Source organism: Dermacentor albipictus, unplaced genomic scaffold, assembly GCF_038994185.2.
Source record: "Dermacentor albipictus isolate Rhodes 1998 colony unplaced genomic scaffold, USDA_Dalb.pri_finalv2 scaffold_31, whole genome shotgun sequence".
Taxonomy (NCBI): Eukaryota; Metazoa; Arthropoda; class Arachnida; order Ixodida; family Ixodidae; genus Dermacentor; species Dermacentor albipictus.
Window position 1 is genome coordinate 1,980,678 of NW_027225585.1, and position 144,179 is coordinate 2,124,856.

General features: G+C 46.5%; 2 protein-coding genes and 1 long non-coding RNA gene across 3 annotated transcripts; 2 read left to right on the top strand and 1 right to left on the bottom strand.

Annotated features, from left to right (window-relative positions):
• Positions 1 to 9,925: 9,925 nt before the first annotated feature.
• LOC135909890 (uncharacterized) lies at positions 9,926 to 10,783 on the bottom strand. Its single transcript, XM_065441916.2, has one exon. It carries the CDS (start codon positions 10,781 to 10,783, stop codon positions 9,926 to 9,928), a length of 858 nt encoding a protein of 285 aa, XP_065297988.2.
• A 37-nt stretch (positions 10,784 to 10,820) lies between these two features.
• LOC139052746 (uncharacterized) lies at positions 10,821 to 90,846 on the top strand. Its single transcript, XR_011510040.1, has 3 exons — positions 10,821 to 11,108; positions 56,239 to 56,306; positions 90,552 to 90,846. It is a non-coding gene; the product is annotated as an uncharacterized lncRNA (long non-coding RNA).
• Positions 90,847 to 122,539: 31,693 nt separating this feature from the next.
• Positions 122,540 to 132,227, top strand: LOC135909919 (uncharacterized). Its single transcript, XM_065441933.1, has 6 exons — positions 122,540 to 122,699; positions 128,052 to 128,102; positions 128,793 to 128,864; positions 130,028 to 130,087; positions 130,174 to 130,456; positions 131,917 to 132,227. Exons 1-5 carry the CDS (start codon positions 122,613 to 122,615, stop codon positions 130,423 to 130,425), a joined length of 522 nt encoding a protein of 173 aa, XP_065298005.1. The 5' UTR covers positions 122,540 to 122,612; the 3' UTR covers positions 130,426 to 130,456; positions 131,917 to 132,227.
• Positions 132,228 to 144,179: the final 11,952 nt, after the last annotated feature.

Sequence of the window (144,179 nt, forward strand, 5' to 3'; positions counted from 1 at the left end):
ATCACCTCATCGAGAAGGGAGTGGTGCACCTCTGGAGCAGCGTTTAGACGCTGCACCTGCATAGGTAATCATGGCGGGCGCTCTTCCCTTCCATTTTGACACTTTAAATGTCCGTGGCTTACGAAGTAAGCGACGGCAAGTACAGCTTCTTCATTTGTTACGCAATAGAAAATTAGATATTGCTGCTATCCAAGAAACAAAGATTGAATCCGACGAAAACACAGAAGTAGCTCTATCTCCATTCATATCTGACTATAGTGTTTGTGTCAGCCATGCAGTAGGCGTTTCCGCAGGCTGTATGTTATTTGTTAGCAAAAATTTACAGCGTGATTTCCTACATTTGTTTACAGATAGGGAAGTGTGCCTAATCTGCTGCGATATTGATATCAGTGGCACGAGCTTTAGATTTGTGTGTGTTTATGCCCCGAACAAGTTACGTGAACGCGAGTGTTTCTTCTTATCTCTAGAAAATCATTTCTGTACTGATCGTGCATTGGTCCTCTTTGGAGACTTTAATTGTGTATGTAACGTGCAAGATCGTACGTCACTGAAGCTGAGGCATCATCCAAGTAGTGATGCGTTGCAACGCCTGATATGTGATTATCAGCTTGTGGACATTGGGGAAAATGAAAAGGCGGGTTGTCGATATACGCACTTCCAGGGTACCTCGCATGCAAGGCTTGACCGAATATACGTTTCACTTAGCGCACTACCTCTTATTCATGGTGACACTGTGCATCCTATATTCTCTAGTGACCATTGCCTAGTCTCAGCATGTTTTGGCAGCCGTCGGTACCAAAGTCGGCGTATTTGCTGGGAGCTGTGGAAGTTTAATAACCAGTTACTTTCGCGTGAGTGTTTTTTAAATCGTATTACTGAGCTTATAGCTTATGTGTCTTGCCGCAAAGACTTGCCACTCCTTGCTTTGTGGGAATTATTCAAACAGGAAGCTAAAATGATAGCTATCGAAGAATCATCAATATTAGCCTTTGAAAAAAAGAATAATTACAAAGCATTGCATAGACTTTTGAGTGAATTGCCTGAGCTTGAATGCATACATCCGGGTCAATATATTGATGATATTCATAAGGTCAAGGCACAGTTACAAACTTTGAACGCAGAAAAATACAGAGGTGCACTAGTGCGGGCGCGAGAGCAGCGTTTCCTGGAAGAACAGCCTTGCAGTAGGGCTCTTGGTGATGAGCGCCGACACGCGCTGTCTAAACAAATATTAGAGATAGAGTATGGTGGAATCATTGTTAACGAGCCTACTCTAATAACTAAAGCATTTTTTGAACATTACCAAGAACTATTCCGAGACCAGACCGCATGCCATTGGATACAGATGCTGCCAAAAAAATTGTGTCGTTGCTGCCCCAGTGAAATCAGGATGAGTACGATTATACAAACGAAAACATTGATATCAATGAGGTAACTTCATGCATCGATTCGTTAGCGAAGGGCAAAACGCCCGGCCCGGATGGCCTTACTGCCGAATTTTATCAGTGTTTTCGTTCCCTCTTATCGCCATTATTACTTCAGGTGTACCGAGAGGCCTTGGAAGTAGGGTACCTAACCGCCACAATGTACGAAGGACACACCGTCCTTATAGCCAAAACCGATGATGAACAGAAATTGCAAAAAGTTGACGGATATCGTCCTATCTCCTTATGCAATGTGGATTATAAAATTTTTGCTAAGGTATTAGCTAACCATTTGCAAGTTGTAGTAAGATCTGTGGTCGGTGATCATCAAACATGTGGCATCTGGGGACGGTCCATTCAGACGAACATTCATGTTGCGAGATCGGTGCTAGAGTGTGTAGCTGAGGGGATTGGACAGGTGGCCATGGTACAGCTAGATCTGGCTAAGGCGTTCGATAGGGTGAATCACTCATTCCTGTTTACTTTACTGGAGCATATAAATATCGGATCTCTGCTCCTTAGAGGTGTGAGGATATGTTATGCTAATGGCTCAACGCGGCTTATAGTGAATGGCTCTCTCTCCGATCCGATTAGGCTTTTATCATCAGTACGACAAGGATGCCCCTTGTCACCGCTTCTGTTCTGCTTGTATTTAGAGCCACTTTGCATGGGCATTCTTAAAGAACAAAATTTCCAAGGGTTTAAATTACTGATTAATGAGGTTCGCGTTCTTGCCTATGCAGACGACGTGGCCTTTTTCTGTACCGATAAAAAGAGTGTAAACACTGCTCTTGCAATTACAGAAGAATTTTGTGCTGCTTCTGGTGCAAGCGTTAACTTTGAAAAAAGTTCAGGTTTTTGGTTTGGATTATGGGCCACAATGCCATCACATTATGCAGGAATTCAATGGAAAGAAGATCTGCGTTATTTAGGTGTGCCTCTCTCACAGTATAGAAATAGCAACGCTCATTGGTCGGGAGAAGTTGGCAAAATTCAGCCTAAAGTGAATTCATGGCGAAGGCGGAATTTGTCAGTGTTCTTTCGAGCTGAAGTGTGTAACGTTTTCTTAGCTTCCCGTCTTATGTATGTGCTCCAAGTACAAACTGCTCAAGACTTCGCCTTCAGGCACTGCATCGCGTATTTGCAACATTCATTTGGAGTTCGAGATGTGAATCGATGCGGCGCGACAATCTGTTTCTCCCCCTTGAACGTGGTGGTCTAGGCTTAGTACACCTCTTCGTCAGGCAAATTATTTCTCGCCTGTTTTTCTTTCGAGACAGTGACCATCCGTTCTTGCGTGAAGTGTTGCAACTTCGTTTAGTTCATTATGTTCCTAACATAGTAGTGTCATCAAATGTCAGAGATGCCCCACAGGCTCCTTGGGGCTTTCTCAAGGAGGTTGTTGATACATTTCTTTTCTTGAAAGTTAGATTCAGCCTGGAGTATGTGTTCACAGCGAGTCGAAAAGCAATTTCTGCGGCACTGGTTGACTCTATTTTCCCAGATCCTTTGTATCGTGCACCTTATTTAAATCGACCTTATCAGGATGTACTTAAACGCGTCCGAAAAATGTGTGTGCCTCCTGGAGTAAAAACATTTTTCTTTAAATTACATTCGGAAACACTCCCTGTTAAAACTTGGTTGAATTCGAGGGGTTGCTATGTGCCGTGGTCAACAAACTGTCGGCACTGTCCACGTGCCGAAACCATAGATCACTGTTTCATAAACTGTAGGGACGCTGTATATTTTTGGGACATTCTCCAACGGACACTTAAAAACGACATTGACATGACTCCATACTCAATTAGGTTTCTACCGTTTAAGGTTACAGGTGGTCCTCCCTATGACATGTTCATTGTACTTGGTTTATATAGCCTGTGGAGAAGTAGGCTCTGTGATCGCCATGCCGAAAGCCCGCGAACTACAAAATCCTTTTTTCGCGAAAGTGCTGCGTATGTACGAAGTGTGTACGCTGTGCAGGAACCTCCGCCAGACTGGATGCACTTGTTGGATGCATGTGTGTGTTTGCCTGAGTTTTAAGTGTGTAGTTCTGTCCACTTTGTAATACACCTTCAGTTTTCTTTTCCATGTAATAAAGAAAAAAAAGGTAGCCGTGGCCAAGTGGTAGAATAGCGAGCACCTTTAGTCCCGCGTCAGGGCAGCCGCGGTTCGATTCCCGCTTCGCACTTTTTTTTAAGCAGCATAGGACCTAGTTTGGTAGTGTTTCACTCGATGGCAGGATCACAAAGCCCAAGCTTTGCTTTCGGTTTTGGTTTTACAGCAGCGCATTTTTTTAAAGCTGCATAGGACTTATAGTCTCCAATGAAATGGTACAAACACAATACTCAAGAATTGCTTTCGATTCTGGTTTTCCAGTGCTGCTCTTGAAATATTATGCTTTCTATTTTTCCTTCATAAAACGTAGCAGTATCGTGTTCATTTCTTAATCATCGCTTTTGTGAAGATATTATTCATTGGACATCATAACTAGAAGCTTGTGCATGGCTTTGTGTTATGAAAAAAAAAACTTTCGAGCTTTGTAGCGTGGAGCCTGCGAGAACAAAATGGCTATTCTTATTGCGTTCTTCTGGAAGGTCCGTTTTCTTCGACTTTCAGCTGTCCTTAATGGCACACACTCCGAGCGAATCACGTCCACCCGTGCAACAATGCCACCCGGTGGCCAGTGCCATTCCTATGCAACTTTCGTGTGGAACAAAGGGTCTGCTAGGCTGAGTCGCTGCCCGACCGTTAATTATTTCTAAAGATTCATCCAAATAAGAAATGCACCAACTAGGCGAAGATGTGCAGCGTCTGGATTAATAGCTACTGTTAATGTGTTCCCTACAGCCAAGTGGTATCAATCCTTAGGTGTGGCCGTAAAGAACCATTTGAATAAATGTCCTACGTTTGGTGCATTTGCTTTTAACGCGCAGCATTCTTTGACGAGTACCCCAGCAATTTGGCGCAAAATCGTGCAAAATCGTGCCTGTAACGCCGAAATTGACGCATTTCCCATATAAATATATAGGTCTTCATAAAAAGGGTTGGAGTGGCCAACTTGAAATTGGAAGTGGCATCGGCATAAATTTGGGCGTGAAACAGAGATGGGCCAAGCTGAATTTGGTAGTGATATGGGAGTGGCCCTACATAAATTTGGGGTGAAATGGTAGTGAGCCAAGCTGAATTTTAGGCTGATATGGGGGTGGCCCAACCTAAATTTGAGGTGATATAGGGGTGGGTAAGCCTAGGTATGGGGGAATATGGGGGGTGGGCCAGCCTGGATTTGGGGATGATAGGGGGGTGGGAGAACCTAAATTTGGAGGTGATATGGGGGGTGGGCCACCCTAACCATGGGCGTGATATGGGGCTGGGCCAAGCTGAATCGGGGGTGGGGGTAGAGGGGGCTAACCTAAATTTGTGAGTGATTTGCGGTGGGCCATCCTAATTTGAGGTGAAAGACGGGTGGGCCAGGCTAAGTTTGGGGCTGATAGGGGGGTGGGCCAACCTGGATTTGGGGATGATATGGGCGTGGGCCAACCTAAATTTGGAGGTAGCATGGGGACGAGTGAACCTAACCATGGGGGTGGTGTTTGGCTGGGCCAAGCTGAATGTGATGGGTGGACTAACCTATATTGGCGGATGATTTCCGGTGGGCCATCCTAAATTCGAGGTGATCGAGGGGTGGGCCAGCGTTAGTTTGGGGCTGATATGGGGGTGGGTCAACCTCGATTTGCACGTGGTTATTGGAGTAGGCCAATATAAATTTGGTGGTGTTGTGGAGGTAGGCCAATCTGTATTTGGGGGTGATATGGGGTTGGTGCTACCTAAATGTGGGGGCAATCTCGGGGTCGGCCAATCTGAACTTGGGGGCGATATTGGGGTGGGCCAACCTAAATTTTGGGGTGCGTCGACTGGAAATTTGGGGGACGATTCATGGAAATTCGTGGGTGGACCAATTGAAAGTGGGGATTGGGACAACTCCAAGTTTAAGGCTGGGTGAAAAAAAGTCGGGCGTGGCCGATTTGATATTTGGGGGTGGGCCAATTTTAATTTGAGGATGTACCGACTTGAAATTTGGGGGTGGGCCTATTTAATGTTTCAGGGTGGGCCAATTGAAATTTGGGGGCCTGTTTACGAATAGTTAGACAACACCAGTGGTGTTTCTGCATCTTTTTCATCATCGCAAAGTACGTATATTATTAGTTGTTACTTCATACTCCTCAAGGTGAGCTACCCCTCGAGCCTTCCCAGCCCACTGTGCTAATAATGTCACAGATGTACTCTCATCGTGTCAACTGCGACGTTCAATGTGGAGATCACAAGAACAAATCGCAGACCGAGCAGACCATTTTCACACCAATGTCATCACTAACACTACTCGCTCGTGCTAGAGGCAACACAAGCTGACAACCATCATAATTCAACTTTCACTCGCACGCTAGTCGACACGCTCTCAGTGCACTATTTCGCCAATCATCGGATAGAACCTTGCTGGATGTATTACTGTCATGTTGCGTCGTTTTTTAAGAAGGCTGTCTCCCGAAAAGAGAATACATTTTTGAGATTGACGAGGCAAGCTAATATATAACTCATACGAAGCAAATGTATGAGGGGTTATAGTGATTTTTCAAAAATGAATATAAGTAAATAAGATTTCAGATGGTATTGTTTCGACCGGGCATGACAACGAGTTTTTCCCGCCTGTCACAGTGCTTTGACCGAAAACTTAATCACTTTGCTCAAACATGTTGCCCCAATACTACATGTGCTAAACGTACCAAAGTGCGGTGCGTGGTCACAGCTTCAAAGCCAGTCTATATTGTGTACGGTTGTTGATACTGTAGTAATGTGGAGTTTTATTCTTGATAAGAGCACAAAGAGAAAACAATAACAGATTGTAGCTAAGTGCAAAGTACATTGGAAGATCTGAAACCAGAAATTATTTTTAATTTGTGGGTTGGTCTTCTCCGAGGGTAGATCGCTGTCCGATCACTTCAAAGAACTTTGTTTGTGTGCAACTGCAGCAAAAACGAATACTACCTTTTAATTACCATGACCTTTATGCCCTCCGCACACACAAGAAGGACACCAGATAATTGGCAATATCAGTTTATAAACTGACATTGTTTTGCAAATTTCAGTGTAGCGTGGTGCCTGCGGAAGGAGAATTTTCTTAGTATCAGTCCAGTGTTAGCAGTGAGAAGCAGTTCGGTCTACCATTCCCATGAGGGCATACTAGGCATTGTAGCGCTTTACTGTAGGACAAGTGCTAAAAACTTGGTGTGCCTTGTCCTTTCCGCAGGTCGTCCATCCATTCTGTTATGGTGACGATCAATGTTATGTCCCTCAGGCCTCCTCCTCATTTTTAGCTTCACCATCGCGAGATTGGACAGAGAAAGGATGCGTTCTTCACAATCATCCCCAGCGGGATTCCACCACTTGTAACTGCTGCAATTTGCATTGAGTGGCTGGGCATGCTGACCACATCCTTAGTTTCACAATGACTAGAGTACGCAGAAAAAGTAGAGCTTTGGTCGCTATCACTACCAGTTCAGTTCAGTTCAGTTTTATTCCTTAAAGGCCCCCATTTCAGGGGGTGTTACATAAGGGGTGGGATTACATTTGTAGTGAAAAAAACAAACAGCGATGGTGATTTAACATTGAAGGTGATCTGTTACGCGTTCTTGAAAAGCAGGTGTTGAAGCGATGGCGACGATGTCATGGGGTAGGCCGTTCCAGTCCGTGGCTGCTCGAAGAAATAATGAAGCTGAAAACGTAGTAGTACGTGATGGTGGGCGGGCAACTTGAAGGGGATGACTGGTGCGGTGAGATATGCGTGATGCGGCGGCGATATACGGTTCTTGATTGAGAGGAGAATAAAAGAATTTGTGATAAAGGGTGAGGCTAGCAATGCGACGACGAAAAGAGAGGGGTGGCAGTCCGGATGTAGCTTTCAAGGATGAAACACTGACGTCATATGAGTATGAGGAATGAATGAATCGGGCAGCACGATTCTGCACAGCTTCCAATGCGGTGATTAGATATGCTTGATGTGGGCTCCAGATGGGGGATGCATATTCTAATTTGGGTCTTATAAGTGATTTATACGCGAGCAATTTAACATGTGGTGGGGCAAGACGAAGGTGGCGTTTTAGAAAACCGAATGTTTTGTTTGATGCTGAAATGATGTTACCGACGTGAACCTGCCATGATAGATTAGAAGAGAGGGTGACTCCTAGATATTTATATGATTGTACTTGCTCAATCTGTGTGTTAGAAATTAAATATTGAAAGAGATATGGATTGGGACGACGAGTGAAGGACATGAGTTTACATTTACTAGGATTGAGGGACATTAGCCAGTTATTACACCAATTTAGTACGCTGTTAAGCTCTGTCTGAAGAGTGTATTGATCGTGACAGTTATTAATGGTGCGGTAAATAACACAATCATCTGCGAAAATTCGAATACTACAGGAAACATGCAGGGGCAAGTCGTTAATATATATTAGGAATAGGAGGGGACCGAGGACAGAACCTTGTGGGACGCCTGAAGTAACCGGGAGAGATGTAGAGAGATGGCCGTTAAGATAGACAGACTGAGAACGGTTAGTTAGGAATTCTTCAATCCATTTGAGAATATTAGGGGGTAGGTTCAGCTTTGAGAGTTTTAGTAATAGCCGGCGGTGGGGAACCTTGTCAAAAGCTTTAGCGAGATCAAGAAAGATGGTGTCGGTCTGCATATTACGGTCTAGATTAGTGTGCAAGTCGTGAAGGAAAAGCGCTAGTTGGGTTTCGCAAGAGAGGCCCTTAGGAAACCCATGTTGTGAAGGGTGAAAAAAATGGTTTCGGTCCAAGAAGTTTATGATTTGTGAGTAAATGACATGTTCCATGATTTTACAGGGCACACTAGTCAATGAAATGGGGCGGTAATTCAACGGCGAGTCTCTGTTACCTGATTTGTAGACTGGAACGACCTTCCCCGTTTTCCAATCAAGAGGCAAAATTCCTGAGGAGAGTGACTGTGAGAAAATGAGACATAAATATGATGCGCAAATTGATTCCACATTTTTCAATAGTTTTGAATTAATCAGGTCCATACCAGCTGATGATGAAAGTTTCATATTATGAATTATGGATGAAATGCCTTCTTCGACGAACGTGACTGCCGGCATGGGGGTATCCAAGTTAAAGGGTGGTAATTGTGAAGGTGCGTCGAGTTCGGTAGTGAACACAGATGCGAATGCATGGTTAAATATTTCTGCGCAGTCGTGGTCAGTCACCGCTTCATGTGAATAATTCGTTAGTTTAATATCGGGAGGATGTGTTGGGTTTAAAACTTGCCAGAATTGCTTGGGGTTTCTTATAAGTAAGTTAGGTAAGTCATTATGATAAAATGAGTACTTGGCGTTACGAACAGAAAGTAGGTATGATTTTTCGGCCTCGAAGTATTTTCCCCATGCGGCAGGCGTGTCGTTTCGTTTGGCGGTACGAAACAATCGTTTCTTTTTGTTTTCGAGTCGTTTTAAGTGCTGGGTAAACCATGGTTTATTGCGATTAGTATGAAAGGTAATCCTTGGTACGAACATATTAGAGAGATGATTTAATTTGTTCTTGAATATCAGCCAGTTTTCATGAATTGAGCGAGTGTGAAATGCGGATACGTATTCAGGAAAAAAGGTGTTAAGTTCTTCAGTTATTGCATTATAGTTACCCTTATCGTAGAGTTGTATCGTTTTATCGGATGTCTGTTTTTGAGTCGAGGTAAATGAGAATAAAGCATGCATGACTTTGTGATCGCTGATTTCAGGAAGGTAACTGATGGATGATACATTCTCGGGGCTGCTTGTTAGTATCAGGTCAAGCGTGTTTGCTGATTCTCGTGAGACACGGGTTGGTTGGGAAATTAATTGAGTGAGGTTAAAATTTAAACAGACATCGATGAAGTTCTCCTCTGCATGACACGTTATTGTGGAACTAGCTATGTTCTGCCAATCAATATCCGGGTAATTAAAATCACCAAAAAGAAGAATACGGGCATTTGGATATGTGCGGACAAGTTTATGAAGGATGTTGTTCAGATGACGTGGGAAGTCTGGATTAGTCTGGGGGGGCCTGTAGCAAACGCCAAGCAGAACTGTTACGGGGGGAGCGCAGCAGATGAGCCATATGGCTTCAATGTCGGATGCGACGTCAACAACAGAGCATGATATGCCTCGATGAATGGCAATGAGAACACCGCCCCCCCGTTTGCCTTTTCGATCGTTTCGATACACGTCGAAATTGGGTAAATCGGCCAAAATTTCTGTATCCGTTACGTCACTATTTAGCCAAGTTTCTGTTAGTATTAGTATGTTGCTCCCGGATGACGACATGATGTTTGATATGAGTTCGCGCTTTGGAAGAAGACTACGGATGTTAGTGAATATTATCGAAAACGAGAGAACATTGTGCGGTGGAGCGGGTCGACGATTTGTTAAAGTTTTGTGACGGGGCAATTGCTATGCTATTTCCTGAACGGTTTGGGATGATGCGTCAAATACATAGCGTTTCGGGCCGATGTGCAGGGTTTTGAAGCGCAAGGAGTACTTGTTAGAATTGGCTTTGGCAAACACTAACAACTGTTTACGCGCATGGCGAACGGTGCGGGAGAAGTCCTCTCCAATACTGTAGCTTGTGTCTGTCAACTTGCGGCCATTTGATAGCAGTGCGTCTTTGGTTTTATGAGATAGGAATTTTACGATTATGGGACGAATTCGATCGGCTGAATGATTTCCGAGGCGATGCGCTCTTTCAATGTCGTTAGGTTCCAAGGTTATATCAAGATTTTTGCGGCAAACATCAATGACTAGTTTTTCTGACTCGGCCCACGTTTCAGCGCTAGCAGGGTCGGGGATACCATAGAAAATAAGGTTATTCCGACGCGATTGGTTTTCCGCGTCATCCAGGCGTGTTTCTAGTTCGTTAATCTTTTTAGCTTGGTCGATTGTGGTTGACTGCATTATTTCAATATCGTTTCTGAGGTGAAGAAGTGTTTGGTAATGCGTTTCGACATCGGCCATTCGTTTGTCTAGGCTTGCTATGGTTTGGTCTGTTGTGTTCAGCTGTGTTTTGAGGCCCTGTATTTCCGTAATCAACAGGGTCTGTCCCGCGCTTAGCTTCTGTAGTTCGGCGAGTACAGCAGCGTTGCCCTGAGGGCCAGGGTTAGTCTCAACATCACCTGATAGCATGAGTAAGGAATGAATTACGTGAGCACACTCAACGGCAATGGCAACACAGCAGTGCGGGCTCGGAAACTGCACCAACATATAATTACTGGATTTTTTAGCGAAGAGGGCATACGATGAACTAACCTGCATCGCAAAGGTAAGCGGATTAGGTGGCTGCGCTGTGGTGCAGTCACCGAGCCCACGAAGCGGCGTCAGCGGATGAAGCTCTTTTATGCATGCCGGCACTGTCGCTGATGTCGATGTGGCCATCCATGGTACTGTGATTTCCGGTGTGTGCAGCTCCTCTGGCGGCATATCCAGTAGGGACGAGCATCCGTCGGGAGGTGGATGGCAGGAGCCAGGGTCATCCCCAGTGTACGGCAGTGCGCACACCGATGACGCCCCCGTAGACAGGCCTGCCAGGGACGGCAGCAGTAGGCTGGCAAATGCGAGGACGGTCGTCTGCATCGCAAAGGTAAGCGGATTAGGTGGCTGCGCTGTGGTGCAGTCACCGAGCCCACCTACCCATGTCAATGCAGATATAAGTACGTGCAGGGGCTGGGTATGCTAACCTCTCCGCTACCAACTGCTTCCACCACCTTAGATTTTCCAGGCATACCTGCTTCTTGTTTTCATCGCAGACGCATGCAGGATAAACGCGGATAATTAAAAAATATCAGTGCCCTTCCACTCTCTGAAGAAACATGACCTGCAAAGCTGTGTATGTGGGCGCCTTAATGGCGAACTGCATCTCCACCGTATGTAGGTCCCGCATTGCACTGTCTTCGGGATCGGCCCACGTATGGGAAGTGCTTAACGCCTGCTTCATCTCCGCCGCGGGTCTCCCCGGCATGGTGTTACATACGGTATCAGCCCACGTATGGGGAGCGCTGAACGCATGCTTCACCACCGCTGCGGGTCGGGCGGGTATTACGCTATCTTCAGGATTTGGCTCTACACGCGGACGCGATAATGGGGAAAGTAGCCATTAAGAGGAAGCTTTAGCTCTGTTGGTCCTATCTGAATAAACGTAAAAGGAAAATTCGTTTTTCTCGACAGCCACTGCATCTAATTTGGCAAGGTTTGTTGCATTTAAAACAAAATCTTAAACTCTAGTGTCTGTTGGTTTCGAATTCTTGCTTTAGGTCATCATTTGTTTATTCAAAATTGTCAAAAATCGCGAATTTTAAGAAAAGGAAACCATCCAGTTTACAACTCTCTTTCGGCAATGAAAACTGATATCGAAATTATGTGCATTGCACTACACAGCACATCTAAAGCAGACAAAATTGATATATTACACATGAATCTCTAAAAATTTAGTAATATGGAAATACAGCTTTTCCACAATCCATGTTCACAACGTAACGACTTCAGGTAAGATGTAAATCGGCATATTGGATTTGTCCGCTTTGAATTGTCTAATGGATGTTGTTGACAGCAGCGCGATATCACTTTATTTATTTATTTATTTATTTACAGAATACTGTCAATCCCCCATGGGGATTTTTACAGGGGTGAGCAACAAGTGACATCTATTAACACTACTAAAACATTCAATAAGTGAGTACATAATCATTGGAGACTATTCAAGAATAGCGGTAGTACATTCATACATAATAATACACACAACAAAACCCATGTACATCAACTAGCAGGAAAATAAAAAAAATGCAGGGTAGAAGGCATCATTCAAATACAGAATGCACAGAACAAACAGTGTAGGCAAGTGCTTTCCTAGCACAAACTGAATCAGGATGGATTGCATGACGAAAGCAATTTGGTTACTTATATTAACAACTTTTAGGCTCATGCAGCATGCTCAATTGAGTCCATAAACTTTGCTAGTGTTGGCTGCTGTTTTGTGACTACAGCCAGCGCATTCCATTCACGAATTGAGCGTGGGAAGAAAGAATAACGAAACGTATTATTAATAAACGGATATTCTACAAGTTCCCATGCGTGCCGTCTTCTGGTCGGTCTGGTATCACGAAATTTAAAGTAAGAGTCGGGGTTTATACGGAATGATCTATGCAATAGTTGGTATACAAATTTGAGCCGAAAAAGCTTTGCGCGACTTTCAAGGGTAGCTAGACCAGCACGCTGTGATAGAGTAGTAGGTGAATCAAGGCGTCCGTATCTGTTAAAGATAAAACGCACCGCTTTCCGCTGCACCCTTTCCGAAATGGCGATATCATTCGCAGTGTGAGGGAACCAGACGATACTGGCGTATTCCAAGACTGGGCGGACAAAAGTGACGTATGCAAGAAGCTTTGTTTCGTGTGTAGAATATGACAAGGCCCGTTTAATGAAGAACAGTTTATTTAATGCTTTATTTGACACTTGACGCACGTGCTCTGTCCAGCTGAGATTAAACGATATTGTGAGACCTAGATATTTATACTGGTTTACACTTCGAAGTGGCACATCGTTAAAGTGATATGGAAAATCCAGCTTAGACGCTTTATTTGTAATGGACATGAATACAGTTTTATCAGTGTTTATTGTCATTTGCCAGTCTATGCACCATTGAGCTGTTTTGTTCAAGGCAATATTTAATTTCACCTGGTCATCGCGGTGTCGTACTTCGTTATAGAGCATGCAGTCATCAGCAAAGAGCCTAAGTTTCACGTCAGCATAGTTAGTTATGTCAGTTATAAATAGTAAAAACAAAACTGGAGCTAATACAGATCCCTGGGGAACGCCTGATAACACTGGAGCAAGGTCGGAGGAGTGAGAGCCGAACTGTACAAATTGGTAGCGGCCAGTTAAGTAATTAGTAATCCATTGGTAAATTGGGCCATCACCTAATATATAATTGATTTTAAGGAGTAGTTTAGTGTGCGAAACGCGGTCAAACGCCTTCGAGAAGTCGAGAAAAATGACGTCAGTTTGAATGCGCTCGTTAATGCCGAGGGCCAGGTCATGCAGTGTTTCGACAAGCTGTGTAACAGTGGATAATCCAGATCTAAAGCCATGCTGATTCATGTGGAGGATATTGTTCGACCCAATAAAACTTATGAGATATTTTAATACAATGTGCTCTAGAATTTTGCTGCAAGTGCAAGTGATAGAAATAGGCCGGTAATTAGAAGGAGACGCTGCATTACCCGATTTAAGTACGGGAGTAATTTTTGCGACTTTCCATTCACCCGGAAGGCAACAGTCTTTCAAAGATTTGGAATATATGAGATAAAGATATCTGCTGACTGGCTCCGCGCACCGTTTCAAAAAGCTGTTGGGAATTGCGTCTGGACCGCTACTTTTCTTTTCATTGATGCCTAATAGGAGTGAAAGAATACCTGCCTCAGATAAAGTAGGCGTGCCTAGCAATCGATTATCCCAATTGTAAAAGGAAGGATTCATTTTTTTTCACCCGCCGTGGTTGCTCAGTGGCTATGGTGTTGGGCTGCTGAGCACGAGTTCGCGGGATCGAATCCCGGCCACGGCGGCCGCATTTCGATGGGGGCGAAATGCGAAAACACCCGTGTGCTTAGATTTAGGTGCACGTTAAAGAACCCCAGGTGGTCAAAATTTCCGGAGTCCTCCACTACGGCGTGCCTCATAATCAGAAAGTGGCTTTGGCACGTAAAACCCCAAATATTATTATTATTAGGATTCATTTTCGCAGTACCATTATCAGTTGTGAACACATAACAAAAATAGTCGTTAAAATCATGAGCTCTAGCCTGATCAAGCGCATCTGGTGAAGTTGGATTAGTCCGCTTTGCATTCATATACTGCCAGAATTTGTGAGGCGCGTTCTTAATGAACTCGTGCAATGTAGCATTACGCACTTGCTCCTTAAGTAATCTAGTAAGGGAATTTACTTGAGAATGGTTGCCTGCAACATTCCGTTGCTTGCTAGTTTTTCGTAACCTCTTGATTTTACGTTTAGTATGAATTATTTCACGCGTGATCCACGGATTGCGTTTGCGAGTTGATTTGTACACAGTTGGGACGAAATTTCGCATACAGTGCATGACATGAAACTTGAATTTTAACCAAACCGCATCGATACTATAACGTTCATCGGTACAAAAATCTTGAAATTCAGGGTACTCGTGTGCAAGGTACGTCATTATAGCGTCATCATTGGCTCTGTTAAAGGCGGATATTTGCTTTAATTGGCCACGTATTGTAGGTGGGCTAGTGAGTGGCAATGAGCATAAGACCATTTTGTTGTCGGATAGTCCATCAAGTATGTCTACTTGCGACTCATTTAAAGGTAGATTGTTACTCAGAAATACAAGGTCCAAGATGGAGGATGACGTTCCCTGTACACGAGTTGGGGCGGCAACAAGCTGATCAAGGTTAAAGCCAAGCATAATATCCAGTAGTATGCTTTGAGCTTTTCTTTCAGGGACAAGGGAACACCACTCTATCTCGGGAAGGTTAAAATCACCAGCAAGTACAATCGAGCCCCCGTGCACGTGCGATTGCATATAGTCAAGTAAAGATTCAAGGCACATGCTTTCGGCATTCGGGGGCCTTTAGCGATCGTGTCTTGAAGATGCACGTTGCACCACAAAGCTTCAATATCTTTTACGTCGGGCATAGTAGAAAAGTGGATCCCTTCCTTAAAAAGAAGCGCGACACCCCCACCGCGTGATTCCCTGTCTTTGCGCACTATCGCATATCCCGGGGGTACAACTTCATTATCGGAAATACCGGAATGCAGCCATGTTTCTGTGATACTGACGATATCAGGCGCATGTGCAAGGAGTGTTGCTTCTAGCTGATCTACCTTATTAATGAGACTGCGAGCATTTATGTTGATTATTGTTGCCGACTTCGGCTTCTCGTGATACGTGGCTCGCTTGGTAGATCTTTTTTCATTGCCTTCTGCTTGGCGTTTTTTGTTACCGCCATCATTTTATTGCTGTTTTCGTCCCAAGAAAAGAGCCTTCCCTCTACGTTAACCTTATCATACACAAGGCGTACTTTTTCCTGTCGATCACGATTTTCTTTCGTGTGAGCCCACAGCTTCCTTCTAATTTCTCGGATAGGCTGGGGAAAATCCTCACCGATGGAAATTTTGGAGCCTTTCAGTTTTGGGCAGTTTTTCATAATGTTGGTTTTATCTTGGTAATCAACAAGCTTCATTATGATAGGCCTGGATCTTTGCTCATCGCCCTGCTTTGGCCTACCAAGACGGTGAATGCGTTCGACTCCCGATACTGTTACGCCAAGTACATCCTCGAAAATTTCCTTAACTACAGTTGTTTCAAGTACTTGAGTCGACTCGTTTTCACGTTCCTCGACACCATATACGATCAGATTAGAACGACGGCTTCTGTTTTCGAGGGCATATAGTTTTTTGGCCATAATTTGAACACTACATACAAGTTCAGCTACTCTGTTGACACAGTCAGTCACTTTAGTCTCGAGGCTAGCAATTTTCTCTAGCTTTTTCTCAAGTGCATTAAGTTTTTCATTTGTTTCTGCTCGGCCATTTTTTATTTCACACGCGATAAGCTTCAATTGAGCGGCCAGCTCTTCAAGTATGGGTCCCGGATTGGACTCGACATCACCACCCAGAAGCAGTAAGAACCGCATAGAAGCGCAGGAATTCCCAACCAAGTCACACACTGGGCACGGCAGCAAAATAAGGAATACATCATTACTGCGGAAGCATTTTCCAAAATTTTTTCTCACCTGGATACAAAATAGAAGCGGATTGTTAGGCGGCATTCTGACGCTGCTGCCGTGCCCACTGCCAAGCGACCCGTTGCAGGCCCGCTTTATACCAGGCAGAAGTGTTGACGCTGGTGGCGCTGTGAGGACTTCCGGAGGAAGGGCTGAGGCAGTTCCAGCGCCGCCACAGATGATTTTTAAGGCCAATAAGTTGATGGTCGATTCATGAGTTGCGCCGTCGATGTCCCGAAGCCATATCTGCTGCGCATCTGTGGTCGATGGGGCTCCCGTTGGTGCCGTTGGTTGCAGCAGCAGAATAAGGAGCTTCTGGATACAAAATAGAAGCGGATTGTTAGGCGGCGTTCTGACGCTGCTGCCGTGCCCACTGCACGGCAGTGGGCACGGCAGCAGCAACCCTTGATGCGGAGTTAATAATTTGTAAACTTCGTGCTTGTGTACTTTGTGAACTTTAAAATTTTTGAATATCTTTTACCAAAATTCAGGCCCTAAATAGAAATTCCGCTTCCAATAGTCACTAGAATTTACCTTTCTCTCCCGAATCCAACAAATTTCATTGAAATCGGTCCAGGGGTTATCTGAGAAAAGCGTTTAGGCGTTTTACACCTATTTGAAAAAGCCGAGTCGGAGTTGGGCCCGTGGTTAAGCTTCCTTTTAACGACTTCGCTGTAAAAAGAAAGAATAAAAGAAAACAAAAACGGTGCAGCCTATAATTTCGCCGCCTCAGATTTCGCCATGATGGCACCGTCACCATCGGCGCGGCTCCGTGAGCAGCTACCAAGCTGTTCGCTTTCGTTATCTTCCTTCCCTTGGCGGCCGCGCATTGTCTTGATGCCAGTGACGCGCTAATTCTGCACCACCATTCCGTCATCCATCGCTTCTGCGACCAAGCAAGCTTTCGGCGGCACACGTACACTGCCACGTTGACAACAAAACTTTAACTGCTTGCCTTCGGGAAAACAGCATGAATAAAAATGGAACGCGACTATAAGGCCGCAGGGAATATGTTCGCGGGGCCAAACTATTGATGACAGCATCCCAAAAGGCTAGATGTGGTCAGGTTGACTTTACAGGTTTGGAAGGAATGATTGACGGTCTAGTTGCTTCATTATCACATAAAGAACAGCGCTTGAAGTTAGCGCAGTTTGAGTGTTGTTCCTCCTTTGTGTCCCGTCGTGAAATGCTGTTCTTTCTGTGGCTTTACAGATGTTCCTTTTCTGCGTCAGTTGCGCCTTCCAAGAGTGCTTACTTGGAAAATTTTTGTTCGCATGGCTCTTACAGAAGCATACTTGAACGAAAAAACTAGTCAAAAACACAAAGGACAGGAGGAGAGGTTCACACCACAACGACTGGATCTCTCCTCTTGTCATTTGTGTCTTTGACTGGTTTTTTCGTTCAAGTATGTACCAACTGGCCCAGATTTCAACCCTTTTACAGAAGCATGTTTAGTCGAAAGTTTTTCGCTTGGCTGCATAATCTCGAGGACGAGCTCCAAACTGCTCATTTTCTTTAGCCATGTAAGAACCATTACTGAAAATTTAATTAACGTAGCTTTGTTCATTACGCAAACAACTTTTCAACTTACTCCGCATCTAGAGATTACCAATCTGAACACTCGAATGATAAAATGATGTTAACATTGTTTGTATCGTTTCAATAGTTTTGTTTGGTGCAGTTAAAAGCAGCCGGCACATTGATGGTGTTGTAGACTTCTCATAAAGTAAGTGTGAAAGCTTGGACAGGTTATCTTGGCACAAATCGACTTCATGAGCTTAAGCACATGTGCCCCACCTTGCACGAGTGCCTTTACAACTGATTCTCATGCATTATACAAGAATCACCTCAGCGCTACGGTACATCCCACAAGGTGTGCGAGAACATGGTGAGCGCTCCCGATTAGGTTTCTGAGCGTTGGTGGCATCAGGCTCGGTTTCCTGGCATCATAGCATCATAAGGAATAAAAACTGCTGCCTCGAGGAAAGCATTGGGTACATTTTCAGTACTTTGTAACATATGGATCAGCACGGATGTGTACGTTAGAACGAAAATACTGAAATATTAAGATGAGGATTTCGCTGGATGTATTTTAGCTGTTTAATGATAAGATCTAAAGAAAAAATACTGTGATTTTGTGACAATTAATGCTGACATAAAATATGAGCTCCGACACAGTACCCGTGGTGGAACTGGCTCCTGGACTACTGGGATGCATTGAACGCCCATACGCTGGTTTGATAAATACCAGTTATTGGAAAGTGGTTCGCGCATGAATTTCCTGTATGTAGACGCCACCGTGCAGTGTTGGAGGCCCTTTTTAAACGACAAGCACTATTTTACAGCTAATATTGAAGGCAACTGTATTTCTTTTTTAGAAGGGGGGGGTGGGGGGGTGGGGGGCTTTTTTTAGCGTCTAACCACAGTTCCAAAGTTATCAGTTAGCTCAAAATGCGCCTGCATGTGTTTCTAATATCCAGTATGTTGTCACGGATTCAATAACGAAAAAGCGTTATCTTATCAGATTGCGCGCGTGAAGCGAATACTGGCGTACATTCTTCATCACATTTGAGGACCCGAGATTGCACTGCGATGTACGAGCATTTCAGTCTGACGAACTGACGCCTTGATCTGTAGATCGGAATCGGAGGAAGCACTTTGCGCGCAGCCATCATTGTGCTTTGAGCGTTTTCTTTTCCAGCGCAAGCTCACCTTAAATGAGATATATTCGTGACTCACTCTTTGGAAGTGTTTCGTTCTTGATATCCCTACAATATGAGAGTATAGAGGTGCTCCATCTTCATTCAGTGAATACTAGGAAACGGACTAGGCTCTTGCGTCTACGTTTACACATTTACCGCACCAACTTATTTTTTACAACCTAATTAGGGAGGCTGTAAAGCACAGCAACCTTTTAATAACAGGAGGTTTTAATAACACAGAAAATTTAAATGCTTATTAGTCGGCTTTCACCTCATGGTAAGAAATTTCAATAAAGATATCATTACGCTAATTACAAGCCTATCCTCTTGATAACGTTTAATGTGAATTCCTCTTTGCAAGCTGATACAGACTTGCAGGTAATTCGTATCGGGGGCGCTCAACATATGTCTAACGGTCAAACAAAGATTTATTCCGAATGTTTCATTTCAGGAAGGCGTGTTACCCTCCTGTCTTTCATTCCCGTTCGCAAACACGCATAAGACGAAAGTGCTGCATGAAGGGCGTCGTTAGTCCAAACTAATGAGCTACCGTAACTCACCTCGCTTATATCACTATCATTTAGGCTTATATAAGAAATATATATATTTTAAATCGATGCATCACGAATCCGAAATCAGCTGTCCATGACCAGCCCAGCTAGGTTTCTTTCATTTCGTACTTCGTAGTAGCGGCTAATAGTAGTTCACGAAGCAGAGCACTGAGTGTGGATATGGCAGAGAAGGTGTTCTATATACTGTGTCCTCACCAACCGAAAATTGCCCGCCGTGCTACTGGCCATTCCTAGAAAATTGTATATGTGAGGCCCAGCCATTTGCAACATGCTTTGCGATTGGACAGTCCAATTGAGAGACAGGGTGGTTATGGAGATAAGACACGCTATTTTCTGCAGTAACTTAGGAATGCATGAATGGATACTTTCATTTATTGAGAAAAAAGGAGAGCAAGCATCAGTGGAAGCATGTCTCAGCAGATTGGGAAAGAAGCAGCGGACAAAGAGAAAAGCTGGAGCCCGGGTGGCAGGCGAAGTCGCAGTTTAGGGGCGAGAGAATATAAGGAAGAGTTGCTGAAACCAGTTGAATTCCAGTGTAGACCTGTGATGTGGCGAGTAAATGATAGGAGTCACCGCCCAGCATCCGTCCTTTGCGGCAGTATAAGCACCCGCCGTTCTTGGTAACAAACGTTTACTGAAAACCAATCTTCGCAATTAATTATTCATCAGCCATACCTCGCCACGTATTTCTTAGTGGCAGGGTCAGTGGATTTTAACTACGTTGTCGCGACAAGTTACGACCATAACGTGATGCTTGCGGTTACGGTTGCATACTCGTGACTCTTACTATTGTGCGAATACTACAAACATGGGTTTACTGCACAAATTAGTAAACAGACATTTTAGAACCACGTTTCTCACCTTACATACGCTCAACGGAAGCACTATTGCAGCGTGTTACAGTGCGCGTCCCTTCAAGACAGACACGAAAAGAAAAGAAGGCGTTAGAAGACAGGCTACCGACTTGGGCCTCGTGCCAAACATATTCAAGCCAACAATATTTATTTTATTTCAATGCAGTAAAAACCCAATGCGGGCGTTCCATAGGGGGGGGGGATTCATCAAAGAAAACTTAACAATATATAACACAGAATACAAATGGCTGAAGACAGGAATAAACAAGTTAATAAGCCGGGTACAAGTTATTAGGGGAAACAATGGCTAGGAACAGGTACTGAAGAAATGCACATGTAGCAAATCCCACAAAACAAAACACCAAAATTGCACATTCAGAAGTTATAAAACATGTCATCTAACATTCCACGGAACTTTACCGTCCACACGGTAAAGTGTAGCATGACTCACATCATGCTACAGTGGAATTTTCTAAGTGTGGGGGGGGGGGGGGTTACCAAAGCGCTGTTTGAAATGATGATGTTCCAGCGATAGCCGCAATGCTAGAAGGAAGCGAATTCCACTCTTCAATAGGCAGGACCAAAGGTGAGTATTTGTATCGTTCTGTCCGTGCGAAAATGGGTTTATTCTTCTTCATGTGATCTACACGAGCCGGTGAGTGCGGCACCGGGAGCGGATGTGAACTTGCGAATGATGTGTTGCTGTGGGAGAGAGTTTGTAAAAAAGATAAACGGCATAGTTTTCTGCACATGACCAGAGGCGGGAGATGGAGCGATATTTTCAGTGCTGTTACACTTTGATACCGAGAGTAACAGAAAAGGATGAATCGAGCAGCCTTGTTTTGTATAGATTCCAACATCTTAACAAGATAGGTATAATGAGGGTGTCAGATCACGGATGCGTGTTCTATCACAGGCCTGATTAGCATGTTGAATGCGTGTAGTTTTTTGTCCTGGTTGGCTTGGTGTAGTCGGCGTTTAAGAAGACCAAGTTTTTTAAAGTTTTTGGTAGTAATCAGTTCATAGGAGTGCTCCGGGATAAATACGAGCAAAAATTTACACCGAGGTATTTTACCGACGCTGAAGTTTCAATGATAGTATTATTAACTGTGTGGGCATTAGGAATCGTCTTAGGAGCGGAAGTATACTTGAGATGTATAGTTGTGTGTGCGTTAATCACCATCTGCCCTGCCACATCAATGCGTTAGCTCATCGAGATCAGTCTGGAAAGAAATGATGTTGACAATCATGCCGTCGTTTCTATGCAAAGAGGTTAGGTATTTAAACTTCTGGAGTGACAGTCCAATCCGCCACCTACGGGAGCGCGTGAAGCCGCCGGTGGCCATATTGTTAGAGGAAAAGGAGCACGGCTACAGTACGTGGCTGCGGTATACGCACGACGCAAGTGTGCTTGCGGTTCTGCGACGAAAAATAAAATGAGACCCCTTTAGGAAGTGTATCAGTCCGGCATTGTGTGTCGATGAACGACAATCTTGTTGGCATCATTAAGGAGTGTGCAATGGAAGTCGGTGGTAACTCCGTTAGGCAGGATACCAGCAAACTATCGCAGGAAACGAAAGATCTGATCAAGAAACGCCAATGTATGAAAGCATCTAACCCTACAGCTAGAATAGAACCAGCAGAACTTTCTAAGTTAATCAACAAGCGTAAGACAGCTGACATAAGGAAGTATAATATGGATAGAATTGAGCATGCTCTCAGGAACGGAGGAAGCCTAAAAACAGTGAAGAAGAAACTAGGAATTGGCAAGAATCAGATGTATGCATTAAGAGATAAAGCCGGCAATATCATTACTAATATGGATGAGATAGTTCAAGCGGCTGAGGAGTTCTATAGAGATTTTTACAGTACCAGTGGCACCCACGATGATAATGGAAGAGAAAATAGTCTAGACGAATTCGAAATCCCAACGGTAACACCGGAAGAAGTAAAGAAAGCCTTGGGAGATATGCAAAGGGGGAAGGCAGCTGGGGAGGATCAGGTAACAGCAGATTTGTTGAAGGATGGGGGACAGATTGTTCTAGAGAAACTGGCCACCTTGTATACGCAATGCCTCATGACCTCGAGCGTACCGGAATCTTGGAAGAACGCTAACATAATCCTAATCCATAAGTAAGGGGACGCCAAAGACTTGAAAAATTATAGACCGATCAGCTTACTGTCCGTTGCCTACAAACTATTTACTAAGGTAATCGCAAATAGAATAAGGAGCACCTTAGACTTCTGTCAAGCAAATGACCAGGCAGGATTCCGTAAAGGCTACTCAACAATAGATCATATTCACACTATCAATCAGGTGATAGAGAAATGTGCGGAATATAACCAACCCTTATATATAGCTTTCATTGATTACGAGAAAGCGTTCGATTCTGTCGAAACCTCAGCAGTCATGGAGGAATTACGGAATCAGGGTGTAGACGAGCCGTATGTAAAAATACTGAAAGATATCTATAGCGGCTCCACAGCCACCGTAGTCCTCCATAAAGTAAGCAACAAAATCCCAATAAAGAAAGGCGTCAGGCAGGGAGATACGATATCTCCAATGCTATTCACAGCGTGCTTACCGGAGGTATTCAGAGACCTGGATTGGGAAGAATTGGGGATAGAAGTTAATGGAGAATACCTTAGTAACTTGCGATTCGCGGATGATATTGCCTTGCTTAGTAACTCAGGGGACCAATTGCAATGCATGCTCACTGACCTGGAGAGGCAAAGCAGAAGAGTGGGTCTAAAAATTAATCTGCAGAAAACTAAAGTAATGCTTAACAGTCTCGGTACAGAACAGCAATTTACAATAGGCAGCGAGGCACTGGAAGTCGTAAGGGAATACATCTACTTAGAGCAGGTAGTGACGGGGGATCCGGATCATGAGAAGGAAATAATCAGAAGAATAAGAATGGGCTGGGGAGCATTTGGCAGGCACTCTCAGATCATGAACAGCAGGTTGTCATTATCCCTCAAGAGAAAAGTATATAATAGCTGTGTCTTACCAGTACTCACCTACGGGGCAGAAACCTGGAGGCTTACGAAAAGGGTTCTACTCAAATTGCGGACGACGCAACGAGCTATGGAAAGAAGAATGATAGGTGTAACGTTAAGGGATAAGAAAAGAGCAGATTGGGTGAGGGAACAAACGCGAGTTAATGACATCTTAGTTGAAATCAAGAAAAAGAAATGGGCATGGGCAGGACATGAAATGAGGAGGGCAGATAACCGATGGTCATTAAGGGTTACGGACTGGATCCCAAGGGAAGGGAAGCGTAGCAGGGGGCGGCAGAAAGTGAGGTGGGCGGATGAGATTAAGAAGTTTGCAGGCACGGCATGGCCACAATTATTACATGACCGGGGTTGTTGGAGAAGTATGGGAGAGGCCTTTGCCCTGCAGTGGGCGTAACCAGGCTGATGATGATGATGATGATGATGGTTGTAAAAAAAAATGTCATGGTGGGGGGTGCTTTGTGTTCCTTGTACAATATGTTGCGAGAACTGAAAAACAGCCGTTTCCTGTTTTCTTCATTCAGTAACCTGCCGCGTGCGTCGGCACTGTGATGCCCTTTCGTCGATACGTGGTGCCAGGCCGTATTGACAAAACATGACTTTGAATTTAGTATCCTTATGCCATTTCCTAAAAAAATCACTTTTTGTGTAAATGAGCGCTTTTGCTTTAAACCTAGAAAACAAGAAAAATATTCAACGGTAGGTCTCATTTTTGTCCGGCGTTTCAGTTCTAGCTGAAAAGAGTTGGTGAAAGCAAATGTACAATAAAGCTAAGGCGACCCCCCATCTGCACGAAGCCGCAAGCCTACATGCGCTCCAATTATGGCAACCTGCCGAAGTTAAGGTCATACGTCACTGGCGGCTCTAGCAATCCTAACTTTTTTTTTCGTTTCTGCATCCGTTATTCCTGCGTCTGCGGCAAAAACGAGCAGTGGGAAGGCAGATAAACGGAAATTGGTGGAGGCAGGTGGTAGCGTAATGGTTAGAGGGCCCATCTCCCGAATGCAAGATGCTGCATTTGCTGCGACAACGGTCGCCGTCAATGTAACAGAATAAGCGGGCGTGCAAGGTCCCACTTAAAGCCGAAAGTACATTCAGATGAAATACGCTATGCTCTTGTCGACAAAAAAAAGAGATGAGTAACGAGTGGGGTTGTTGAGTGAAGCTGTACACCGATTGTGTCACCATAGAGAGGACCACGCTCCAATCCCGGTGCTCAGCGGAAATATACGTCGACAGCATGTCAACTAGCGTGTTACTGATACTTCATTCAGGTCGTTGCGTGTTTCTGTTGTGTCTAGCAGGAGCGAGTAGTATAGGAGATGACGTTAGAGAGAAAGCGGTGAGCGAAGTCCGCGAAAAGTAATTGAGGATAGCCATATTGAACGTCGACCCCGTTTTGAAGATAGCCTGCGACTTCAGTTAGTCAGCCGACAGAAAGGCTTCAGGGTAGCATACCGCTGGGCGTATTTGGCAACCGCAGCGATAGACACGCACTTTGCGGAAGTAAACAGAGGGAAGGGACGTAGTGAGTTGGCCGCCCTTTTCGAGCTCTGGTATAGCTTGAAAAATGAATGTGGCAAAGCATGACGCACCAAATAGTATATGTCAACCCAAATGAATCAGCGTGGTCATACTTGCGCGACATGCCATGGTGGTCTGCCACCAGGACATCATGAAGTTGTCGCGATGACAGTTTTCATTGGGCACTTGAGAATGAAAACGAGCACATCAGAGGCGTCCGAAGGATGTTTCTACGGTATAAGAGCACATCGCTCTCCCCTCTCCCCCCCCCGCCCAAATAACTAAATCACGAATATGAGCTTACGAATAGGGGCTCATAAGATCGAGCACTAGGGCGCTTGTTGATCTTGTTCAGGATGAATGCATCAGTGTTTCATTGAGCGTTTATTTCTGAGAAAATGATTTGGAGTTACGTTTATTTGCATCCCAATGGCGGGCGTAATCAGCCAAACATTGACAGCATTTCATTAGACGGTGCCTGACTACTCTGTGGAGATTACGTTTAACAATGACAACAAACACAGAAAGCTTTGCTTACATCGATTCGCACATACGTGGGATCCGCATAATTTTGGGACTATAAATTTAGATGCTTCAGAATGGCGCTCATTAACGCAACATTTCCATCCATAGTGAGCAAAAGCGGCTATCGTATCCACAGTAGAATTGATTTAAATGGCTTTAATCCCATGGACATTATATCGTCGCCAACTGCCGTGGGATTGGAGTCGTCAAAATGGGATACAGGTGACAGGGAAATCAGGAGGTTGATGAACAGCAAGAAGCCGGAAGCTTGCACAAGACCTGAGGGATATAAAATATAAAATGACTTTTTGAGCAGCTTTGTCAGGGGGCCATGCAATGGTTTACACGTCTATTAAAGATCCTCCAAACATTTACAGAGGCCGACAAAAATGCGGGCATTTTGGGAAAGGTGATACCGCTCGAAATTTCAGGACAGCATTAGCCTAAATATAGATGACTTAGAAATAAGAAACCATAACGTTGACAGGGTGGCCAAATTCTGGCACAAATAAACCGGCTGTTGAAGCAGTTCAGCTGAAACACTATTGTGCGAAATAAGGTGAGAATGTCGGCAAGTGTTGAGCAAAGGTCAAGTAGGTCCTGTGGCCGGCACCAGTGTGTAGTGACTTTTAAAGAGAATGGAAGAGATAAGTGCAGTGCCGTAACTGTCTCTCAGAGGAGGACACCTCAACAGCACTGCACAGGAAAAGGGGACTGGGGAGAAAAAGGTCAGAGAGAGAAGGAAAAGAAGGCGGAAAAAAATAACAAGACAGGTGAAGAAGCAAAGCGGGGCTTACAGCCACGCTCTCAGCTGCGTGTCACAGCAAAAGTCAAGTAGGGCAGGAAGCACTTGTGAAACATAGTTCTAGCGCACAATTGAACAAGGACGAGGAGAGAAAGACAACACGAACGCCGAACTTCAACTGAGTTTTATTCATGGGAAACAGGCGGCGTACCTGCAGCAACGCGCGGATCCGGGTGCTGCGCGCGGGGGATGCGCTGTATCACCGTCTTGGCCACGTCGAAACGGGTGACGGAGCTGGCGAGGGGGAAGCGAGTCGAGAGAGCTTGCTTCTCGAGGGCGTCGGCCGCTTTGTTCCCGGGCAGGCCGATGTGCGCGGGGACCCAATGCAATGCCAAATCGAGGCCCTGATTTACGAGATGGCGCAGTTTTGATCCCACGTAAAGTAATGCTTAACAGTCTCGGACACTAACAGCAATTTACAATAGGCAGCGAGGCACTGGAAGTCGTAAGGGAATACATCTACTTAGGGCAGGTAGTGACGGTGGATCCGGATCATGAGACGGAAATAATCAGAAGAATAGGAATGGGCTGGGGTGCGTTTGGCAGGCATTCTCAGAACATGAACAGCAGGTTGCCATTATCCCTCAAGAGAAAAGTATATAATAGCTGTGTCTTACCAGTACTGACCTACGGGGCAGAAGCCTGGAGGCTTACGAAAAGGGTTCTACTCAAATTGAGGACGACGCAACGAGCTATAGAAAGAAGAATGATGGGTGTAACGTTAAGGAATAAGAAAAGAGCAGATTGGGGTGTGCGAACAAGCGCGAGTTAATGATATCTCAGTTGAAATCAAGAAAAAGAAATGGGCATGGGCAGGACATGTAATGAGGAGGGAAGATAACCGATGATCATTAAGGGTTACGGAATGGATTCCAAGGGAAGGGAAGCGTAGCAGAGGGTGGCAGAAAGTTAGGTGGGCGGATGACATTAGGAAGTTTGCAGGCACAGCATGGCCACAATTAGTACATGACCGGGGTTGCTGGAGAAGTATGGGAGAGGCCTTTTCCCTGCAGTGGGCGTAACCAGGCTGATGATGATGATGATGAATGATCCCACGCGCTGCACAAGCGGAAGACCGGCATAGTCCGGTCTTCCGCTTGTGCAGCGCGTGGGATAAAACTGCGCCATCTCGTAAATCAGGTGTCAGCGCTCGGCAGCTGTCAAGCGACTCCACATATTAGCGAGAAGCCTGGTCGTCAGTAGTTAAAGTATGATTCGGGTCTGAAATATTGGACGCGGACTCCATCACATTGAATACAGAGCATTCTACGGTGTCATTCTTGGACACATGGCACCCATTCTCGCGCAATGAGGATGCGAACAAATTGTTTCACGTGCCGGCTCTCACCTTCCTCCTACTGCCAACATTCCCTTCCCTCCGTAGTTGCTTAACATTTAATGGGTTCGGCTGCTAATCACGAGGTCTCGGGATTGAATCCTAACCACGACAGCCGTATTTCGATGGGTGTGAAATGCGAAAACCCGCGTACTTAGGGTTAGGCGCACGTTAAAAATCCCAAGTGGTCTAAATTATTCCCGAATCCTCCACTACGACGTGCATCATAATGAAATCGTGGATTTGGAAAGTAAAGCCTCATAATGCGTTATGTAACATTGGTTAAGGATGTTCTGGGCAGTCGCACAACTCTTAAATACAATTATGTGTCAGGAGTTGCACGTGAGGTCCTTGAATATGCGATCATCATCATCATCATCATCATCATCATCATCATCAGCCTGGTTACACCCACTGCAGGGCAAAGCCCTCTCCCATACTTCAACAACCCCGGTCATCTACTAATTGTGGCCATGTCGTCCCTGCAAACTTCTTAATCTCATCCGCCCACCTAACTTTCTGCTCCCCCTGCTACGCTTCCCTTGCCTTGGAATCGAGACCATGTATAATAGCTGTCTTACCAGTACTCATCTACGGGGCAGAAAGTTGGAGGCTTACGAAAAGGATTCTACTTAAATTGTGGACGAGGCAACGAGCTATTGAAAGAAGAATGATGGGTGTAACGTAAAGGGACAAAAAGAGCAGATTGTGTGAGTGAACAAACGTGAGTTAATGACATCTTAGTTGAAATCAAGAAAAAGAAATGGGGCATGGGCAGGACATGTAATGAGGAGGGAAGATAACCGATTGTCATTAAGGGCTGAATATGTGGATAGCCTCTATGGCGTTCGATAGCTGCTAGTCTATATTGCGGCTATATAATAAAGGCGGAATGGCAATATGGTAGAGAATGTGGAGAACATACAAATCCCACATATATTACTGCACAATAATTTTAAATAGCGTTCTTGCTTCAAGCACGTGGATAACCGCTAGAGGAGACGACTTTGGAAACTAACTGCAAGTACTGTATATGTCGTACCCAGGGTGTACCTGGCCTGGTGGCCAGTAAATGTGACCAAATATTGCGAGCAGCTTCGGCCATAGCATGCTAACGGATCCCGACAGAGACTGAAGTGACTAGCGCAAGAGTGGACAGGGGACACTAAAGACGCTAGAAGGACAAGCGCCCAGTTGGAAGTTTGCGCTTATCCTTGTCGCCTCTGTAGTGTCCCGTGTCCACTCTTGCACTAATCACTTTAGCATGGAATACCAACTAGCCCCCTCTCACACCCTGCGACGACACAGGGACAGTTTGCTCAACTCTTGTTTCGTGACTTTTGTGTCAAGGTTAAAAACCAACATATCCATGTATATGTTTAATGCTTAAGCACATCTAGATTTGCAGCGGCGGCGATAGCCCATGAGTGCGCGTTGCAAAGTCGCTAGTGAAATAATTGTGTGCACCTTAACGTATTCGATAGGGGAAAATCAAAATCCATCCACGACGGCGTCTCTAGTAGGCGCTGTGCGATGTTCGGACGTTAACAATGGCTGTTGACTGAAGAAAGGCTGCCCCGAAGTGCTTCAGATGGTTAGGCTAGCTTCTTTACTCCGTAGAATGAAAAAAAGAGGAAGAAAAGGAAAAGAGAAGAAAAAAAGAACCGCATCAAAAGCCCAGATTCAACAATTGCTCCTCCCGAGTAAACGCTGGATAAAGGGAGAATGAGACATCCACCCGTTTGTAGCAATTGCTACAAAGGAAACCCATACGGGTTCCTCGAAAGAAAAGCCTCATAGTTGAAGAAAAATTCGTCCTGGTCCGGGACTCGAACCCGGGACTACCGCCTTTCCGGGGCAGCCGCTCTACCATCTGAGCTAACCAGGCGGCTAGCAGATGGCAGGGCGAAGTCGAATTTGTCGGGTGGATGTCTCATTCTCCCTTTATTCAATACTTCTCTCCACCTTGCGGGTTTCCGCAGAGCTACTACGTTAAACGCTGGATGACGAGTAATTTCCAGGCGACGAGCGAATACGCATGATCAAGAACACTGATAACGTCGGAGGGACAAGCATTGTGGCGAAGTTCAATGCGCAGGATATCTTTTACTTTTTTATTTTTGTTTGATTGACGTCATCACGTGTCACCGCGGGAAGTTTGAAAATATTAAGGTGAGTACGCCACGTGGTGGCACTCACGTGAACTAAACCCTTGTGTCCAGAAAAGCTGGATACGGTCCAGAGCGACGGTGGCTGAGCCGGCGGAACATAGCTCTGGCACGTTCTGCCTTTTTTTAATATGTTTTATGTGACTGCGCCAGGTGAGCTTGCTATCGTATATAACACCAAGGTGCTTGACTTCGTCAACTTGCGGAATGATTTGCTGACGGTATTGTAAACATATATCTCCAGTAAGCGAAAAAAATGAAAACTCTTATTCGTCGTCTCCAAGGCCACCATCAGCGTCCTTTTCTTCCCACATTACAGACTGTGACAACATTTTGCCTTGTCACTCACTACGTCGTTTCATTCATTACAGTCATGTCCTCGACCTTTGGTGGGAGTTGAACGCACTACTTGTGGTGTTAAAATGGCCGAATTAGGCCATGAACTTCTTTACAAGAAAGCGTGAAGGCGAGGTGAAGAAGCGTCATCATGACCTGTGGTATCAAGGCAAAGTTGACTAAGGCACGGTGAATTATTATAGCGTTTTTAAGGCACTCAAACCCAGGACCTTCGGTGGGAGTCGAACCCGCTTTGAGATTTGGGCGAACCAGCGATATCTCCAAGTTGGATTCGAATTGATATCTGGAAAGTTCATAATAAAGTTTCTCATCTATCCATCCATCCATCGGGAAAGTTCAGAGTCGCACCAACGACCTTCGGTGGGAGTGGAGCCGACGACCTCTAGTGGGAGTCGAACGTACATCCTTGGGTGCTAGTTAAGGTGAAGTTGATCAAGGCACTCGAACCCACAAGCAAACATGCAAATATTCGCGATCCGGCAGTATCTCCAAGCTGGATTCCAAATGACATGAAGTTATTGAAGCATGTTGAATTAGGACAGCTTTATTTAGGCACTTGAACCTAGGACCATTCGTGGAAGTCAAAGTCACTGGCTTTGGTGTTAATTGGGGCGAATGTAATGAAGGCACAGCTCATTAGGGTAGAGTGAATTAGGGCACTCAAACCTACGACCTTTCGTGGGCGAAAAGAAGTAATAGGAAATAATGCATTCAAATGAAAATTTCAAATAATGTAATGAAAGTCTCGTGAGAGGCAAGGTCTTCATCCTCTTTAGCGTATGCTAATGTGACTGCTTTTTTAGATGTTTCTGTGCTGCACGACAGAAATTTCAAATAAGACAGATATTCACTGAAAAATGGAGGCTAGAAGCGACAAACAGTGGTCGAACAAGGAATATCAGCTGCAGCCAACATTTCGACAAAGCGAATTCTCTTCGCCATGGCGTCAACTACCCTCACGAAGAAAAATGCCCGTGTCCAAACGTTGGCTAACGCAGTGGCTAACTGCGGTGCCTATGCATTTCGGCTTGGGCAGCAGTACAAGGTCGTCCAGTACGAACAAGACCACAGTGTGGTCGCATACCGCATTCAGCGGAGCCCCAGCGCACAAGGGCCGACTGCACATAGAAGCTAAGCGGCGCAGGCCCGAAGGTGCCTGGAGGCGGAGCTTCGTGTCGTATGCTAAAGTGTCGAGCGGACCGTGCTTGATATGTAGCAAGTTGGTAGGTTGCTATGTTGGTAGGTGTGGTAGCACACCTACCAACATTACTTTATTAATAAGGATATAGCTGGTAACAGCTACATAATTATTAAGGATATAGCTTGATGGTAGCATACACGAATTCTATAGCATTAACGAGAGGGTGGCAGGTCTTGTTGTGAAACTTAATAAAAGGTACAAATTGAAGGTCGTACAGGCCTATGCCCAACATCAAGTCAAAATGACCAGGAATTCAAAAGCTTCTATGAAGACGTGCAATCGGATATGGGTAAAACCAAAACAAAATGCACCATACCTATAGGTGACTTCAATGCCAGGTTAGGCAAGAAGCAGGCTGGTGACAAGTCAGTAGGGAAACATGGCATAGGCTATAGGAGTAGCAGGGGATGGTTATTAATAGAGTTTGCAGAACTGAATAATATGCCGATAACAAATACCTTCTTCCACAAGCGCGATTGCCGAAAGTGGAAGGGGAGGAGCCCGAATGGCGAGACAAGAAATAAAATAGACTTCATACTCTGCGCTAACCCTGGCATCATACAAAATGTGGACGTGCTCGGCAAGGTGCGCTGCAGTGACCATAGGATGGTAAGAACTCGAATTAGCCTAAACTTGAGGAGGGAACGGATTTTTGGATTGGATTGTAAAACTTTATTTGTCCAACAGATGTAGGGAAGGCTTTAAGTCTTCCCACCTAGACGACGGCCAGGAGTCCTTGGACCCTAGCGGCGATTTCGGCCAGTTGGACGGTCTTCAGTTGAATCTCCTGATCGGAGCTGAGTAATAAGGTCTCCCATTGTTCTAAACACGTTATTCTTCCCTCAGAGGGAGCCTGTGGGCATTCCCACAGAATGTGATTAAGATTAGCCCTGGCTTTACATAGCTTACACTGGCTAGAGTACTGACCCGGGTAGTAGAGGCTGCACGACACCGGGCTTGGAAACGAGTTGGTTTGCAGGCGACGCCAAGTGGAGGCCTGGCTCTTGTTTAAGGATGCATCAGCCGGAGGATATTTAACCCGCCCTAGTCTGTAGTGTTGTGTGATCTCTCTGTAGCACACTAAGTGGTCTCGCCCCGTGAAGCCTTCGGCTAGCCCACCAGCTCGGAATGTGAGTCCTCGAGCTAATTCGTGGGCCGCCTCATTCCCAGCGAGGGAGGCGTGCGCAGGTGCCCAGATTATTTCAATTTTCCTGCTATCTCTGCAGGTCTGCAGGATTCTCTTCGCCTCGGGAGAAATTCTGCCCCTGGCAAAGTTCATCACCGCAACCTTAGAGTCGCTGACTATAATTTTGGCTGAAGTACTTGCAATTGCAAGTGCTATGGCAGATTCTTCTCCACTTTGAGAGCAATCCGTTGGAACTGTGCCACTGGCTATCAATCTAGTTTCAGCGCTCGCTACAGCTAGGGCCATGCGGCCGTTGCCATAGTCTGCAGCATCAACGTAGAGCACGTCCTTCGAGTTTCTGAAACGCTTCTCAAGAGCCTCGGCCCGTTTCTGTCTGCGTTCCTTGTGATGAATTGGGTGCATGTTTTGAGGTAGTGGTGGGATTATTAGTCGGTTCCGCACGCTTCGCGGCAGGTCTACTTTGATGCCTTCCTGCTCCTCATAGTTTATGCCTAGCCTAGCTAGAATTTTCCTGCCCGTAGGGCTTCCCGCAAGTCTCTCATACTGCAAGATCCTCACTGCTTCAATAATCTCCTCAAGCGTGTTGTGGAGCCCTAGAGCTAAAAGCTTTTCATTTGCAGTGCGGATGGGAAGCCCGAGCGCCTGTTTTATACTTTTACGTATGATGCCATCAATCTTCTTCTTCTCGAATGACCTAAAACTGAGGAAGGGAGCAACATAAGCTATTCTACCTATCACAAAGGCCTGGACTAGCTTAACTAGATTCGCTTCTCTCACCCGGACCGCCTGTTGGCGATCCTGCGGATCAGCTTCATGGTCTACAGTGCGCAGCCGTCTAGTCTCCTTATTGTTTCGTCATTGAAACCGTTGGCCTGAATAAAAAGTCCCAGAACTCTGATTTGGTCCACTTTTGGAATGGGGATCCCCCCAGCTGTGAGAGAGATTTGCGGTTCCTCCTTACTGGCCCTGCCTTTCCGCTGGTATAGAAGCAGTTCCGATTTTTGCGGTGAACATTTAAGTCCCCTAGGCCCGACATAGCCTTCAACTGCCTGGATAGCCCTTTGGAGGGCTTCCTCTATTTGGGCATCGCTGCCCCTAGCTATCCACAACGTAATGTCATCAGCGTATATGCTGTGATTTAGTCCTTCAATAGCCTCCAGTCTTTCAGGGAGTTTGATCATGGCCACATTGAAAAGAAACGGCGAGAGCACAGAGCCCTCTGGGGTCCCTTTGCTGCCTAATTTAATGTCATCCGATTGGCATTCTCCAATCTGGATTTTTGCTTCTCGGTCTGACAAGAAGCCCCTAATGTAATTGTAGGTTCGTATGCCTACTCCCAAGTCCTGAAGGTTCTCAAGAATGGCTTTATGTGTGACGTTATCAAAAGCCTTCGCTAGGTCAAGCCCTAGAATTGCCTTTGCGTCCCCCGTTTCCGCATCGATGATTTGGTGTTTTAGTTGCAGCATCACGTCCTGGGTGGAGAGCCTGGGCCTAAAGCCCACCATCGAATGCGGATAGAGGTCATTATCCTCCATGTAGTTATTGAGCCGCGTTTGAATAACGTGCTCCAAAAGCTTGCCTGCACAAGAGGTTAGAGAGATAGGTCTTAAGTTCTCTATCTGGAGTTTCTTGCCTGGTTTTGGGATCATCACCACCTTAGCGGTTTTCCACTGATTTGGTAGTTTACCCTCTTCCCAGCACTTCAGCATAAAGTTAGTTAATGCAGTTATAGAGTTATCGTCTAGATTGCGTAGCATTTTATTGCTAACCCCATCCGGGCCTGAAGCTGATTTGGTTTTGAGCTTGGCAATCTCCGCCCGGACCTCCGCCTCGCTGATGGGTTCGTCTAGGCTGGAGTTGCCTACGCCTCCATAGTAAGGTAGGGGTTCCTTGCTAGTGTACAAGTTTCTTCCGTTCCCTCTAATGAGGGAACGGAAGAAACTTGTACATAAGAAGCCGATCAATGAGTTTGCAGCAAGAGCGAAAATAGAGGAATTCCAGATCAAGCTACATAACAGGTATTCGGTTTAACTCAAGAAGAGGACCTTAGTGTTGAAGCAATGAACGACAATCTTATGGGCATCGCTAAGGAGTGCGCAAGAGAAGTCGGTGGTAACTTCGTTACCACTAAGCTATCGCAGAGATGAAAAATCTGATCAAGAAATGCCAAAATATGAAAGCCTATAACGCTACAGCTAGAATAGAACTGGCAAAACATTCCAAGTTAATCAACAAGCGTAAGACAGCTGACATAAGGAATCATAATATGGATAGAATTGAACATGCTCTCAGGAACGGAGGAATCCTAAAAACAGTGAAGAAACTAGGAATAGGCAAGAATCAGATGTATGCATTAAGAAACAAAGCCGGCAATGTTATTGCTGATATGGATGAGATAGTTCAGGTGACTCGGGAGTTTTTAGAGATTTATGCAGTACCAGTGGCACCAATCGTCACTTACAGCGCATACATAGACGGAGGACAAAAAAGGACGACGTAGACAAGACAAGTGAGCGCTTGTCTACGTCGTCCTTTTTTGTCCTCCGTCTATGTATGCGCTGTAAGTGACGATTGATACCATGGAATACCAACTAGGCCGTACTCAAACGTTGCACCAGTGGCAGCCCTGATAACAATGGAACAGAGAATAGTCTAGAGGAATTACACATTCCACAAGTAAAGAAGAAGTAAAGAAAGCCTTGGAAGCTATGCAAAGGAGGAAGGCAGCTGGGGAGGATCAGGTAACAGTATATTGTTGAAGGATGGTGGGCAGATTGTTCTATAAGAACTGGCCACCCTGTATACACAATGCCTCATGACCTCGAGCGTACCGGAATCTTGGAAGAACGCCAACATAATCTTAATCGACAAGAAAGGGGATACCAATGACATGAAAAATTATAGACCGATCAGCTTACTGTCCGTTGCCTACAAAGTATTTACTAAGGTAATCGCAAATAGAATCCGGAACACATTAGACTTCTGTCAACCAAAGGAACAGGCAGGATTTTGTAAAGGCTACTCAACAATAGATTATATTCACACTAGCACACGTGATAGAGAAATGTGCGGAATATAACCAACCCTCATATATAGCTTTCATTGATTACGAAAAAGCCTTTGATTCAGTCGAAACCTTAGCAGTCATAGAGGCATTACGGAATCAAGGTGTAGACGCGCCATATGCAAAAATACTGAAAGATATCTATAGCGACTCCACAGCCACCGTAGTCCTCCATTAGGAAAGAATCAAAACCCTAATAAACAAAGGCGTCAGGCAGGGAGATACGATCTCGCCAATTGTATTCACAGCGTGTTTACAATAGATATTCAGAGTCCTGGATTGGGAAGAATTCGAGATAAGAGTTAATAAAGAATTCCCTAGTAGCTTGCGGTTAGCTGAGGATATTGCGTTGCTTAGTAACCCAGGGGACCAATTGCAATGCATGCTCACTGATCTGGAGAGGCAAAGCAGAAGGGTGGGTTTAAAAATTAATCTGCAGAAAACGAAAGTAATGTTTAACAGTCTCGGAAGGGAACAGCACTTTACGATAGGCAGCGACACACTGGAAGTGGTAAGGGAATACATCTACTTAGGACAGGTAGTGACCACGGATCAGGATGATGATACTGCAATAATCAGAAGAATAAGAATGGACTGAGGTGCGTTTGGCAGGCATTCTCAGATCATGAACAGCAGGTTGCCAATATCCCTCAAAAGAAAAGTGTATAATAGCTGTGTCTTACCAGTACTCACCTACGAATCAGAAACCTGCAGGCTTACGAAAAGGGTTCTACTTAAATTGAGGACGACGCAACGGACTATGGAAAGAAGAATGATTGGTGTAACGTTAAGGGATAAGAAAAGAGCAGATTGGGTGAGGGGAAAAACATGAGGTAATGACATCTTTGTTGAAATGAAGAAAAAGAAATGGGCATGGGCAGGACATGTAATGAGGAGGGAAAATAACCGATTGTCATTAAGGGTTACGGACTGGATTCCAAGGGAAGGGAAGCGTAGCAGTGGGCGGAAGAAAGTAAGGTGCGCGGATGAGATTAAGAAGTTTGCAGGGACAACATTGCCACAATTAGCACATGACCGGGGTAGTTGAAGAAGTATGGGAGAGGCCTTTGCCTTGCAGTAGGCGTAGCCAGGATGATGATGATGATGATGATGACACCTAACAAGCATACCTTAGCATGCTTGTAGCGCCTGAGCGTAAGGTGACGGAGCTGCGGGAAAGCGCACTTCATTTACTGCAGCGTGTTGTGTAGTTGTAGTTGTGCAGTGCCACGATCCCCATTTAATGCACGTATGGTTGCAAACTTTTTAGGACTCGCCGTGGTTGCTTAGTGGCTATGGTGTTGGTCTGCTAAGCACGAGGTCGCGAGATCTTATCCCGGCCACGGCGGCCGCATTTTGGTGCGGGCGAAATGCGAAAACACCCGTGTACTTAGATTTAGGTGCACCTTAAACAACCTCAGGTGGTCGAAATTTCCGGAGGCTCCCGCTACGGCGTGCTTCATAACCAGAAAGTGGTTTTGGCATGTAAAACCCCATAATTTAATTATTTATATAAACTTCTTAGGATTGGTTTGGTTTGGTTTAATGCTTTTGACTCTGCAAAGATACTGTTTCTATGAGAAACGCTGTCGAGTAGGGCTCCGCATAATTTCGATCACCCGGGGTTCATTAACGTGCACTGAAATTACGCAGCGCACGGGCGTCCTTCCATTTAGCCTCCATAAAAATTCGACTACTGCGACTGCATTTTGATCCCGCGACCTTGGTCTCGATGACTACTGGGTTTCTTTATATATATGAATATCGCGCATCGTCGAGATCGTTCAAGGAGTCGCCCAGTTAGCGGGTCTGACGCACGCAGCAAGATTGTCCTATTCTCTGGCAGAGGCCTGGGCTGGTCTCACTCTAGTCTGCTGCATTATAATACTTTTATCCACGTTTGCGCTGCCTACGTGGCTAGTTGTTGGGACAAAGTGGTCCTATCCTTCATTGCCACCTGCTACGTATCCTTCTTTCTGCTCCGACCCATACTTCCCCGCAATGGGCCAACGCGAGTAATGAGCCAGCAGTTCTACGTGCCACCATTGTGGATTAGCTTTTCCGTTCTTGAAGGCCACAACTCCTGTGTTCTTCCCCTTCACATCCTCAAACACATGGCCTAGCCAAATGCCACGAACAGAAAAAAATCATTATGTATTATATATGTCCTCAATGTTGAACCGACTGCCAAGGGCTGCGATAGCGTCCTGCCGTTCGTGACCTCCACTTCCTAACACAGTACGACGCGAGACCACTGCTTTAAGCACATTGTTCTCTGCACCCAACCCACGAGCTAAACTTTGGACGGTATCGATCGATTTTGAGTATTATAATTATTATTATTTATTTGTACATACTGCAGTCTACACAGACCAAGCAGGTGGGCTTATTTCTGCAAACACTCATGTCGGACAAGAATAATATGTGCTCTTGTGCTATACATATGGAACAGGAAAAGGAAGAGAGCAAAAAGAAAAAAGAAACTAACAAGTTGGCCTTTTTGTATTGCAAAGGACGATATTGACACCATCCGAAAAATGCACTGGGATAGTTAATATCACATCAAAATAACGAGTTCTCATCAGAACAAAATGCACTTGAATGGGCGATAGTTAAAATAACATGAATAAAGAGGGGAAAAAATAACATTCCATATCATTGTGCAAAATACATGAGTAGTGCCTGCTCAAGTTCATTTTTCAAGTTCATTTATTTGCCACATACATGGAGTTTCACATAAGTGGTTGGAACGAGGGGAAAAAAAGCTGCATTAAAAACAGCTTGACTGGCCCCACGTCCCCGGTTCACTAAGGCAGTATGGCAGTAAAAGAAAAATGCATTTCAACGTCGGTGTCTAATGAGAAAACATGATATGTATAGAAGACATATTTTACAAAAAGAGAGATTTAACTGAACATAATTAACACAGCATGCTTAAAACAGAAGTATTCAATAGTGTGCGAAAGTTTTCATAAGAAATCTCAAATTTATTTAATGTCTTCGGCAAGGAATAACTTAATGTTTGAAAACCATAATTTGTGCGCGGCCGTGGCACATACCATTTTTCCGAGGGTCTGTTAGGCACGAAGAAGGATTTGGTTGCAAGTTACAGTTACAAGCTACACTGTGTATATAACCGCGATTTCTTATGGTATCAGATCTAAAGGAAACTAATAAGGTGCATTCATATAGCACATTTAATTTACCTACATTATATTGGACGAATGGTTGTGCAGTATGTGCATTAAATGGTAGGTTTGCGACAGAACGCAGGGCCTTTTTCGCCCAATACCTGGGCGAAAAAGGCACCCAGGTATTCTAACATTCTTGCCTTTCAAGTGATAAATGATATGGCGTATTTCAGAGTCTTCGCGCTGCCGTAAAAGCAGCTCAGATACAGTGATGGCCCCAAGGAATCTGTTGTCTTCGCCCATATTATTATTGCAAGGTTCGACGCAGCGCGTGACAACGTGTCCGCATCTTTCTCTTTGCGGTCAGATTTGTAGACAATAACAGCATACTCATGCAGGCGGAGACTCAGTCGTACCTCAGTCGTACTGGGCTCGTAAACTGGCGAACTAACACAAGGAATGGTGGTCTCTCACCAGTTCGAAAGGGCAACCGTAAATATAAGGTCAAAATTTAATGATGGTTCGCACACTGCGATACTCTTTCTCGGGCGTGGAGTAGTTGATTTCGGCGCGTAAAGGAGTGTGGCTGGCGTTGCCGATCATTCGCTCAACGTCTTCCTGGCGTTGAACAAGTACAACGTCAATGTCGATGTTGTTTGCGGTGGTGTGGACTTCGGTGTCAGCGTCCTCGTCAAAGTGAGCACGGACGGGTAGTTCTTGCAGGTGCTGCAGTGACTTGCTGAAAGATTGGTCTTGCTCATCCGTACAAAAGAAGCGTGTGTCCTCACGTGAGGCGATTGAGCGGCTCTACGATTCGGGAAAAATTAGCGATAAATGGGGAACTATTATTTCTCTTTATTTTATTAGTTCTGCACTTAAACTCAACATAACAAGGAACTTCACTTATGCTTTCTCTGTATTCACGGTCTCTAACTTGATATGCTTGTGACTGGCCTATGCTTTCGTAAAACTACATGTGTTGGCTCGCCAAGTTAACGGAAGGTTCAATTGAGCCCTTCGATTATGAGAATAAAGGTATAAAGGAATAAAGGTCCGGGTTCCGGTTTATTAGACGATTCCACGTGGCGAAAAAATTTGCACCAAAAAGGTAGCAACTTTAGTCTACTCATACCTTCCTTCACAATTCACTAAAGGCTCCCACTACAGGCCTCCGTTTCTGCCTTACTGAAGCTCTTGGTCACACTGGGGTGAGTATATGGGATTTCGTGTTCTTGTTCAGCCATGCTTCGTTCTTATTTTCGTTATGCAGCTTCAAAGGAGTACACTGGCAGGTGCTAGCGAAGCAGGAGCCAAAGCTACTAAATTTACGATGGTGAAGCTTGCGTTACTGTTCTGTATGGAATACGATTTTTCTTTTGTGAAATGATACCGTGACTTTAATAGAGCACTTGCTCGCATAGTCTTTAAAATACCGCATTCACAAGTGCGGCCGCCTGTTGAGGCAGTAATGAACGATCGAATGGCAGAATGACATCACTCGTGCGCCAAAGTGGTACATATAATATACAAACTGCGTAACAATAAGCGGCCAACTCACAACAGCGAAATACAAAATAGAACGTATGCTTTATTCTTGACCAGTGACCCACCGTGGTTGCTTAGCGGCTATGGTGTTGAGCTGCTAAGTACGAGGCCACGGGATGGAATCCCGACCTGGGTGGCCGCCATTCCCTGGGGCTGAAATGCGAAAACACCGGTGTGGTTAGACTTAGGTGCACGGTAAAAACCGCCAGGTGGTCTAAATTTCTGGAGCCCCCTACTACGGCATGCTTCATGTAAAAGAGTATAAATTCGCACGTAAAAGGGTGTAATTTAACGGTTGATCATAAATATCTTTTTGGCTGGTCTCAATCATGTACCAACTCGCGCCGCCTTGTTGAATGCAGGCGATATTTCGGACCCAGTGGAAGGAAATATTATACATTGGGGAAATTTAGTGTGAACTGAAATACCGGCTCTTGTACTTCTCTGTCACTCTCGTGTGCCATGGGGCTGTACGACGCCACGATGATGATGCACAACTATAGTGCGCCACCAAGTCTAATGGTTTTTGCTACAACCTGTTGATTACGGCATCCCACTCGTCTTACGAGGTTTCCTCCGCTGCTGGCGTGGGCTTGCATGCGAGACGCCCGATCACTTCGTGCTTTCGCTCGTTTCCGGCGCCATGCTGTAGAGCTGCCTGATCGCAAATGAACACACCACTTACGCAGTAGTACCTGACCTCGGCAGCCGGCGAACATCAAGTTTAGTCCTTTCTCGGCTCGTCGCGTTCCAGCGATAAGCTGTTGCCACCGTCTCGCCTAGAGAACTTTCAGCGCCGAGTCATTAAGATGCTAAGCGGCAACCTCTGGAGCGATGATCTGTGCTCCAAGGTGATCCGCCGGGACCTTCGCCGCAATAAAAACAAATGACGTGGAAGCCTCCGTCTGGCACATCAGCGCAGATCGGTGTCACTAAAATTGCGCTCAAAGCCTATTCGCATAGCTTGGACATTTTGGACCAATGAAACACACTAAGTATGGACAGCTGGGCTAGTTGGTTATGATTAGCATTGTGAAACATAGTTCCAGCGCACATTTGAACAAGGACGAGGCGAGAAAGACGACACTAACGCCGGACTTCAACTGAGTTTTATTCATTGGAAACAGGGCTTTATGTACACAGGGGGAGGGGGTGGGGGACTGCTACAGCGCAGGACCACTCAAAAATGCAAAAGAGTACGCATTTCGGCTGGTTGGTTCATGATTACGAGCAATAAAAACAGCGCTAAACGACGGGACGAGTGAAGGGACACAGACAACGGCGCTGTCAGCGCCGTTGTCTGTGTCCCTTCACTCGTCCCGTCGTTTAGCGCTGTTTTTATTGCTCGTAACCACTCAAAAATATTTCCTTGGTCTAGGCAAAGGTCATCACAGGTGTCAAAAAAAATAAAAAGAGAAACTTTTCCCTCTTTTTTTCTGTTCTATTTACGTCACTCAGTACAATCTTGTTCATGTCCCGCCCTGCCTAGCTGATTCGACACATCCGTTTGCCCTGAGATAATCAATTTCTTTTGTCCCGAGTGCAACAGAAGGAGCACTGACACAGTTCTCGTTTGCATTGGAGATACAACACGCTTCAAATATTTCCCGGTGTTTCTGATCGCTATATTTGCGCAACACGCGTGTTCGTTCGAAGAAAGCCTCGCATGCTGGCTTGTGCGAGCAACGGCGTATGTGGTCGGCTAAATGACCAGCGCCACTTAGTGATGTAGCATTCCTGCGATGCTCTAGCAAGCGTTCATTCAGACAGCGCCCGGTTTGGCCGATATAGCATTTCCAACAGGCGAGGGGAATACTGTACACAACGCCGACGTCACATTCAACGAGGGCTTTGGTGTGCTTAATTTTGCAGGCTGGTTTCTTCTGGGATTGGTTTACAAGGCGACACATTCGTCCCAGCTTTTCCGGTGCTGAAAACACAACACGCACCCCGCACCTGTCGCCAACCTTCTTGAGGCGGTGAGACACCTGGTGCCAATAGGGCACTACGACAGGGCGCTTTTGCGGGCGTGCGTCTTTTTTCAGCCTGCGCCTCCCACCAGCCTTTGCCTCGCGAATCTGGCTCTCTACCACCGAGGCCACGATTTCTCCGGGGAACCCAGCCTTCTCCAGACGCCTTAGCTGGGCGTCGACGCTGTCACGAACTTGATGTTCGCATGACTTGTCTAGAGCAGAGTGGATGCAGTTTTTTGCTATAGCTCTTTTTACGAGCTTGGAGTGGGCCGATTGATAATTCAGAATTTTTTTTTCGACCGTGGCTTGTACTGCCAGCACACGCGCGCTCCATGAAAAATCAGACACAAGTCGAGGTACTGGATGCGACCATCTTGCGGCAGTTCGTGCGTGAACTTCATTCCAAAGGCGTTACTAGCAAAAATATCGAGAATGTTGTTTATACTATTGCCTTTATCCTGAGCATCAGTCGTATTCATTACCACGAGGTAATCGTCGACATATCTAAAAACGTTCTGCACGCTTGCGTTGTAAAGGGACGCTTGAATGCGCTTGTCAATACTTGCTAAATAAATATCGCTTAAAAGTGGAGCTAGGCAAGAGCCGATGCACACTCCTTCTTTTTGGATAAAACAGCTGTCATTAAAAGTGATAATGGTGGATGAGAGGTAAAAGGAAATTAGTTCTAAAAAATTGTCGGCTGATAACCCAGTCATGTTTTGGAAGGCCACTGGTGCCATGTCTTCAACGTGGCTTCTAACCGCACTGAAAAGCTCAGGATGAGGCAATGAGTAAAACAAATCTTCTACATCGATAGAAAATGCAAACCTCTTTTGACACGAGGTTTCACAGCCAGAAAAATATTCGATAACCTCTGTAGAATTTTTTACCAGGAAAGGGTCTTATAACGGAATGGTAAAAAGGTGCTTCTGCAGATACCTTGACAAGATGCCCTGCCAAGAGCCCTTCTCAGTGACAATAGCCCTGAATGGAACAGATTCATTGTGGGTCTTTACAGTGAAGAAAACACTTAAAGACAAAATGTCAGCAGCGTTGATGCTCTTTCTTAATTTTTCTAGGTTCAGCTCTTCACATAAAGCAATAGCCTTTTTCTTCACTTTAGCTAACAACACATTCACTGGGACAAAGTTTTTTGCGATAGCCTCATTTGCCTTCTGTAGAAACAGGCCTTTTGGCACCACAACAAAGCCGCCCTCTTTGTCTCCAACTAATAGGTTAAGATCTTTGCTCTTCAAGTAGTTAACAAAATTGCCTGTCACATTCACTGTTAACTACTTGAAGAGCAAAGATCTTAACCTATTAGTTGGAGACAAAGAGGGCGGCTTTGTTGTGATGCCAAAAGGCCTGTTTCTACAGAAGGCAAATGAGGCTATCGCAAAAAACTTTGTCCTAGTGAATGTGTCGTTAGCTAAAGTGAAGAAAAAGGCTATTGCTTTATGTGAAGAGCTCAACCTAGAAAAATTAAGAAAGAGCATCAACGCTGCTGACATTTTGTCTTTAAGTGTTTTCTTCACTGTAAAGACCCACAAGGAATCTGTTCCATTCAGGGCTATTGTCACTGAGAAGGGCTCTTGGCAGGGCATCTTGTCAAGGTATCTGCAGAAGCACCTTTTTACCATTCCGTTATAAGACCCTTTCCTGGTAAAAAATTCTACAGAGGTTATCGAATATTTTTCTGGCTGTGAAACCTCGTGTCAAAAGAGGTTTGCATTTTCTATCGATGTAGAAGATTTGTTTTACTCATTGCCTCATCCTGAGCTTTTCAGCGCGGTTAGAAACCTCGCTGAAGACATGCCACCAGTGGCCTTCCAAAACATGACTGGGTTATCAACCGACAATTTTTTAGAACTAATTTCCTTTTATCTCTCATCCACCATTATCACTTTTAATGACAGCTGTTTTATCCAAAAAGAAGGAGTGTGCATCGGCTCTTGCCTAGCTACACTTTTAAGCGATATTTTTTTAGCAAGTATTGACAAGCGCATTCAAGCGTCCCTTTACAACGCAAGCGTGCAGAACGTTTTTAGATATGTCGACGATTACCTCGTGGTAATGAATACGACTGATGCTCAGGATAAAGGCAATAGTATAAACAACATTCTCGATATTTTTGCTAGTAACGCCTTTGGAATGAAGTTCACGCACGAACTGCCGCAAGATGGTCGCATCCAGTACCTCGACTTGTGTCTGATTTTTCATGGAGCGCGCGTGTGCTGGCAGTACAAGCCACGGTCGAAAAAACAAATTCTGAATTATCAATCGGCCCACTCCAAGCTCGTAAAAAGAGCTATAGCAAAAAACTGCATCCGCTCTGCTCTAGACAAGTCATGCGAACATCAAGTTCGTGACAGCGTCGACGCCCAGCTAAGGCGTCTGGAGAAGGCTGGGTTCCCCGGAGAAATCGTGGCCTCGGTGGTAGAGAGCCAGATTCGCGAGGCAAAGGCTGGTGGGAGGCGCAGGCTGAAAAAAGACGCACGCCCGCAAAAGCGCCCTGTCGTAGTGCCCTATTGGCACCAGGTGTCTCACCGCCTCAAGAAGGTTGGCGACAGGTGCGGGGTGCGTGTTGTGTTTTCAGCACCGGAAACGCTGGGACGAATGTGTCGCCTTGTAAACCAATCCCAGAAGAAACCAGCCTGCAAAATTAAGCACACCAAAGCCCTCGTTGAATGTGACGTTGGCGTTGTGTACAGTATTCCCCTCGCCTGTGGGAAATGCTATATCGGCCAAACCGGGCGCTGTCTGAATGAACGCTTGCTAGAGCATCGCAGGAATGCTACATCACTATGTGGCGCTGGTAATTTAGCCGACCACATACGCCGTCGCTCGCACAAGCCAGCATGCGAGGCTTTCTTCGAACGAACACGCGTGTTGCGCAAATATAGCGATCAGAAACACCGGGAAATATTTGAAGCGTGTTGTATCTCCAATGCAAACGAGAACTGTGTCAGTGCTCCTTCTGTTGCACTCGGGACAAAATAAATTGATTATCTCAGGGCAAACGGATGTGTCGAATCAGCTAGGCAGGGCGGGACATGAACAAGATTGTACTGAGTGACGTAAATAGAACAGAAAAAAAAGACGGAAAAGTTTCTCTTTTTATTTTTTTTGACACCTGTGATGACCTTTGCCTAGACCAAGGAAATATTTTTGAGTGGTCCTGCGCAGTAGCAGTCCCCCACCCCCTCCCCCTGTGTACATAAAGCCCTGTTTCCAATGAATAAAACTCCGTTGAAGTCCGGCGTTAGTGTTGTCTTTCTCGCCTCGTCCTTGTTCAAATGTGCGCTGGAACTATGTTTCACAACGAAACACACACATGCTCGACATTTATTTCTTTGCACAACCACTGCATCGCACGCCGCAGTTGGCCGTACTACCAGGGCCCTTTCTAATGCGTTAACATTTCTAGGCTCACTCAACGAGAAAGCTATCTCTCCATCCATCCGTGCCGTAAGACGACCCCTTTCAAGATAATGCCCGCAGCAGGGGTCTACTTTACCTTTACATTGCCTGTCGCTTCAGCGGAACAATGTAGAAAGAACACAGCACAGCGCTCACGAAGCTCTCAGCACAAGCCGCACCCTGCCGCTTTCGCAGATAGCTTTCAAGATATGGGCCCACGCGTCTCTCTTCAACGCGAAGCAGCGAAAACACTGAGCGTGGAGCTATTAGCAGTCGGCACATTATGTGCGCATTGCAGGTCGCTTTCAGGATACGGTCCGCGCGGTCGCATCATATAAACACCCGCCGCCGGTGTACGTTTGATCACGCGTTATAATGGCTCAACGCGGACGGATATGGCACTAAAGAGCGATGACAGCTTATAACGTTCGGAACGTCCTCATCGTACCTGACTCCCCCACCTGCAGTACTTTGCGTTATCAATGAACCTTGCGCCGTCCTCCGCACCAGTTCATGTAGCCGCAGCGTTGTCGTTTGTAGAGGTCGGATCAAGTTTCATAACATTCATAATGACACCGGGCTCCATGGAAATCAGCTCGTGGCACACTGCTCAGGCACACTTATAGCCTAGTTACACGGGCAGCTTAACCGCGATTAAACTTAATCGTGGTTAACTTGCTCAACCGTGGTTAACGCGAACAGTAGTCCACCAGATGCGTGGGCTATGCCGATCACGGTTAATGGTCCGATGACACGTCACGATATCTGTTGCGTACACGATTCATTTTGAATAATGTTTCTTCGACATTTGATTACAGGGCTATAAAGTTGTTATTTTTCAGTAACACAATGTCATATTTGAGAGTTTTAACATCTCTGGTGTTTGGATATCTGTGTTATCCAGGCTTTAGCGGCTGGCATCTCGTCTAGCAAGCAGACGCCGCGTCCTCTGACCAGTACATACTTCCCTGCTAGGCGTCTTCCCCAATATTCACTTACCGATAACGTTTGTGCATCTTGTCGAGCTTCAGGCACACTTGCTTCGTTGAGTATAGTCCTTCGCCGGTGGGAACACTGGCGTTGAGCGTGGCTGTCATCTCCGTGTAGAGGCGCGCGTTTCGACTACTTGAGCGCAGAGCTGCCAGATTATCTTCCCAAATGCATATCAGTGCCTCAGTTGTCGCCTCAGGACAAATGATTGATACGCTCTCTGGAAGATATCTGGGAAGCACCAGCGTTGCACTCGGGAGAAGTACCGTTCGCCATTTTTCCCGTTTCCAAAACGTCGGTTACAATAAACCGAGGTTGCCAAGCTCGGTTGGCGGTCAACCGTGATTAGCGGCCTAACCGCAGTTTTGCCTGCCGTGTAATCGTGCTAACCACGTTTAGCGATAACCGCAGTTACGTTAACCGCAGTTAAGGTCACCTGTGTAACAGGGGTATTAGACAACTCCCACAGGAATTTCAGCGGGAATTTTTTCGTCAATTCACGCCTTTTTCATACTGTGCAATGACCAATGACGGAAGCGATTTCACTTGCCAAGAAATCACGGGCATTCCACACGAGCCTAATATGCTTATAGATTACGTTCCCACGACGTACTCACCTCGAAGCAAAGCAACCCCAACGTTCCTCGTTTGCCTTCGAAACGAATAGCATTTGTGGCAAGCTGATGACAAACGCTGCAAAAAATGAGCACTCTTTGAGGCTTGTCTTGTCCTGAAACAATGACGTCATCTATTTGGCGTGACTTTTCTTTCTCCAACTCTCCATGCCCTCTTATAAGCGCGAAATAGCATTCTTGACTGGAAAGTTGCGAGCGCGAAATTTTCAAGAAAAAGGAAACGCAAGCAAGTCCGATGACGATTAGTACTGCGTGACAAAGATACGCCCCACAGGGTGCAAGCTGTTTTCAGATTCACATGCTTAAAAAGCAAAGGAAAGAATTGACAGTAATGCGTGAGCACCTTTCGTGTTGTTCCAAGCAACAGAGGCATTGTGGCGCTTTCGCATCCCGCGAACTTCCAGCACAAGAGCAGCTCTGTGTCTCTAAGCACTCGCAGCATCGAGCTCGTAACTAGACCCACTGCAATAACTAGTGATTCATCTAATACTCTAGACGTGATACTAGCATCACTGCATGACCTCGTATCATTATTACCTATCTTCCCGGTCTAAGCGGCCAAATGTTACTCATCATCATCATCATCATCATCATCATCATCAGCCTGGTTACGCCCACTGCAGGGCAAAGGCCTCTCCCATACTTCTCCAACAGCCCCACCCCGCAGGGGCGTCTGCGTCAGCAGGCGTTTGGTGTGTTGCGACACCACGGACCCGAGCACACGAGGGTTGGACCCTCCCGCGTGTAGTCGTGCGCGCTTTGCCGTGTCCGGGGAAAGGGGGATCCTGGAGGTTGAGCCGATGCTGGGTGATCGGACCTTTAAGGCCCCCCGGCGGAGGCAACACACCTCTTTGGCCTCTGCTTCACGTAGACGGCACCCCCGGACTGACCCACCCGGGGGAAATCGGTAGTCGCCTCTTCCTATCTCTCTCTCCTCAAACCTTCGTCTTTATCTCTCACTTTTTTACCTTTCCTGTCTTCTTCTCTCTTCCATTTACTTCCTTTCTCCACGGCGGCAAGGGTTAACCTTGTGTGGATATCCTACCTTGGGTACACCATATTTGGTTATAGCGACGGCGTACGGCTGGCGTCGTGCAGGCTTGGACACAAGCCCTGCCGCGTCCCCTCGTTGGGCTCCATGGTGGGCGGTCGGCGCTGTTGCCGAACATACTTATTTTCTATGGCAGCACAAACCTCTGTCGTCTATGATCGGCGTCTGAAAAGATGCCGCACCGAAGTACCATTCCATTTCTCCTTTCGGAGCAACGCCCCAACCTTCCCCAAGTACTATGTAGTTCATAGCGAAAGCAACATGCCAGTAAAAAAACTCTCACCATTCCTTGTCGCCAAATGCTTGAAAGAAAAATCGGACCGACGTACAAAGCCTCCAAAATGTCTAGCGGGGACCTCCTCCTAGAACTGAATGATAAAGACCAAGCAGAGAAGCTCACTGACCTTACCAGTATTGGCGACGCCACAGTGACAATTTCACCACATAGAACACTGAACACAAGCCGGGGAGTGATATCTGAAGAAGATTTTATTGGATTGAGCGATGAGGAACCCCTTGAGGGTTTCCAAGAACAGAATGTCACCAAAGTGCAAAGAATAGTAATCCGCAGAAACGATCAAGAAATCCCCACTAAACATGTTATACTCACCTTCGGAACAAGCGTAATGCCTACCTCTCTCGATGCCGGTTATGTCAAAGTCAATGTGAGACCATATATCCCGAACCCCAGACGATGCTTCAAATGCCAAAGATTCGGACATGCTTCACACGCATGCCGAGGACAAACAACTTGTGCTAAATGCAGCGCCAACGATCACCAATCTGAGCATTGCACCTCTTCACCATTTTGTGTTAACTGCAAAGGAGACCATCCAGCCTACTCGCGGTCGTGCCCATGCTGGAAAAAGGAAAAGGAGATCATTGCACTAACTGTAAAAGAAAAAATCTCGTTCTTCGAAGCCAGAAAACGACTGTCGTACCTTTCGCGACGCAGTTATGCCGATGTGACGCAGGCGGGGGCAGCGTCACAGAGGCCTCCGGAGTCCTCCGAGCCCGCGCGCAGTGGTGCCGCAGTGACTCCTCCCGCCCCCGTGATGGAAGCAGCCGACGCTGCTCCATCCTCTTCCCAGGCCCTGCAAACACCAGCCCCGCAGGGCCCTAAGATAAAGCGAACCCCAAGGCCCGAGGCACGTGTCTCGGCGCCAAACTCTCGGTCCTCCAGCGCCTCAGAGAGAGCAATGGAGGTCGAAACAAAAGCCCCGGTGTCCTCGACACCAAAGGACAAGCGCTCTCTCGAGCGCGGAAAGAGGGACAGAATCCCAATAACAACTCTAAATAAGAAAGCGATAACCTAAGGGTTATCGCTCTGTTGTATCTGCCTTCAGATCCATGTCACCTAACATCTTTCTTATCTCCCATTCACTCGTTAATATCATTTTTTACCTTTCAATTTTATGATGGCTTTTATGATCCATTGGAACTGTAGAGGTCTCTTACATAACTTAGGTGACATAAAAGACCTGTTGATAAACTTCTCTCCTGTGGCCCTGTGCTTACAGGAAACCAACCTAGCTGATCAACACAAAAACATTTTAAAAGGTTTCACTGTTGTACGGCGCGACCGTACTCAGGCGAACCGGCTGTCGGGTGGTGTAGCCATAGTTCTTCCAGGTGGTATAGCAGCCAGAGAAGTTCCCATTAACACTCACATAGAAGTCGTTGCTGTCACCGTTTTAGCTCACAAAACCATCACCATCTGTTCAGTATACATTCCGCCGCATTCACATTTTACCGTAAGAGACCTAGAGTTAATTTTAAACCAGCTACCCGAACCATTTTTAATAGGCGGTGATTTTAATTCTCATAACACGTTATGGGGTAGTAAAACTACTGACAACAGGGGTCAAACGCTTGAAGATTTTATCCTAACAAATGACATATGCCTTTTGAACACCGGTGCCGCAACTTACTACTCCCCAAGCACAGGAGCTATGAGTTGCATAGATCTGACACTATGCTCTCCATCACTTCTTTGCGATTTCCAGTGGAATGTTATTGAGAACCCCTATGGTAGTGACCATATGCCTGGTATCATTAAAAGAACATCTCCTTTTCCTACTATCCCACTGAGGCCACCCCGTTGGAAACTCCATCTAGCAGACTGGCCTCTCTTTACTGACAAGGCCACTCTGGATAACATATCACATGAGCTAACCATAGATGAAATGAACGATCAGATCACCGCCTGTATACTTGCGGCAGCAGCAGAAGCAATCCCACAATAGTCAGGCTTCCTGAGAAAAAACCTAAAACCCTGGTGGACGAAAGAATGTACGCAAACAAAAAAACTACAAAACAAAGCGTGGGGTATCTTTCGGCGATACCCAACACAAGATAATCTACTCTCTTTCAAAAAAGCAAAAGCGAAAGCCAGGTACACACGCAGACAAGCAGAAAGACAGTCATGGAAAAATTATGTATCGTCTATAAATAGTTCAATAACATCCAAACGAATGTGGGATCAGCTTCGCAAGTTTAGAGGCGATTACGCTTCTTACACTATCCCCATACTGTCACCTCCAGGCACACAAACAAGTATAGAACAACAAGCAGACATATTAGGGCAACATTTCCATGATATATCAAGCTCGAAAAACTACTCTGCTGCATTCCTGAAACATAAGCAATTAGCAGAAAAGCTAAAGCTTCCGACCACAGGAAGTTCAGAAAGACTCTATAATGGTGCTTTAACACTTCCAGAAATCAACAGAGTAATTACTAGTGGCAAGAAAACAGCACCCGGTCCGGACAGGGTACACTATTCAATGCTAGCTCACCTATCCCCTAAAGCAGTTGAGACCTTGCTTCATTTCTTCAACATAATCTGGGAAACGGGAAAAATGCCCAAAGAGTGGAAGAAAGCTGTCATAATCCCGTTCTTGAAATCTGGAAAACCTCCCACAACAGCAACCAGTTATAGACCCATAGCACTCACAAGTTGTCTCGAAAAGTCCTATGAAGCCATTATCAACATAAGATTGACATACGTCCTTGAAACAGACAACATGCTAGATAACCATCAGTGTGGATACAAGAAAGGTTGCTCCACAATAGACCACCTAGTTCGGCTAGAAGACGAGATACGTGCGGCCTTCCTACACAAGCAGTATTGTCTCACAGTTTTCTTTGATCTTGAAAAGGCGTACGACACAACATGGAGGTTTGGTATCTTAAGGGACTTAGCAGACTTAGGAATCCGGGGTAGAATGCTGAAATGTCTAGCCGATTTCATGTCGAACCGAACATTCCAGGTGCGTTTAGGAACGGCGCTGTCACGTGTATTCATTCAGGAAAATGGTGTGCCACAAGGATGCGTGCTAAGCACAACACTCTTTATAGTAAAAATGAACTCTGTTAACAAAGTCATTCCCCCATCTGTTATGCACTCCATATACGTCGATGATCTGCAAATAGCGTGCCGCGCCTCAAACTCACAAACATGTGAAAGGCAGCTCCAGATAACAATTAATAAACTAACCGAGTGGGCTGAGAAAAATGGCTTCCGCTTCTCCACTCAAAAAACCGTAACCTTGCTATTCTCGCAAAAACGAGGATTGTACTTAGACCCGGTTCTAAAATTGAATGATGTCGCGCTGCCGGTAAAACAAGAATATAAATTCTTGGGAGTAATCTTTGATAAAAAACTAAACTTCCTAGCCCACATTAAAACACTAAAGATTAAGGCCAATAAAGCATTGAATATCCTAAAGGTTTTGTCTCATAAGCACTGGGGTTCCGACCGAATCTGCCTTCTACGTATTTACCGGTCTCTTGTGCGTAGCCTTCTAGACTACGGCTCCGTGGTTTACGGCTCAGCCAGGCAGTCTTACATCCAACTACTTGATCCAGTACATAACCTTGGATTGCGACTGGCAAGTGGTGCCTACAGAACGTCACCCATTCAAAGTTTATATGTTGAGTGTAATGAACCCTCGTTACAGCAGCGCAGAGCATTACTAACATTCTCTTACCTACTCAGAATTCAGTCATCACCGCAACACATATGCTACAACATTCTTACACAGTGCAACTCACGCTTACACTACACAAATAAACCGAACATGATTAGGCCACTTGTCCTGCGGTATGAGCAATACTGTCGGGATTACGACATCCCCCAAGAAGTCCTCCAGGTTGCCAAGAAACCACTACGATTGGCCCCATGGTACAATTTCACACAGTTGTGCGACTGGACATTAACACATTTAAAGAAAAGAAACACTCCACACGAACACATCATACAAGAATTCCGTGCTCTTCAGGACAAGTATAAAAATCACATGGAATTCTACACGGATGGCTCGAAAACAAAAGAACACGTGGGTGTAGGGGTAGTAACAGAAAATTGGGAAACAAGTATTCGTCTACCAAAACATGCTTCTGTTTTCACTGCTGAAGTTTATGCTGTATGGGTTGCAGTTAAAAAGATTATCACTGGCAAGCACAAAAACACAGTCATATACACTGATTCCATAAGTACACTGAAGACTCTAAATCTGAAATCTGAGTGTGAACCCCTGTTAGGGGACATACTAAACATGGTCGCACTTAACAAATATGGGAGATCAATCCGCTTCTGCTGGGTACCAAGTCATGTTGGGATACCGGGTAACGAAGCAGCCGATACATGTGCATCGATGGCAGCATTCAAAGACCTAATAAACACAGCACTTCCATGTAAAGATAATATCCGTGCCATTAGGAAGGCCTTGACGACAAAATGGCAACACGAATGGGACCATTGTAGAGAAAACAAGCTATATCTCATTAAACCAGTACTTGGCGAGTGGAAGTCGTGCAACCATCAGGAACGCTTTCTTGAAGTAGCTTTGGGCTGCTGAGCACGAGGTCGCGGGATCGAATCCCGGCCACGGCGGCCGCATTTCGATGGGGGCGAAATGCGAAAAACACCCGTGTGCTTAGATTTAGGTGCACGTTAAAGAACCCCAGGTGGTCAAAATTTCCGGAGTCCTCCACTACGGCGTGCCTCATAATCAGAAAGTGGTTTTGGCACGTAAAACCCCAAATATTATTATTATTATTGAAGTAGCTCTATGCCGACTACGCATTGGCCACACACACCTCACACACAGTTATCTACTTACAAAAGATGACGTGCCAACATGTGAGAAATGCCAAGAACAACTAACAGTCATGCATATACTACTCACATGCACACACATTGAAGTACAAAGACGAAACTTTTTGCACAACCTATATCATATGCACATACCTTTACATCCTTCTTTAATTTTAGGAGATGATCCGATAATCCCATTACCTGACCTGCGTAAATTCCTAAACGACACTGGCTTTTTAAACAAATTATAGATTAACACGGCCTTTCTACTCTTAAATAGTATTATAAAACACCTCGTGTTTGGCGCAGCATAGCCTCAGTCGCTTTTGCGCCACTAAACCACATTTAACCAACCAACCAATCCAACAGCCCCGGTCATGTACTAATTGTGGCCATGCCGTGCCTGCAAACTTCTTAATCTCATCCGCCCACCTAACTTTCTGCCGCCCCCTGCTACGCTTCCCTTCCCTTGGGATCCAGTCCGTAACCCTTAATGACCATCGGTTATCTTCCCTCCTCATTACATGTCCTGCCCATGCCCATTTCTTTTTCTTGATTTCAACTAAGATGTCATTAACTCGCGTTTGTTCCCTCACCCAATCTGCTCTTTTCTTATCCCTTAACGTTACACCTATTATTCTTCTTTCCATAGCTCGTTGCGTCGTCCTCAATTTGAGTAGAACCCTTTTCGTAAGCCTCCAGGTCTTAACATGCTGTGGTCACTGCAGCGCACCTTGCCGAGCACGTCCACATCTTGTATGATGCCAGGGTTAGCGCAGAGTATGAAGTCTATTTCATTTCTAGACTCGCAGTTCGGGCTCTTCCACGTCCACTTTCGGCTATCCCGCTTGTGGAAGAAGGTATTCATTATCCTCATATCATTCTGTTCCGCAAACTCTACTAATAACTCTCCCCTGCTATTCCTAGTGCCTATGCCATATTCCCCCACTGCCTTGTTTCCAGCCTGCTTCTTGCCTACCTTGGCATTAAAGTCGCCCTTTAGTATGGTGTATTTAGTTTTCACTCTGCCCATCGCCGATTCCACGTCTTCGTAGAAGCTTTCGACTTCCTGGTCATCATGACTGGATGTAGGGGCGTAGACCTGTGCAATCTTCATTTTGTACCTCTTATTTAGTTTCACAACAAGACCTGACACCCTCTCGTTAATGCTGTAGAATTCCTGCATGTTGCCAGCTATATTCTTATTAATCAGGAATCCGACTCCTAGTTCTCTTCTCTCCGCTAAGCCCCGGTAGCAAAGGACGTGCCCGCTTTTTAGCACTGTATATGCTTCTTTTGGCCTCCTAACTTCACTGAGCCCTATTATATCCCATTTACTGCCCTCTAATTCCTCCAATAGCACTGCTAGACTCGCCTCACTAGATAACGTTCTAGCGTTAAACGTTGCCAGGTTCATATTCCAATGGCGGCCTGTCCGGAGCCAGTGATTCCTAGCACCCTCTGCTGCGCCACAGGTCTGACCGCCGCCGTGGTCAGTTGCTTCGAAGCTGCTGGGGACTGAGGGCCGGGGTTTGATTGTTGTGTTCATATAGGCGGTTGTGGCCAAGTACTGCACCAGGGTGGCCAATCCTGCTCTGGTGAGGGAGTGCGTTACCGGTTCTGGTCACCGGGATCAGGCCACACTCCAGGCCTGTTTGTGCAATTCCATGAACACGCGGATTTTTTTTTAATCCGGTGGAAAATTGCCGGCACCGGGATTCGAACCACGGACCTCTTGCACGCGAGGCGGGTGTTCTACCTCTACGCCACCGCTGCACCCTTTGCCACCGCTGCACCCTTTATGTTACTATATGTCACTAAATGTTACTAAATGTTACCATATTTTGACATTTATGTTTTCCTTTCGAGCTTTTTTATCGCACAAATAAAGCACACAAATATATTCGTGACAATAACAAGGCAAACTTTTGTGTAACTCATCAAGAACTGTGGGCAGATTTCAGGATCCTTTACTCCAAGTTTTATAGCACAGTGTCCAGGAAACCGGGAATTTATTTTCCAACCAAGTAACTGATTACACTAATGCGCATGTGGCCCTTTGGCGTCTACAAAGGAACAATAAGATGCCATGGTACTACGCGTCCCTCAGACGTCTCCGAACTAAGCGGAATCCTGGGGTTTTGCGCGCCAAAACCACGATTTGCTTATAAGGCACGCCGTAGTGTCCCCCACTACGGCGTAGTAGTTTTGGCCACCAGGGGATCTTTGCCTTGCCCCTAATGCACTAATAAAGGGCGTTTTTGCATTTCGCCACCATTGAAATGCGGCCGCCGCGGCCGGGATTTCATCCCGCGCAACACCATAGCCACTGAGCCACCACGGCAGGTGACGTCTGCGCACTAAAAAGAGACTTCTATTCTTCTTGAAGAAGTTGCGAAGCGCATCTGATCACTGGGCAGCCTATTACAGTGCAGAAGCCGAATATTATACCAAAGCCGTGCATGCGGCAAAGAAATACTTTCAAGTCTATGCTATGCCTGGTCAAGGATCCCAAAAGTAATTTTGGAACGTAGGTAATACAAACACAAGCAACTAACTTTCCTTGATCAGTGATTCTGTTGAACCCCTGCAAGCAGCTGAATGTTCATTGTTAATAATAATGTCTTCTCCGGCAACTTCTCATAAAGAATGTTGCCCTTGTTGACGCCATGGTGTGCCGTGAGTGCTGTTTGATATTTCCTGTCATATTCCAAGCTGCTGTAGTTATGAAGTTATTTGATTTCATAAAAACATCCTCATCATATGGGGAAACAATAATTCAATGTTTCTGAAGTTGACTCGCCCTTATTCCTAAAATCCTGACGAAACTTTTTCAGCAATCACTTGATCCAGAACTGGGGCCGCTGCATTCTAAAATTGAGGGATGTGGTCTGAATATCTACAGGTAAGAACAATTATATTCTGGTAAGAACACTTTGGCTACAAGCATCCCTTTAAAAACTCATCAAGCATGTTTTGTAACTGCATGTGGTTAATATTTTAGGATCCATTTCTTTACTTGAGGTCAGCATCGCTTTAGGCGTACATTTTCATGTGAAATACAACCGCTTCTATTCATTCAACCTTCGCGTCCCATACTTGATAAAGATTCCAATGTCAATGGCGTCTTCTTGGACTTTGTGAAAACCTTTGAAAAAGTCGATAATGCCTTACTTATGCTTAATCTCAACCCTAACGTTGGCTCGAATATTTCCTAACAAGCCGCTCTCCGTGCGTCACAGTTGACGGTCATGGCTCACCTTTTATTAGCGTAGTGCCTACCTCAAAATTCAGTTTCAGGTCCGCTTTCATTTCATGTATTAATAAATGATTTGCCTCTTCTTCAGTACTTCTCTATGCCGAGGACTATGTATCTTTACAGGAAAATAAGTAATCATAATGATAAACATATCTTGGACACGGGCCTGGGTAACATAAGAACTTCGTGAGATAAATGGCTCATATACTTTAACTGAACAACTGCCAACTAATCAATGTCTCCCGGCTGCACGAATGTTTTTTTTTTACGTGTAAACTAGTTAACATGGAAGTGGAGCATGTCTCTTGATAACGATATTTGGGCGTTGCGAGTACCTTCAATCTAACATGGCATACTCAGATTGATATGATCAGCGACAGTGCTAACCGTACTTTGGAAACTCACTTAGGAAGGCTGTCTTTAATCAAGGCCAATTAGAGGTTGACTCAGGCCCCAATTTTTTCATAAGTGTTGCTACACGACGCACCTAGTGTGACAAGCATCCCAAGCGCTCCCTTGCGCGCCTTCTCAGGAGCGATGGGAGACCTTGTTATCCAGCCCCGCCCTACCGATTCCGCTCGCACTGACGGACAGGGGCCAGGAGCTGCTGGAAACATATGGGTCCCGTAACTAGGGAACCACCCCGTCTGGTGCCTGCGCGCACCACCGATTTTTGTCGGGCCCAGTAAATGTTGCTTCATCATCACCTTTTCAGGTATGCATTCGGGGTCTGATAGTTCTAGCATCGAGGTTCTGTTCATAAGGGTAGGGTGAAAACCGATCAGCGGACGTTTTTATTTATTTCTAGTGGCAACTAATTACTTCTAACGTCTCATGTTGACCATAAACGGCCACATCTATGACGTAACTGCAATAAAACCCAACATTGACGCACCTTACCACTTGACATGACTCTTGCGCGATTATAATGCGTCGCCGCTATCAGGCCTCTCCTCCCGACGCTACTCTAGTGAGGTGCATTTAAAATAGAAGAAAGCGAGGGGAGCTAACCATCGCGCATCAAGTATAACAACTATGAAACTGTCATTACCGAACCCTACCGATTATGTATGTGAGCCTTGTGCACAAGCCCTACCACATTTTGTATCGAACTTCTTTTTTGCCTCGGTCTTATCGCTCATCTCGGGTTGATCATCAACACAAATCAACTTTCTGCAAGACAAACACTTTTTCGCGTTCCTTCATGCAACATACATATAATTATGGAAACCACCTTCCTGGGGGCATCGTTTCTACATGTGATCATTTTCTCCTTTGTTGCCCTTTAGCTAGTGAATTTCGCTACCATAAACCTGCGTGATCATTTGGTGCACTCCCACCCCTTTTTTTCCGTTCCGAGTGGCGATCTCTGTAGACTGTTCAATATTGTCTTTGTATCTATTATTTGAAGCTAGTTAAGTATAACATCCCGTCTTTCATATAGCTATTGTTTCTTTTTCGCGATACCAACTATATGGAAACTCCAGGCTCATTTCTCCTGTCGACGTCGGTGCCGCCGGGAGGATCGTTATAAAGTACAAGAGCAATAAAAACGTCTCTGCGCGCCATGTGCTGTATGTTCTAGTAAATGTGTGTGAGGGTGGAGCCGGCACTCGCGGCTCAAACTCGCACACGCAAGAGAGGAAAGCCGGGAGGAAGCGCGCCGACTTCCGTGGCACGCAAGTCTTCAGTGGGAGCGTAGGGGGGTGGGGCGGTCTACTGCGGGCCGCCGTATCTTGAAACCATCTGCAACGGACACAGAGTCCGCCACACGCTGTGGTTTCGCGGTTTAGTTTGCGTTGATGCGATATGCGGCACGAAGGTCACAAGAAGCGCAGTGTTCCGACAGCTAGTTTCCCCAGACATTGAGTGAAATGTGTGCATGATTGCTGGTGCGCGCGTGATGCCACACTTGTTAATATAATTAGTATGCCTATGTCTATAACCTCAGAGCCGATAGCACTACTATCGTTAATTCGTGCAGATAGCTGTCCACAAATTTGCTATCTCAATTGATGCCTCGCCTTTCGGGCAAAACAACTTTTTTATGTAAGGAACGCTACTGCACAATGCCTCAGCGCTTGAGGTTATGCCAGTTCGATAATTTAATTACTAAAGCGAAGCTTTGTACGCCTCTCCCTTCGACTTTCCTACTACTGCTGCTGCTGTGGCTGCTGCTGTCTGTCACACCCCATTGGGCATGGTTTAGAGCCTCTGTATACATGACAGGAGCGAGGCAGAGGAAGGCGATGCGTAGAATTTGTTTTCACCCCACCTCGTCGAATGTGCACGATGCCCTCTGGAGCTTCCTGGGCATTGCCACATTCGCCCCTGGACACCTGTAATTATCCATGGCTCTCCTCAGAAGCATTGAGGAAACTATAGCGCTTTCCTTTCTACTTTCCTGTTTTCCTTTCCTGTTCCCATACAAGTGAAGATGGGGGGGGGGGGGGGTGTAGGCGACGTGAGAAGGCAAGAGAACCCTACTACTGATAAAGGGAAAATCAGACATCCACCCGTTCGTAGCAATTGCTACAAAGGAAACCCATACGGTTTCTTCGAAAGAAAAGCCTCAGAGTTGAAAAAAATTCGTCCCGGTCCGGGATTCGAACCAGGCACCACCGCCTTTCCGGGGCAGCCGCTCTACCATCTGAGCTAACCAGGCGGCTAGCAAATGGCAGGGCGAAGTCGAATTTGTCGACAACACCCGAAGCAAAGGAAAGTGTTCGATGAAGTAGTTCTGCGGGTTTCCGCAGAACAACCTTTTTGAGATTATGCGAAACCTGGGGCAGATATGGTTATCCCATATGTGCACCGCAACCATTTGCCGTGAACGATTCTCAGATTGAGTAGCTGCCGATTGCTTTCTTTTAAGGCTTGTTGCGAGGCTTTCAGCGATGCTGGATAAAAGCGGTGCCAGGAAACCTGCGAGTTTCAGCCTGGCTACTTGATTTGCGAAGCTTGCATCCACTTGATGGTCACAAGACCTAATGAGGGTCGCCTTCATGCAAGATCTTGCAATACCGCACTTGACTGCCTGCCCCAGCAGCTTAAAAAAAGGTAACAGAGTTCGGCCACGGAAGCGTCACTATATATATTCAAGACTAACTGGAGCGCACTAGGCATTGAAGCACAGATAGATTACGCTTTATCTGTAACATTACGTGAGTACAGAGCTCAATATGGTCGCGGTACAACGCGGACAGAACACAGGGAGACGTTCTTCACGAACAACAGGACACTCTCTTCAAAACCAAACAGAGCAGCGACACGTCTTCTTCGTCATGAACCAATCTCACTCTGACCCACTAGGCGGAGTCCGTTAGTGCTCCCATCGTCGTCGTCGTCTGCATAGAATACACGCGTCAATATCAAACAAGAGTAACAAAGCAGATATGACCCGGCTTTATGATCAGTGAACGAGCTCAGCTATACTCCCGTAGTTGTCACAGCGCGAAGGACGGCCAGTACAAAGGCCCGGCCTCTCTTCACCCTCTGCGCTCTCCGCACGTTCGTATTGTCGCTCCTGCAAGGTAAACAGACGCAAATAAATATTGGCTGATGCGTGACCTCGCCAGGCAGCGTAGCGAATCGTAGGCTGCCGAGCCACCGCCGTCTCGTGTATTTCGCTGAGCTTTACGAAATTAAGAGAAAAAATTCGGCTTTCGTTATTCGTTCTTTATGTGTTTGTTTACTCCGAAAACACTGAACCAGGCACGTACCCAGGGTAGGGCCCGGGGGGGCCCGGCCCCCCCCCCCCCCGAAATCAGATGGCATACCCCCCTCCCTCCCCACCCACGCCACCACTCCTCACACATTCCTAAAGCGCTGCCAGATCGATGTTGAGACTTCGCAGCTATTCACCGGTCAGCATTATGCTGCCTTTTTCACTCCTTTTGGATGGAGGTAGTTATCAGCATTTCTTGGGATGTGAAGGCCAGTTTTCTCATAGATTCGGCGCCCGCGAGATTAACTCGAGATGCGTTCATTTGTCACCGTCCATTCAACTGTCACGCGCATAGCTGTTGCTTTTGTTAGTTCTACCTTCTTTGTTTAGGCTCATCCTGGGACCGGGAAAGGCATGCGGCTGTTAGTCAGCTGGTCTGTGCTCTCGTGGAACGAGTTGCGGGCGGAGAAAACTCCAATTGCATTTCACTTTTCCTTTTGCTTCATTATTTCCTTGAATGACAGCTCGTCGCGACGCTGGCAGATGCCCGGAATCATATACACGTGATATGGGTTAGATAAGGTGGGAAATAAAATAATGTGAAACAGCGTCCATCACGAAAACCTGCAATAACGCTCAAACCCATAATCAAGATTACTGTCACCCGTTACCTCGTCTGGTTTTTCCTTAATTGTATAGCACTTTTCGTGCAAAATTGGCAACTGGAAACAAAAATCGCAAGGAGTTGAGAAATCAAGCGATCTACTAAGGGTGAGAGCCAAGGCAACAACCAAACTGCATGGAAAAGCGAATTTAACAACAAATCTAACAAATATAACCGTTGCTTCATAAAATATTTATGGATCAACATCTTTTTATTTAAATAGGAAGTAGAGAAAACGCCGTCGGAAGCGGAGAACAATTACGTGTTTTGAATGACGCTTCTACAGTTATCGGTCAAACCGCCTCACGTAGCCACTTCTCTATTGTGCTTATGTGGGTGTTTTTCTAACCTTTCGCGGTGGGCGCAGTACGTCTACAATCGCAGTATCCTGCGCTCTACGCGGTTGTATGGGACTGGCGGCCACACAGCGGTACGCAACTTCCCAAATAACAACACGAGTCGTTTTCGCACTTGGAGCAGTAAACGAGGAATACAAAAGAACTGTGATTGTTCCGCAAATATATATTTCGCTGTAATTCTTCCAGAGCTAATACAAAAAATGCTACTATAGTCGGAGACAACTTAAGTCTACAGTGAAGCCTCGCCCACGCCGTCATTACAACCAGCCACTGTTCCTCCACGAGGCTGCAAATAATCCGTACTTCAAACTTTTCCTGTTACCCAAATAAGGCGGTAACCACAAAAAAGTAAAATTATTAGCGCTTAATTTTACACGTTTTCCCTCGCCTATTACAGTGGAATAACGAAAGCCTAATTCTTTATTGAACTGAAATGCTTGCTTCGCTGCAACTATTTGTCGTCAAGCTTCACTTCAGTTGGCAGTGAAGTTTCATGAGTAAACCGACTCAGCAGTGAAAAGAACTGTACCGCAGACTTTCGAAGAGTGAAATATACTCAGACTCCGTACACTTTGTCCATGTCTGTTGCACACCTCATTGGTTCCGCCGATGGAAAAACTCTTCAAGAACAGCGGACGATCTGGAGCTATCAAGCACGACGCCATATTGATAAGGCCGCATGACGATGATTTTGTTTGCTTCTGTGATTAACTGGCGGAGTAATATTGCTATATGCGTGTGGTATTTGTTTGAACGAGGCGCGTGGGTGCCATCACTCCAGAAAAGAGGAAGAAGAACGAACTGGGCTCGTGCTGTGAATCTAACCGGTCAGCGCTGCAAGCGTTGTTGTAAATATAACCTATAAATAGTTTCTCGTCTTACTGACTCGTCTTTCGCGTAATAATATCTACAGAGGTTCTACAGCTACCTCAATTATACACAAGAAAAGCAGGGAGATACCTATAGAGAAAGGGGTGAGACAGGGAGACACAATTTCTCCAAAGCTATTCACTGCTTGCTTAGAAGAATTCAAGCTATTAAGCTGGGAAGGCTTAGGAGTAAAGATCGACGGCGAATATCTCAGCAACCTTCGGTTTGCCGATGATATTGTTCTATTCAGCAACAATGCACTCGAGTTACAACAAATCATTGGAGACCTTAACAGAGAGAGTGTAAGAGTGGGGTTGAATATTATTATGCAGAAGATAAAGATAATGATAAATAGCCGGGCAAAGGAACAAGAGATCAGGATCACCAGTGGGCCTCTAGAGACTGTGAAGGAGCACGCTTACCTAGGTGAATTAATCACAGGGAACCCTGATTATGAGAAAGAAATTCACAGAAGAATAAAAATGGGTTGGATCGCATACGGCAGAAATTGCCAGCTCCTGACAGGAAGCTTGCCATTATCATTGAAAAGTAAGATGTGCAATCAGTGCATTTTGCCAATGCTGACATATGGGGCAGAGATTCGGAGACTGACAAAGATGTTTGAGAGCAAGGACCACGCGAAGAGTGATGGAACGAAGATTGCTAGCATAACATTAAGATACAGAAAGACAGTTGTTTGGATCAGAGAGCAAACGGATATAGACGATATTCTAATTGACATCAAGAGGAAAAAATGGAGCTGGGCAGGTCATGTAATGCGCTGATTAGATAACCGTTGGACCATTAGGGTTGCAGAATGGGCACCAAGAGAAGGAAAACGCAATCGAGGATGACAAAAGACTAGGTGGAGCGATGAAATTAGGAAATTCGCGGGCGCTAGTTGGAATCGGTTGGCGCAGGACATGGGTAATTGGAGATCGCAGGGAGAGGCCTTCGTTCTGCAGTGGACTAAAAACAGGCTGATGATGATGATGACGACGACGACGACGATGATGAGGATGATGAAAGTGGTGCCCCCCCCCCCCCCCGAAAAAAAATCCTGGGTACGCGCCTGCACTGCACTACGTATAAGGCAACGTAGTAATGCATGCTTGTCATGTTGCTGGGGCCACGCGATGCATTTGAACCGAGTTAACTGAAATACCGCACTCGAGGAAAGACGTGCATACTACGGTATTACTTACTTGCGCGCGATGATTTTCAGACCCGCCGTGGTTGCTCAGTGGCTATGGTGTTGGGCTGCTGAGCACGAGGTCGCGGGATCGAATCCCGGCCACGGCGGCCGCATTTCGATGGGGGCGAAATGCGACAACACCCGTGTGCTTAGATTTAGGTGCACGTTAAAGAACCCCAGGTGGTCAAAATTTCCGGAGTCCTCCACTACGGCGTGCCTCATAATCAGAAAGTGGTTTTGTCACGTAAAAACCCCAAATATTACTATTATTATGGTTTTCAGAGTCGTATTCCTGTTGTGAAGGAAGCGTTTCACTACAGAACCTTCATGAAACTCATTCAAATCTGGTATTTCTCATCTTACCACGCCTAAGCAGGCAATAGATTAAGCGCCAAAAGTGACGGCACACAAGAAGAAATACAGACAGGACAAGGCGCTACTAGCAACTTGAATGACAGCATGTTTTTAGATAAGTTTTATATTTAGATTAAGCGTGATTCCCTTTATCTTCAGTGTTCTCGCACGTGCGCATTCACATATTCAGTGTCCCTCTTTTTTCGTTCCCCTCTCCTCATGGCTATATAATCAGCCACCTGTCATTTCAATAAACAGTTGCAAGTAGCGCCTTGTCCTGTCTGTATTTCTTCTTGTGTGCCGTCACTTTTGGCGCTTAATCTATTGAAAGCTATGCACCAACTAGCCCCACAACGTGTTTTACTAAGTAGGCAAGCTCGAGTACACGTCTACCTTTTCCGGCCCGACGTTCAGAGTCTTAGGGAAGGTGGACGACTTGCGTGGTAGCCCAGGCCGTGCAGGTGGCGAGTGCAGGTGAACCCAGCAATCAGTATGTCGTAAACTCGTGTCGAACGGCCGCAGTAAAATTCATACCACCACCAGTAAACGTTTTAGCTCACTGTCCTTGAGTTTCTGCTTGCGTCCCACACCCTTCATACGCACAACTTCCTGCCTTGCACGAACAGGTTGATACACCTTGTGACGCTTCGCAGAACCGCAAAAGCTGCCAGCCACCTGAAAATGCTTCGCATGACATTGATTCCCAAAGACATTCCAATAGGATTGGGTTCTTTCTTCTTCTCTGCTACATCTCTGCGACGTCATTAGGTAATATTATTTCAACCTGAAAAAAAAGGTCTTGTGCCACACCGTGTTTCAGTATATCGTAACAAGTCAACAAACAATGTCACCAAGGACAACACAGGGGAAATTACTTGCACTAAATAAATGAAATAAAGAATGGAAAGATTATTGAAAATTAAAGTGGCTAAAAAGACAACTTGACACCGGAGGGGAACGGTCCCACGACTTCGCATTTCGCGTGCGATGCTCTACCAATTGAGCCACCGTGACGCCGTTTCCCCATCAACTTTCTTGGGTATATACGTTTCTAGTAGAACCCTGCGAGTGTTAGCCAATGCCACCACTCACAGACCTTGGCGTCAGATGTGGGACATCCTCTCTGCCGCAGGCATTGCGAGAACGTGATCGTCTTCTTGGGGGGGGGGGGGGGGGAGTGAAGCAGACCGGTCAATAAATCCACACATGCTACCCAAAGGCATCAATGTTGCCGGATTCCAGACTCTCGCTATGTAATAAACGAGAAGGAAGGCAGTTAACAGATGGACCTGTTTTTATTAGTCATATTATAAGAAGCCAACAAACACTGACACCAAGGACAACAGAGGGGAAATTACTTGTGCCTAATAAATGAAATAAAGAATGGATAGATTATTGAAAATTAAAGCGGATAAAAAGGGCAACATACGGGAAATTACTTGGACCTAATAAATGAAATAAAGATAAATTAATAGCAATGAAAATGGTTGAAAAAACAACTTGCCGCGGGCGATGTCCCGAGGTAATCATATGTGGGATGTCTGCGGTCATTCTCATCATCATCTTCATCATCGGCCTGTGGCGACACACTCTGCGCATATTTCTGCGCACCTTCCATCTTACCATCTTGCCAAGCATACCACAGCTGCACGCTGGATTGCATGGTCGATAAAGCATAGCGACACCGCCATGTCACCCGAGGTATGCGTCACCGACGGTGTCTTTAAAAACAGGCTGCCTGGCTGAGAAAAGCCGCCTTCCACCATCCGCTACTGTGACGAACGTAGCGTTGGTATGCCCGTCCGCTGCCATCGTTCATCGAATAAAGAAGCGTTACGTTTTCATGTTGGGATTCGTCCTTCGCTAGACACGACATCCCCACATCTGGTGACCGGGACAACGAACAACAACGCATCGCCATGGACGAACAAGACGCCCTTCAACGACAGCTGGAACTTATCAACAGACAGCTTCACACGCAGCAAGAGGTGATCCAGAGGCAAGAGCAACAGCTTCAGGAACGGCACGACCAGCTCAATGTTTCCGTGCAGCAGCATCCTGCCGGCTCTGCCGAGGACGCCACAACCCCGGCAGACGGCATCCCGCACGCTGCCCCGCACGGCGTCTGGCGTGTCGCTGTCAAGCTTCCGCCGTTTTGGGCCGACTCGCCCGAGGTATGGTTCGCCCAAGTCGAGGCCCAGTTCTCTCTTGCGCACATCACACAAGACCGGACTCGCTACGACTATGTCGTCGCCCACCTCGATGCCCGCTACGCCAGCGAGGTCCGGGATATCCTTGCCAATCCACCAACGGCCAACCATTACGAACACCTCAAGACGGAACTCATTCGCCGCCTGTCACTGTCGGACGACCAGAAGGTGCGACAACTTCAGTCCGCAGAACTTGCCGAGCGCAAGGCTTCGCAGCTCCTCCACCACATGCGTGCTCTCGCGGGCAACATGGAAGTCCAGGATTCCTTACTGCGAGCACTTTGGCTTCAACGACTTCCACCGCACGTCCAGGCAATTCTGCAGGCTCAGCTTACGCTACCTCTCGACCAACTCGCCGGGATCGCTGATCGCGTCATCGAGGTCTCTTTGCCGCCGTTACCGCCCACCGTCCAGGCTGTCGCCGCACCGCCGAACACCATAGAGCTTGCGCGGCGTATCGACGATTTCAACCGAGAGCTCAACTCCATTCAACGACGCCTGGATCAACACTTGCCGACGCGCCACTCGCAAAGCCGTGGCCAGAACACTACCCCGTCGCAGCAGCCTGGTGACGACGACCGGTGTTACTACCATAGATGCTTCGGGGACAGAGCACGGCAATGTCGACCGCCCTGCTCCGCTAGAAATCAGGGAAACGCCAACGGCAGCTCGTAGCCACGGCTGCGAGGTGTCAACCTGGAGGCCGTCGCATCTTCGTCACCGACCAAATTACAAAGCAGCGGTTCCTTGTCGACAGCGGTTCCGACATTTGCTGCTACCCGCGAGCCCACCTTCAAGGTCCCCGTCCTTCTTCGCCTTTCGAGCTCAGCGCGGCAAACCAGTCCACTACAAAACTCACGGCTCGCTCCGCCTGCACGTCCAGCTTAAAAACCTACGCCGTGACCTTCATTGGAATATTGTCCTCGCCGACGTCACAGAGCCAATCATCGGCTCAGACTTTTTGGCGCACTACAACCTCCTTCCGGACTGCCGCCACGACCGTCTCATCGACTCGACAACGGGACATTCTGCGCCAGGACAGCGAACGACTACCCACCAGCCAAGCATCAAAGTACTCAGCGTCGAACATAATTCACCGTACCACGCCATCCTCGCCGAATTTCCCGGTTTGACGCACCCCAGCTGGTTGCCACGCGACGTGCAGCATACCACCTTGATCTACATCCGGACCACCCCAGGGCCCCCGGTTTTCTGTCGCGCCCGTCGCCTTGCCCCGGACCGCATGCGCATAGCCAAAGCAGAGTTCGAAGCCATGCTCCAGGAGGGAATCGCCCGCCCCTCCGACGGCCCATGGGCCTCACCACTTCACCTCGTCCCTAAGACTGAAGGCTGGCGGCCCTGTGGGGACTACCGTGCGCTGAACGCCCGCACAATTCCGGACAGGTACCCCGTTCACCACATGCAGGACTTCGCACATCGCATTTCCGGCTGCCACGTTTTTTCCGTGCTAGACTTGGTCAAGGCCTACACGCAGATACCCGTCAATCCGGACGACGTCCCGAAAACTGCAATCATTACTCCTTTCGGCTTGTTCGAGTTTCCCTTCATGAGCTTTGGCCTGAGGAACGCTGGACAAACCTTTCAACGCTTCATCGACGAAGTCGTCCGCGACCTCGACTTCTGCTTCGTCTATCTTGATGACATATTGGTCTTTTCCCGCAACGCCGACGAACACCAGAGGCACCTTCGTCTGCTTTTCCAACGCCTCGATGACCACGGCCTTCTCGTCAATGTCCCAAAGAGCACTCTCGGCGCTTCAGTCGTCAAATTCCTCGGCCATGAAGTTTCATCAGAGGGAACTCGACCCTTACCTGAACGCGTCTCAGACATGCAAAATTACCCTCAACCAACCACCGCTAAAGACCTTCGCCGTTTCCTCGGCATGCTGAACTTTTACAGGCGTTTCTTGCCACACACAGCCGAGTACCAGGCTGCCCTCCATGATGCCTTGGCTGGTCTACGAGGAGACCAACCCATCACGTGGACACCGCCTTTAACAGAACTTTTTGAAAAATGCAAAGCTGCGCTTTGCACCGCCACACTTCTCTCCCATCCTGTGCCAGACGCTCCCTTGGGGCTCTTCACGGACGCCTCTAGCATCGCCGTAGGCGCCGCCCTTATGCAGCACGTAGACAACACCTGGCATCCCTTGGCGTTCTTCTCCAAGAAAGTCTCAGCTCGCAAAACGACCCCTTCTGCGGCCAGTCCCACCGACGAAACCACGACCCCCTCGCCGTCGAGTGAACCAGCTTGCTACAGAGAACTTCTGGCGATATACGAAGCAGTTCAGCACTTTCGCCACATTCTCGAAGCACAACACTGCACTATCTACACCGACCACAAACCTCTGACCTACGCCTTCTCTCAGCGCCGCGACAAACTCCCACCGGTTCAGCAGAACCAGCTCTCATTCATCGCCCAGTTTACCACCGACATCCAACATGTCAGCGGGAAGGACAACGTGGTCGCCGACGCGCTTTCACGTGTGGCAGCTATTAGCCCTTCACAGATAACAGCTGATGTCCTCGCCGAGGCTCAGACTACGGACGCTGAACTGCAGGAGCTTCTTAAGGGCGGGTCCTCGCTACAACTGCAGCAAGTCCCCATACCTGAATCAACAAAAACTATCTACTGCGACATGTCAACAGCACGAAGCAGGCCTTACGTGCCCCTTTCCCATCGCCGTGGCCTCTTTAACCAGCTACATAATCTCAGCCATCCCGGCATACGCGCCTCTGCACGCCTCGTGGCTGACCGCTATGTTTTGCCCTACATGCAGCGTGATTGCCGCACTTGGGCGCGCTCCTGCATTCAATGCCAGCGCGCTTTTGGTCGCAACCGCGCGCAATGGCAGCGGCGGTTGCGGTCGCGAGCAAGTCGCTAATCTACTTCTACTTTTGCCACAGCATATGCGGAACAATCCACGAGCCGAAGCAAGGAAAGGCTATCACCTCTACACGTGCGGTGCCCAGCTGACCACCTCGTCACGACAGTGACTGGTCTGCTGCGTCTGCCCTCTACCGGCCAAGCTCCCACATATAAGGAGGCATCGTTGACGCTGTCGCTCACTTTTGGCAGCGGCGGTTGCGGTCGCGAGCAAGTCGCTATTCTACTTCTACTTTTGCCACAGGTTGGTCTTTTTTTTTTCCTTTGCTTTCCAACCATATTTTTCTCTGTGCATACCGCTGCCGCTGCTGCCAAATTTCGTGCTGTTTACACAATGCCGACCAATGCTGAGTTGTCAAAAGAAATGGACGCTTTACGGGCTGAGGTTGCTGTGATGCGTGACAGCCTGAACATGTTTAATGAACTTTTCGAGACGGTTAAGAAGCAGAATATAGATCTTGCTGTTGAAAACAGGGCTTTGAAAGATGAAAATGTCGACTTGGCGCGCAGGGTTTCTGAACTGGAACAGTACTCCCGACTAAATAACGTAGAAATAAAAGGTGTCCCTGCAACTAAAGGTGAAAGCTGTCTTGCGGTTGTTCAGTCTATGGGTGATGCTATAGGATGCAAAATCGCTCCTGAGGATGTCGATACTGCACATCGTGTACCAGCTAAAAAGGAAACAAATATTATTGCACGCTTTTGCTCCCGAGAAAAAAAAACTGAGTTCGTGAAAAAGGCACGCAAGGCTCGCTTGACCACTGTGAACCTTGGGTTTCCACAAAAGGATCAGAAGCCTTTATACGTAAATGAACATCTTACGCAAGAAAGAAAGCGGCTGTTTGCACAAGCTCTTGAGCTGAAAAAGGCAAGAGGCTGGAAACACCTCTGGACAGACCACTGCGTAATCAAGGCGCGAAAGACAGATGACAGCCGTGTGTACCGGATCTCTAGTGCGGGTGATCTTACTGTTTTCACCTAGCTTACTAGTGTTTGCGTCTGCATATCTTAAACCTGCGCAAGAATGTTTTCTTGTCAGGATCTTAAAAAACATTGCAGTGATGAAACTTCCAAGTTATCGCTAATACATTTCAATATTCGTAGTCTACGAAAAAACTATGACAGCCTCATAGCATTTCTTTCCATAATTAATCACAACTTCTCTTTTATCTGTCTATCTGAGACATGGTTGTCACCGGACGATAGAAATTTATATGCGCTACCAGAGTACAATGCAGAGTACTGCTATCGTGCTACGCCACGTGGCGGCGGATCTGCCATATTTATTAAATCATCATTGCCATACAAACGCCGCAATGATCTTGCCTTTTGTAATCTGATCTGCGAATCTATATGGTTAGAATTTGATCAGAGTGTTTTTTCAATTGATGGCCGGAACACAGTGTTAGCGTGCATTTATCGTTCACCATCATCGTCATACTCTGAGTTTTGTCTGCAGTTTGAAAAATTGTTGCACACTGTTGCGAACGAAAACAAAAATGTCATTATCTGCGGAGACATCAACATAAACATTATCGACCCTAATAGTCCATCATGTTCTGATTATCTTGCGTCTTTTCTTAGCTATGGCCTTGCTTCTCTAATCACTTCTCCAACTAGATGTGACATGACAGGATCTAATACGTTAATTGATCACATACTAACCAACTTTACTACAGATCATATGGCAGGAGTCATCGAGCACAGCATAACCGACCACTACCCTGTATTTTTTACTTTATCTGGAGAAAATTCTAAAGCGACTGAAAAGAAAGAGAAAGTACATTTCTACTCTCAAAAATTTATTTTATGATACAGTCAAATGACTGGACCGCAGTACTCTGTGAATCTTCCGCGGAAGAGGCTTATCAGTTGTTCTTGGCTGAAGTTACACGCTGCATTCATGAATGCACTACTACATCTATCTCAGTTCCCCTCGAAAACCTTGGGTCACGAAAGCGCTACTTCGATGTATATTGCTACGGCACAATATTGAAGAAAAATCGGCTCCACAAAAAGCTAATTTGTCAACCATTTAACTGTGAACTTAAATCTCGTTTCAAAAAATATTCTAACACGCTTGCAGCAGCACTTAAATGTGCTAAACGAGATTACTTTCAGAACAAGATTTTGAATAATGCCAATACTACGAGGCGCAACTGGCAGGTCATTAACGAATTCTTAAATAATAAATGCCGTGAGCATGTAACAAAAATAAAAACTGAGACACATACATACTGCCACCCAGCTGATATCGCGAATGCCTTCAGCGAGTATTTTAGCAGTACTTGCGATTCTCAAACAGATCCCCCATTACCGACATTGCCTCGTCATCTTCATTCTTTTAACTTGCGACCTACGAATGCAAAGGAAGTTCTTCATGTTATATCTTCGCTTAGGTCTACTGGACCTGGCCTAGACTCTGTTCACCCATCACGTATCAAGTTAGTTTCTAATGAACTGTCTCCTATCATAGCCGATATTGTTAACAAAATGTTTAAAGCAGGCATATTTCCCAGTTCTCTGAAAGTTGGTAAAATAACACCTGTTCACAAAAAAGGCAATCGTGAACTTCTGCATAACTACAGGCCTATTTGTATTCTTTCATTTTTCAGTAAAATCATTGAACGACTAGTTCATACACGTTTATCATCCTACCTAGCAAAATTTAATCTACTATCACCTAAACAGTATGGCTTTCGGCAGGGTTGCTCAACTGAGCTTGCGCTTCTAACCTTTGCCGACAAAGTCAAGAAGGCAATCGACCAAGGCCTGCTGGTTGGAAGTGTATTCATAGATTTAACAAAAGCCTTTGACACCATTAATCACAAAATTCTAATACATAAACTTGAATCTTATGGCGTAACTGGCCCAGCACTTCAGCTTATTTCTAGCTACCTAACTAATCGTACTCAAGTTGTTCAGATTGACGGCAAACTCTCATCTGCTAAGAACATATATCAAGGCGTTCCTCAGGGCTCGATCCTTGGCCCGCTGCTGTTTCTGCTATTTATCAACGACCTACCTAATGTTCTAACCACTACAGACTGTATATTATATGCAGACGACACCACTATTTTTACTTGTGCTAACGATGTCGACGAGCTACAGCAAAATGTTAACGTTGATCTGCATAACATAACTTCCTGGTGTCAAAAGAACATGTTGTGCATCAATCCTCTAAAAACAGTTTTTATGGTTTTTCATTCCTTCCCGACACTAATTTCGAACTCTATATCGGTGCGTCTTGAAAACAACTTAATACCAATATCTGTTAGCACTAAGTTTCTTGGCGTAGTTTTAGACAGGCATCTGAAATTCAATCTTCATGCGCAGTCACTTGTCCGTAAGATATCGTTTGGAATACGCGCCATAATCAAAACCCGCTCGTACTTTCAGCCACACATTATCCATTCCCTTTATCATGCACACATTCACAGCCATTTATCTTACTGCATATCAGCCTGGGGAAACACATACCTCGCTCACCTCAGCCAACTTCAACGCATGCAGAATCAGGCGATTCACCTCATGACTTTCAGCCATTTCCTATCGAATGCAACGCCACTTTATTGCAGTTTAAACATTCATCCTCTTCATCAGCTCTTTCAGTTAAAGTTAACAATCGTGATCTATAAGTTATTTCGTAATATTGCACACATAGATGGCTTTGTTACTGAAACTTTTGTAAATACTAACACTACTAGGTTCTCTGAACTCGATAATCGTCTTTTGCCTAAAGTGCGCACAAACTATGGTAAGTTCACTACTACATTTGCAGGAATAAAACTATGGAATTCTATTCCACATACCATAAAATCATCCCCCACAGAGCACATATTCAAGAATCAGGTTAAGAAATACTTTATGCAGCAACTCTCTTCATCCTAACCACTGCCTTTGTGATTGTAATCATAATTGACTTAGCTATTGTACTACACGTTTATTACTCATATTTTTATTGTATTTTACATTTGCATTGTTTGTTCACTACAGAAGTCTTCTTCGCAATTTTTTGCCTTACTAAACAGTTTTGAGTTCTTTTTTCGCGCTGTTTCTTATTTAGTCTGTAATGCCACCGTAACCAATGTTTGATCTGTATTGTCTTTTTTATTTTTTCATGTATGGGAGTCCCCCTGACAGTTTGTAACTTTGGGACTCCCTGTGTAGTGCTCATTTTGCATACAATTCTTGTAAATCTGACATCATTGATGAATAAATTTGAAACTTGAAACTTGAAACGCTAAAGTGACCAGGCATGTCGCTTCACCACTCGGCGCATTCCCCCAGACCTCTGGTCGGTTTCAACACGTCCACCTTGATATCATAGGGCCCTTGCCTCCAGCTGGACGCTATCGCTACTGCCTCACCGCCATCGATCCGTACACTCGATGGCCTGAGGCATGGCCCCTCGAGGGAATCACTGCGGAAGACGTCGCCTCAGCCTTCTTCGCCGGCTGGATCGCCCGCTTCGGGCCCCCTCGCCGCGTCACCACCGACCAAGGACGACAGTTCGAATCGCACCTTTTCCGGCTGCTCGGGCTGACCATCGGGTTCGAACGCTCGCGGGCCACCAGCTACCACCTATGCGCCAACGGGATGATCGAACGTTTCTACCGACAGTTCAAAGCAGCCATCATTAGCCACCCGGACTCAACCTGGCCTGAAGCCATCCCAGCCGTCACCCTAGGTCTTCGCGCCACCTCTAAGCCCGACATTCAGGCTACACCCGCAGAGCTCGTCTACGGGGAACCTCTCCGCCTCCCAGGCGAATTTCTCGCTGCACCGCCATCCACCACCATGACGTCACATCCCACCGATTTCATCGCCCGGCTCCGACGCACTATCGCTACCCTCCGCCCGTCACCTGCAGCTCACCACTGTAAGACCGCGCCCTTCGTCTTCAAGGATCTGGCAATGTGCTGGCACACTTTTCTCCGCGACGACACCGTCCGCCGGCCTTTACAGCCACCTTACAGCGGACCCTACCCAGTTATCCGTCGCGACGACAAAACCTTCACCCTGCGCATTAAAGGGAACGCCATCCGCGTCTCTATCGACCGGCAGAAGCCGGCCTACACCGATTTCGCCGAACCAGCGAATACCAGTACACCCACAGACGTCCATCCACGACCGCCGACATCGCATCCTGCTTCCGTCACTACGCGCAGCGGACGTCGCGTACGCTGCCCAGATTTTTTCAAGCCCTGAGGGCTCTCCACTCCGCGGGGGGGGGGGGGGGGGGTGATGTGGCGACACACTCTGCGCATATTTCTGAGCACCTTCCATCTTATCGTCTGGCCAAGCATACCACAGCTGCACGCTGGATTGCATGGTCGATAAAGCATAGCGCCACCGCCATGTCACCCGAGGTATGCGTCACCGACGGTGGCTTTAAAAACAGGCTGCCTGGCTGAGAAAAGCCGCCTTCCACCATCCGCTACTGTGACGAACGTAGCGTTGGTATGCCCGTCCGCTGCCATCATTCATCGAATAAAGAAGCGTTACGTTTTCATGTTCAGATTCGTCCTTGGCTAGACACGACATCCCCACAGGCATATTTTATGTCCGCTGCAGGACGAAGGCCTCTCCCTGTGATCTCCAATTACCCCCGTCCTGCGCCAACCTATTCCCACTAGCGCCGGCGAATTTCCTGATTTGATCCCACCAAATTGTGCTGCATTACCAGCAGCGGTGACGTACATGTAGAGAATCCACCTCGCATGCAAGATGACCGTGGTTGGAATCCCGGTGCTGTGCAAGTTTCCACCAGATTAAAAATAATCCGCGTGTTGATAAAATTTCTTGAACAGGCCTGCAGTGCGGCCTGATTCTGGTGACCAGAACCGGTAATGCACTCCCTCACTAGAGCAACATTGGCCACCCTGGTGCAGTACATGGCCACAACCTCCTATATGAATACAACAATCAAACCCCGGCCCTCAGTCCCCTAGCAGCTGCGAAACAATGGGCGACTGCGGCGGTCAGACCTGTGATGCAGCAGAGGGTGCTAAGAATATATATGTCCGGACAGGCCGCCATTGGAATCTGAACTCCGCAACCGTTAACGCTAGAACGTTGTCTAGTAAGGCAAGTCTGGAAGTGTTATTAGAGGAATCGGGGATAAGAGTTAATGGAGAATACCTTAGTAACTTGCCATTCGCTGATGATATTACCTTGCTTAGTAACTCGGGCGACCAATTGCAATGCATGCTCACTGACCTGGAGAGGCAGTTGGTAGGTCTAAAATTGATGTGCTGAAAACTAAAATAATGCTTAACATTCTCGGAAGAGAACAGCACTTTACGATAGCTAATGAGGCACTGGAAGTGGTAAGGGAATACATCCACTTAGGGCACGTAGTACCCGCGAATCCGGATCATCAGACTGAAATAATCAGAAGAATAAGGATGGGCTGGGATGCGTTAGGCAGGCATTCTCAGATGATGAACAACAGGTTGGCATTATCCCTCAAGAGAAAAGTGTTTAACAGTTGGATCTTATCTGTACTCACGTACAGGGCAGAAACCTGGAGGCTTACGAAAAGGGTACTACTTAAATTGAGGACCATGCAACGAGCTATGGAAAGAAGAATAATGGGTGTAACGTTAAGGGATAAGAAAAGGGCAGATCGGGTGAGGGAACAAGCGCGAGTTAATGACATCTTGGCTGAAATTAGGAGAATGAAATGGCATGGGCAGGACATTTAATGAGGAGGGAAGATAACTGATTGTCATTAAGGGTTACAGACTGGACTCTTTCTTTCTTTCTTTGTTAGAACCTAAAGCATGTAGTGAAATATTTTGTTAGCCCGCCAAAGCAATGATGCTCTTGAGCGGGACTGGGCAGTGCTCTGGCCCAAATCGCACAGTCTTGTGCGATTCCAATGGAAGGGAAGCATAGCAGGGGGCGGCAGAAAGTAAGGTGGGCGGATGAGATTAAGTTTTCAGGGACAAAATCGCCACAATTAGCACATGACCGGAGTAGTTGGAGAATAATGGGAGAGGCCTTAGCTCTGCAGCGGGCGTAACCAGGCTGATGATGATGATGGTGATGACCATTGTTCGAGGCTGCAGGTCTGTCATCCTACAACTTCATGTACTCTTTGCCGACGTAGAATCCAATCCCGGCCCTAACACCCATTCCAGTTTTACACTGGCATCCCGTGGCACAATTGCAGCATTGGAGGAAATAAACTCAGGTGAGGCATCTCTTCTAAGCGAAATGAAATCAATTCAAACTAAACTATCGCTGGGATGGATAGTTGGGCGCGTTGCTTAAGCATGATCGGAACTAAAGGCTCTAAAACGACGGTGGACGAAAAAGGAACACACACATGTGTGTTTTTTTGACATAAAAACTGTTAGAGCACAAACACATGCAACCACAAAGTATGAAGGACAGGACACAAGCGCTGACTGTCAACTAAATTTTTATTTATGGAAGACGGATAGCTTATATAAGGGAAAGGCAGAAATGCAGGTGGAAGGGAGTGATGCAATCGGGGAAAATGACAATGCGCATCGATGAACGAACGTGCCAGCAGTCAACGGAATCAGGCGCGAAAAACCAAGAAAGCGAAAAAAACTAGAAAAACACTAGCAAAAGGCGAGGGATACTAACGTAAGTGAAATCACTAAGCAGTCGCTTCCAAAAAATGAAGGTCTGCCGCAAAAAGCGATACAGAAGGGCTGCTTACGCACTTGCTGCCATATTTGTGTATGTGGAACGCTTCCAAACTGACGCGCGCCGTCGCGTCGGCACTCTTGCCGAGAATCTTCGTCTCTCCCAAACGAGCCTCGCACCCTGTGCATTCAATTACGTGCGCGACCAAATGTGCGTACTTGTCCTTTAAGCTGCTTAAATTTCGGGCATGTTCCCCCAAGCGTTCGGTTTGGCCGGTTTGCAGCGGCCGGTTTGGCCGACATAAGCCTTTCCACACTTCAAGGGAATGGCGTAGACCACTCCTGTGGAACAGTTGATGAACGGCTTCTCACGTTTTAGCTGGCAACCTATTTCTTTAGAGTTGCAGATGCGTGGGCATAACTGTGCCAGCTTGTTGAGTGCCGAAAAAAACAACGGAAATACCATGCCTGTTGAGACCTTTTTGAGACTGTGCGAAGTCTTGTGCAGGTACGGCAAAACCAAAGGCTTGTCGGTCTTCCGACGGTCATCTTTTCCTCGTGTTCCCAGTTTTAGCTTCTGAAGGAGGGTCTCAGACACCGCAATCAAGACCGAATGGGGGAACCCCGCCGCCACAAGTCGGCTGGCCTGATTGTCAAAACTTTTCTGCATCAGGTGCGGACACGACTTCTGAAGAGACGATTCCAAACAGTGCGACGCTATAGCTCTTTTTACAGTTTTGGAATGCGCTGAATCATATGGCAGCAAGTCCTTTTTTGGGCGAGGGAAGTAGCCCCAGCAAACGTGCTTTACGACCAATGGCGAAGATGTCCGATATTGCTCTGTCCTCCGCGCACGAGCACAGCTTATACAAGCTGACCGCCACACGCTTTTCTAGAGAGACGTACTCGCGCATATTTCTCGCTTGCCGTTGCATTGCTGGCCGGCAGACGTCAACCAAGTCTCTGAATGTCGTTTCCGATACCCGGAACGACTGTTTGAAATGCCGGCTGCCAAGGTTTGGTAGCGTTTTCTCGAACCATTCTTCATGGCGACGATAGGCCCAGACCCGTCGCTGAACTGCGCGTCGCGATGAAGCGAGCGCCGTCAACAGGCAGTTGTTGGCAATGAGACTCTGCCGTATATCGCGTACCTTTTTGTTTGATACCTCGACGTCCATTTCTAACGATGCCACTGCAGCAATCGCCAGTGCTATTTCATACTTTTTTCGCGCATCTTCGGCGTCGTAGCTCATCTTCACAATCGTTGCTTTGAAAAAAGGTGAGAACACTAACCTAAGCAGCTGAAGAAAGGGCAACCACAGAATACCTATACAACTTAGAGAAGGGAAACTGTACCTTCCACAGTGCAATCGAAATAAGCGTAGCGGTGGCGTCATAAACTAAAGTATGCGATCACAGACGGCGCTGTACAACAAGATACGGAAACGGGCTTTTGCACAGTATGGCCGCTTTACCAGGTGTTCTGTGGCTTTACTGGATTTCTGGCTGCTGCGCCTCGATCGTGCTCCCACCACTTTTGCTGCTCTGTGGCAAACGTAGCGCCTACATATATAAATATATGTAGCGCTGAGTCATATCGAGTTAAGGCACACTCTGAACTGATTTTTAAGGGAATCCCGAGCGGTTTTTCGTTTATTACGCCACCGTTACCCCGAGTTGTGCCGCCGCGCTCCAGCTGTTGCATTTCGTGTAGGGCTACTGACAGAATGCGGTTTCCAGGTGGCACGATGGCCTTGACTGGAATAAACACACGCGACACCAAAGATTGAGTAAGCCTGAAAATATTTTATTTGCATTCTACAAGTTCAACAAAAAGCACACGTCTACGCATCCACGCAAACGCGGTTACATAGTCAAGAACATAGTAAAAAAACGGCTCATTAATAAGGGTAGCACAAACGCACAAGAAAGAAGACCTAATCTACAAAACGTACGCTCGCCTGCTAAGTATAATAATTTCCCTGTCACCGCGTGTCACTTTTATGCAGCATCTTTACAGCACTACCAGGCAGGGTAGTTTGGCGGAAAGAACGCAACAGCTTATACGGCCGTCAGCTGCCTCTTCCTTACGGGTGTCATAATTATCCTAATCTCCGCATCAACGTCGTGCAAGTCCGCATACACGTATCTGTATCTGAACCATATGTGCCAGCTTAGTACACGTGTAGTGAAATTATGATAACCACTGCGTCTTATCAAACGTATTGGTTTTGCAAATGCGCATTACAGCTAACGGAACGACATACTGTAAGTGAAGCACAAGAGAACAAGGACAAAAGGAGTATACAACACTTGAAGAAATGAAGAATTAGTAGGCATACAGCAAACAAGCGATGACGGAGAACACACAATGATGCATCGGGTGTTCTGTGACATCGGTTTGCGTACTTACGCTGTTATGGAGATCAACGGCATAAAAACGTACCTTCAAGCGTACTCCCTCAACCTCCGCCACATTCATTATGATAATCAAACAGTGCCTAAACAAAATGAGGCACTATTTTTTGCCAAGGGTAGACCTCTTTATAGCAAGTCTATGTAATGACTCGCAGGAGAAACCAGCATACTTTTCGAAAATGTTTTACCGCCGTAGTATTCGAACGCCAACCGCCAGGAAACACATCGATACCAATAGGCTGTCGGCTGTCGGTGGTTAATCAAGTACAAAAGCCTTGACGCTATGACTAAAAAGCAGCTTCAACAATCAAATTTTAAAAGAATCAACTGCCTATTTGCCTGAGGTAAAAAAACAACCTTAGAGACCTCGATTGTTTATGTCAATGGTTTGTGTAAAGTAAACAAATTGGCTAAGGCTTACCTTGGTTAAGCCTGGAAGATTGCGAAAGCAATACCCTTGGCTGCGCCTTGGTTCGGCTGATGGTGCGGACATATGGTTGCCCTCAGTTAAACTTATGGCTATACATAATCCGACATAGCGCAAGGCAGCGCGCCGACCACTGCGAGGAGCCGAGCTGTAGCCCCATTTATCCTCCTAGTGTGACGTCACACCAGCGAGCGCCCTGTCTCGGTAGCGCCGCAGCAGTGGCGCGCAAGGCTTCGCCTCAACCGTCGATGCCGCAAGCTGGGGCCCCGTCTCTCGGTCTGCCGTGACGTCACATGGTCACGTGACGTGCAGCTGTGTAAGGAGGCGCCACGACCACCGATGGGCCGAAAGTGCGAGCAGTATTGCTGTCGCAATAAAAATTCAGCTTGTTCAGCGCCCCTAGCCGAGAAAGCACAAATTAAACTATGCGACCAAGTTACAGTAGCTCCACTTGCGCGCTTACGCTGAAAATCACCTCGATTGATTTTTCGCCCTCTGTGGCCATTTGTTGAACTTGAGGGTGTGCGGGGCCTGGGGCAACAACGAAGAATCGACGCCAACAGGCGGTATACGAAGCGGTACACATGGTGGCCATCGTTACAATAAATACGTCGGTATTTGGTAAAGTAATGCCTTTACTGTGCGTGCATTTTGTTTTGATGTTTCTATGTACTAGAAAAAATAAATACTGCTGAAAAAAATAGATATAAATGAAGCGGTCTGCGCTGGACGCATGAAAGAAGACGAAGGAAGGTGCTAGGGGAGAAGTGAGAAGGAAGAAGTTGGAATAAAATGGCGGACGACACCCGTCTCACTTAGATGATGTCATTTCTGTTGCCGTTCTAGTTAGGAACGCTACATTTTGGCGCAGCCGACAGGATTCGAAGACCAGCGATGCGGGTGACGTTTTTCGTCGACCAGGCGTCATCAGAGTCTGTTGTGTTCACCCGATACCAAGTGCACGGTGAGCCAGCGACGGACCTTCCTCTTGAAGTTAGTTCTACCGCGCTGATCAACGTGGTACTGCAACAAGCTGCAATCAGCCGCCAAGCCCTTGTGCAAACAGGATCGGTGACAGTGAATCTACAACTGCAGACACTGAGCGAACTCGTTCTGGAACCCATACGACGTGGCACCCTCAAAGAGGAAACGCCTGCCGGGAAGGTGAGCCTAGACTTGAGTGTTATGGAACTGCAAAGGAACATTATACAACAGATCGAAATAATGAGAACTTTCGTCCAAGCGCTTAGTCGAGAGCAGTCAGCACGAAGTATTGTTGAACCAGATGTTTTTGAAGGAAAATCGCAAAATGCACACTACTGGCTGTGTTTTTTCGAGTACGCCTGTGACAAGAATCTGTGGCACTCCGACGACACAAAGATTTTGCATATGCGCCGCTATTTGGGCGGTATAGCCAGAAAATGGTATGACGTGCAACTCATGGATTATGGAACAACATGTTGGGAACTGTGGAAAAGCAACTTTTTAGGGGCTTTCGAAGGCAACGCAGTAGAAAGATGGGATGCGGCACTGCGGTTCAGTTATACAGGTGGCTCTCTGCTTGAGTACTGTCTTGAGAAGCGTCGCCTGTTGTATTCTGCAGAACCGAAGCTGTCGTCTTCTGCTGTTGTAGCTTTGATAACGCAAGGGTTGTGTATCGAGATCCGTTGTCATGTCCAGCTCAAAGGTCCAAGAACGTTTGATGACCTTCTGAACTTTCTACAGACCTCAGTGCCAAGAATTACATCGAGAAGACAGCCAGATGGTAGAACAGAGCAACTTGATTCCAATCTAGAGTCGTTGCCGTCAACTGAATGTGAACACAGCTTCATAAACAAATCTCTGGGAAGCGTAAATCATGACTGTGAGGATGGTGAAGAACCAATTACCGCAGTTCACGGCAACCTACTTCCACATAATCTGTCTACCGTGCATCACAAGCCCCAGAAAAAGAGCTTCAGTGAGACAGTATATTTGGTGTCGTCAAGCTTATTGTACGCCCCCATTAAGGTAGATGGCATTGAAGTGAAGGCTCTCGTTGACAGTGGAGCTTCGGTATCTATTATCAACAAGACTCGAGTGGATGCCAGTCGTCTGCACGCTGGTAGAACATTGCGTGTCCAAGCCTACGATGGGTCAGTGACCATGCATAGCGAATGGGTAACCCTGGCTATTGAATTTCAAGGAAATGCTATTACCAGTGACGTATTGGCCATTCCCAATGTCACCTACGATTTTCTTTTGTCCCGTCCAGACATGAAAAAACTTAAGATGAACCTCTATTGGGATGACAAGGTAATGGCCGAAGACACGATAAGAACAGAAGACCCTGGTGAAGAACCTAGTGTATCAAGGCTAATTTTTCACCACGAAGACATCAAGACTAAGTACCCAGCGCTTATATGCATAGGAAGCTACCCTCCAGCAATGAAATCCCATGTCGTTCCTTTCGAGCTCGCAGATAAAACAGTGGTTCGTAGAACCCCCTATAATATGTCCAGAGATAAAAAGGTGTGGCTGAAAAAGGAGTTGCAAGAAATGTTAGACGCAGGTATCATCCGGCCTTCTGTATCCCCATTTGCTTCTCCTATCACTATTGCACCTAAAGAAGACGGGACATTCCGCCTCTGCACAGACTACCGGGCTCTCAATCGTCAAACTGAATTGATACCTTATCCAATGCCGAGAATCGACGACATCATCGACGAAACCGGTGGTTGCCATTGGTTTTCACGAATAGATCTCTGCAAGGGCTTTTGGCAGATTCCACTAAGTGAAGAAACGAAGAAGTACACCGCGTTCATAACCCCATTTGACTTGTTTGAGTACAACCGCCTACCATTTGGTTGGAAAAACTCCCCTGCGTGGTTTCAGAAGATTATGGCGGACATTCTGAAACCTTACCTGGGCACATTTTGCAATGTGTACATCGACGACATCATCATCTACTCAAAGACAAAGGATGAACACCGTAGTCATCTTTCAAAAGTTCTTCATGCCCTCAGTCTTGCCCAACTCAAAGTCAACTTCAAGAAAAGTGCGTTCTTTCAAGATACCGTAGTATTTCTTGGCAGGGTGTTTGATGGACAGACTAAAAGCACCAAGCAAGAATCGGTAGAGAGAATCTCCAAGCTGGTAAAGCCTTATGATGTGCACTCCCTGCGCGTTTTTCTTGGCCTTGCAGGACACTTCCGGGCGTTTATCAAAGACTACGCACTGAGAACAAGGTGCCTCACACGTTTAACTCAGAAAGACGTGCCTTTTCATTGGGACGAGAAGTGCGAAGCTGTCTATCGTGAGCTCGTAAAACTAATATCGTCGGACCCCATCTTGCGAATACCGGATTTTTCCTTGCCTTTCGTGCTGAACACGGACGCATCACATTATGCTACCGGTGCAGTTCTATACCAGAAGCCATCCAAACAAGCTGATCAAACCAAACACTACGTCGTGGGGTACTACAGCTATACCCTGAAACCCGCCGAAATCAATTACTGTACCACAGAAAAGGAAGCTCTGGCCGTCTTAAAAGCTGTGCAGTACTTTCGTACTTACCTGGAAGGTGCCAAATTCATACTTTTCACGGACCATCAAGCATTGACTCAACTTCTGAGCATGGCCCAGCCAAGAGGCCGCATTGCTAGATGGGTGAACTATCTGCAACAATTTGATTTCGTAATTTCGCACCGTCCTGGCCCACTCCTCACTGACGCTGACGCACTATCAAGATTACTTGTACAGGAATCAAGCAATAATCCAGATACAATCAATCATATTAAGCTATGGGAAGGTACAGAAGAGCTCCAGTTTATCAATGGAAGGTATCACGTACCACCAACTATGATTCCAAGGATTCTTCATCTATACTACGACACCCCTGAATCGGGTGGACATGATGGCTTCTGGCGCACTTATAGGAAATTGCTCATGAGATTCACATGGCCGGGCATGAAAAACGACATCAGCCATTACATCCGCACATGCCACCTCTGCCAGGTGAACAAAGTTAAATTCAAGCAATCGACAGACGTTATGACAAACCCCGAATATTCAAGCATCCCGTTCGAAGTAATTCATTTGGACTTCGCGGAGCTCAAAAAGAAGGGGGAAGGAGTCAAGCGAACGCAAGCTTTCTTGCTCTCCATAGATGAGTGCACACGGACGATTGCGGCTAAAGCTGGCAAAGAAGACGCAAACAGCGTAATAGACCTCCTCAAAGCTGAGTGTTTTAAACACACAAAGACGCTCGTCTGCGACAACGGGCCGGCTTTTCGGAGTGCCAAATTATCAAAGTGGGCCCAGGAGCACGGCATCATGATAAAGTATTCTTCTCCATACCACCCGGCAGCAAACGGCCTAGCGGAACGTGCCATACGAGACATCAAACAGTATCTGAAGATGTATCCAGACTTTGCCGGTGGCTGGAAGTGCTGTCTCGAGGCCGCTGTGAAGCATCACAACAGATCATACACCACGAGTTTAGGCTGCAGCCCTCATTTTGTAACTTCAGGTACAGCGCCCATACTTCCTGCAGATCGTGAGCTAGGTCTCTTAGAGAACCTCGAACTTGCGGAAGTAAGGAAAACTGTCAAAGAACAGGAGATCTACAAGCGCCGCATGAAGCGAAACTTTGATAAAAGGCACAGTAGCGAGATACCGGACATACAGCCTGGAGACTATGTCCTTGTAAGGAAAGGAGCTGTGCCCTCAAATTCAAAATATTGCGGACCATTTCAAGTTATAAAGACTGCATGCCAGCATGGAATATTGAAGAATGTCTGGTACGCCGGAGCCTCGGGCCAAACGGAGTGCGCCGCTATTGGAAACGTATTCAAGTATTACCCCAGGAGGTGTAATTAAAAGAAATCCGGAAGAGTGAAGCGGTCTGCGCTGGACGCATGAAAGAAGACGAAGGAAGGTGCTAGGGGAGAAGTGAGAAGGAAGAAGTTGGAATAAAATGGCGGACGACACCCGTCTCACTTAGATGATGTCATTTCTGTTGCCGTTCTAGTTAGGAACGCTACAATAAATTTATTATAAGACGCATTTGAGCCATATTTTTTTATTACTTTCGAGGCGATGGCAGCGCTAAGGATACGTTGCGGTTTCTGTTAAAATCTTCAACGGAGACCGTGTAGCACCCACACATATCCCTTGAACTAATGTGCCTTTGAAAGCTCAATGCTCCTTAACCTCAAAGGACTTTGAAAGTGCCCGTGTGACTGGGGTATTATATACCGGTACCACTTTACTAATCTTCCAGTCATTTGGAAGTGAACTATCAGTAATGAATTGAGTAAAGATTAGTTGTAATATTAGACTGGAAATTGCTTTGGTACCTTTTAGTATCTTAGCAGTGATGTTATCTGGCCCGGGGGCAGTAGAAAACTTTAGGTTATCAATAGGTTCCATAATGCCTTGAGAATTGTACGTAATGGGAAACATGAGGGGAAAACTGTGGCTGGGCAAATCAAAGTCCTTCAGTGCAGGCTCACGAGGGAACACAGAAGAAAAATATGAATGCATTACGTCTGACCGCTGATCAAGCGGCACGTTTGAACTGTGAGGATAAATTAAGGAAATGTTATTGGAGCTATTGTTTGGTTTCAGAATATTCCAAAATTTTGGGCGGTTGACACGTATGATGTTAGGCAAATCGTGGTGGAAGAATTTCTTTTTGGATTGTCTCAAAGTGCTAGTGTATTGGTGCAGGCATTTGAAGTACTTGTCCCACTTGAACAAGATTTAGATGGTTTGCATCACGAAACAGACGTTTTTTCTTTCCCGACAGCCTCCGAAGATTGTTAGAAAACCAGGGTTTCCCTAAATCACCGCGAATGCGAACAAGAGGCACATGTCTCTCAAGAAGCCATAATAATTTATTCTTAAATAGCAACCAGTTTTCATCTACTGTACGAGAAGGAGCAGTCTCACGAAAAAAATTTGAAAATGTGTTCAGTTCCAGTGTTTTTTTTGCTAAAAATCTGCTTTGTTGTAGTTCCTAGTGTATTTGTTCGAGGGCTGTCTGAAAGGAACTGGGATGCAGATATTAAATAGCAGTAATTTGTGGTCGCTTAGACCAGCAAAGGATGATAGCGATCTTATTATTTTGGGGTTAGAAACAAGGACAAGGTCTAGAATGTTATCCGCACGGGTTGCCATATTAACCATCTGAGTAAAGTTGAATGTAAGGATTGTGTCAAGAAGATATTTGGATTGCCGGTTATGTGCCTCTAGATTTGCCCAGTTATTGTCCGGAAAATTAAAATCACCACAGAGCATAAAATTCGCAGAGGGGAAGCACGAGTAAAGATTCGCTAGTACAGTGTTTAGTTCATGGTTGAAACATCACAGTCAGGAGTGCGATAACAAGCAATAATCACAGTCATACTTGACCGAAGTGATATATGTACAAACAAAATTTCCTCTTGACAGTTAAATTTGGTGACAAATGAAGGAATACTTTCTTTCACAAAAATCAAAATGCCGCCTCCCCTGCGCCCCAACCTGTCAAGCCGGTGAACAGCGTATCATATTGACCGCAAAAAAGACGGGGACATAGGAAGAAAACACGTAAACAGCACAGGCGGTAACAAGTTACCGCCTGTGCTGTTTACGTGTTTTCTTCCTATGTCCCCGTCTTTTTTGCGGTCAATATGATTTGCAGTAAATACCAACTAGGCCAAACTGAAGTTCTTCTGGAACAGCGTATGTTTGGCTATCATTTAGTAGCTCGCGGTCAGCAATATTTGGATGCAGCCAAGATTCCGTAAGTATAGCGAGGTCAGTATTGTTGTCTTTCAAAATAGATTCTAGGGCGTCTTTCTCAGGCAGATAACTACGCATGTTTGTGAGCAAGACCGACATTTCTGATAAACAGGGAGAGTAATCGAGGCGAGGCAGGTCGGGGGCGAGAAGAGGGACGCGCATGCCTGGAGAGACGCAGTGACCGCTATGCCCTCAGTACAACTATACAATCAGATTCAGCATTGTACGTCAATTGCTTGCCATCAAGCAGCAGCCTGCCAAAGCGAAGTTTAAATGATCTTCCGCTCTGTTGTCCATGAAGATAAAGTTTCCTTCGCGCCTGTCGAACTCTGGCGTAGTAGTCCTCGCGAATAAAAAAATTCGTGCCCTTGAGCTTGGAAGCCACTGCAAGAATGTTTCATTTATCTTTAAACCTTGCATATTTTACAATATTAGCCCTAGTTTTGTCTTTCTGGTAACGACCAAGCCGGTGTGCACGCTCCAAGTCGTCTGCACTAACGGATAAACCGAGTTTCTCGGAGCAGAATGATACTATTTTTGTCTGGGACTCAAGCCAAGTCTCACCCTTTGTGTCTTGAATTCCACAAAAAAGTAAGTTTGAACGCCGCAGGTGATTTTCTGCATCATCGCATTTTTCGGTAAGAATTTTAATTTCAGTGGAAAGTTCTGCAAGGCTACCATTCACGTCCGCCTTTAAACCTATTTCGTTTGACTGAGTCGACAGGACACTCCAGGGCATCAACGCGAGCCGCAACGCTGGTCACAAGGGCCTCGATGCTATTCTGTGATGGTCAGATTAAACAAAGTTCGGACAGAACGGAGCTTTGTGATGTTTCTATGCGAGATATGGCTTTGCAATAGTTTCAGTGGACGGCGGTGAAACGTCGTTTGGTCCTCGGTTTAATTCCACATCCCCCGACAGCAACAGCAGCAGAGTAATTGTTTTAGCATTGATGTATAGAGATAACATTTCACACAACAGCCCACAACAAGTTCCAATAACACAAGGGGGGCACGACACCGCAAGAAAACACCGAGTTCCAGAGCGGACACAAGCCGCGTTCGGAAGGTAACTGACCTGCGTCAAGAAGGGGATTTTTGTGACCACTGTCGTTGTGGTGGCGTGGCCCATTTGGCCCCAGTCCGGTTGTGCAATATGTAGCCGATGCGGCTGTCCCTCATGCATAGTTGCTCGATGTTGCCAGACGAAAAACCGGACTGTGGCAAGGAACGGCTTGTGTGAGGCGACTTGCGAAGAATCGTTCAGGGCCATGGGTAGCATCTGGGCGGGTGCACTTTGGTGCTAAGCCAGAAACGTGTTGCTGCCGTGGACGCTCAGCCGAAGCGACAATACGAACCACAGGACGGGAACCTGCATCAAGAAGGGGATTTTTGTGACCACTGTCGTTGCGCTGGCGTGCCCCAACTGGCTCCAGTCCGGTGGTGCAATATGTAGTCGATGCGGCTGTCCCTCGTGCATAGTTGCTCGATGTTGATAGACGAAAAACTGGACTGACAGGGAACGGCTTCAGTGAGGTGACCTGCGAAGAATTGTTCAGGGCCATGAGTAGCATCTGGGCGGGTACGCTTTGGTGATAAGCCAGAAACGTGTTGCTGCCATGGAAGCTCAGCCGAAGCGACAATACGAACCACAGGACGAGAACCTGCATCAAGAAGGGGATTTTTGTGACCACTGTCGTTGCGCTGGCGTGCCCCAACTGGCCCCAGCCCGGTGGTGCAATATGTAGTCGATGCAGCTGTCCCTCATGCATAGTTGCTCGATGTTGTCAGACGAAAAACCGGACTGTGGCAAGGAACGGCTTGTGTGAGGCGACTTGCGAAGAATCGTTCAGGGCCATGGGTAGCATCTGGGCGGGTGCACTTTGGTGCTAAGCCAGAAACGTGTTGCTGCCGTGGACGCTCAGCCGAAGCGACAATACGAACCACAGGACGGGAACCTGCATCAAGAAGGGGATTTTTGTGACCACTGTCGTTGCGCTGGCGTGCCCCAACTGGCCCCAGTCCGGTGGTGCAATATGTAGTCGATGCGGCTGTCCCTCGTGCATAGTTGCTCGATGTTGATAGACGAAAAACTGGACTGACAGGGAACGGCTTCAGTGAGGTGACCTGCGAAGAATTGTTCAGGGCCATGAGTAGCATCTGGGCGGGTACGCTTTGGTGATAAGCCAGAAACGTGTTGCTGCCGTGGAAGCTCAGCCGAAGCGACAATACGAACCACAGGACGAGAACCTGCATCAAGAAGGGGATTTTTGTGACCACTGTCGTTGCGCTGGCGTGCCCCAACTGGCCCCAGCCCGGTGGTGCAATATGTAGTCGATGCAGCTGTCCCTCATGCATAGTTGCTCGATGTTGTCAGACGAAAAACCGGAATGTGGCAAGGAACGGCTTCTGTGAGGTGACTTGCGAAGATATCGTTCAGGGCCATGAGTAGCATCTGGGTGGGTGCGCTTTGGTGATAAGCCAGAAACATGTTGCTGCCGTGGAAGCTCAGCCGAAGCGACAATACGAACCACAGGACGAGAACCTGAGTCAAGAAGCGGATTTTTGTGACCACTGTCGTAGTGGTGGCGTGCCCCAACTGGCCCCAGCCCGGTGGTGCAATATGTAGCCGATGAGGCTCTCCCTCATGCATAGTTGCTCGATGTTGCCAGACGAAAAACCGGACTGTGGCAAGGAACGGCTTGTGTGAGGCGACTTGCGAAGAATCGTTCAGGGCCATGGGTAGCATCTGGGCGGGTCACTTTGGTGCTAAGCCAGAAACGTGTTGCTGCCGTGGACGCTCAGCCGAAGCGACAATACGAACCACAGGACGAGAACCTGCATGAAGAAGGGGATTTTTGTGACCACTGTCGTTGCGCTGGCGTGCCCCAATTGGCCCCAGTCCGGTGGTGCAATATGTAGTCGATGCGGCTGTCCCTCGTGCATAGTTGCTCGATGTTGACAGACGAAAAACTGGACTGACAGGGAACGGCTTCAGTGAGGTGACCTGCGAAGAATTGTTCAGGGCCATGAGTAGCATCTGGGCGGGTACGCTTTGGTGATAAACCAGAAACGTGTTGCTGCCGTGGAAGCTCAGCCGAAGCGACAATACGAACCACAGGACGAGAACCTGCATCAAGAAGGGGATTTTTGTGACCACTGTCGTTGCGCTGGCGTCCCCCAACTGGCCCCAGTCCGGTGGTGCAATATGTAGTCGATGCAGCTGTCCCTCATGCATAGTTGCTCGATGTTGTCAGACGAAAAACCGGAATGTGGCAAGGAACGGCTTCTGTGAGGTGACTTGCGAAGATATCGTTCAGGGCCATGAGTAGCATCTGGGTGGGTGCGCTTTGGTGATAAGCCAGAAACATGTTGCTGCCGTGGAAGCTCAGCCGAAGCGACAATACGAACCACAGGACGAGAACCTGAGTCAAGAAGCGGATTTTTGTGTCCACTGTCGTAGTGGTGGCGTGCCCCCACTGGCCCCAGTCTGGTGGTGCAATATGTAGTCGATGCGGCTGTCCCTCGTGCATAGTTGCTCGATGTTCCCAGACGAAAAACCGGAATGTGACAAGGAACGGCTTCTGTGAGGGGACTTGCGAAGAATTGTTCAGGGCCATGAGTAGCATCTGGGCGGGTGCGCTTTGGTGATAAGCCAGAAACGTGTTGCTGCCGTGGAAGCTCAGCCGAAGCGACAATACGAACCACAGGCCGAGAACCTCCTCTTTACTATCTTTATTAATAATCAGTAAATATTGATGTTGATACGCGTTACGTAATCTATGCTGATGACACTACGTTATTCTTTTCATCTAACCACCCTGTCGAATGGATTATAAGAGCTAATGCAGTTTTGAATAAACTATTCACATGGTCATCTGACAACGGTTTGACTATCAATTCACAAAAAAACTAAGGCGGTGTTATTTCGCGCTAAGAACACGCAAATTACTCTAGAGGAATATTTGCTAATGAACAATTCTAAAATTGAACTTGTACACTCGGTAAAATCACTAGGTGTATTTTTTGATCATACTATGACGTGGCAGAGCCATATAGATTTTCTTGCTAGTAAGCGTTCACAAATCACTGGAATATTTTATTCCTTGAACTATCTTCCTCGCTTTATTAAGTGCTTGTTATATAATTCACTTTTTCTCAGCCATTTGAATTATTGTTGTTCGGTCTGGGCTACCACTTCTGACACAAATATCAACAGGTTGTACATACTGCAAAAGAAAGCTCTTCGCGCTATTTGCTATAAGCCGTACGATTTCCCTTCAGCTTATTTATTTCATAAACTTAACACACCGAAAGTACAGGCCCTTTTAAAGTATCGTTTAGTGCTTGCGTATAAAAATGAACAGAAAAAGAACATCAACGACACTGCCACAATGGTTCGGAGCTCACCAACTGCTTTCCTACAGATGCTGCTGCTGCCGGTCCTAGGACAGTTGCTGTCGCTGCCTGCAGTACAGCCGTCTGATACCCGTGCCTACAAACAGCGCATGAGTACGGTGGATTGCATGGACAACCCGCCAATCTTCCGCGACTTATCAAGTCTGCTGCATCACCCGCCGCCGATCCTGGACAATTTCATGCTGCTCGTCGGACATCATGGGACGGCAATATCTACAGCACCTCCTCAAAAGTGCGCCCATTTCGATGAAGCTTCGGGCCACGACACTGCCACAATGGTTCGGAGCTCACCAACTGCTTTCCTACAGGTCTGTTACTATCAAACTTGCTGTTACCATAGCAATAATGTTTGTCTTCTGGCGGTGTCGTGGCCACCCAACCATTTCAAACGGTCTTGCACTGCACTTGTTTATGTTTTGCGACTGTTGCTTTTGAGTGGGGACGTTGAGGGAAACCCCGGACCTATGACAAAGGCTCAAGAAGAGAAGTTAGATGGTGTGGCCGAGGCTATAAAGCGTCTTGAAGCCAGCAAGGCAAGTCTTCTCGAATCAATAATCAAAGTTCTAAATATGCACGCAGAACTCAAAACAGACCTCGAAAGCTTAACCAAACGTGTGCAGGAACTGGAAAACAAATTAGTATCTGCTCCATCTGTTCATGCCCCAACATCTCTCGATAGTGGCTTTTCTAGCATCACTAACAAAATCGATAACCAAGAAAACCAGTCGCGTAGGTCAAATGTTTTGTTTTATGGTGTTACCGATACTAACGAATTCGAAATCTGGGAAAGTTCAGAGTGACTTGTCCATGAGTTCTGCCGTGATAAGCTTGGTGTCACTGTAACTTCCATTGCTAGGGCACACCGTGTGGGCCGTTTTTCGACTGTGAAAAAACGCCCCATTATAGCTAAGTTCTTCAACGATAAAGAACTTGAGGTTACTTTAAGTAAAGGCAGCAAGCTGAGGGACACAGGTTTCAGCATAGGACGCGACTATTCCCAAGCCGTTCGTGACAAACGCCGGCAACTTCTGCAGTTCTCTCGATCAATTAAAAAGCAAGGTGACCGTGTGCTCTTAACATTCGACAAGCTGCGCCTCAATAACGACACCTATGTGTGGGATGTCGCGGGTAACCTTGCTGTGTCAGTTCGTCATCCCACCACAGTATGACATGTGCCGGCTGATAAGTCATCTACAGAATCTACGTCATTTTTGCCCAATGTGTGTCGTAATTTAAAGAATCATACACATTTCCTGTTCACAAACATCAGAAGTGTTCTTTCCAAAACTGTCGCCCTTTCTTCGCTCATAGATTCTACCTGCGTTTCACTTCTAGTATTGACTGAAACTTGGCTGGACGATACCGTTCCGGATGATTACATTCTTCTGAGTGAATCTGAATTTTCCTTTTTCCGGTGTGACAGAATAAATAGAAAAGGAGGAGGTGTCCTTATAGCCAAAAAGAAACAATTATCTGCTGCTCCCCTCGCTGTTGATACTTTCCTCGAATGTGTATTGATATGGTGCAAATTCGGAGTTACTGATGTTATTATTGGTGCTTTCTACCGACCACCCGATATGTCTGATGGATTTTCGGGTGAATTCCATAGAATACTCAGCGACTTACATGTGTGTTTTCCTAACTCTATTTTCCTCGTATTTGGTGATTTTAATTTTCCAAGCATTGAATGGCCCACTCTCTGTGTTAATTCCAGTGATAAAGAAGCCCACACCTTTCTTCATTCCTGCTTAGATTGTTCTTTTGCTCAACTTATTACTAGTCCTACCCGTCGCTCCGCTACCACGGCTAATATCCTTGATCTTTTCCTAACAAATAACCCGGACATTCTTTCTGATATACTGCATTTAAATGGTTTATCCGATCACGACATTATCACTGGGTGCATCACGCATCCATTTACTGAAAACTACCAATAAGCGAATTCATTGCTACAATCGCGCGAATTTTGAGATGATTAACTCGGAACTAAACACCTTCTCTGAAAGCTTCCTGGCTCAGTATTCATCACGCTCAATCGCATCAAACTGGCTGTCATTCAAAACCACCTTGTCTCACCTTGTCGATAAGTATGTGCCAATCATCACCATCCGACACCATAAAAATTCACCTTGGTTCACACATCGTCTTCGTCGTCTTAATAATAAGAAAAAACGTTTGTACCGCCAAGCAATGACCACACGTCTCCTGTCATCATGGATCAAGTACAAAAATTGTGATAAAGAGTATCAGTCCCTGCTTAGAACAACCCGTCGTAATTTCTTCACTCACGACCTGTCTACTATGTTAACCAATTATTCTCATAGGTTCTGGCGCATTATCAATCCGAGTTCCTATCCTGATATAGTACTAATTATTGCTGACGGACCACCAGTCACTGAAACTGAGTGTTCGCAGCTTCTAAAGGATGCATTTTCATCAGTATTCTCCAATAAAGATATAACTTCTTCGCCTATATTAGAGCCATTGCCTAACATTTCCATGCCAAAAATTGTCATCAGTGATCCTGGTATTCTTGCCCTGTTGAATAACCTCAAAACTACTACTAGCTCTGATCATCTTGGTTTCAGTAACAAGGTACCTTAAAACGCTTCTGTAAACATTTTTCAAGTGTTATCAGCCATGTTTTCACAATAATTAACATCTGGAATTATTCCTCATGACTGGCAAATAGCTAAAGTAATACCAATATTTAAATCAGGTGATCGCTCTGTCCCACTTAACTATCGTCCTATATCATTAACTAGCAACATATGTAAACTTCTCGAGCCCGTCATACACACACAAGTCATCAACTACCTAGAAGACCATGATATCATCTTCAAGTACCAGCACGGTTTTTGCAGGGGTTATTCATGCGACACTCAGCTCGCCGGATTTACTAACGATATATGTTCCGCATTTAACGAAGGATTCCAAGTTGACGCAGTGTTTCTTGACTTCTCTAAAGCTTTTGATCGCGTTCCTCATCACAGGCTTCTAATCAAATTACCACACTTAAATATTCCCCCAATCGTTCTTGCATGGATTAAGGATTTTCTCTCCAACAGACAACAATTTACCTGTGCTAATGGCTGTAACTCTTCTGTTCCTTTAACATCTGCAGTCCCCCAGGGCAGCGTCCTCGGTCCCCTACTTTTCTCAATTTTCATTTATGATCTACCCAAATGTGTCTCATCTCGAATTCGATTCGTCGCAGATGATTCAGGTATATATCGTAATATTAGTAATCACGCTGACCGACTTTCCTTACAAACTGATCTTGATGCTGTGACCGCTTGGTGCTCTTCGTGGTTAATGTCTTTAAATACATCTAAAACCAAGCTAATGTCATTTACCAACCATTCCACTCGACTTCCTACCACCTACTTTCTCAATAATGCTAGAGTAGAACTTGCGCCAACTTACAAGTATCTTAGCCTTCATCTTCAGTCTGACTTAACTTGGCATTACCATATTAACACCGTCTTAGCATCAGCTAACCGAGCACTCGGTCTTCTTAAGCGTAACCTCAAGCACGCACCTTCTCACTTAAAAAAACTTGCTTATATCACGCTGGTCCACCCAAAAATTGGATATGCTTCTGCCATATGGGATCCCGATCAAGCATACATAATCAACAACATTGAGTCTTTGCAAAACCGTACTGTTCGCTTCATCTTTTCCGATTATTCACGCTTCACCAGCGTCACATCGTTAAAACAACGTGCCGAGTTGGAATCACTATCACGTCGATGCCAGTTTGCTCGCCTAACCTTATTTCATAAACTTTATCACCATTCCACGCTTCACGAAGACTTCTTTTCACCACCCCCTGCAGTTTTCCCGCGCCGTGACCACGCTAAAAAAGTAAAACGCATAATGTGCCACTCGTCGCTCTACGCAAAATCATTTATTCCTCGCACAATAATAGAATGGAATAACCTACCATCACGCAGAGCTACTGAAGTTAACTTACCATCTTTCCAAACTTTGTTGCAAGAAAACGGTTAGTGGTAGCAGATGAGATATTACTTATGCCTATATGCACATATTAACATATTATGTAAAATGTTCTTGTGTATATTTCATGTTTTTACCCCCCCCCCCCTATGCAACACCCTCGTGTGAGGGCCCTTAGGGGTAATGTAAATAAATAAATTAATAAACTACATTACTTCTATGGCTAACTTAAATCTACACGAAACTCCATACAGCACAAGAAAGCCAGAGTACTGGCACGTACCAAAGTCGCGCACAAACTATGGATCGCAAATGCTGTGCTCCAGGCTACCTCGGTTATTAAACGATCTTATTGTTAATAAAATTGATATTGCAACTTGTTCTCCTCCTGATATTCTTGATTTTTTCTCTCATATGTGAGTTGTACAATGCCTGTGTGCTTTTGAAGTGCAGTGAGATTTCGTGTTTTCGCTTGCTTGCTCACATCTTGCTTTTGTTGTACTTATTTCCTCGCCTGATTTGCGATGCGTATGCATGATATGTTGTAATGCTTGAATATGTGTGTACTTGGGAAAACTGTATTTCCGCATTGCTGCTCCCTTATTTTCTTTTTGTATTTTTAAGGGTATTTGGGGCTGGTCAAGCTGCTGCGAGCAGCTTTTTTCCCCACTTTACCCCCGCAAAGCTGTATTTAGTTTTTGTGGAAATAAAGCATACATACACATACATACAAGAAGAGGATTTTTGTGACCACTGTCGTTGCGCTGGCGTGCCCCAACTGGCCCCAGTCCGGTGGTGCAATATGTAGTCGATGCAGCTGCCCCTCGTGCATAGTTGCTCGATGTTGTCAGACGAAAAACTGGAATGTGGCAAGGAACGGCTTGTATGAGGTGACTTGCGAAGAATCATTCAGGGCCATGGGTAGCATCTGGGAGGGTGCGCTTTGGTGATAAGCCAGAAACGTGTTGCTGCCGTGGAAGCTCAGCCGAAGCGACAATACGAACCACAGGACGAGAACCTGCGTCAAGAAGGGGATTTTTGTGACCACTGTCGTTGCGCTGGCGTGCCCCAACTGGCCCCAGTCTGGTGGTGCAATATGTAGTCGATGCGGCTGTCCCTCGTTCATAGTTGCTCGATGTTGACAGACGAAAAACCGGACTGTGGCAAGGAACAGTTTGTGTGAGATGACTTGCGAAGAATCGTTCAGGGCCATGGGTAGCATCTGGTAGGGTGCTCTTTGATGCGCTTTGGTATCACAGCCCCTACAGAGTTTCTACGCTGCAACGTCACAATCGATGGTATGGCCGATGCCACTGCCGGAGGGGATGCCACAGCCGGAGGCGATACCGCAGCCGATGGCACAACCGGAGGCGATGCCGCAGCTGATGCCACAACCGGAGCTGGAGCCACGTGAAGTGATAAAGCTGCCCACAGATGTAGAGCGAAGAGCGTGGGTTCCTGACAAATTGCCCGAAGACCGGTAAGTCGTTATGATGCTCCGGTCTTTGATGAATACCCTTCGAATACACTTAAATAACCTGCACACTCCGTCAGCGCGAAGTGCTGGATGCTCTCAATTCAGCACTTGTAACTTTTGAGTAAGCATCACGGCTCACCCACATCATTATATTTGCACTGAAATCAAAACGGCTGGGGTTTAGCTTAAAAATATACTGCAACCCACTGCCACGCACTGCAACGTACTGCTGACGCCCACCGGATGCTTGGTATTCACTGGTAACTTCAACGTGCATCACCAGCTATGAACCACCAAGATTGACGGCACCCTAACGTATCGATGGAGCACCTGCTTTGACTGGACTGATTTCCAAGCACATTGCTGCGTGCACAGACAGTGTTCCCTCTACCCCGCTTTCCTCTTTCTGTTCCCCTTTTCCCTTCCCCCAGTGTAGGGTAGCAAACCGGACGCTCGTCTGGTTGACCTCCCTGCCTTTCGTCTCTTTGCTATCTCTCTCTCTCTCTACGCTGAGACGTGATGCTATAAGGCAACAAGTCAACAAATGCTGTGCGACGACTGCATCGAGCCGCCGGCAAGCCCATGAGCATCTCCTGTAGTCTTCGTGAAGAAAAAGGACGGAACCGTACGTTTCTGCGTCGATTATTGTCGAGTAATAAGATCACGAATGAAGGCGTATACCCCATCCCACGCAGAGACGACGCATTGGATTGGCTCTGCGACGGTAAGTACTTCTCGTCGACGGATCTCAAGACTGTCCACTGGCAAATACAAGTCGATGAGAGGGATCGCGAAAAGACCGCGTTGGTCAGACCAGGCGGGCTCTATGAGTGAAATGTCATGCCATTCGGTGTGTGCTCAGCGCCTCCAACCTTGCAGTGCCTGATTGAAACGGTGTCAGCAGGATTGAAGTGGCAGATCAATCTTGTTTACTTGGATGAAGTCTTCTGTTTTCGTCAGCAATTTCGACGATCACCTCAGGGGGCTTACGACAGTACTACAGGTCATGAAGTCATCAGGCCTCATTCTGAAGCCGGAAAAGTGCCTCTTTGCTTATGATGAGCTTCTGTTATGGGCCACATCATCAGCAAATATGGAGCCTACACCGAAACGCAGAAGGCAGCTGCCATCGGAAAGTTCCAGCAGCCCATCGACCAAAATACACCACGTAGATTCATCGGCATGGGTGCCTACTACAGGCGCTTTGTCAATGATTTTTCAGGCGTCGCTGAGTCGCTTACACATTTAACTAAATCGAGTTCATGTGGAAAACGCAGCAGGCGGACTCATTTCAAGAACTCGAACGACGCATGCAGTCGCCACCGGTGCTTGTGCACTTTGACCAAGACGGCGATACAGAAATCCACACTGACGCCAGTAGCCCAGGCCTCGGTGCTGTCCTAGTCTAGAGGAAAGATAGACTAGACTTGAACACGTGATAGCCTACGCTAGCTGGTGACTTCCAAAAGCGGAAGGCAATTCTACGAACGCAAAGGAATGTCTCGCTATCATTTGGGTTAGAGCGAAATTCCGCCCTTACCTATAAGGCTGGCCGTTCAACGTCGTGAGCGACTATAACACGTTCTGTTGTCAAGCAAACTTAAACCCGCCGTGGTTGCTCGGTGGCTATGGTGTTGGGCTGCTGAACACGAGGTCACGGGATCGAATCCCGGCCACGGCGGCCGCATTTCGATGGGGGCGAAATGCGAAAACACCCGTGTGCTTAGATTTAGGTGCACGTCCGGACGAAACAATCTGATGCAAGCTGCCTGTCTCACCCTCCCGCGGACCTGCCGCCTCAAGATGACAAAGGTGAGGACTCCTTTTTAGGAACAGTAAGCGCAGGCAACTTTACCGAGCAGAATCAAGAGGACCCGGAGCTCAGAAGCCTTGGAACGAACATGCAAGGCGCGGCCGACTTTGTCCCTAGCGTATTCAGGCGCGTATTGTCTTCATTTTTTTTTTTACGAAACGAAGTCCTTATGAAGGAGATTGTTTTGCCAGCCCGCGCAAATTTCATTCTCGTTGTCTCCGCAGCGCTCCGGTAAGAAGTGCCGATCGCCCTACACGATGATACGGCAGCCGGGCAGGTCAGGTTTTCTCCAACGCTCGGAAGAATGGAAGAGACGCACTGTTGGCCGCGCCTGATTGCGTTATGTCAAGACACGTTGAGTATGCCAGTGATGCAAGACAGCACCGACAAGGCTGGCGGCATTACTCCAGGCAGTTGAGCCTCCTTGCCAACCATTTCAGCAGATCGGGATGGATTTGTTGCGGCCCTTTCCAACGTCAACATCTGGAAACAATTGGATCGTTGTGGCTAGCGACTACCTTACTTGATGCATCGAAACTAAAGTTCTGCCTAAAGGTAGTGCGGCAGAGGTCGCTAAATTCTTCGGCGAGAACATCCTGCTGCGACATGATGCCTAAGACGTCCTCATCACTGACTTTCACTGCAAGCCACTAGAAGATAACTGCCTATCACCTGCAGAAAAATAAGCTTACGGTGAGGCTCAACAAGACGCTCGCCCACATGTTTGCAATGTACGTCGACGTCGAGCACAAGACGGAGATGCTGCCCTGCTGTATTTAACTTTGGCTTACAATACAGCGGTGCAAGAAATAACGCAGATCTCTCCGTTTGAACTGGGGTACGGCAGGAATCCTACGACGACTTTCAGCGCCATGCTGCCGCAAGTCCCTGACGAAGAGAATGTAGACGTCGCCGCCTATCTCCAGCGCGCCGAACAAGGCCGACATCGCCCGCCTGCACCTCAAGAATCAGCAGAGGACCGACAGCCGCCGCTACAACCTTCCACGACGCTACGTCGACTATCAGCCCGGCGACCCTGTTTGGGTCTGCGCTGGGTTACGCCGACGAGGACTCAGCGAGAAACTTTTACGACGACGCTATTTCGGACCTTACAAGATCATCCGACGTATTCGCGCATTGGACTATAAGGTCATGCTAAACGGCATTTTGCAATCACAACGGCGCCGCGCACGACCTGAAATCTTCCACGTGGTGCGTCTTAAGTCTTTGTTCGCTCGCTGACGAGTTTAAGGACTTTGTATTTTTGGTTGCTTTATTCAAAATGTTTTTTCATTATGCATGGTTTTGCTTTTGCTTTCGTGTTTGTAGCATCGGGACGATGCTTTTAAGGGGTAAGAGGATATTGGCACGTGACCCGCCGTGGTTGCTCAGTGGCTATGGTGTTGGGCTGCTGAGCACGAGGTCGCGGGATCAAATCCCGGCCACGGCGGCCGCATTTCGATGGGGGCGAAATGAGAAAACACCTGTGTGCTTAGATTTAGGTGCACGTTAAAGAACCCCAGGTGGTCAAAATTTCCGGAGTCCTCCACTACGGCGTGCCTCATAATCAGAAAGTGGTTTTGGCACGTAAAACCCCAAATATTATTATTATATTGGCACATGCACTTGTTTATCTGCTTCAGGTGACCGTGTTTCACCATCTAACAAATGATACCGCTTCATGCAGGACGCACCTACATGTATAGAAAGTTACTCGAATCTTATAGATGGTTCAGTCCGCTTTGTGTTGTCACCGAAAGTTACGTAATCTGATTGCATGTATGTGCGACGCGAATCGTGAAGTACTTTCTGGAAGACACGCGGGCCCCAGCGATTATTCTGGAACCTTCGTTGACTCCTGCATAAAAGCCGACGCGCTTGACCAGCCGACCAGAACTTCGCCGATCGCCGACTCTGTTCGTCGCTATCATTGCGCTTTGAGTGTCGCCTGTTGTTTTAGGCACAGGTTCACGCAATAAATAGTTTCGCTAATTATAGTTTTGGCTTCTGTCTTCCAGGCTATCACTACCACGTGACAATATAACGATTCGTACGTTCTTTATTATCTAAATCTATTATCTATTATCGAAATAATTTATTATCTAAATTATCTATCTATTACCAACATCTAAAAAAAGAACAGTCCACACAGTAGCGTATGTGCAGAGATGAAAAACAGAACATTCAAAGATTATGGCTCTCAATAGCATTTTCAATACGAGACGCTGCCATCACTTCGTTAGGGAGCTCATTCCAATCGTTAATCGTGTTAGGAAAGAAATGAATACTGAATAACATTAGTGCGGCACTGATCAGCTCTAATTTTGTAAGCAAGGTCTCTCCTAGAAGAAACGTAATGCGGCTACTTAATGAACAGTGTTTTGTCACTACCAGTTTTACTTTTGTATATATTGTAAATGAATTTCAATCTTATGATTTTCCTTCGTGAACAGAGAGTTTTCCAACCCTACCCTTCCCGCATTTCGCTTCCTTTGATATGAAAATTATAATTTCCTTTTACGAAGCGTGCTTCTTGCATCTGGACGTGTTCGATTTTGTCTGTGATGTTTTTAGTGTAGGGATGCCAGGTAACGCATGCATATTCTAGAATAGGCCTGATCTTTGTTAAATACAAAGTTGCCTTCAGTGACGAAGGAGAATGCTTAAAATTTCGTAAAAAAAAGTGAAGAACACGGTAAGCTTTCGCGCTAATTGAGTTAGCATGATTACACCAGTCAAGCATGCTCAGTGGTACTGAGTGCAATGTTATTTACGCAATGGGAACTGGGGAATTTTTGTCTTTTTCTTTGTAAACTGCACATGATAGCATTTACCTGTATTCAGAGTCATCTGCCACCAATTGCACCAGAACAAAGTGAAGGAGTCAGAGACGGGAGATACAGAGAAAAAATGTATGTATAGACTGAAGACGATAGACAAATTAAAATAAACACAAGAACACTAACCCACATGCAGTTAATATAGATCAATGGTGAAGACAACAGAAATACAACGAACAGTTAACAGTTAACACTGCACAAAGCACTTAATGGTGGTCACCTAAACAGAGTTCAAAAGAAAACAAATGATGGCATACGCATGGCCGGGCAGCAGAAACAAGTCCATAATGCGTGGAGTCGATGGCAGAGCTTTCCCGAAGAACTCTGGCAAGCCGATCTCATTGCGGTGCATACGATTGCTGGGCTGGGTTTCCCGGGACTCTAGGTCTGACGTCTTCCCTCGAGCAGGTTGATCTAATTTGAGGGGAACAACCATGAGCTTCGTTGCAGACGTTGGATTGTCCACCCTTAGGTCAACTAGTAACTCGCAGTTCAGAGGCGGCTAGGCGGCCCAGGTGATACTGGACGGCACTAGCTCCTTGATGCTTCTCAGTAGATTGCAGGCTCAACATTTAGGCAACTTAGCTCGGTCTAAAATCTGCGTTTAAATAACTTCTTTCCCTACTTCCCTGTGCTGGGGAACGTCAGCTATTGGTGACGATCCAATCAAGTTCACCAAATTGTGTCCCGGCTCTACCAAAGGTCTTGGCCGCGCCGCTTTTAATTAGGGGTGAGGGATCAGATGATTCCCCCCTGCAGTTAGAGGTCGCGCACTTGTATTGCACCCTGCGCGCACGCCCTTGAGTGCGTGGCGGGCCTCTATTGTTCGTTCACAAAGACAGGAGAAACGACGGAAGCCGGCCATACGGCGCCGTCGGCCTACATACACTGTCAGCAATTCGTGGACACAAGATTATACAGAGACACCACATATTTCGGGGTATTCGCACCCCTGCGTCAATGCACGCGTGGGGCAGAGAATACACAGGGGTCCCTACGAAAAGCCGTCGGGGCGTCCCGGTCGCGCCGAAGACAAAAAGAAAATAATCTCTCTCTTGGGGTTGGAAATCCAACGGAGGCATGGACAGAGAGGGTCAGAATGACCAGATACTGTGATATTACAAAATTTTATCAAAACTCAAGGCGGGTTTATCCGCCCCCTAACCCCAAACTCGACAGGGCCCAAGCGGTAGACTGGCGGCAGCTACAAAAAACGACCTTCCCCAACCTCGCCCATCTCAGGAGGATATATCCGGACGTCTACTCAGATGATAACTGCAAGCTATGCAGCAGGGCTCACGCAACTCTTAGACACATTCTCTGGGAATGTGACGTTATATGCGAAGAAAATGCAGTTTCCCCAGATGAAGCTGCGGCGCGATGGACGGCCGCGTTGCGCAGCTCAAACCACAAAAATCAACTATGGGCCATCCAGCAAGCCCGTGAGGCGGCGAGGAGACAGGATCTCCGGACCTCCTCGGGGGCGGCCTAGGCCCAGGCCACGAATTGTTAATATTGATTGGATTGTTAATAAAGGCGTTACCACCACCACCACCATACCTGCCTTCGGCTTCTTTCGGCGGCTTGCCCGTGTAGCCGGAAATAACCGTCTCGGTCATCGGTTTCTATTCCTACGACCGTTTGGTGCCCGTTAATCGGTGTTTCGTTGAATCGAATAATGCCGCAACGTGACAACAGCCCCCCCCCCCCCGCCCCCCCGCCCCCCCCCCGCACTTTGAGAATATTATAAAATAGTTTTCGCTTTCACGAGTAGCATTCTCGAGAAAAAATAAAGAGAAACACCGCTATATGTAAACCAAACCCTATACACGCAATCTACAATGTGCACTATACAAAAAAAAAAGTTGATCGAACAGAAAACTACATGCCCATATATACAGCACAAATATCTCCAACTGCTGAATAGCCCTATATACGTCTCACATAATCGGCTCCCACATTCTCGCTTCCCTTAATGTTGGTGACCATGAATTGATACTCCTGCAGTCGTAAACTCCCAAAGAGTACGCATTTGGGCTTATTGGTTCATGATTACGAACAGTAAAAACAGCGCTAAAGAACTGGACGAGGAGAGTAACACAAACAGTGCTGACTAACAACCAAGTGTCTTTATTCTTTCAGTCAGCATATATAGACTCAGCCGCTATCTCAAGGCACAGAATCAACAGAATTCAGCATATGCAGGGGAGAAAAATGCAAATAATACGATAGCAAGGCAATCTCCTTCGGAAGGAGAGAAATAGAGGGAAGGCTGACACATGCTTCGCCGCTAACATGAATGTGGAAAACTTCGGAAATAAGATGTGCGTGGTCATCGCGGTGTTTTGACGCGCAGGTCACATCTTTAAAAGATGGCTTGCAGCCACATTCATCGCAGTGCAGGGATAACTGACTATTTTTAGCTCGTTTTTGAACATTGTGTGAGTGGTCGCGCATGCTGTCATTGATGCACCACCCTGTTTGACCGATATAAACACTCTTGTATGAAGGATGAATCTTTTAACCACACAGTCACAATAGTTGCCAACAAACCTCTGTCTGTACTGCTTTTTACAACTTTTTTGTCGGTCTCGGTCATGATTGACTTGATGGCACAGACTACCTAATTTATTTCTGGCAGTGAACAGCAACCTAACGCCTGCCATGCTGACAACCTTTTTGAGATTGTCTGTGTCCCTCTCCTCGTTTTGTCATTTAGCACTGTTTTCACTGGTAGCAAACTCCATCGAAGTGCCCGACCGTTCAGTTGTTTCACCTGTCGGATGTAGGTTAGCGGTTGACTTCCTTCACCGGTACATTGGGCCCTACACCGTCCTACATCAAACACCCGCAGGTAACTATCTTGCCACTCCGCTCCACTCCGTTGCGGACGGTCGTTGTCGTAGGGCAGAAATTCTTCACGTCTCCCGCATAAAGCACTTTATTCCCCGTTCAGCAGATCTTTCGATTGTGGCTAGGTTGACCGCTTCGACGAAAGGGTGGCGGAATTATTGAAAGCACATTTAACGTATTTCATCATTCTCAATTGTATAGTCTACGCTCGTCACAACAGACCCGCGTACAACAGACTTTCGGATATAACGGACCATATTTCAACCTTAGTTTGCTCTACCTATTTTAATAATGCAACGAAGTTCGCCTTTAACGAACCGCGCGAAAATGGACTAGCGGCTACAGCGGACAAGATTAGCGGCAATTTTTGACAAAATCGGGCCTATATATCGGACTTTTGCCGTGTCAACACGGGTTGACACTGGCTTGCGAAAGTCAGCCGACGATCAAGGCTCAACATCGCGCCCGCGAGGGAGGGAGGGAGAACGCGCCCCATCTTCTTTCGTGCCCAAGGCACCTCGGGGTGCGGAGGGGGCCTCAAATCCTGCGGCAGCTGCTTACGGCGCCGCCGCGCGGGCGCCATATATTGAACGCGACCTGCGATGTCGACAAAGTGCCGGTAGCTTCGTATGCGCTGTGCTTTCGTCGTTTAGTTCGCGTTGAAGCGAATGACAGCACGAAGGTCAGTGTTCTCGCTGGTGCTACCGCGCTTCCTCACTCCAACGTTTTGATGGCAACTTGCCGCTGTCATCCAGCGAGACGTATTCATGTTTACCTGTGCGCACGTGACACCGTGCTTGTCAATTTAATTAGTAAGCAACTTTATGCGGCCGATAAAACTGCCATCCTTACTTTGCATGGCTGTCTACTAATTTGCTATCGCAATCGATGCTTCACCTCTCGGGTGAGATCGCTGACAATGAAATTTTACACTGTCACAATGATTATAAATTCTTTAGATCTGATCGAAGTTGAAGAACCGGCTGGTGTGCTTACTCCAGTATCAACGCGTCATTTCTGTCAAGTTATTCCAGTCATATCATCACTTGAAATTGTGTGCGCATGCGTTCGTTTCGGACGTCACGAAGTACATATCTGCCTGTCACCACGCACCTCAGTCTTGTTATACGTTCTGTGATTCCTTACATTACGCTTTGAATCCCATACTAGTATGTACCCAAATTTTCCCCTTCTAGATTTAGGTGATCTTAATTTCACAGCTATGTTGTGGGGCAGCAACCATGCATTTATTTTTACGCATAATGATGAAAGCTCTAATTTTGTTAATCTCTGACATGATTTCAGTTTAACCCAATTAGTAAAAAAACATACGCGAGTTACTACTAGCTTCTCAAACGTGCTAGATTTAGTCCAGAGGTGTTTTCAGCAATTACATATTTGCCTCGGCTAAGCGACCATTGTATCCTTCACTTTCTTTTCAACTTTCATTTCGAGCGAGCACCACAGCACAGCAAAATTATAACAGATTATGGTAGACCGAATAGCGCCGCTATTCGGTCTACCATGTGCTTGTCGCGCTTCACTGCCTCCCTTTCTTCTGTCCCTTTTCCAGAAATGTATTTTGCGCCACAAAGTATACCTAGGAAATCTAAGCACCAACTTGCCCAAGAAGAAGTCCTTTTGCATCGTTGGGATTTGCGGCGTTTTTGAAAAGCGCTAAACATCGTTCTTCTGCCTTTTATAGCGATACCGTCGACGTCGCTACTTGACATATTCGGATCTCGGGCCACGAGCTTCGTACTGCGGCTGTGTTCAGCGCATCGTAAACCACGGTACATCGACGCAGCTGTTTACTGTGACCGCTACGGGCGGCGCTTGCATCGACTTCTGGCTCACGCGATACCTGATTCGGTATGTGCTGGTGGCGTTCAGCTATAAAGGGTCCTGTGGATTGTGCATCCCTGGGATTTGCAGCGTTTGTGAAAAAGGCTGAACATCGTTTTTCTGCCTTTTACAGCTATACCGTCGACATCGCTGCTTGACCTGATGGGATCTCGGGCCACGAGCTTCGTACTGCGGCTGTGATCAGCGAATCGTAAACGACGGTGCATCGACGCAGCTGTGTACTGTGACCGCTACGGAAGGTGCTTGCGTCAACTTCTGGCTCACGTGATGCCAGATTCGGTACGTGCTGGCGGCGATCAGCTATAAAAGCTCCCTGTGGATTGTGCAGCGTTGGGATTTGCGGCGTTTGTGAAAAGTGCTAAACCTCGTTCTTCTGCTTTTTACAGCGATACCGCCGACCTCACTGCATGACCTGTTGGGATCTCGGGCCACGAGCTTCCTACTGCGGCTGTGATCAGCGCACCGTAAACCACGGTGCATCGACGCAACTGTTTACAGTGACCGCTACCGATGGCGCTTGCGTCGACTTCTGGCTCGTGTGGTACCTGATTCGGTACCTGCTGGCGGCGATCAGCTATAAAAGGGCCCTGTGGATTGCGCATCGTTGGGATTTGGGGCCTTTGTGAAAAGCGCTAAACATCGTTCTTCTGCCTTTTATAGCGATACCGTCGTCGTCGCATCTTGACGTGTTGGGATCTCGGGCCACCAGCTTCGTACTGCGGCTGTGATCTGCGCATCGTAAATCACGGTGCATCGACGCATCTATTTACTGTGACCACTACGCACGACGCTTGCGTCGACTTCTGGCTCACGTGATATCTGATTCGGTACGTGCTGGTGGCGATCAGCTACAAAAGCGCCCTGTTGATTGTGCATCGTTGGGATTTGCGGCGTTTGTGAAAAGCGCTAAACATCGTTCTTCTGCCTTTTATAGCGATACCGTCGACGTCGCTGCTTGACCTGATGGAATCTCGGGCCACGAGCTTCCTACTGCGGCTGTGATCAGCGCACCGTAAACCACGGTGCATCGACGCAGCTGTTTCCTGTGACTGCTACGGACGGCGCTTGCGTCGACTTCTGGCTCCTGTGGTACCTGATTCGGTACCTGCTGGCGGCGATCAGCTATAAAAGGGCCCTTTGGATTGCGCATCGCTGGGATTTGGGGCCTTTGTGAAAAGCGCTAAACATCGCTCTTCTGCCTTTTATAGCGATACCGTCGACATCGCCGCTTGACCTATTGGGATCTCGGGCCACGAGCTTCATACTGCGGCTGTGTTCAGCGCATCGTAAACCGCGGTGCATCGACGCATCTATTTACTGTGACCACTACGGACGACGCATGCGTCGACTTCTGGCTCACGTGATATCTGATGCGGTACGTGCTGGTGGCGATCAGCTACAAAAGCGCCCTGTTGATTGTGCATCGTCGGGATTTGCGGCGTTTGTGAAAAGCGCTAAACATCGTTCTTTTATAGCGATAGCGTCGACGTCGCTGCTTGACCTGATGGGATCTCGGGCCACCAGCTTCGTACTGCGGCTGTGGTCAGCGCATCATAAACGACGGTGCATCGACGCAGCTGTTTACTGATACCGCTACGGACGGCGCTTGCGTCGACTTCTGGCTCACGTGATACCTGATTCTGTACCTGCTGGCGGCGATCAGCTATAAAAGGGGTCTGTGGATTGTGCATCGTTGGGATTTGCGGCGTTTGTGAAAAGCGCTAAACAGCGATCTTCTGCCTTCTATAGCGATACCGTCGACGTCGCTGCTTGACCTGTTGGGGTCTCGGGCCACTACCTTCGTACTGCGGCTGTGATCAGCGCATCTCAAACGACGGTGCATCGACGCTGCTGTTTACTGTGACCGCTACGGACGGCGCTTGCGTCGACTTCTGGCTCACGTGATACCTGATTCCGTACCTGCTGACGGCGACCAGCTATAAAAGGGCCCTGTGGATTGTGCATCGTTGGGATTTGCGGCGTTTGTGAAAAGCGCAAAACTTCGTTCTTCTGCCTTTTATAGCGATACCGTCGACGTCGCTGCTTGACCTGATGGGATATCGGGCCACGAGCTTCGTACTGCGGCTGTGATCAGCGCATCGTAAACGACGGTGCATCGACGCAGCTGTTTACTGTGACTGCTACGGACGGCGCTTGCGTCGGCTTCTGGCTCGCGTGATATCTGATTCGGTACCTGCTGACGGCGACCAGCTACAAAAGGGCCCTGTTGATTGTGCATCGTTGGGATTTGCGGTGTTTGTGAAAAGCGCTAAACAGCGATCTTCTGCCTTCTATAGCGATACCGTCGACGTCGCTGCTTGACCTGTTGGGGTCTCGGGCCACTACCTTCGTACTGCGGCTGTGATCAGCGCATCTCAAACGACGGTGCATCGACGCTGCTGTTTACTGTGACCGCTACGGACGGCGCTTGCGTCGACTTCTGGCTCACGTGATACCTGATTCCGTACCTGCTGACGGCGACCAGCTATAAAAGGGCCCTGTGGATTGTGCATCGTTGGGATTTGCGGCGTTTGTGAAAAGCGCAAAACTTCGTTCTTCTGCCTTTTATAGCGATACCGTCGACGTCGCTGCTTGACCTGTTGGGGTCTCGGGCCACTACCTTCGTACTGCGGCTGTGATCAGCGCATCTCAAACGACGGTGCATCGACGCTGCTGTTTACTGTGACCGCAACGGACGGCGCTTGCGTCGACTTCTGGCTCACGTGATACCTGATTCTGTACCTGCTGGCGGCGATCAGCTATAAAAGGGGTCTGTGGATTGTGCATCGTTGGGATTTGCGGCGTTTGTGAAAAGCGCAAAACTTCGTTCTTCTGCCTTTTATAGCGATACCGTCGACGTCGCTGCTTGACCTGTTGGGGTCTCGGGCCACGAGCTTCGTACTGCTGCTGTGATCAGCGCAACTTAAACGACGGTGCATCGACGCAGCTGTTTACTGTGACTGCTACGGACGCCGCTTGCGACGACTTCTGGCTTGCGTGATACCTGATTCGGTACCTGCTGGCGGCGATCAGCTATAAAATGGCCCTGTGGATTGCGCATCGTTGGGATTTGCGGCGTTTTTGAAAAACGGTAAACATCCTTCTTCTGCCTTTTATAGCAACGCCGTCGACGTCGCTGCTTGACCTATTGGGATCTCGGGCGACGAGCTTCGTACTGCGGCTTTGATCAGCGCATCGTAAACCACGGTGCATCGACGCAGATCTTCACTGTGACCGCTACGGACGGCGCTTGCGTCGACTTCTGGCTCACGTGATACCTGATTCGGTACGTGCTGGCGGCGATCAGCTATAAAAGGGCCCTGTGAATTGTGCATCGTTGGGAATTCCGGCGTTTGTGAAAAGCGCTAAACATCGTTCTTTTGCCTTTTATAGGTGAGTGCAGGTTCATAGCGTTGTAAACTGTACCTCAGTGCACGCCGCAAATCCCAAGCCCACTGCCTATGATTATATGTGTACAGTATGGGTGTTGACGTTGTCACATATCGATCGCGGATAGGTAGCCATAGCCAACGACTACTGTGTAGCTGTAGTGAAGGGCTTCGTTTTCATGCCGCTGTCGGTTTCTTTGCTACATGATGCCCGAGAGGGCGACTGATCGTTCTTATGTTTTCTGTGGCTCACCTCCTAATCTGCTGCGGTGACATTGAAGTCAATCCCGGCCCTGACAAGACAGACAAGGTTCTTGATGCGCTAAAGGATGCCGAGACTGCGCGTGAAAAATTTCAAGAGGAAATTAGCAGCAAGGTGAAAGACATTTTATCAGGTATAACGGACCTTAAGAAACGCCTTTCGAAAGTTGAAACTTCGCTAGACATTCTTCGGGAAATGCCACAGTGTTATCCGAAGTCAAAAAAGGTTACGATGACATCAAAAGCAATCTTTCATCCTTTTCTAATAGGCGGATTCTGAACCTAACATAGTTGAAACCGTTGATGACATCAACAATCGCATGCGCTGAAAAAATTTGATATTCAAAGGCTTGTCCGAGGCAGAGAAAGAACACTACGAGGCTTCTCAAGTTGTCATTGACAGCTTCTGCAGAGATCACCTTGGCCTCGAGGTAACGGATATCGAACGTGCACATCGCATTGGATCTCGCAGGCAAGGGCAGCACCGGTCAGAAATAGTGAAGTTTTTGCTACAAGACAAAGTGCAGTATTCTGGCTAATTCGTTCAAGCTAAGAAATTTGAAATTAGAGGTTTGGATAGATGAGTACTTTTCACCTCGAATACAATTCGTGCGCAAACAGCTTCGCGACTTTGCTCGAGCGAATTGTCAACCCGATGAAAGGTTCAAGCTATCTTTCGATAAGCTAAAGATAGACAGGATATTATATCCGTACCAGCATTCCGAGGGCAGGGTCATGGAATGTGTCCAGCGAAATGCAAACCCATGACGCAGTCACCATGTGCAGAAAGACAGTGGGACACCACATTCTCTATAATTTCCGCCAACTTTCGCTCATCGTTAACAAACAAGATCAGCTGACTTCCCTCATTCACGCTTGTAATGCAGATGTTATAATCGCAATGGAAACGTGTAACTCCTGAAGTTAGCCATTCTGAGTTACAAATTTCAAATTCATTCACTGTTTTCTGTAAAGACCGTGTGGATAGAAAAGGAGGCGGTGTCGTAATAGCCATCAAAAAGCATAGAAAGGTAAACGACATACCTACTTACAGCATTGTTGAAACTATTTGGGTTGCATGTTATTTACCAGCTGTAACTTTGGCTATTGGAGCATGCAATAGGCCACCTGACTTTCTGCAAGATTTTCCTGAGGAACTGCAGTCTGTATTAGGCTCCATCCAATCCGGATATAATAACTCTCCCATAATATTGGCCGGCGATTTTAACTTTCCAAGCATAGAGTGGTCTGCTTTAAAATTCCCTAGCACGCGCCAGACACGCGATTGCGCAGATTTTGTTGACCTTTTAGAATATTTTCCGTTGTCTCAACTCATCGAAATCCCTACGCGGCACAGTGCTATTCTTGATCTGCTTCTAACAACACACCCGTGGAACGTGTTATCGTGGATGTACTACAGTATATCGGTTACCATCGTGTCATACATTGTACCTTTAAAACGCAGACCGTGAAGAAACCGCGACAAAAAAAGATTTATGACTATTCTAAAGAAGATCCCGAAAGCTTCAACTCTGAGCCTTTTGAATTTTACCTGTCATTCATGCAAGCGTACGAAAACTGTTCGCTGCAAGATAACTGGATTCGTTTTCTTGACGAGTTGTTAAGACTCCGGGAGAAATACATTTAAAAAATGGATCTACGAAACAGCAGACAAGCCATGGTTTACTCGCGAGATTAAGCGATATCTGAATAAAAAGAAACGTTTGTTTCGAAAGACAAGAAGCGCAAAATCTGTTGTAGATAAGTCAGAATATTTATCGTTTTCTAAAGAATGTGCATTACATATTGAGGCTGCCAAATATAAGTTTTTCAACCAGGGTATCTCGCAGTTTCTAAAAACAAATCCAAAAAAATTTTGGACAGTCATTTTTCCCGCACCTACAAAAGAGTTACCTGTTTTTGACACTGAGTCTGGTGCTGCAATTTATGTCATGGATGTTACTGAACGGTTTAATTTATTCTTTTGCAGTGTATTTAGTGACGAAAAGCCCCTAGATAAGTCAACACATTTTTCTGATAGCTCTCCATTTATGGAATGTATAACTGTGACAAGTGACAGTATTGTGAAAGCTATTGAGCGTTTACCATCGTTTTCTTGTCCAGGCCCTGATGGTATTTGTACTAAGGTACTAAAAATGACAAAGCACAATTCTGCTCTTATACTTACACTATTGTTTCAACATTCTGTCGACACCGCCGAAATTCCAGACGACTGGAAATTGGCACATGTCGTACCAATATATAAAACCGACGACAAAAACAAGCTAACAAACTATAGGCCTATATCCCTTACATCTGTTGTATGCAAGCTATTTGAACACGTATTATCTTCTCAAATCATGCAGTACATGGCTAGCAACCACATTCTATTTGCAAACCAGTATGGTTTTAAACGAGGCCGGTCATGTGAATCCCAGCTTCCTGAACTAACTACAGACATTCACCTTAACCTTCACGAACTTACACAAACTGATGCCATATTTATAAATTTTGCTAAAGCCTTCTACCATGTGGCTCATAACCGCTTCATATATAAAATGAAGCTGTTTAATGTTGACGAAAAAGTAATAAACTGCGTTAAAGAATATTCAAGTAACAGACGACAAGCTGTCGTAACCATTAATGTCCGTTCGTCAATTCAACCTGTTCAGTCCGGTGTGCCACAAGGTTCCGTTTTGGGACCCACTCTATTTTTATAAATGATACTTTTTTTTAATCCGGTGGAAAATTGCCGGCACCGGGATTCGAACCACGGACCTCTTGCACGCGAGGCGGGTGTTCTGCCTCTACGCCACCGCTGCACCTGCTCGGTTTAGACCCCAAAATCAGGTTATATGCCGACGATTGCGTTCTCTATCGGCCAGTAAAATGTAACGATGACTGCGATAAACTACAAAATGACTTGAACAGAATTGAAAGATGGTGCTCAGACTGGCAAATAAGCGTAAATACCTCGAAAACTAAACTTAGGAGATATACTACTTGCAGTGAAATTACGAAACACACATACTTTCTTAATGGTGAGGCTCTAGAAACTGCAGAATAATTTAAATATCTAGGTGTTCATCTTTCTCCGACTTTGTCTTGGCATAATCATGTGGGTTGAATTATTTCCGCTGCATGCAAATCTGTTGGCTTCATTCGTCGAACGCTTCGTCAGGCTAATAGTGATACTAAGCTTCTTGCATATACCACCGTACTTCGTTCAAAGCTTGAGTATGCCTCATTTATATGGAACCCGCACCAAACGCATCTTATTAACAAATTAGAATCTTTTCAGAACAAGGCAGCGCGATTTACTACAGGTAACTATTCACAACATTTAAGTATCACCAAAATAAAACATGGCCTAAGACTCATCCAACTGCAGACTAGAAGAAAGATATTTCGGCTAACTTTCTTCCATCAGCTTTTTCATAACCCAAACATGTTCTCTCAGGCACACATCTTACCAGCCAAAAGAAAATTATCACGAATGGGTCACGAATTTCAGGTCGAACAACCACTTGCACGTACTAAACTATTGCAGTTTTCGTGTCTGCACTTAGCCATTTTGGAATGGAATCATCTCCCAAGTAATATAGCTGAAATAACTGACCATATTATATTCAAACAAGCACTTAATGAAACATTCGTAAATTAATAGCATTAACATTTCTTCCCGCATTTCTTCAGATGTCAGATTATTGTTTGTATAATGTAAGAATTATTGGCGTATGATGTCGAATAAGAAGTGATATAAAGGTTGTACAGCATGTACTACTTCATATAAGGATATTCGACTTACAATGTATATTGTATGTCATTGTATATTGTATATCAATTGTTCTCCTCCCCCCCCCCTATGTAATGCCCAAACTGGGCCTTTAGGGTAAATAAATGAAAAAAAAAATGAAAAAAAAACCTGCACCGCCTGGGGCCCGCACTGCACCCGTCGCCCGGCTGCCCGTGGTGGGAGCACGAACGGGCCAATATAGCCCATGTGCTTTGGGAATGTCAACGCCATGAGGAAGGACAAGGAGGAAGGGGGAAGACAACAGCAGGACTCTCTGAAGCAGGCCGGCTCAGTGAGAGATGGCAAGCCGCCCTCCTGAGCGAGGCACCCAAAACTGCAGGAGTGGGCGGCAGGACTGGGCCGTCCACGAGTGGGCCGTCCAGCGGGCAAGGGCCGTTGCCGAGGACCTCGAAAGATTTTCCTCGGGCGATGGACCCCTGGCAGCCTAGCCCCGGGCACCAACATATATAACCGTTGGAATAATAAAGTTTATTCCTATCCTATCCTTCGAGCGACGACAAACAACTTTGGGTCTTTCTAGCTACGTGGCATTCGCATATATTTACAGCTTGGTGCATGATAGTTGGGACATCTTGTATATAGGGAGTTTTTCTACGAATCCGGTGTTTAAAAACATTTGGAAAGTGGTCATGTACTCAGAAAAAGCAAGCATAGACACCCAATTTCGACGTTTAGGTGGGTATCTACCCTTCATAAAGATAGCGATTGCAAGCACAGAGACTTCAATGGATACATTTATGCTATAAGGGTGAACAAAAAAATGTTTGGCGCACATGAAGACAAACACGCGTACATTCATGGGTATCCACAAGAGAGGGGTGTGAGAAGTATAAGATGGAAGATAGGCAATATATTAGGTGGAAGGGCACAGCCAGTGGAATGCAGGGTACAGGGAGGAACAGGTTAGCATAGGGCATGCAAGGGCCGAAGGCGACAGAGGATTGTCTCTTTTTTCCTTGCTTGAAATTACTGCAACTTCACCCTCACGTCCGTGTTCCACGAACTGCATTAACGTGCATTCTTTGCATAGGTGGGATCTTTTGTGAAGGCGGACAAACTTCTTTTTATACACTCTATAAGCGTAAAAAATAAAATATTATAAATAAATGAAAAAAAAACACTGCACAAAAAATTGAGGTGAAGTAAAGTTTTGACACGTGTACTGACTGCTACTGTGTTCTTTAACGTCACTACCACGTGACAGTATGTTAACGCATGATGCCCTACGTAGGACAGTAACTACTGTGTTTAATTTTATGGTTTTGCAAGGTTTATGGCAATGTTGTGCTTAATATGATGGTTTTGTAAAAGTGTACGACCATGTGAACAGGACGTGTGTGCCTCTGCTGTTGTCTTTGCCAGCGTGGGGGCGAGGGCCTCCCTCAAGCCATCCTTGAATGGCTTTTCCCTTCGCCTCCCATCACATGTATATGTGATAAACCAATGAAGAATCAATCAATCAATCAAGTAATAAACATCAACTTAACATAAGGGCGAGCAGAATCTGTAATAAATGACGCGGAAGATATATCTTTAGCGTCCTAATTTATATAGTATCTAGTAAACCATATATAACCGCAACAAAATGCATAAAGAAGACAAATAATAATTGGTGCTCCAAACATGCCGACAATATTCGAATCATATTTCTTTCCAGTTGGGCGTATACGTCAGCTTACATACGCTCTTTATATTTCCCCTAGAAAGTGCCAAATAATGTATTAGAAATGATTCGCAAGCATATCCGTCATAGTGTGTGGATAATCCGGATTTCAAAATAGTGGTCCTAAATTTTTGCCGGGGTGGCGTAGTGCATTTACATGTTTGAAGAGGGGGAGCAGGGGTGTAGATTTCACATGCTATTTGTGAGCAATAAAGCGTAGCCTAAAAGAAGTTTCCGTTAATCTGATGCATTGCACGTGGCCAATGGTACATACGAGGAGATATACAACTGTCGCATTTGTAATAACGTTGAATTTTTATCAACAGTGGCAACAGTGGCAATATTAGCGGTACTCATATAGGCGCAGGGTTGCATCGAAGTTTTGCGAATGGTGTGCAGCCTTCGAAGTTAGCTGAGTTGATTTTGGAGAACGTGAAAGCATCTTTGAGGTTTGTGGCCCCTCTGTATACAACCTGCCGAGGTTCAGGAAAAATCGGGTGCATTTTCGCGTTCTGTAAAGGTATGGTACGATTTTCCTGAATGATGCGATCTATGTTAGGAGTTCATGGTGAATACCTGAGGACAAGCTTAGTCCGAGAACCGGGTGTTTGAGGTTGATGAGTGCGAGACGATCAAGGTTGTGTGCCTTTTGAATCGTGTTGCTGCTAACAGACAACGATGGCATGGCAAATCGTTTTGTTCATAGTTCGGTGCAGTCCTCTTTCTTAGGGCATATTAGGTTGAATAGAAGAGCTTGTGTCTACGGAATTGCCATTTCGCAATGCCCTACATCTTTATAAGAAAATGCAAGTAGTGGTGCTTATCGGATGGATTTCTCTAAACTTAGGTGACAGGCTCATTGTTGTGCACACTTACACTAACATATAGAAAGCTGATTTCAGAAGCCGAATATCTATGGGAGAATGGAATGGTTGGACGGACTGCTTTTAACTGAAAAATTAACTTCAATAAATGTGCCTTGCTGTAGTACCAGAATAGGAGTACGCCGTCTATGAACTTTTTGTAAAACATTAGTTCTTGAGCGCTCTCAAGCAACTCTGATTGCAACATGGTCGCGTAATTGGGACCTCTTTTAGTTGCCATTGATGTGGCATTCACTTGAACCATGTTTTTCCATAAGATGCGAAACAATTGAGCTCAAAAACCAATTTTAATGTTTTAAAGTGTGTGACAATTAATGGATAACTCAAAAAAACAACTCTGAAAACGCATTTATATCTGAAATATTCTCATCCTTGTGTGGTATATTCGTATACAGCGATACACAGTATATTTTTATACAGAGACACAATCTCAAGGCTCACTAAGAGGGGGGCACCAAGAGTGGGATGACACAAAGGTCAATTATTTCGGATAGGAAGTGAGAAGTGTGTTATACGTCAATCCCTATCTTGAGGCTTTTTGTCGGCTATCTGCAGCATCACTGTCTGTAGCTATTCATGTTGAAATACGCTGAACTTGAACTTGAACCGAATCAAGTCGGAATTTCTCCAATTAGGTCATCTAGGTAACTCGGTTTTTTTCATGTGTGCTTCCAATGCCAGAAACAATGGTCCGCCTGAATTATATTCTGTGTATATATTTGGTACCAGGGATTTGGCAATGACCTCATTGATCCTGTTTTCTTCAAGAATCTCACTGCGGGTTCTCCGAACGACTGCTTTAAATTAAGAAGTGTGGTCTGTGTCCATCTGTTCGTAAAATATGGTGTTCTCTAGCTGGCCATCAGCTTCTTTTATGTAGTACCCTGGTATACATGGCTACAATGCCCCCTCTTTTGTCCGCCGGCTTTATAACTATGTCGGTCCTACCGCTGAGCTTTCTAAATGCTTTTCCTTCTTCATTAGTGAAGTCCCTGCGGAAAAGCTTTTGTTTTAGTGTCACACGGGCAACTCGGATCTCGTGCAAACTTCCGTCCCCTTAAAGGACCGCAAGGGAGTTTCACGTCAAAGGAGTTAGCTCCGTCTCACACGGCCTATAAGTGAGCTTTTGAAAGCCGCCGCTGGGGCCCCATTAGGCGCCGCTCACCTCGTACGCAGTCATGAAAGAAACACGTTTATATTGCTAAAAAGTCTTGGGAAAGACGTGAATCCTTTTTTCTGCATGCGCGAGACGTGCGATCGCGTTGAGCAAAACAACAAAAAATGGCGAAGTCAGGGCAAATGCAGCAGCCATTCCGAGAACGCCCGGTTCGAGGGTTGAATGTAGCTGCTCAACTCAAATATCTTTGTCAGTGCTGAAATACTGTATTATACGCAATAAAAACAGTTATATTCGCTGGTAAAAGTGAAATTAATAAAAATGAGGGTGATTTCTTGACTCGAAATTCAAGCACGCTGGGAACAAGAGTACTCCATTCAGTCTGCAAGGGAGATCTTCTATCTCCTTTCGCTAGGAACTTCCTGAAACTTCCTTTGCTAAAGGACTGCCGTGTGACACGGCGCGCATCTCCCTCGAGATAAAGACGTCCTTGGTTGAAGGGAGTTAAAACGACTTTGGCCGCGTCCGTGTGACAGAGCTATATATAATCCTGCTGAACTGCCTTAATGTATACTGTATGGACACGTGTACATGTTTATCTTTCTCGGGTGCCCACGAATCACCGCTTAACAAATGTTATCACGCAGCGCAGGAAGCGCCTGTACGCATACGAGGTTTCTGGAATGCTATCGATGGTTACATCCGCTGTCTGTCACCGAACCTTGTGTAATGTGATTGCATGTATGCACGACGCGAATAGTGTAGAACTTTGTGGCAGACACGCGGGTCCCAGCGATTAGTCTGGAATATTCGACGATTGATCTATAAAAGCCGACGCGCTTGACCCGTTGATCAGATTTTGGACGATCGCCGACCGTGTTCGCCACTATCGTTGTGCTATAAGTGAAGCCTGTTTTGGTGGGCACAGGTTTGCCCAATAAAAGTTAGTTCTGTCTTTCACAGTATTGCTACTGTGTTCTTCAACGTCACCGCCAAGTGACAGTATTGTAATGTATGCGACGGGGGCAGAATCCAATGTCTGGATTTTTCTTTTCTTTACTGTTACAGAGAAAACATATGCATTGAACACTGTGCTTGCATTCGCACTCTTAATGAAGTTCAGACTCCAGCACAACCATGAAACTAAAATGTTTGTTTTGGCTTTTCCACGTTTTTAATATGAAATTTTCTACGTTTTCAATGGAAATCTCAATGGGCCAAGCGTATTTTGAAAGATAAGAAGCAGAACTTCGCGGTTATCTTTGGTGTACTTACGTGAGAGTTTCTGGTGGTGCACCAACCTTTTTCAATGAAACAGGGTTGGTCCGCCGACCCAAACTGTTGCTTAAATAAACCAAAGATAACCGCGAGGTTCCACGTCTCATCCTTCTATATGTGCAGTCCTTCTTCAAAACATCCTTGTTGGACGTTGACGTTTGTGTCTCTCACCTTCTTAGTCTTGGTTTGGCGCTATTCTTCAGTTATGTACACTCAACGACAAATTTTTACGGAACACGAGATCTGAGAAAAAGCTGGATATCTGCGCAATCCCAGAACGCAGCCTAGTATTCGCACTTACAGCCTCTACCAGTATATGCGAACAACATTGTGATGTTCGGTTTTACCGACTGCTCTTACAGACAGCTCGGAAATTGAACGTTTTCTCAAATCCCGTGCTGCTTAAACATTTGTGCTTGACTGTACCAACAAACTTAAACAGCTCTCGTTAGCATCAATACCTCGAAGGTAAACCGGACATTCTGAAGGACCGTCGTAGTTTCTGCCATGGCTCTTTAGGAGTGATAAGGAACGCCGTAATCGTTGATGGCCGCAAAATACCATGAGAGCATGGAGAAGAGTGGTTTTCAAGCTCGTAGCTTGAAAACCACTCTTCTTTAAATGGTATGTGAATTGACCCGTTTTTCTTCAGAGCTGTTCCGTTACATTAATAAGAAAGAGAGCCTCAGTGAAAGTAACTGAGCATGTGTTGGTGGGCTCAGTGAAATTGTACTCAGTGAAAGGCTCCTCTTTTCTCAGACAAAGGTGGTGATCTCCGAAGATATTCTCACAGCTAGGTTAATGTATACTGCCATTCGCCTTGTTACACAGCTTAGCATTAGATTAGCGGCTTGACATTATGCTATCTTCAAGCACTGTCTCAATGGAGACAGCCCTCTTACAGGTTAGTGAAGTTTATCGCGATTTCATAGTCGGTCTCTCCGGGGGAAACGGCACCACCGTAGCTCAATTGGTACAGCATCGCACGAGAAATACGAAGGTTGTGGGATCGTTCCCCACATGCTGCAAGTTGTTTTTTCATCCACTTTTATTTCCATTACTTTATCGTTTCTTTCTTTCACTTAATATGCACAAACAATTTCCCCGATGTTGTCCTTGGAGTCAGTGTTTTTTGGCTTCTTATGATATCACTAATAAAAATCGCGCCCCTCGGATAACCCCCTTCTCGTTTCTTCGCCAATACGTTATATAGAAGGGTGATCCCAGCGAACTTGGTGTTTATAAAGAACCCTATGGAATAAAGAAAATCCGCTGTAGATTGTCACAGCGACCTTAACAAAAGTTTTCATTGGACAACCAGAAAATAGATGAGGCAATTTCCGTGCGCACATACAGACGTTTCCCTGCGACAGCTTCTAAAAAAAATGAAAAAAATTTGCTCATGAAGAACATCCACACATGTTCCTCTTTCAAGTTCGGACAAATGTTATGTACCATAAGGAAGGGTTCATTAGAGATTAGCATGGCTTTCACGATAAACCTTGCCCCGATGGCTTTGGTGCACAGCACTTACGGTACACGCACGAAGGCTTGATTATTCATGAAGGTTATAGTTTCTGCCCCTGAACCGATTGAGGATGTCGTCCTGCAGTCAGCAGTCACGACACTCCAGGGCGAGTGAGGAGCACGCGTAGGAGGAGGCCCAGCTGCGGTAAATGAATGTACTTTGGGAGCTGTTCATGACAAGTTGACTCAATGCGCGAAATACAGCTTTAAATTTTTTTGGTCTTGTTCATGCAGTAAACATCCACCACTGGCGGTTTGTCACCTCGTGTGGCGTCCCCCTCTTACACTTCGCGTAACATGCTTTCGAGTTACTGAATATGAAGTCGCAAAGAACAAAAAGTGAGGTATCCAATGTTACAATCAACCTCCAGCGATAAGACGATGGCGAAATTGCTCTAACAAGCTAAAAATTTCAGTCGAATGGTGTTTATCGAGTGAGAATATGTCAGCGCATATTCATGACATCACCACGTTTGACTGGCTTAAGTGGAAATCACTAAAAATTTAATAATACCACATCGTATTTCAGACGCATTTTAGGCGTGCTGCATCTCTTTCAAATTCAGAGCATGCAGGAAGATTGAATTGTTTTTCATGCAGTTACCGTTTAAAAGAACGACGTGCTCCTCACAGAGCATCGCGGAGAGTGAAAAAAACACAGCGAAGAAAATGCGTACATTAGAATGCAACATTAAAAATGCGTCAACGCCTGCGACCCTTTCGGGAATCAATAGCATGAAAGCCTACAAGAAAAAAGAGAGGTAGGCCTGGATATTATCTGGCTAGAAGCTTTTCGCAATATAGGAGGCATCTTACGACCTGCATGAATGCCGCAGATATACTCGTTCTCTTGTCGATCTTAACTAATTTGAAGCAGCTTAACCCTTTACGCAGCCTTCACGTGCGATCTTACATTCAATCACACAGGCAGCGAGTGTCGAGGATGGCAATCAAGCCGGCAAGCTGCATCCACGTCCGCGTTCTCGATGCCATTTTCCCATATTCACCCTCAGCCTGCAGCGTCAGTTCAGTTCATAGGTCAGCTCATATTCCTTGGGAATCATTCTTTACATAGTTCGATGCTGTAAGCGCAATATATGGATCGTCCACTTCGTTCGCATAGGAAGACGCTTTATCTCGGGCCTAACTCCGATGCCGCCAACTCAAATACATGTATAGCGCAGAAATGATCTGATGAGACAACCTCAAAACCAATTTGAATTATCTGTGTTGCAGATAATTGGCCCGAGACATTTAAGTTCAGGCGACTTTGACAAGAAAAATTTTGTATTAGGATGTCCCATTTTTTCACAATAATTTCCGAAAATTTAAAAGTTACAAAAAGTGAAGGACGAAAAAAACGGATATCGCAGTGCAGGACACGACATCTGCGAGAGCGTAGAAACTGGAAAATTTAATATAGCAGTTTAGCGCTTACATGAATTTGTTACAAAATGGCGTGTTTAAGAGTGTTGTACAACACATACATTTTGTCCGTTATATCTAAAATTAGATCCAGTTGACAGAATTGTCATAACAGTTTTCATTGATGAGTTGTAGAGTTGTAATCCTTATACTTTCATTTTTTAAAATATTGTATTGTTTATAATTAATGAAAAAATCGCTGCCTAATCAAAAAATCTGCTTACACGAGATTTAAACTTTTTCCTTAAAATGTAACAAACCTAATCCAATTCTATTGAGCCCCCACAGAGAAAAATGATTTCTCCGTCTCTATGTGTTGAGATAGGAGCTCCCGAGCTGCAGCTTCCTCTTAATAGACTGCCCACGCTTGTTACCTGACTGGATAACCCGTTATATGCATATTGCTTTGGGTAATCACATCCTTAGCATTTCCTTAAGTAACCGTGTTATCTAGCAAGCTTTAGCCAAATTCTAACGCTGCCATTGGCGGTGTAATTTTTTTTTTTTGAATGAAAGCCCCAAAGTAGCATTCATGACTTCATAAACAGATAACCATGTTTTTTCGCCAAGAAATTTTTTTTCACATAACCTATTCTGACTACTTCGCCTGGACGAGAATTCTTGAGTTGAGGGCCTCAAAAGCCTGGTGATGAAACGTCAACTATTTTGCAGACTACTACATACTAATTTAACCCTTTCGCTTTGTAGTTCAACCATTCATCGTAAGTCATCTTCAGCTTTGCTCAATCGCATGTTGCATCATTTGCAGATGTCTATCATCTGCAAATGAGGTCAGTGATATATGCCACGTTAACCTTTACACGCATATAACCCACCCTCCCTAATCAAGCATCCTAAATACTTCCAACAAGAACGCAGCGAACAACAATAATGCAACTCCAAGCTTGACACCCATCTTCCCCTGTATATTTATATTCACTCGTGAAGAATTGTGCATGTAGAATCCGTTTAGATCTGTGTTTCACATATAATCAGTCACAGTCTTCAACGTTCATTGACGGACAAGATTAGACTAAACGACAGTATTGGTCCTTCGCTTCTTAGGCTTTTTCATACTCCCGCCCCCCCCCCGCCCCTCGTAAGTGGAACATAGTCATTTGCCACAGATATCAGCTGCTACCAAAAAGCTATTTCAGGTCGTCCATGAACGGTCAACAAACCAGTAGTTCCTCTTGCATAGACAGTCCGTTTTCTAGCACTTCTAAAAAAAGAGAGAATAAGCGTGAAGCGCAGGTCTATGTGTTCGCAGTATTCCACTTTACAAGTTCCTGCGAAAAAGCACCACTTGTTCAGAAATGATAATGAAGAAGAAACTAACCGGAATTGCATTCTAGTTACTGTCTCTCTAGGCTTCCCGAAGAGGCGATTTTTCTGATACGCGCAGACTTAGTGAAAAGACACGCCCGAGAATGAGAGATTCCCCGAAGCACGTTTTGGAAGCAGCAAAACAAAGAAGTGCAGGCAGTGAAGCGCGAGGCCATTGCCGGCGGTGTGATTGCCACCTGGCCATATCACGCCTACTTAGGCGAAGTCAGGAGGCGGTGAGTTCCTTGACGTTACGCAACCCGTTGGAAGAGCGGTCCCAGGGCGATTCTAGGAATAGTGGACCATCAGCGGCAACCGAGGACCTTGAAAGAAGAGCTGCTTCTGGTCTGCCAGCTGCCGCCGCCGCGAGGCCGCCTTATGGAGGGAGAGAGTGTTGTGGAGAGAGAATGCCGGGAAAGCCACGGTGGGCAAGGCGCCCAATGGCCTGCCAGCAGCCAGGCTAGCCTGGATCCCAGCGCAGGCGGCCGCCGCGGCGCCTATAAAAGCGGCGTAGCCGCGGGTGTTCGGTCAGCTTCTCTCCACTATCAGCCCAGCGGAGCGACGTACGCAAACATGGTGGCTTTCAAGGCAGCCCTCATCCTCTGTGCGCTCATCCTTCCGACCTACGCCCAGACTGCAGGGGCCGAGCCTCCGCGCCCGGTAAGGACCCGGTGGCCGAACCATGTGTGTCGGTGTCACTTGTGCACGTGTATGCATGATTGTAGAGGAACCCCTGTGAACGATGTCTCCTGTCCGCGGCTGTTGCGAGCCAGCAGGGAGACGTTGGTCCCACTTCAGGGTGCCATATATCGAGAGGCATGGCATTCTGTGGAGAGATTCAGACATCTCAAAGCAGGATCCTTACTCACGGAGATTGTAGATGGCTCACAGCACTTTAACGGACAACTGCCGATCCTGCATTGTGTCGACGGACACTCCTTAGGCCTCTTTCGAATAATCTAGGTCGCGGAAAATATACGGCATACCGCTTCCATTGGTTCCGTGAGAGCTTTAATTAAAGTCTTCTGTACAAATCACTTGTCTGCTCTGGTGAGCAACCTTTAGCACCGTCCTCTCAGCTCCGAACTACATCTACGACTCCCGGTGACTTGTCATTTGTATCCAGCTCTATCTTAGAAAAAAAAAAGAGTTGATAGCCGCGCTCGATGGTCCTTGATCGGACGCTTTTTAAGATCTTTTGTATATATTGTTTTTATGGGCTACCGTACTTCGAGCCCAACATTATTACAAGGCATCTCATAACATATCAGCACGACTAGTGAAAGCATCAAATTAGCCACCATAAATGCAAGCGATTTTTTCATACCTCAACTAAAGAAAGGGTTCAAATTAGCATAACTTTAGAGTTTATACTGCAGATTCATGTAGGGCTAGCGCGTTTGCTGCTGTTATGCACGGACAGTTTCAGCGTGGAACACATGACAGCAGGGTTATGTGCTATTATAAAATGGAAAACCACACCTCCAGAAAAGCTGGTTGGCGTGCCAACTAAATGGGGAATAGGGTGTCAATGCTGTGAATTTTCAGCTTTCGCAGCAGTCACGGGCTGCCTAGATGTTGAGAGAGCATGTGGAGATGGCATGGTTGGGGTTTAACTGCGGCATGACACCAGCAGTGGCGCTCAGTTCCGAAGAGCGCGCACTGCAGAAGAGACCTCCAAGTCCTTAAAGCAGTGAATTGCCGTGGCGCTGGCATGTCGGTTCACGTTTTCGCAAATAGGCAGTGTGTCGGCAAGCTCCGTCACCCAGCCTCTTCCATTCATCATTCAGCAGTTTTGACTGTGCGTCGAATGCAATCCGCTCCACTGACATGGTGCAGAGGATTAATCTGCGTTGATACTTTTGGCAAAGTTGTCATCTGTTCCCACAGAAGCGAGCGTCACATGTGAAATTGGCTGTAAAATAGCAAAGACACCGACTTCATGCTCCCCTCAATCGCCTCGGCAGCTGAGCGAAAATAGAGTCCACCTGCTGTGTGCAAGTTGGCAAACTGAGCGAAGCGGCTTGTCGGCTGAAATTGCCAATTGCGGGTAATTTCAACATCCGATCATTAAAATTTGCATAGTCGTAAACAACAAGGACATATAACGCTCAAGTCCTTGCTGCTTCGTAGCGGCTACGCTTGTTTATCCAATGGTTTCACGCCCTTGCCAGATTAAATGATTTTGCACAAGCATCAGCGCAGTAGCCATAAGAGAAATTGGGTGACCAGTGAACTGGTTCTGTGCGAACGTGCTTCGCAAATTCTGTCGTACATGTGATCTGTCAGATCGTGTGAGGAAGCAATTCAGGGATGTAAGCATAACTTCCTGGACCGAGGAGGACGGCCGACGCAGAGTGACGCCGCGGAGTAACTAAACAAGCGCCACATTGCGAATTTTTCACCTTTTCCGTAATCCGTCAAAGGTATCATGAGTAACTGGTAGTTTCTGGCCAGAAAGACGCCTGGGGCAAGACAGAACATGTGCGCCACCATTCGGAGAACTATTCGGACCCAACAGTGTGTCTATGTAGGCGCTGGAGTTACAAATTCAATACCTAGTGCTGCGAAATTATAGTGTCGTTCACTGAGACTCTAGGACGCTGCAAGGTCAAACCATGGACAATTTGGTGTATGGACACTTCCGCGAAAAAAGGCTGATCAGAACTAGTTTGTCAAGAGCTACGATGCTAGGTTTAACGTGATGGTTATGTTTAACGTGATGGTTATGAGAACAGGTTAAAGTGCGACTAATTTCTGACAACTAGCCGAGTCTGTAGCGAACATGATAAATGTACTCGATTCATTGTAGGATGGAAATTGAAATGCTCCATTGTTCTGCAGCACTTCGGAGCGCACGGGCTGTGCTCTACTGTGCTACGTGGTACGACAACCCAAGTTCGGGCGCCTCAATTATTTCCACATCGAAGAAAGTGGAGAGCTAACTTGAGAACAATGATAGAGCGATAGATATATGCGAGAAGGTCGAGCCGGAAAGCGCCCCGCACGAGACGGCTCGGCTTCGACCAGACGAACGGGTTAGTCTATATTTAGTTACCCGCGACGTGGCCGTACCGCAGCAGCATTCGGCGGCGGTGGCTGCCACTCGGAGGAGTCAGAAACCAGTTCCCACGTAGCGATTACCCAACTCTTTCGCCTCTCTTGGCGATCCGGTCGAACGCCCAGACCCTACTTTTTTTAATGGGGTTACGCCTATTCATGGTCAGTTCTCGAGAGTGCAGGGAGAAAAGGGTCAACCTCTGTGCTAACCCATAAGGGCCGCCGCAGCAACTCGCTCAGATGTCATCAGCGGCTAGCTGGCGACGAGATTGTGCTCGCTCTATGCACACTGCCGAGGAGACTGACCTTACATCATTTGAATACCTTGGCAGGCACCTGCTGATGACCGAGCATACAGTCGCATTGGGCTTCCTATTTCAGCCATTTAAGGGAGCGTTTTTCGCGGGGACTCCGGTTCGCATCACTTGACGCTCCAACTGACGTTCTAGAGGATGTTTTCTTTTTTGTAATTATAGCACCAATAGCCGTCTACCAGCACAGCCGTGCATTACGTACTATGCGTGGGAAATAGGAATAGATGAGGTTGGCGGGAAACAAAGCGAGGTACTTGAAAAGGCCCTGTCATGAACGCTGCTCTCAGAAGGCGCCCCAGTTGAAGTCAGCCTTCGTGCGCACATTTCAGCGACACCGCATCATGAGTAGTTGATTCTGGCAGGAAAAAATACCAACGCTGAATGGTGTATGTGAAATGCTTCAAAGTGTTTGAACCCTGCTTTTTTCATAGACTTGAAAGACAACATGCACTGTCTTTGTCCGCAGTTTTCTCCTGCCTTGTACTCCCAGGCCTAACTTTTGTGTAGTACTATAGTTTATCGTTATTGTGCTAGGTACTCACTAACGGGCTCGAGGTGGACATTTAATAGTAACGAAGACGCAAATTGACACGAAAAAGCCCAATTTGGGTGTTCGTCCCCATTCAGTGTCCATCTTCTCCCATTTAGTGTGTACTGTGCATAGCGCAACAACAGTAAACGTACACCATCTAGCCCAATTCATCGCACTGATTAATTGAAGGTGTTACTGAGCCCAGAAAAACGTGCTGCTATTTGTGTTCCCTTATGTCTACATTTAGGTGCATTGTTCTCTTTAACTGCGCGTGGTTACGAGGAGGTCACATCGACCTTAACCCGCATGTTATGCCGTCCAGAGCAATTAGCAAAGTGAGCAGACAATTTCCATGCTCGTGCGAGCAGGTATTTCGTCACCCAGTCGCAGACGCTCTACATGTAGCCCGAAGAGAGCAGCGAGGTGAAATCAGCGAATGGCGCATTCCGCACAGTTAGCCGCCAAGCGTTCCGCTTCGTGATCCACATTTTGAGAAGCGAGAAGAAGACGACAGGGCACTGATGCTATCTCCCACCGGCGCTTTTTCTCTCGTCTTTTTTACTTTTGGGAAGACCGGTTTCGACAGCGGCGGCCGACAACGGGAGCACAGGGTCTCTTTTTCTCCGATATACCGCGACCGGCTTCTTTTTCCTCGAAGCGACGGCGGCACGTCAGACGTGACGTGGAACCAGGAAAGAATAAGATAGACCCAGTACTGTTTATCCGGCAAGGGTGCGCAGTCGCAGTAAGGGCTTTCCGTTACCGCTCCTATGCTTTCGCGAGAGAAGCCTGGTCGTATAGCACAATTGTTGTCCGCGCTTCAAAGTGCCACTGGCGGAATCTTCCAAGCCTGCACTGTCACCCTGAAATGAAATATTTCTGAGACATAATATAGGCCTTTACCACATAAGCCTATCACAGAGTTAGGCTATCGGGATAAAACAGCAACAACACTGTGGCCGAAAGTGGTGGCATGAGCCGCCAACGCTTACCCGTCGCCATGTGAGTGGCTTGATTTGGTTCAGGCAGAATACACAATTCTGTGCTCGTGGCAACCGCAAAAATACTCACTGCGAACAGAAACAAATCAAACCGGCGAAAGTCGCAGGCATTTATCGCATGAATTGTGAAAACTGAAAGGCCTATGACCGCCCACAAACGCACAAACCTGTGCGTTCACCAATACCTGGATGAACTGCTCGTGGAAAATTGGCATGAACGTGTTCGGAGGAAACGCTGGGTCGAGTTTTCATGGCTGAGGCGGGCTTTGACGACAACGCTGCATCAGAAAAGGTACCGCAGGAAGGGAATGCTTTGGGAACGAGCAATGACGTGCTTTCGCTGTTGAATCACCAGGGTCAGTTCAGAAGCCAAATATCCCAGCTATTTCTGTTTTGCCTAAAACATGATTACAAAAACGGCGCCGAATAAAACAAACACACGAAGAAGGGAAACACGAGACAGCACGTAGGCGCACTAACAACTGCTGTCTCGTGTTTCCCTTCTTCGTGTGTTTGTTTTATTCGGCGCCGTTTTTGTAATCATGCTTAACCTACTAGCCCACCAACACATGCTCAGTGCCTAAAACAGTTGCACAGCTGTCAATCGCTTACGCATGATCATTGCGTAGACTGATGGCCTGTATGCTTATTTTGATATGTAGTAGGATATTTTGCCAGACTCTGGGAACAGGTGTGACATTGTGCGCGACCAGCACTCGTTTTTGTGCTTGCACAGAGTGTGCGCAAGAAATGCTGAGATGAGTCTGTTCAACTTGAGGGTGCATACCTATTGTGACACATTTTGTCGCGGCTCCCTAGATCTGGGTCGATGGCTGTGGCCCGATGCGCTGACGCTGCGATGACACCGATCGTCGAGCAGCCTCTAATGACCTCCTGCGCTAATGGCGCAGTTCTGCTTCCGTGAGAGCTCTAATGAACACGTTTGTTTCGAATGCTTTCGGTTGACCCTTTTAACTGCAACATTGCACGAGGCATTGTGTAGATGCCGAGCACCTGCTTTACTTTTGACATTTTGCAACATCGCTAGTATGTGTTTTTTTCCTTTTTATGTCACAATAAAGGCGTTCCTTTCCTCTTCTCGCAGGAGATCAACTGGGGAAAGTGCCCCCAGCTGCAACCATCGAAGGAAGAAAGAGTAAGTACACGTTCTCGCCGAGGCAGCAGCCAGGGTCGCTACACCGAGCGCAAGCCCTGTGGGCTGCCACAAGGGCACAAGTGCTTTCCGCGCGATTACCGCGCGCCCTGGAGCGCACCCAAGGCGGCGGGACAACCTTTTCCGCCCACTTGCACATTTCGCAGTCGCGGGGGGACCATACGGCCCTCCCCCGCTCTACAGAAAGCGAGTTGATTGCCTACTTGTATTACGAGAGAGAGACGAGCAACCAAGCGCGTCGCCAACGTCAGCTTCGCGACCAGGCAGCGCCAAGAGAAATCGGAGCGGAAACAATTAGCGGCCAAGGATGTGCGTGGTAGTCAACCGCAATCGTGGCGGAGTCCTTGGCAGGCGAGGACTGGCGGCCACCTACTGAACGAGACTCTGCGGCCCTTTTGCCCGCGAGTTCCGTGTTTATGCATACATTTCTATTTGCATGCAAGTGCCGCGAGATGTCCGCACACGTTGTGCTTAGAGTCGTTAATTTTACTAATTCTCCTGGAATGAACAATTATAGCGGCACGGGGAAAGTAGACCATGTTCCAAGATCGATGTGCTTACACGATTTCTTCTACAACAAAAGCAGCACAAGTGTTGTGTTGTAGTTGTGTGGCGGAAATGAATGTGCGTTCTCATTAGAATTTGTTTCTCTTTATTCTTTCGCACAAACAGCAACAAAAGGCCCTAGTCATTGACACTTGCCTCGAGAAGGTGCCCCTCCCCGACGTTGAGCACGCCAACGAGGTGAGTCTCTCCGCTCTGCCGTTCGCTTAATTTAGTCGAGCGTGGCACTGGAGTGATGCTTCCTAGGTAACGGACGTGTCGCGTCGAAATATGAACAGAAGGCCACAGCACCACCTATCGTATTTGACTGGCCTCTCAGAAGAGCACACATCTTACATAGACACGGCCATAAGGGTATGTTTCAAGTTGTGGCATTAGCAGGCATGCATTCAGGAGAGCTTTGCTAGAGCGTTCGATGTAAGTACCGCGAGTTGTAGCGCAGGCTATCTTTGTTCAGCTCCCAGTTTGCGGCTGCGTGGCTTCAAGTACAGAAATGTTCTCTTTGTCAACGTGCGCACATACAGATAATATTATTACTTGTATGAATGTATTGTGTAATAATCTGGGAGCGTCATAAGACTTATTGTAAACGATAGGGCCCTTAGTGGCCTCACCTCACAAGAGCTCAAACCCAATCACTTCCGGCTGCTAGACGAAACAATATTCCGCAAACCCTGGTTCTGAAACTAGGGCCCTTTGAGATGTTGCAATGGAAATTCGACTAAATTTCTTTTGATTTTTCTGCTCCACCTCCTAACGCGCCCAATGAAGACTTTGGGGTAGACACTGAGCAGCGTACCTGCACACATTTCGTACCACATAAAGTATGCATTTGATGCACATGCCCCCGGCAGTAGTGGTTTGGTAACCTCCGTGAATATGCACCTAATGTGCACCAATCATGACCAAAGGCGACTCGGTTTTTTCTTTTATTTTGGTGCAGGACAGAAACAGCCGCCGATCGTGAATCATTGCCAAAGGCACAACCTCATGGGCGAGGCAGAATGCCAGTAGAAGTTCATATAATATAAAAATCACGCTCACGTTTGCAAATAAAAAAACACTTAAAACACTTGAAGCTTCAATGGGAAAATAAAAGGCATGAAAGCAGAACGACATTCAGGCGCACTGCACGCGAACATTCGAAAGCTTTTCACACGTCACTCAGTATGCATGCACATTGGATTATCTAGGCCTGCGGGATAACGGTCTGCGCCTGGTATTGCGCTTGTACGCTGCTAGATGGCATCCTCAGAGCCTGCGCAATCGTCAGTGTTGTCCACATTTGTTACGGTACCTTCGCATCTTGGGTTTTTATTTGTTTTTGCTCATTTTTTGCACAGACCGTAATCCAGCAGCACCGTGAGGACGTCACCACCTGCGCTCTTCACAGCGAAGGATGGGTAAGTGAATTAGGCTAAACACGGATCCGCACTACATGGTGCGTTAAGACACCGATGCTGTATCACTGATTTTCCGGTGTGTGCAGTTCAACAAGAACGGCCAGTACCGCTTCGACCGTGCAAGGACCGAGATCTTGAACAAGAAGCTGGCCGCGGACGTCGAGCCCAAGGTGCTCGCTAAGCACGACGAGTGCAAGAAGGAGGCCGAGGAGAAATTCGCCCACCAGTTTGTGGCTCAGGTGCAGCTGTACCAGGCTTGCATGGATTACCACATCTCCCAGATTTGTGGCATCCAGATCCAGGGCGGGCCACAGGCTGGCGCGCCGGCCCATGGTTAGGTCTCGTGCCGAGCCCCCGACTGACTCTGAGGTAAGCGCTCTCTGGGGGGACGCTGTTTGACCCTCCTGCTATCTTTGCGTGCTATCTATGCATGCTATCTTTGCATGCTAGCTTTGCCATATTATCTCCCCTTTTTGGGTAAATGGGGTGCTGCATGACTTACTTTCATTACAGCATGCCGCACTGCTGTCATCAAGCTGAAAATACAGCGCTCCTTGCTTCTAGACAGACTATGTGCTGCAGTTCTGATGATTAAAACAGCAGGTGGATAACGGAAGCTAGTGAAATAAGCTCGCTTGAAGTAAACCATTGCCGTTTACCTTTCGATGTCGAGGCTTCGGTTATTGTAAACTATACCACGCTGCGCCTATGCCTGCGCGCTTTCTTTGGGCGCGGCCACTTGAAGAGTGTATATTATCAGAAGGGACTGACGCCTTTGCAGTATCGATTGTAACCTGCGTTGCCTGCCTGTTGAACTTATATTAGGAGCCTGCTCGAGTGTTCGTCTTCCGCAGAATACAAGAAGTTTGTGGCAGGCTAGCATGCAAAGTGCGGCTGCAGCAAAAGAAAGTTTGTACACGCTTCACCTAACAAGCACTGAGCATTAACGGACACGCTTCTATTATCGTAGGATACAAAAAATACTAAGACAAGGCTTTCAAGCATCAAACCAAGAAATAACCATCGAGAATTTAGCGCCAGGGGCTATCATTGGTGTGTGGTGAGAATGGCGTTCCGGTCTAAAAGGACCAGGCTGGGTAGAAGAAAGCAAAAAGAACAACATTCTGAGCACAAACGTCGCCTATAAATAAGCAACGCGTACACCGTATACACCGGAATACCCATCGGCCATTGACAGATGTGTTGAAAAGGAAGCGAACTTTGTTTATGCTCTGTTCGCGGGTTTCTTTGACACCATTCGGCCGCGTTTATTGATAGAGCGGGCGAAAACAGCGTCTCACAGATGGTGCCTTTAAGGCCCACGGCTGTGAACGTTTTTATGACCAAGAGTGGTCAAAGAAACACACGAAAATCCTGAATGACCTTTAGCGGCCTCGTCTCATAAGAGCCCAAACACGATCACTGCCGGCTGCTAGGCGTAGCATATTCCGCGAATCCTGGTGCTGCAACTAAGGCTCCTTGAGCAGGGGATGATTCGCGAAATGCGAGATAAAAAAGGGCAAGAAAAAAATGCTGCGAGGTCTATACTAAGAGACCGGTAAACGCCGCCCGAGTGTAGGCGCACGTACTCACTAAATTGCTTGCCGCATACTCATTGGGTGAGCGAGCATGACGGTCCCAAGGAATAGATGCTGTAAAATCGCAGCTGTCAAGCGCAATTCTTGGCTCTCTTTTTGAACTCTCAATCTTTAGCCTTTCTTAATTATATTTTCCGCAGTACTTGTCAGGCCGAGCACGCACAATCTCTCATCCACCAAAAAGCGTCGGCGTGTGTGCTCCCGACCTGATTTTTCTCCCTCTCTTTGCAGTTCTCAAAGCAACGTTGTGATCTAAATCAGCCCCGTGAATCGTCAGCCTGGGCTCTTCAGTCATTTCCTCGTTTATGCCGACTTCCTGCTGAACCGCGACGGTCCTCTGGGTTTCTGTTTCTCTCACTTCGGACGCCAGCTTCCTTCTTCCTACTCGGCGTCACAACCAAAGGGGAAATGGCGCTCTGGAAGAAAGCAACCGAAAAGCCAATACGGACAAAGGAAGAGCAACAGTACACTATGCCGAAAAGAAAAATACAGAAAGCCTGTAAGCTCAACAGTCGTAAATAAAGAAGCCATTAATTTCCCCAGTTGCAGAGCCTGTACGCAAACGCGTTTCCTGTTGTGAGCGCATCATTTCTGGCCGGTGAAGTGTGCCAGCGGCTATAGAACCCGAGAGAGGCCGCAGTTGTGCGTCCAACGCTTTTCTAAGACGCCTTGACAACGCCTTGAACGAGCATTGTACGTACGGGCACCCACAGCTTGCGAGCAATCATGCTTTGGTAGGCCGACCATAAGCCACTTGTTACGCACGATACAGGCTTGTGTTGTGTGGTCGCGTAATGCACCATGAAATGTGTCGTGCATAGAATGAGCCAACACAATCCGCAAACTGAAAAGAAAGGGGGACATTGGCAGTTCAAGATTGCGTTCGCAGCCAGAGCATCGGTGCATTTCACCATTCATATATGTGTGCGGCACACGTCCAGAAACTGCGACGTCCATCCGATAGAGCGCGCAGCACTCGCGCTGCGATCACATGGCCACAAACGTTTTTGTGAAGGCATTAATTACGCTTGATATTCGCAATTTTCCAAGCACAGCACGCAAATGTCGTCTGTGTCGCATGTGTGCAAGTTGCTGCTTGTTGCAGTCATAACGCAATCATTTGTCAAAAATGCACGCTCGTGACGTCCCAAAGCCGTTTAAAACTAGAAGTTTAGGCGAATCATTGCAGTGCACATCATTGATCCACCGTACTCGCACATTTGCCGCATAATGGGTGAAGACGGATAGCCATTGTGGGAAATCCGATGGCACAAACCACACGCTACGAGGACGCACAGTGCATTCTACCGAGGTTCAGTGGGTCCCGCGCCAAGGAGTCCTAGCATCACATTATGTTTTTGTCAAATGAAGGCCCTGAAGGGCTAAAGCATAGAAAAAGTACTGGTAAGGCTTAGAATGCTATTAATAATTTAATATAGTTGTTTTTCTGCAGTCACTTTTCATTTCATTGCCTAGGAGACAACAGCGTCGTTGCGTCCTGTCGCATAAAAGCCACTATGCTGAATGATTTAGGTGATCTGAGGCTCTGATACATCTTTTTCTTAAGTTTTGAGGTTCTCGAGCTTCATTTACCACAATGAATATTCGAAAATATTATGTCGGTACTACTTTAGCATAAGACTTCCAGCAGAATTCGATGAAATACAGTCTTCCTGAGGGAGATAGGGGCGCAGTCACTGCGCACGACACTCTCACCCCTCGCGTGAGGGAAGTACGAGCAGCGTCGGTCTCTTTTTCACTTCACTCTCTTCGTGTGATCAGCAGAAATTTCTAAATAGTACCATGTTTAATTTAATTATGGGGTTTTACGTGCCAAAACCACTTTCTGAATACGAGGCACGCCGTAGTGGAGGACTCCGGAAATTTCGACCACCTGGGGTTCTTTAACGTGCACCTAAATCTAAGCACACGGGTGTTTTCGCACTTCGCCCCCATCGAAATGCGGCTGCCGTCGCCTGGATTCGATCCCGCGGCCTCGTGCTCAGCAGCCTAATACCATAGCCACTGAGCAACCACGGCGGGTTAGTACCATCTTTAGGATCGGCTTACGAATGCCCTACTTTTTTTTGGGGGGGGGGGGGATAGGCCCACACTTGAACGTGTACTGACGTGAGGATTACTTTAAATATGTTTCTGGGGCTTTAGAAGCCGAACCTGGGGTCTGATTATTAGTTACGCCGTTAAGGCGTTCCCGGCGCAATGGTTACAATATTAGGCTTGTGTGCGACTCGAGTCCCTCGGCCGTCGGGCAATTTTATTGATTTATCTATTTTAAAAACTGGCACGCCAGCGCCAAGGGTGAATCAGATATAAAAAGGTTCAGACTTGCACTCCTAGGGTAGTGTATAGGCGGATGCGACATCTTGGTGGATGTGACAAGAGAGAGAGAAACAACTTTATTTTGCCACTGCAGGATAGGAAGTTAGGGCAGGTTGGCCTAGTGTGGCTCCCAGGTGGGGGCGACGTCTTGGGCCCACGAGACGAGTGCGAGTTGCGTTTTCTTGTCTTGCCTTGTCAGCAGCTGGTTCCAACCCTCTTCGGAGGGAACTGGCAGTAATGATCGTGGGGGAGGGTTACCCTCGCATCCCCAGAGAATGTGTGCCCGAGTGGCGAACACTCCATGGTCGCACTTAGTGCAGACGGGGTCGTAATCCCCTCCAGTGATTAAATAAAGTCTAGAATGACTGAGTATTGAATCGGTCTGCAGTCTGCGAAGCATGGTGGCTTGCGCTCGTTCGAGGTCGGGGTGGGGAGGCGGGTACACGCGTCTCGTCTCCTTATAGAAGTTTGTAATTTCAGCATAGGATTTGGGGGCCTCTGCGAGCGCATCTGGGTTCAAGGGGCCGGCCTCCCGGTTAGTTAGGCCTCGGGCTAAACGGTCGACCCCTTCGTTCCCAGAGTTCCCCGCGTGAGCAGGTACCCACACTAAGCTTATAGTTCTGTCGAGAGCGCAACCGCGGAGGATGTGTGCGGCGGGGAGACAGAGTGAGTTTTTTGAGAAATTTTGGCTGGCTTGTTTAGAGTCACTGAGAACCGTGCTTGCGCGGGGATCCGCGATGGCTAGCGCAATCGCAACCTCTTCGGCAGCGGTGGAGGAGTGTGTGCGCACTGTAGCGGCACTGATGAGAGTGGTGGATGGCGTCGCTACGCAGGCTACGTATGTGTTACAGTCGCATTTCGCCGCGTCCACGTACATGGCATGTTCGTCGGCGGAGTAGGTGACGTCTAAGGCTTGTGCTTTCAGTTGGCGGCGCCTATCCTGACGGCCGGGTAGCATATTCTTGGCCATGGGTCTGATGACTAGCCGACTGAAGACTCCAGTCGGGAGGGGAGCAGTGGGGTGGATATCAGCTGTAGGGTTGATATTAAGACGATTAAGAATGTAACGACCGTGTTCGGTGCGAGAAAGACGGTGTACCTATGCAGTCTTGTTTGCCTCTATCAGCTCTGTGAGGGTGTTGTATACTCCAAGCTGAAGGAGACTCTGTGTGCTGGCGGACTGGGGCAGTCCCATTGCCGCCTTGTACGCCGAGCGGATGATGCTATTTACCGCCTCTTCGTCTTTCCGGTGGAGGTGGTAATAAGGGAATGTGTAGACAATCCTACTAATGAGGTAGGCTTGTGTGAGGCGGCAGAGGTCGGTCTCCCGCATTCCCCTGCGGCGAGTGTCAATGCGGCGGATTAGGCCGTTGATTTGGTGGGCTGTGGTTCGGAGGCGTTGCATGGCTTCCGAGTTCTGCGTGTTGTTCTGAACCAGCATGCCTAACAAGCGGATGGTCGGTACGGGGTCTATGGGGTGGGTGGCAATGTGAAGCGTGATTGGCTCTTGAGGGTCGGGGACGGGTCGGCGAACACGTCTGTCTCATATAACTAACAGTTCAGACTTGGTGGGCGAACAAACGAGACCGTTTGCCTGTACGTAAGTGTGGACGGTGTCGATTGCCTGTTGAAGTGAATCTTGTATCTCCCCGTCCGAGCCAGTGTTTGTTCAGAGGGTAATATCGTCGGCGTATATTGAGTGCTTAATGTGGGGTATGGTGTCGAGAAGTGTGGGAAGGCCCCGCATAGTAATGTTGAATAGGAACGGGGACAAAACAGCCCCCTGTGGTGTTCCCCGGGTGCCAATGGTGACTTTGTCACTGCAGAGGTCTCCAATGTGGAGCTCAGCAGTGCGGTTGTAAAGAAAGTTGGCAATGTAGTTGTAGGTGCGAGTGCCTACATTCATCTGCGAGAGGTTGGTCAGTTTAGAAGCGTGCGACACGTTGTCGAACGCTTTACTAACGTCGAGGCCGAGAATGGTGCGTGTCGCCCGGATGGGACCCGGGTCGAGTATCTCGTGTTGTATCTGCCACATGATGTCCTGGGCAGAGAGTCCAGCCCGGAACCCAAACATCGTGGGGGGAGGAGATTCTCCTTGTCTGCGTGAGTGTGGAGTCTGTTCAGAACTACGTGCTCCATAACCTTTCCCAGGCAAGACGTGAGCGAGATGGGGCGCAGGTTGCCCAGATCGAGTCGTTTGCCTGGTTTTGGTATGAAGATTACCTTGGCATGCTTCCAGGAGTCTGGAAGGCGACCTTCATGCCAGTGGTGGTTGAAAAGGTCCGCAAGTGCTGCGACCGACAACGCTGGCGTGACCAAGTCTGGTTGCACGCGTCGACGGTGCACGAACTGAGGCCGGTGGGTCGGATTTCGCGACTCCAGGTGTTTTCTTGCATGCACGAAATACTTAAGGATGTTCTGTTGTGCCTCTTGAGGTCGACATGTGTGGCGTAATGGTTAGAGCGGCGGGCTCCTGCGCTGGCGGTGCCGCGCAAGTGCTACACGGATGTTTTTGCATTTCTCCCCCATCTAAATGCGACCGCCGTGGTGGAGATTGAATCCCACACCCTCGTGCATAGCCGCGCCAAGCGACAGCTGCTAAGCAACCAAGGCGCGTAAAAGTTTAGTGTTATTAGCGTCAAGAAAGTAATACATGTAGGTATGCAGATCACAATAACTCATGCAAGAGTTGTTGCAGGAGATCGTGTTGTAAGCACCTGAAATAAATTTAGAATGAACTAATTCACGGTAACAAAGTAACGAATTATAAATAAAAACACTTAACTGCGAAAATATGCTCAGCAGAAGCACTTAAGACTGCTTATATGTGGGAATGCTAAAGTATTCTAGTCCTCTTAGGGAAAAGTTTTCGTTAGGTATTCATCCGTGTGTGATCGTAAACGTTGGAAACTTGGACGGCTTTCCTTTTTATGTTCCCTTGCTTCGTCTTCTTCCGCGTGCTTGCGTGGGCGACTACGTCCCAGGGGTGAATCTCCGCATGGCTGTCATTTGCTGTTTTCAAGCAAACGCTCTTTTGATGCCAGCCCCAACATCCCCTTCATTTACGGCCCTAACAGGAGGGCGATGCTTTAGCAATATGGTGGCGCACACTATTGTTTGCGTTGTCATGGCAACAGGAACAGTAGCCGCGCAGCGCGTCCTCTCTCAAGCGTTTTTCTTTTGTTTTTATTGTGCCGTCCCGCTCCGCTCCCTTGACAACCTTCCCCGTGCCATGCGCGCCTTTACTTTTGCTTTCTTTTTGCCTGTCCGCGGCGCGTTTTATTCTTATCGTGCGTGTGCGCTACCCAAGGCATTGTTTGTGAACTGGCGAGTGGAGCGCCGTGAGCTCTTTATGCACGCAGTCTTGTCCATACTTCAAGTATGCCAGCACGTATGCAAATTCCACTTCCAACACAACAGATCTTTGGCCAGGCTTTATTGACTTCCGTTTTCGAAAACACATATGTTTGCATAAATTTGTGTGATACACGCTCAGAAAAGAAACAAAAGCGAAAAATGGTTGACATGTACATTCGCCAGTCACACGGCCACAATGGCGAGACCGTCAAGAGGCTGCAGAATCACGCATTACAGACCCTGAGGCGGGTGGCCAGCAAAGGCCGAGGGCTAAAGGAAAAAAATTTAATTAAGCTAATACAGGCGTACACATTCAGCCGGGTGAGCTATGCAACGCCATATCTAGATTTGAAAGTGGTGGAAAGAGAAAAGATTCATTCTCTAATGAGAAAATGCGTAAAACGAGCGCTGGGACTGCCCATGTGTACATCAACAGAGAGACTGATGGCTCTAGGAGTGCACAACACATGGGCAGAACTGGCGGAAGCGGTGCGAACCTCTCAAATTGAGAGACTTAGCACCACGAAGACAGGAAGAGCCATATTGGCCAAAGTTGGAATAAATCCGGACAGAGGCCCCACCCAAAAGGTGGAAGTAGATAGGGAAGTTAGAAAAAATCTGATTATCCCGCCTCTGCCAAAAAACATGCACACGGAACATAACAAATACAGGAGGCATAAATGAGCCGAAGCATTAAAAATTAGATTCGGTAATATCTCGGAGCATGAGGTGGCTTATGTAGACGCGGCGGGAAGTAGCGGCAGTTTTACGGTGGCAACGGCCGTCAGCGGCCGCGGTATTCCCGTGACCGCTGTCACTCTGCGCGGGCGCAACATAGAAGTTGCCGAGGAAATTGGGATCGCATTAGCTTGCGCTGCAACGGACGCGAAATTTGTGATCAGTGACAGCAAAACTGCCATACAAAATTTGAGCAAGGGAAGGATCTCGCCCTTAGCGGCCAGAATCCTAGGCCAGAGAAAGCTAGATAGAAAAATTCAAATAATATGGACTCCGGCGCACGAAGCCGTCCCCGGCAACGAGGCGGCCCACGAGCTGGCTCGAGATCTCTACCGCCGAGCCGCTACGGGGCCCCTCGATGACCGAGGGAGCGGAGAGCGCATGCTAAAATACGGGGAGATCACGCAGCATTATAGATTCGCTCGTAGACTGGTATCCCCGCCAGACCCAAAATTAAACAACAGACAAGCAGTCGCGTGGAGACGACTACAAACTTATACATATCCGCACCCGGTTATGGCTAACCACATGTTACCCGAGGCCAGGAGCGATAAATGTAATCTTTGTGGGGCGAGAGGGACCCTCGACCACATATTATGGGAATGTCCGTACTCTCCCGGGGGAACGCACAAAATAGGTAGCAGAGACACCTGGGAGACCCTGCTGCGCAGCTCGGACTCTGAGCTCCAGCTCCGGCTCGTCCAACTGGCTGAAGAGGCTGCTGGGACCCAAGACGTCCCAGCCTGCATCTGAGGCGGCGGCACTCGCCCCCTGACCTGCGTGTCGGGGGGTGGGTAGATCACCGTCTCCGTTGGAAATTAAAGTTTATTCTATCTGTCTTAACATGTACATTACTACTAAACAACTCACAGACAGTGAAATAACAATAAAGAAATAAAGCTCGAGAACACGCGCAGGCCTTTTCAAATACACACATGTAACAGATTTTTATATAATGCCCTTAAGACCAAAGTGTAGACGAGCGTCTCATATGCGCACCGAGAGCTCCTGATATACTCACGAGATATTGCACAAAACTTGACAACGTGTATGACATTGTCATGACAATTAAAGAAAGGAAATTCATTGGTAATGGCAAAAACAATGGCTTGCAAAGTACCTAAAAAATAGAATTAAATGCTAAGATTGTTTTATTGACAGCCACACCAAAAAAAAAAACTTACTGATAAACCTACACAAAAGTATATGAAATTTATGACGACTTCATTACTACTGAACAAAATGAAAAAGACATGGCAGAGCAAAAATAACACTGCTCTAAAAAAGCAAATACACATTATCACGTTATTTCGCACTTGGCCACAAATTTATTAACGGTGGTAAGGGGGAGCAGAATGTAGTCAGCTCTTGCAGCAGCACATACAGAACATTCGCAGAAAGGCTTCTTCAATCAAAAACCAGGTGAAATAATCGAACAACACGAGATTTCTTTCACCACGAATGCAATGCTCAGCAGTAAAATTACGTCACTTAAGGCACATAGTGATACCTACTGGGCCCTCCTTTGTGTAATAAACACGAACTGCAAAAATATGCATATAGGACATTTGCAATGTTCATGCTTTCCAAAAATAATAAAGCGTATCATGCCTACAGATGAAGGTTGTTCGCGCGGTTTTACCATCGCCAATTAGTACCATCGCCAAGTAGCTGTTAGTACGTTTGTACAGAAAAAGCACTGAGGGCGGAATGGAAAGCTGGGCGAGTTAGTGCAGTTGCAGAATGAGACTTCGCACAGAAAAGCAAGTCATAGACCAGGTGACAATGAGGACCAACATCTGTTTGCCAGCTTTCTCTTCTGGTAAAAGGGAAGTCCAACACAATCAAGGCGCAACAACGTCCCGAGGCTCATGGAACACACACATGCACAGGGCCATGTTCGTGTATATGCGCCTTCTAATGTCCTTGGGTCTGCGCCCTCACCTGTTGTCTTTAGGCACCCGGAAGAATCTTGCAGGGCTTGTTTTGTAGGTATTCGTGCACCATTGCACGATGCACGAGCAGTGCGAGTCGTTAAACGGGTGAAACATCGTGGAGCACAAGCGCACAGCAATCTAGGACCACGAAACTGACGAAACTGCCACGCCGGTCAACGCGAAGCAGCGCACGCTTCCCGATAACAGCACATAACGAAACATGAAACTTAATGCAGCGGGCTAAGCTGGTGCCGGGCCGGTGGGCACGCGCGAACAGACTCGAAAGTGAGGGAGTTACGTGGAGGGCAAGGGGAGAGCGTTGAGAGGAGGGGCGAAAGGGCACAACCTGCTGGATCGGCGCGCGCCACGCGCGCCTATTTAAAACGCCGTGCAAGGGAAGCGGAGTTGCTTTCCCGCTCCCTCAATGGATTGCCCCAATTATTACTGCCTTGCTCTGCTTTACCTTGATAATATGAAAGTAGGGACACTCTCCTCCTCACGGCGCATTCCTCCTTGATTCTCCTCGCCTACCTGGTCTCCCGCGGACGGGCCGCGGGAGACCAGGCGGGCGAGGAGAATCAAGGAGGAATGCACCGCTAAGAGGAGAGTGTCCCTACTTTTAAATGGTCAAGGTAGAGCAGAGCAAGGATGCGATGGAGGCGTGTAATTTTGGACCAGTTGCGTGCCCCAGTGGTGTTGAAGATTTTGCGAAATTATTATTATTATTATTTATTTCCAATACTGTTAGCCCTTGCGGACTGTTACAGGCTGACAACAGCCTGTAATGTAATGTAAATGCTGACAACAGCATCGATAATGCTGAAGGCAACGTTTATGAGGAGGTGGTTTTTTCTTAAAGCCGTGTGAACGGGCTATGGTGACGTAAAAGGAGCTTTGAGGCGAGTTCTATACTCCAGGCAATTTTTCTGTCACATGATTAGATGCTTTACTTTGAGCGACTGATCTAGTATTGCTTGTGGCACAACTGTTTGTGTGTGGCTTATTAAGCGAAAGCCTGAGATCTATCTTTCAAGGTCGCGTTGTGAGATACAGACAATGTCACGTGACCGAAGGAAGGCCGGAAGCGAACCAAAGCATGTGCAGCCGTGTATAGGAGATGATTACTGATTAGTAAAGTAACGATTGATTAGTGATCGGATTAAGAATTACGGAGTATTAAGGTCTAATAAGAATTAAGGTGGAGTAAAGTCGATGAAGTGGATTAGGGTGAATGAAGGTGGATTAAGGTGCATTGGATATAATTATGGTAGATTACAGCGAATGAAGAAGGATTAGGGTGGACTAATGATGATCGATGTGCATTAAGGAGGATTATGGTGGGCTACGGTGGATTAAGAATGAAGGAGGATTACGATGTATTAAGAAGGATTAAGGGACATTAAGGAGGATCAGGGTGGATTAAAGTCGATGAAGAAGTATGAAGGCCATCATCATCAGCCTGGTTACGCCCAATGCAAGGCAAAGGCTTCTCCCATACTTCTCCAACTACCCCGGTCATGTACTAATTGTGGCCATGCTGTCCCTGCAAATTTCTTAATCTCATCCTCCCACCTAACTTTCTGCCGCCCCCTGCTACGCTTCCCTTCCCTTGGAATCCAGTCCGTAACCCTTAATGAACATCGGTCATCTTCCCTCCTGATTACATGACCTGACCATGCCCATTCTTTTCTTGATTTCAACCAAGATGTAATTAACTAGCGTTTCTTCCCTCACCCAATCTGCTCTTTTCTTATCCCTTAACGTTACATCCATCATTCTTCTTTCCATAGCTCGTTGCGTCGTCCTCAATTTAAGTAGAACCCTTTTCGTAAGCCTCCACTTTATATTTCTATATTGGATTGGAGAAACTTTATTTTATATTTCTATAGAACTCCTCAACCACTTGAACTCTCTCATCCATATTAGTAATGATATTGCCGGCTTTGTCTCTTAACGCATACATCTGATTCTTGCCTATTCCTAGTTTCTTCTTCACTGCTTTCGTTCCTGAGAGCATGTTCAATTCTATCCATATTATAGTTCCTTATGTCAACTGTCTCACGCTTGTTGATTAACTGGAAAGTTTTGCAAGTTCTATTCTAGCTGTAGGTTTAGAGGCTTTCATACATTGGTGTTTCTTGATCAGATCTTTCGTCCACTGCGACAGCTTACTGGTACCCTGTCTAACGGAGTTACCACCGGCTTCTATTGCAAACTCCTTAATGATGCCCATAAGATTGTCGTTCATATATTCAACACTAAGGTCCTCTTCCTGAGTTAAAGCCGAATACCTGTTCTGTAGCTTGATCCCGAATTCCTCTATTTTCCCTCTTACCGCTAAGTCATTATACGGCTTCTTATGTACCACTTTCTTCCGTTCCCTCCTCAAGTCTAGGCTAATTCTAATTCTTACCATCCTACGGTCACTGCAGCGCAGTTTGCCGAGTACGTTCACATGTTGTATGATGCCAGGGTTAACGCATAGTAGTAGTAGTATGTAGTAGTATGTTTATTTGGCCATATTATATACAATATGCCCTCGAGGTGAGGCTAAAGGAGGTAGACCAAGCATACCTCCTGACAAGGCCTACACCCCGATCACACATCATGGAAACGGGGGCCGAATGGACAAAAGAAAAAAAGAAAAAAAAACAATGAGCAAACATAATCACAATAGAAAAATAGTTAATGATAGACAATAATAAATATCAATTAACAATAAACAAAACATTATACAGAATTATACAGAACAAAACAAGTATACAGAATTAGCTGAAATTTAACCAGGGGGGAAAAGAATCGTCAGTTTTTTCTTAAATACAGACACACTATAACTTTCTAAAGCAATCTGAGTAAGAGACTGGTAGGCATTACACAATGTTATAATTTGATAATCGGTTGTTTGTTTACCATAATTTGTTCTGGGTCTTGCAGTAGATAGGGCAACGGAACGTAGACGATACTCAACGTTTCTTGAATTATAAGTATTAGAAAAAGAGTTAAAGTCATGCTTGATTTTATAAAAAATGTGAAGAGCCAAACTAAAATTGTATAAATGAAAGAAATTGCGAACATGAAATGTTTCGAAAAGATTTGCTTCAACAGATGAACTTGAACTTAATAAACGTAGAGCTCTTTTCTGGAGAGAAAGCAATTTGTGTGAATCAGTTTTGTTGCATGTACCCCACACTAGGTTGCAATACACCAGGTGAGACTGAACAAGGGCAAAATATAACTGTTTTTTAACTTGTAGTGGGAGGAGATGTCTAACACGATAAATAACATAAATAGATCTGGCCATTTTTAGTCTAATGTAGTTTATATGATCACTCCAACCCAAATCGCTACGAAAAAACACACCAAGGAACCGGCAACTATGAACTTGCTCGATGTTAAACTCATTAAAAATAGTTTGATGTGATGATCTAGTGGTTTGTTTTTTGGATGGAAGAGCATAAATTTTGTTTTGTTTACGTTTAATTGAAGTTGATTAACATAGTGCCAAACCGCTAACTCCTCAAGCCAGGTATTACATTGGTGTTCAATTACTTGGAGACTGAAGCCGGAACAAAAGACATTAGTATCGTCAGCATACATCATGATGTTAGGAGTTAATGGAATGTTTACAATGTCATTAATGTAGAGAATAAATAAAAGTGGTCCCAGAATTGAACCCTGAGGGACACCGAATTTTATCATACCAAAACTGGATTTTACATCATGAATCTGAGTGTACTGTATCCGTGCAGTTAGATAACTTTCCAAAAGTGAATTTGCCACTCCACGGATCCCGTAAGTCTTTAATTTGTGGAGCAGTATTGTATGTTGCAGAGAATCGAAAGCTTTGCGCAGGTCAAGAAAAATTCCAACAGAAAAAAGCTTAGTTTCAAAATTGTTAAATATAGAGTTTTTAATATCTAACAGAGCAGATTCTGTTGATTTACCGGCCTGAAAGCCATACTGTTGGGGGCAGATAAGATGTTTAGCTTGTAAGAAATTGTTTAGTCGCCTATAGAGTATACGCTCAGCTAACTTCGAAAACAGAGGCAATACCGAAATAGGACGGTAATTATTTGGGTCATTTTTGTTTCCTCCTTTGAATAAAACGGTAACGCGCGCGAT

Coding starts and splice junctions, on each gene's coding strand:
- LOC135909890 (XM_065441916.2), bottom strand. CDS start 10,783: ATGCAGGTTAGTTCATCGTATGCCCTCTTCGCTAAAAAATCCAGTAAT.
- LOC135909919 (XM_065441933.1), top strand. CDS start 122,613: ATGGTGGCTTTCAAGGCAGCCCTCATCCTCTGTGCGCTCATCCTTCCG. Junction 122,700..128,051: donor GGGCCGAGCCTCCGCGCCCG/GTAAGGACCCGG, acceptor CTCTTCTCGCAG/GAGATCAACTGGGGAAAGTG. Junction 130,088..130,173: donor CTCTTCACAGCGAAGGATGG/GTAAGTGAATTA, acceptor CGGTGTGTGCAG/TTCAACAAGAACGGCCAGTA.